At 45.5% G+C, this 123,457-nt stretch overlaps 2 protein-coding genes across 2 annotated transcripts; both read left to right on the top strand.

Annotated features, from left to right (window-relative positions):
* Positions 1–6,324: 6,324 nt before the first annotated feature.
* Positions 6,325–76,461, top strand: znf423 (zinc finger protein 423; the record flags this gene model as incomplete). Its single annotated transcript, XM_053427678.1, is given in 18 exon segments — positions 6,325–6,449; positions 6,789–6,870; positions 6,981–7,056; positions 7,143–7,420; positions 7,510–7,793; positions 7,876–8,256; positions 8,331–8,512; positions 8,914–9,453; positions 9,568–9,718; positions 9,852–10,118; positions 10,173–10,415; positions 10,515–10,699; positions 11,338–11,768; positions 11,884–12,091; positions 14,188–14,272; positions 62,880–63,011; positions 64,896–65,011; positions 76,129–76,461. Coding segments are annotated over 18 exon segments (3,796 nt in total), but the record flags the coding sequence as incomplete, so codon positions are not given.
* Positions 76,462–79,004: 2,543 nt separating this feature from the next.
* On the top strand, positions 79,005–106,024 carry si:ch211-212o1.2 (uncharacterized protein LOC492735 homolog). The gene is made up of 6 exons (XM_053427676.1): positions 79,005–79,164; positions 92,782–92,901; positions 93,167–93,258; positions 100,076–100,220; positions 102,973–103,185; positions 105,903–106,024. The coding sequence occupies exons 1-6, from the start codon at positions 79,005–79,007 to the stop codon at positions 106,022–106,024; spliced, it is 852 nt and encodes a 283-aa protein (XP_053283651.1).
* The last annotated feature ends 17,433 nt before the right edge of the window (positions 106,025–123,457 follow it).

Here is a 123,457-nt window from a genome sequence, read left to right as displayed (position 1 = left end):
TGTGTGTGTGTGTGTGTGTGTGTGTGTGTGTGTGTGTGTGTGTGTGTGTGTGTGTGTGTGTGTGTGTGTGTGTGTGTGTGTGTGTGTGTGTGTGTGTGTGTGTGTGTGTGTGTGTGTGTGTGTGTGTGTGTGTGTGTGTGTGTGTGTGGTGTGTGTGTGTGTGTGTGTGTGTCCCAACAGACTGGATCCCATGTGAGCTCGAGGGCAGCGTCAAAGGAGTGTGGGTCCTCGGAACGCAGGACATGTGCATACGTGTGAACTCCTGCACCCAGTCAACAGAAGCATGTTGTGGATGCATTTTAAAGACGTCTGTGTGTGTGTGTGTGTGTGGGCCATGTTTATTATCTGATGAGTTCTAAATGTCCCCCACAAATGGGTCACTTATGATATGCAATTTCAATCGCTGCCTCAAACCCTCAGTTGTAAGATTAGCTCCTTTTTAAACTTATAAAATCAAGTTAAACGAGTTGTTCTCCTGGTAAATGTCTCGAATAGACTCGAGCCTGAATGTAAATATTAACATTAATCTCCCAGATTACAGATTACGTGTTGAAGTGAGACCTTCATGCACATGGAGACATTTTCTCTGAATACAAATGCGTCAGTGTTTCTCTTTATTCTCTGCAGCAGATTTATTTCTCATCCATGTGCACAACAGGTAGTTTCAGCCGAACACTCTTGACTGGTCCAAATTAACTTTCCCACTGTGCAATTCCCATAATGCACGGCACCCAGTAAGCTTATCGGTTGCCATGCCATGTATTATTCTCCTGTCCTGTTATCTCGTTTCTCTCTGTTCGGTATTTGTGAAAATCTTCTGGTGCGATGGCAGCAGTTGTTCAGACAGTGAGGGGGGGGGGGGGGTTTCATCACTTACTTCATACCTCGTACAAGTACAACACAGTGAAGTAATAACTGGCTCGTACTCTTTAAAACACAAATCATGCAATTTATTAGTGGACTGAACTAGATTCAGGCGGCTCAGCTTGTTATTATCTTAACCCACAGGACGTGCTTTACAAGAATAAAAGTGGAGGTGGAGAGATGACAACTAAGTGTTTGTCAGGTCAGTTTTTCCATTACCCTTTGCATAGTATTGGATATTGAATTTTACTCTTAATTGTGTAAGTCTGTGTGTTTGCATGTGTGCCTCAGTGTGTGTGTGTGTGTGTGTCAGGGAGGGAGGGAGGGAGGGAGGGAGAGCAGAAGTGTGTGCTGGGCTGCCCAGAGTGAGCCAAGGGTGGAAGTTGTTTTTCTGCCCCCTATTGTGAGTCTGGTGCTGTGTGTGTGTGATTTTGTGTGTGTGTGTGAGTGTGTGTGTGTGTGTGTGTGTGTGCGTGCACGCCTGGGGCAGCCTGGGGCCATCGGAGGGGGCCTGGGGAGCAGTGGAAGAAGGGATGAAGCAAGAGAGGGATGGAGGTCAGCGGGGGTCTCGCTGGGAAAGGTGCAGGTCTGGGCTGATGGCCAAGCAGAAAAGGTGGAAAGGAGAGTTTCATAGTCAGATGGGGGCGAGGGGGGGTGGGGGGGGGGAAGTGAGGGAGCAGGAAGGGAAGGGGAGGAGGGGGGGAGAAAGAGAGGCTGAAAGGTGGATTAGAGCAGGTACACAGCAGAACACACTCGTTTAGCCTCGGATGTTCCCAGAAATACATGTTTTCCCGGAACTGAATCCCATTACAACATATTTTTTGTGTTGCCATGTTTGACACGTGTATGAAATCACACTTAATATTGAATTACCTTCACGTTGAAACCCGTCGTGTTGTGTGTTATTGTGTTACCGCGTGTTCCCTGTGTGTGTCTGAGCGTCGGTTTGCCTCTCGCTGCTCTGGGAGCCCGAACGCTCCTCGAGCTGCGATCAGCTGAGCCGCTTTAATTCAGACATCAAAGCCACAGACGAGCGAGAGACGGAGAGATTGTGTTTCTCCGTCTCGGGCGTTTAGCCGGCGCTGTTATCCGGAGCGAGCTAATTGAACTCGTGTTCCTGGGCGTCGAGGCCTCAGCTCCAGTTTGTCGCTTCACGCACACAACACAGAATTTGGGAAAGGCAACATTTTGAATATCGCTGAAGCTACAGATTTAAAATAAGTTTTATTTATTCGGAGCAGTTTCTTGTAAAGTCGTGTGCTTTGATACGTTTCCCCCTCAGTGTGAGCGTCATGACAAAGTGAGGGAGTCTGAGAGGCCGGGGGAGAGAAGACGGGGGAGAGAAGACGGGGGAGACAGAAACATAAAGAGAGATTGATCAGCGTGTGTGTCTCTTCATTAGAGTGTTTCACCAAGGCTGCGTCCTCCACACGATGCCACACTGTCGGGCCTATTAGAGAGAGACGCAGGGAGTGTGTGTGTGTTGTTTGTGTGTGAGTGTGTGTGTCTCTCTGTGTGTGTGTTGTTTCAGGTCTGTTTAAGTCCTCTCTGGTCGTTTCAATTTCTTTTCCCCAAAACCTTACGTTCCTCTCCTCTCCCGTCTTCTCTTTCATCCCACCGTCTCTTTCCTCTCCTCTGGAGTTCAGAGTCCGTCCATCTGGAGCGGCCTCCCCTTCCCACCCCCCCCCCCCCCCTCTCCCCCCCTACAGTCCCGTCCAGGCCCAGACACGGGGGTGAAGGCCAACATCAGTAGGGGAAAAACTGTCGGAGAGAGACAGTGGGACGGAGGGAGAGACGTCGGCGCTATAATGAGTAACAACATGAAAGCTGACGGAGGGAGGGAGCGAGGGAGGGAGGGAGGTGGAGGAAGCGAGATGAAGACAGAAGAGTGGAGGGACTGCTGGGGACAGAGGGAGGGATGAAGGGGTAGAGGGAATGGACGGGAAAGGAGAAGACTGTAGAGTGAGAGATAAAGAGGGAGTGGAGCGGTCGGGGCCCTGTGGTACTCCGCTCGTCTTCCGTCCGCGGGAGAAGAACAGAATGGAGGAGGAGACGGGGGGAGGAACAGCGTGTGCTGGCGTCCGCCTGCTCCTCCTGCCTGTTCCTCCTTTCTTTTCCCCCAACTTGTCTTTCCCCCTCTGTTTTTCCTCCAACCCCCCCCTCTTCATCCATCCTGCTCATCTCCTCTCCTCTCGAGGATTCTTCTCTAATTTAACTTTTCATTGAAATTCTCCTCGCCCCCCCCCTCCCCATCCTCCAGCTTCTCCCAGTTTGCCGTCCGGCCTTGTCTTGCCAGGTCCCCTCGCGCCCGGCTGACAAAGGCGCCGTTAAAAAGCCGTGTGATCCTCCATTTTAGCGCCAGCCACGCTAGTCAGAGGATTAGGGCTCTTTAATGACGCTAATCTCTCCTCCCCTTCTTTCTCAACACCCCTCCATCCCCTCCCTCAGAAAGGGAGTTCTCCCTCTCGCACTGACTCAATCTGTGTCTTCTTCACTGTCTCTTTTTCCACAACTGAACATTTTCGGTTTGAGTAGAACACAGAAGGTGAGAGGCTGTGATCTGTTTCTCAGGCTAAACAAACAGACTTGTGTCCTGTTGTGAGAACAGCAGTGGGTCGCTGGACAGAGGTCTTATATAGATGCTCTACTTACTATTGGATTCCTGTTTGGTGCCATTGCATTCAGGCGTGTGTAGATGACACTTCCACGGAGAGAAATGATTTCTTTCTTACGATGAAGAAATGTTATGAGGCAGAAAAATCTGTAGCACATAAAAGACGTGTTTCTGTTTCTCTGTAAAGCTGCTTCAGCTTGTTTCAGGGTAATTATGACAGAGGAGAGTTTAAACACATGAGTTCTGATGGAGGATGTGAGTGTTTACATGGGGAGTCCCCTTCTGAAACCAGATTGAAATTCACTAGATCTGGATTTTCACCTGCACACTGCACTCAGAGATATTTTCATCAATTATCTGAGAAATCAATATTTGAAAAGGTCAATGTGGATCCTCCAAGATGTAATGGCTTTCTTTCTTGGGTCATGTCCCTGCACAGAACAGTTTATTCACTGTGGACTGACTTAAAACAAATAACAATAAAAAAGTAAAGAAACTAATATGCTGCATCTCAGAAGGTCTTGAAGGTTTGACCTCACTTCCTCTGGTCCTGGTCTGAAGACATCTTCCCCCAGTGGACTGGACGACTGGGTGTGGTGGAGTGATGGTTCCTTCTTCATCCTATTGAGTCAAACCCCACATTAGATTTCACAGAGCGACCACAGACGAGGGTTCAACCACATCCTATTGGTTTCAATCTGCTTCTCCTCCATATCTCTCTCTCTCTCTCTCTCTCTCTCTCTCCATCTCTTACTGTTTGGGGCTCCATGTTGATATCTCTATTCCTTATATTTTTTCAAGCCTCTTTATTTCCCTACTTGCTTTCAGTCAAATTGATAATTCATGCTTTTACGTTGTGTGTGTGTGTGTGTGTGTGTTTTTTTTTTTTTAAACCAAACCCCCCTGCAGAGTTCTATTTGCTCGTCCCAGTGCCTACATCTTCCTGGTGATCGATTCATCACAAGAATCTGTTTCCACCCCCTCTCTGCGAGGCGGTATACTACCACACACACACACACACACACACGGGAAGGATTGTCGGAGTTGGCTGAGGTAAAACGTTGTGTGCTTTGGAAAAGGTTTCTAAAATTACCCGGAGAAGCTTCTCTTCTGGACACATGTCTGTTGCTCATGTGTTGGCTCAGGTCACCTCCAACTCTCCCTGCTCCTCGTGCCGTCTCGCTCCTCCTCCGGTTGATATAGATATCAGATAAAAGCAAAAGAAGAACCCCCCCCAGCCCCCCCCCCCCCTTTCCTCTTGACTCCTCTCGCCTTTACATTTCCCCGGCAAACGCTAAATGGCCTCACCGTGCCGCTTCACAGAGGAGCACAAAGACGGACAGAACAATATCAAGCATTATTCAGCCCCCTCCTTTGTCGCCTCCAATCCATTCTGAAGGGTCTATTAAAGGAGTCGTGGCCTTTCTGTCGCCTCTGTGCCAGACTACACAGTAGGAGGAAAGAAAAAAGAGAGGGAGAGAAAGGGGGGGGGGGGGAGGAGGAAGGAAAAGAGCAATGCATAATCTCCTATGTTTGACAGATAAAGGGAGTGAATATCGCCATCTTTCCGCTCCGCTCTCCACATCTCCTAATCGCTTTTCCAACATTTCAATCTGCCTGGGCCCTAATGAAAATATGATGAGGCGGATCTATGGTCCTCGGGGAGGGATGGAGGGAGGGGAGGGATGGAGCGAGGGATGGCTGCAGAGGGAGGATGAACGGAGAGAAAATACACTCTGTCCTTATTTCTGGGCTCCGCCGGGGATACATAGTTCTTGGAGCTTTCTATTTAGATGTTGCTGCTACCGGAGTCTCTCTCTCTCTCTCTCTCTCTCTCTCTCTCTCTCTCTCTCTCTCTCTCTCTCTCTCTCTCTCTCTCTTCTGTTCTACTCTCTCTTTATCTCTGCCTTCCTCCGTCTTCTTGGGTGGAACCAGGATAAATGTGTTTGTTTTTCTGTATATATCCTCTTCCTTCTCCCATTTGAACTCCCACAGGCCGCCTCTCTCTCCTCTTACCTTCCAGGAGCCGTGTAACTTCTTAATCATTGTAATGCTGCAGGTTTTACCCTCAGTTTGTCTTCCTGCACTCACCTGTCTCCTTTTAAAAAAACCTGCAGCTGCTCACAAACAAACCACATCTGTGTGTTCCTCATCCATTTGCCTGCAGACGATTCGAATACATCCCTTTTTTATATTTACCATGTCTGCCTCCCTCTCTCCTCAGACGGGGATGACGACCCAGCAGGACTTTCCTGGGTGCCGTCCTCACCCTCCAGCAAAGACGTGGCCTCGCCCTCTCAGATGCCCGACGGCTGCTGCGACCTCGGCATGGCCACCGGGGGCGAGGAGGAAGGAGGCGCCGGACTGCCGTACCCCTGCCAGTTCTGTGACAAGTCCTTCAGGTATAACAAACTCACACTCAGTGCACTGACACGCACTTTGTGTCGTACTCACTAACACCGGTGTCATGGTTGACTGTTAAGTTTCATTCCTCTCATGAATATCAATAAGTACATAAATAAACGGTATTCTGAATACTGCCGTGGTAGAATGGGCCACCGAGGCAAACCCTGAATGGAACGAGGTGAATACATTTCTCATGAGCGTCTCCAGGGAGGGAACTGGAGACCCACTTTAAGAACAGCTGTCACACACACACACACACACACACACACACACACACCATGAAGTCATTTTCCACACGACTTTGTTCCTACGTGTTCCTGTAAAGTGACCAGATTAGAATGTTTTTCTTTCGGTTATATCACCCTTTAAAACTGAAATAAAATAAAAAAATAGTAATAATTGCATCATAACAAGTGTTCCCCCCCCCCCCCTCCCCGCAGTCGCCTGAGCTACCTGAAGCGCCACGAGCAGATCCACAGCGACAAGCTGCCGTTCAAGTGCACCTTCTGCAGCCGCCTGTTCAAACACAAGAGGAGCAGAGACCGACACGTCAAACTCCACACAGGTAACAACACTTCATGCACACAACCATGGTTCAGTTTATCAGTATATATATATTGACGTAGAAACTATTCCAGATAAGTTTGAAAACAGCTGCTTGCCCTGTTTTAGTTTGAAAACACATCTGTGGCTGCATCATAGTCAGGCTAAAACTAAAATGTTTGAAAATGATGATGCATTCACATCCAGATTGTTCTTATTCAGTAGAGACTCCATGTTGTTGTATCACCAAACCTCAGAATGAGTCGTGTGAGTTTTGATCTGTGGGTTCTAGCCGTGTCGGATATGTGTTCTATCCCTGATTAAGCTCTTCTCTGCCGCTGCCGCCTCTGTGTGTCTGCAGGAGACAAGAAGTACAGTTGTCAGGAGTGTGAAGCTGCGTTCTCTCGCTCCGACCACCTGAAGATCCACCTCAAGACCCACAGGTCCCTGCCTCTCATCTCATCGCCATCAAATCTGATCTTAAAACTGTCTTGCTTGATTTTTCTGGGTCTGATTTCTTACTAATTTTCATTTTTCTTACTCAAACCTTCAGCTCCAGCAAACCTTTCAAGTGCAGTGTGTGCAAGCGCGGCTTCTCCTCCACCTCCTCGCTGCAGAGCCACATGCAGGTGAGTGGATTCAGAGGAAACACAGCTCACTGCCATCATATGAAAACCTTTCGTGTTCTACAACAGCTTCCTGACTGTTTCCTCAGGCTCACCGCAAGAACAGAGAGCACCTGGCACTGAGGAGCGAGAGGGACGGAGGCAAGAAGGGAGGCGTGGACATCGACCTGGACCAGGACCTGTACATGTGTGATTACTGCGAGGAGACGTTCAGCCAGACGGACGAGCTGGAGAAACACGTCCTGACCCGACACCCCCAGCTGTCGGACCGAGCCGACCTGCAATGCATCCACTGTCCGGAGATCTTCCTGGACGAGGCTTCTCTCCTCACACATATCGAGACGCAGCACGCCAACCGCAAACACAAGTACTGCCGAGCTTCTCCTCTTTATCAAACCACTGATTTTTAATTCATATAAAACGTTGTATGTGAACCTAAACGCTCCGTTTCCCCAGATGTCCGGTGTGTTCCGAGCAGTTCCCGTCTGTGGAGGACGTCTACTGCCACCTGGACAGCCATCGCCAGCCGGACTCCTCCAATCACAGCGCTGCCAGTCCCGACCCGGCGCTGGGCAGCGTGGCCTCGATGAGCTCGGCCACTCCAGACTCCAGCGCCAGCCTGGAGAGAGGCTCCACCCCCGACTCGACGCTGAAACCCATCCAGGGCAGCGAGCGGGGGCGGAGAAGAGGCGCCGACACGGTGGAGGAGATTGGGATAAGCCTGCTTCATCGAGCTGGAGGTGGGACAGTCACTCATCTACAGAGTTAAACCAGTTCATACACGTCTCTGTGTTTCTTCTAAACAGTTCTTCATCTCTACAGGCGGAGGAGGGAGTTGGAGCAAGTTGACGTACTCCTGCCCTTACTGCTCGAAAAGAGACTTCCACAGTCTGGCGGTGCTGGAGATCCATCTGAAGACCATCCATGCAGATAAGCCTCAGCAGAGCCACACGTGTCAGCTCTGCCTGGACACGCTGCCGACGCTCTACAATCTCAACGAGCATGTGCGCAAGGCTCACCGGGCCAGCAGCGGAAACGTCAACTCGGCGCCGGCAGCTTTTCCTCTGCTGCAGTTCACCAACGTCACAGCGTTCCACTGCAACTACTGTCCCGACATGTTCGGAGACATCAACTCCCTGCAGGAGCACATCCGAGTGTCCCACTGCCTGCCCGGGGGCATCGTGGCAGGATCCACCACTTTAGGTAAGTTCCTTCTCCTCCTCGACAGAATGTGAGCGTCCATCAGGGAACCATCTAACTCCCCTCTTCCATCCCAGAGGGGAACCACGCCTTCTTCTGCAACCAGTGCTCCATGGGCTTCCTGACCGAGTCGTCCCTGACGGAGCACATCCAGCAGACGCACTGCTCCTCGGCCATGGGGGGCGGAGGAGGGTCTGGAGGATCCGTGGCCAAACTGGAGTCCCCCGTCCTGCAGGCGGCGTCTCAGTCCTTCATGGAGGTGAGAGCTGGTTTGGTTAATACACATCGACCTGTGGATCAGAGTTGAGGAGAGGAGAATGAAATGGAGCTGCTGCACCAGTCTGAAGTTCATTTCCTGGTTTTTCGCCACCGGTGCTGGGAAACAATTATATTGACAAAAAAAAGAATTTATTTTTTATTTTATTTGCATATTTTACATAGGATTTCTCTGTTCTCATAAACTTTGTCTCCAAATATCAATAAGACACATTTTACGTGATCTTTCAAAGTTGATGATTGTAATTTATGGCCTTTGCCTCTTTTCTTCCTCTGTCATCCTTTCTTAATATCTCCTCTTTTCTCCTTCCCTCTCAGAAGTAACAAATAAATGTCAACGTACAATAATCTTAAAGAAAGTAATTATCTGTTGTCCATGTTCAGGTGTACTCCTGCCCCTACTGCACCAATTCTCCCATCTTCGGCTCGCTGCTCAAGCTCACCAAGCACATAAAGGAGAACCACAAGAACATCCCGCTGGCTAACAACAAGCGGCAGGCGAAGGTCGCAGACTTGAGCCCCGCCTCCTCGGATGTGGAGATCTCCTCCCCGAAGCGCCACAGACTGGGGGGGGACTCCACCCCCTCCATGGGGAGCAACGGGGACTACCCGTGCAACCAGTGTGACCTGCGCTTCTCCAGCTTCGATGGTTTCCAGGCCCACCTGAAGTCACACCTGGAAATGCTGCTGCGGCGCCAGTCCTGCCCCCAGTGCAACAAGGAGGACTTTGAATCCCAGGATGCATTGCTTCAGCACCTGACGGTGCACTACACCACCACATCCACCCAGTACGTGTGCGAGAGCTGTGATAAACAGTTTTCCTCGGTCGATGACCTGCAGAAGCACCTGCTGGACATGCACACGTTTGTGCTCTATCACTGCACGCTCTGCCAGGAGGTCTTTGACTCCAAGGTCTCCATACAGGTGAATCACATTTAAATGTTTTTACCAAGAATACAGGATACAAGAAACTGGTTTGGTAGATGGTTTGGAAACGTGAGTTAATTATCTTGAATTGCTTCTTTCCCTGTCTTCCAGGTGCATCTGGCCGTGAAGCACAGCAATGAGAAGAAGCTGTTCCGCTGCACGGCCTGTGCCTGGGACTTCAGGAAAGAGTCCGATCTTCAGATCCACGTCAAGCATAACCACCTGGGTCAGAGGTCAGGCCTCCCGGGGGGGCTTGGAGCAGGTACAGTACACCTCTCTCTGGATCGTGGCAAAGTTTGATGAATAGAAGTAGAATTGAGACTTACCATAGAAAACAAAAGAAACAGATTGTGCAGCGTTCATTTGAATCTTGATCCTAGATGTTTGTCTCTCAGGACTCAAACCCCGAAAGTGCATCTTCTGCGGGGAGACCTTTGGGACCGAGGTGGAGCTCCAGTGTCACATCACCACGCACAGCAAGAAGTTCACCTGTCGCTTCTGCGGCAAAGCGTTCCACGCCATCTCCCTGCTGGAGAGACACCTGAGGGAGAAGCACTGCATCTTCGAGGGTGGCACCATCACCGGCAACGGAGGCGGCACGGGGAGCAGCAGCAGCCAGAACGGGACGCCCAACGGCCTGGCACAGTCCTCCAAGCGAGGAGGTGGAGGAGGAGGAGGAGGAGGAGTCAGTGGAGGCAACGGAGGCGCAGGAGGAGTTGAGAGGGGAACGGTGGCTGCGGAACAAGCCGACCTGCAGAACATGGTGCTGAAGAGCGGAGGAGCCACCCAGGGAGGAGACGCGGTGAACAGCCACGAGGCGAGCGGGGGGGAGGAGGAGCTGGACAACTCGGAGCCCATGTACGCCTGTGACATCTGCGGAGCGGCGTACACGATGGAGTCGCTCCTGCAGAACCACCGGCTGCGTGACCACAACATCCGGCCGGGAGACGACGACGCCAGTAAACACCTTCCTCCAGTTTGCAGTTTGTCCCATGATTATTATTGTTATTACATCTCTATTGACGGTTAAAAAACCAAACTTCAATACTTTGTCCCAGGTTCTCGAAAGAAGAAGGCGGACTTCATCAAAGGGAACCACAAGTGCAACGTGTGTTCCAGAACCTTCTTCTCTGAGAGCGGCCTGCGTGAGCACGCCCAGACGCACCGCGGCCCGGCCAAACACTACATGTGCCCGATCTGCGGCGAGCGCTTCCCCTCGCTGCTGACCCTCACCGAGCACAAGGTGAGAGAGGGAGAGAGGGAGAGAGGGAGGGGGAGAGAGGGAGAGGGAGAGAGAGAGGTAGAGAGATGGAGAGGTAGAGAGAGAGAGAGAGATAGAGAGATAGAGAGAGAGGTAGAGGTAGAGAGAGAGGTAGAGAGAGAAAGGTGTAGAGAGAGAGAGAGAGATAGAGAGAGAGGTAGAGAGAGAGAGAGAGGTAGAGAGAGAAAGGTGTAGAGAGGGAGAGAGAGAGAAATGTGCAGATGCTTCACACGGTGGAAAAACAAAAGCTTTTGTTTTTTCTCTTGTGTTGTTTTGTTGTTTTCTGTCTTTTGATCCTGAAACTTCTTTGGCTGCTTTGAAATTTGGATCTGAACATTTTTAAATTGTCCTCAGAGACGCAATTTAGGTTGCACAACACACTTCGGGAAAAATGTTTGAAAATTTAAATAGAGAGTATTGTGTAATGCAGCCTAAGATTCGGTGACAGACTAATATATTTACAGCACCAACATTTAATTGATGAATCAATGATTAATGACAACGATAATAAAATAAGGGCTTCCTGTTTATTCTTCTTTCTATGCTTTGATAAGAGACCTTTTTATTATTACCTGTCGTTTCATATTGATGATTCCTGTGTGTGCCCCCCCCCCCTCCAGGTGACCCACAGTAAGAGCCTGGACACAGGAACCTGTCGAATCTGTAAGATGCCCCTGCAGAGTGAGGAGGAGTTCATAGAGCATTGCCAGATGCATCCTGACCTTCGGAACTCCCTCACCGGCTTCCGCTGTGTCGTCTGCATGCAGACTGTCACCTCCACCCTGGAGCTGAAGATCCACGGCACCTTCCACATGCAGAAGCTTTCCAGTGGCTCCACGCTTGGAGGAGGTGGTGGAAACGGGACAGGAGGAGGTATAGCGGGAGTAGGAGGAGGGAACGGCTCGGCCTCTTCATCCCCTAACGGGCAGCTGCAGCAGCACAAGCTGTATAAATGCGCCTTTTGCCTAAAGGAGTTCAAGAACAAAGGGGAGCTGGTGAAGCTGGATGTCAACGGGCTGCCTTATGGCCTCTGTGCAGGCTGCATGAACAGGTAGGAAGCCTCCGTATAAACCCTGAGGATGATGGGAGGTGTTAATCTGGACATATTATCATCTAGGCACACATTACAAAAAGTCAAAACTAAAACAAATGCTCAATCAAATCAGGGGCACGAACGGCCAGAGTCCGAACCAGGGAGGAGCTGCCGGGGACATGCAGGGGGAGAAGGCCATGGTCGGGCTGAGGTGTCCAGAGTGTGGAGTGAAGTTTGAAACCTTGGACGACCTGGAGAGCCACGTCCAGACGGATCACCCCGAGGTCAGCCCCGAGACCAGCGCCACAGGGAAGAAGTCCGAGGCTTCACCCGTACCGAAGGTGAGACGGAGCGGAGAGAGAGAGAGGGATTACTTTATCTGATTCTACTGAAAACATCTCAAACTAAGTCTTTGCTGTCGCTCGATTCATCGCTGAGAAACCAACTGATCTAATGAAACTGAAAAAGAGTGTTTGGATTAAAAGTATTAATATCTCCAATCAGATATTATATGTGGTGGTAGACGAGGCCTTACACAACAGAACTGGAAGGTTTCATACTGTGGTTAACACCCAACCTGTTAAAGAAAGTGAGAAAACAACAAACTGGTTCCATTCATCTGGATCCACTGAAAGATTTAAGACGAAATTCTCAATTCATGAGAATCGATGCAGACATCAGACAGACAGACAAACAGACAGACAGACAGACAGACAGGCCAACAGATAGACGGGCCAACAGACAGGCCAACAGACAGACAGACAGACAGGCCAACAGACAGGCAGTGTTGGCAGTGTTGCATTTAAAAGTCACAACATTTAACAGATGGAGACATTTTCAGGAATGCAAGATTCTCAAAAATCCTGCTGACTGTTCGATTGCTGGATGTGTGTGTTTGTGTTTACTCGTGTGTGTGTGTGTGTGTCTCATGTTGTGGGGACCTGAATCTGTTTAAACCGACAAAAAGCTCCATCCGTCAATCACATATACCACACATCCTCTTAAGGGGGATGGGGAGTGGGGTGGGGGGGGGTGGGGGGGGGTGGATACATGCAGGGACTCACAGTGTTGACAGGTGATGATCTCATAATGTAAATCATTACATTTTTAGATGAAGTCATGTTTAAGTTCCAGTGAAGGTGAGAGTTAGACTTCAGGAAAAGACTATCAGACAATGTAATCTCCTCTGAAGTCATGGAGACAAGCCTGTGCGTGTGTGTCTGTGTGTGTGTGTGTGTGTGTGTGTGTGTCTGTGTGTGTGTCTGTGTGTGTGAAGACTTGATGCATGCTGCTGCTTTTGTGTCTGCAGCTTGCTTACGTGTGCTTGTGTGTATGACGGTGTGTGTCAGCTGAGCCCCACTGGGTCCTGCGGCTGGGGCGTGCTGAGGCATTGTGGGAGCTGTTCGCTCTACTTGATATTGACAGTCAGACTCCCCGGGACCTGCCGCGTGTGTGTGTGTCTGTCTGTGTGTGTGTGTGTGTGTGAGTGAGGGTGTGTACTTTCATGCAAGCATACGTGTGTGTGTGTTGGAGGTGTTTCCAGGGACCCTCTGTCTTACCTGCACCTTTGTTTCTGCTTAGTCTAACAGCACAAAGAAGACAAAGTAGGATTTGTGTGTCTCTGTGTGTGTGTGTGTGTGTGTGTGTGTGTGTGTGTGTGTGTGTGTGCGTGTGCGTACAGTCTAGCAGGCTGAAGAAGCACAGAGATGGTAGAATTGGGGCCTTTGTGTATTTTGTATGTGTTAGTGCATGAGTGATCGCTGTGTGCTATGAATGGATAAGCAGAGCCTCCTCTCTCTCTCTCTCTCTCTCCCTCTCTCACCTTGTTTCTCTGACTCTTCCTTTATCTCTTTCTTTTTTTCTCGTCTTCTTTTCATCATTCCTTGTTTCGGTTTCATAGCTTCTTATCTTTATCTTTTATATGCTCTGACTTATTCATTTCTGTCTCTCTCTCTCTCTCTGCAGAGGTCCTACCTGTGTGAGCGTGCACACTTACCTGTGGGTGTGTGTGTGTGTTTTTGTGTGTGTGTGTGTGTATGTCACGAGTTTTATGTGTTGCTTGATTAGTGTGAGACCTGTTGGAGAAGTATCATATGTTGTTGGTATAAATAAAGGAAATAACCACTTTTGCTCAAATTCACTTCTTTATATTTAATAATCTTTAAATAGTTTTACATTTGTCTGTCCAATAAAAACAACCCACTGATAGCTCATCACTTCTTTATTTATAATATATTGATCCAAAATGCCCGGGTGACATGTATAACTTTATGCTAAATAATTAATAAATATCATTATCGATGATTGATGTGCTCGTAATGTGATTTTGTTTCAGGTTCCACAAAGTTGTGTTTGTGTTCTTTTAAATTCAATTCAGCAGAATATTTTTCACACACGATGAAACTAATGTTTTTCTACGTTTGTGTGTGTTTGACAGAAAAAGACGTATCAGTGTATTAAATGCCAAATGACGTTCGAGACGGAGCGAGAGATCCAGATTCACGTCGCCAATCACATGATCGGTGAGTGAGGCGCACATCTTTCTCTTGGTGTGTGTCTGTGTGTGTCTGTCTGTGTGTGTTGTGACTCCGAAGGTCACATCTATTCCTGTTGCCTCTTGGTAGAATGGTACATCTGTGCTGCTGTGGTTCCAACTCATTGGATTTAGCCTGTGAGAGCGGCAGGTGACAGGCGGAGCTCTGTCTGACCTGCAGCCGCCTGGAAACAGCTGCTGGGGGATTTAACACTTTACTGAGAGAACATCACGTTTAACACTGAGTTTTAAAAAGTTAATACTTGGTACCTGAAGGAGGATAAATACAGAATTGCTTAAATAATTCTGTCCTTTAACGAACACAACCAATTTGCTGTGTCAGCATCTCTGTCCTCATGGAGATAAACGAGGTGGATCCATGAGTTGAACTGGGAAAACAAACGCTTTGCTTACCTCGAACCCCCCCCCCCCCACCCTTAGCCCTTCGCCAGACCTGACAGGCGATTCCCAGAGTCACTGATGGACCCTGAGGTGTGTGTGGTAGTGTGTGTGTTTGTGTGTGGCAGTGTGTTTGTTTGTGTGAGTGCTGACATTGCTCTGAGTCATCTAGTGATGTCTGGAGACATTAGAAGAGAGAATTGAAACTAAAGTACAGCTGGTGTAACTTTTCCTTCTTTCCCCGGTGGTCCACACGCACTTTCACACGTGCACATCCACCATAAATGTAAAAAAACTCTCTACTGTCCTTTAGCTGCAGTTTCTTTCTTCTTTACTAAAGCACCCGAGCATCCTGCCAGTCATCCTGTCCTCCCTCCGCCTCGTCTGAAAGATAACTCATCATTCTCTCTGCTCCTCTCTCACTCTTTCTATATGCTCTATATCCCTGGATCCCCCAGCACACACACACACACACACACACATACACACACACACACACACACACACACACACTGGTGGCGGTTTTGGGTTAATTAACGTGCTAATTGTGTGAAAACCCAGCTCAGATTAATTATGAAATTGAGGCAGATTATTTTTAAGAGCTAGCCCAGTTCCTATTCTTATTACATTTCCAACAACCCCCCCCAACCCCCCCCACCCTTTAACGAAGAATGAAGAAAATACCAGATACACAGAGAAAATTACAAACCAAAAAAGATTTATCGTCTCATTTGTTTCTCTTCACAGCAGATGTTTCATTTTTTCTTGAGCTCTGTCTCAATATGGGACTTGTGATTATGAATAAAATGTTTGATTCCACCCAGAGCACAAAGATCCCTGACTTCTCTGAGGTCTCATGTATAAAGCTTTGTGTTTGAATGAACTCAAACTCCCCTCATTTACACATTACTGTAACTCTCTATGTATTTCACAGTAAAACCCAAAATATTAATTGAAGTTAGTCTCAACCAGTGGATACGATTTGATTATAGTTTGAATATAATATATCTAGTTGTAAATAAGGGACCTACCAGATAATTTCTTTGTTTGCTTTGTTTTTCACGTCAAATGAAATCTCCCTAATTCCCTTTATTTTTTACTTTAATTCTGAAAACAACATTTCCATCATGCTGATCTTCATGTTCTCAGATGTTTGTACTCGATGGTTCAACGTTTCCTTCGCCGTCACATTATTCACTCTCAGGGAGCCGAGCGGGGGGGGAGTTGTACTTGTTGCCTAATGGACTCCAGTAATGTGATTGTCACATCGCTCCTCGGGTAATACACGGTGCACCCCACAGTCCTGTTAATTACGCTGTCAGAGGGAGGAAGAGAAGGAGAGACGACAGTCGGGGAGACGGAGGGAGAGAGGGTCAGAGTGAGACGTCCAGAGAGGAAACTCCGGAGAGTCGAGGAAGAAAAAAAAAACGTTTGCAAGTGAGCGTCACCTGAACGCAGCCTCGGGGGGGCGACTGTCACCAGAACACGTTTTCCTCTCATTGCTCATCAGCCCCTCTTTCAATAAACCACGTTTTTATTTAACGTGTTCCTCCTTTGAAGCAGGTGAACAAGTCCCTCTTTCTATTCTCTCTCCTTTTTTAAGACTCAGAGACGAGGACCTTAAATGTCCCACCGCCCCCGGGTGGTGCTTCACTGTGACGGTGGAGTCGCACCCGGTGAGCGCTCCCTGCTCCTTCTGGCTCCGACACGGCACACGAGTTAATTAAAACACCATGTGGTCAGTGGGGAGAGCGACGGGACGGGAGAGAGAGAGGGAGCGACACGAGGGGGGGGAGGGGGAGAGAAATCATGCAGGAAGGTTGAAGGGACAAATGGAAAATTACAGTTACATCTTTCTAACTGCTCGTTTGCAGATTGTATGAAATCATTTAAATGTGATGGAGACACCCACAACACAACATATGACATTATTAGTGTAAGTGTCCTCGGCTCTATAGAGTGTTTAATGGAGAAAGGATGATAGATTATCTTGATTCATTTGGGAATCGAACCAGGGACCTGCTGCTCAAAGCGTACATACAGTGCCTTGCATAAGTATTCACCCCCTTTGGACTTTTCTACATTTTGTCATGGTAAAACCACAGATTAAAATGTATTTCATCGTGAGTTTATGTAATGGACCAACACAAAATAGTGCATCATTTGGAAGTGGGGGGAAATATTACATGGATTTCACAATTATTTACAAATAAAAATCTGAAAAGTGTTGAGTGCATATGTATTCACCCCCTTTACTGTGGAACCCCTAACAAAGATCTGGTGCGACCAATTGCATTCACAAGTCACATTTGCAAGTCACATAATTAGTAAATAGGGTCCACCTGTCTGCAATTTAATCTCAGTATAAATACACCTGTTCTGTGACGGACTCAGTTTGTTGGAGATCATTACTGAACAAACAGCATCATGAAGACCAAGGAGCTCACCAAACAGGTCAGGGATAAAGTTGTGGAGAAATATGAAGCAGGGTTAGGTTATAAAAAAATATCCAGAGCTTTGAACATCTCTCTGAGCACCATAAAATCCATCATAAGAAAATGGAAAGAATATGGCAGAACCGCAAACCTACCAAGAGGAGGCCGTCCACCCAAACTGAAGAGTCGGACAAGGAGAAAATGAATCAGAGAAGCAACCAGGAGGCCCATGGTTACTCTGGAGGAGTTGCAGAGATCCACAGCTGAGGTGGGAGAATCTGTCCACAGGACAACTATTAGTCGTCTACTCCACAAATCTGGCCTTTATGGAAGAGTGGCAAGAAGAAAGCCATTGTTGAAAGGGATCCATAAAAAATCCCGTTTGGAGTTTGCCAGAAGCCATGTGGGAGACACAGCAAACATGTGGAAGAAGGTGCTCTGGTCAGATGAGACCAAAATTGAACTTGTTGGCCTCAATGCAAAACGCTATGTGTGGCGAAAACCCAACACTGCCCATCACCCTGAGCACACCATCCCAACAGTGAAACATGGTGGTGGTAGCATCATGCTGTGGGGATGCTTCTCTTCAGCAGGTACAGGGAAACTGGTCAGAATAGAGGGAAAGATGGATGGAGCCAAATACAGGGAAATCCTTGAAGAAAATCTGATGCAGTCTGCAAAAGACTTGAGACTGGGGCGGAGGTTCATCTTCCAGCAGGACAATGACCCTAAACATACAGCCAGAGCTACAAAGGAATGGTTTGGATTAAAGAATGTTAATGTCTTAAAATGGCCCAGTCAAAGCCCAGACCTCAATCCAATAGAGAATCTATGGCAAGACTTGAAGATTGCGGTTCACAGACGGTCTCCATCCAATCTGACTGAGCTTCATCTTTTTTGCCAAGAAGAATGGACAAACCTTTCCATCTCTAGATGTGCAAAGCTGGTAGAGACATACCCCAAAAGACTTGCAGCTGTAATTGCAGCGAAAGAGGGTTCTACCAAGTATTGAGACAGGGGGGTGAATACTTATGCACCCAACAGATGTCAACTTTTTTGTTCTCATTATTGTTTGTGTCACAATAAAATTTATTTTGCACCTCCAAAGTACTATGCATGTTTTGTTGATCAAACGGGAAAAAGTTTATTTAAGTCTATTTGAATTCCAGTTAGTAACAGTACATAATGGGAAAAAGTCCAAGGGGGGTGAATACTTATGCAAGGCACTGTATGCTCCATAATCTATAACTCGGTTCTGAATAATGCAGAGTCATGGTTTTAAACTGGTTGTGCTCACTCTTCACTTTGTTTAATACACACATGCGTTCACTCAAAGTCGTCCTCCCCCCCCCGAGGAGAGAGAGAACACGGAGGAATGGAGTCGTCTGTTTTTTGCCTCAGGTGCATGTTTGTCATTTGAGAGTTTTGTGTTGTGAGACACAAAAGCCTTCAGGCAGGTTCAGTATACATGTGCGTCAGGTGTGTACATTTTAATGGAGTTAAATACAAATACATGACATATATGAACCAGATTTTGTTAGCATTTGTAAAGCAGAGTAATTCATGCTTTTGTGTATTTTCTTTTTTCTATTATCAGACATGAACACAATCCAGCACAATATTCCCCATCAGCCTTTGAGTTTGTCTATAAATTAATTTGTTTCTATCAGACAACAACTCTTTGTCTGTGCAGGTGTGTGTCACTGATCGTGTGTGTGTATGTGCTCTTTGTGAGTCGGTGCACAAAACCTCATTGGAGGAGAAGAAGCTCATTGTTAATATCGACCCTAAATCAGGTCAATGAAAGTAAAGTCTACGTCGCCTGTTCAAACACTTCTTCTCTTCTCTCAGTTCACGTTCCTCAATCGCTCTTTTTCATCATTTCATCATCACCGAGCTGCAGCAGCAACATCATCAGGGAACACAACCTGTGTTTCTGTGCCGCGTGGTTCAGTTGTTTATCATGACGCGATTTGTTTTGTCTCCGTTTCCCCTCATTCTATCTACCTGTGTGCGTGTGTGTGTGTGTGTGTTATCGTTTGTGTGTGTGTCTCTTCGGAGTGCACCGCAGTGAGTTTTGGCAGCCTGTATTGTTTTCAGCTGTGCAGCTGCACATCATGAAGAAGTTCCCCTCCCTGTGTAATGGTGTGAGGTGAAGACACAATCCTGCGTGTCACTAAATGTGTGTGTGTGTGAGTGTGTGTGTTAATCTGTCTTCCAGTTTGGCCTCAACACAATTCCTATTGAAATGACTAACACAGATTTTGTTAAACCGTCATAGAGATGGAAAGGAAATTAAATCAAATTTAAAAGCCTTCAGTTTGTGAAAAAAAATCACACAAAACCGTTCTGAAGTTAGAATAATACATGCATACACACACACACACACACACACACACACACACACACACCTAAATAAGGTCCTTGACAGCATGTTCTAAGTGTTGCATGCAGCCGCTAATGCTTTACTAATCACCTCAGTCTAGATTTCACAGCGTGAGACTTCACTTCTCAAAAGCATCGACACACACACGCACACACACAGACACACAGACACACACACACACAAACACACACACTTTTCCTCCTCACATGCATGAGCGCCTGCACCAAACAGGTTGTGTGCACACACAGAGCCACTCAACATGTTACTGTAGCTTCCCTTCACATTGGTCCTAATCAGGCTCCAGTGAACTGACTCTCACATCTGCTCTTATCTCCATCCTCCTCCTCCTCCACCATCCCTCTCTCTTTCTAGCTCTTCAGTTGCTTCCCTCTCTTTCTCTTTCTTTCTCTCTTCAGTTGCTTCCCTCTCTTCTCTCACCCTCTCCTCTCCCTTTGTTCTCCTCCCATCGCTGCAGCAGCATTGAGACGTCAGCGTTGAGCTTCAGTTGTGTGTCCGTTGTGCGTCTGCAGTAAAGCTCAGAGAGAGGATAGGAATCCATTTATAGTTTTTAGAAGCCCCCCCCCCCCACCTCCCCCTCCCCAAATACACAGCAGTGTCTTGTAATCCATGCAGGAGGTTTTAATTTACATTCACTTGGCGCGTTGCTAATACTTTTTCTTTATTTTTTACTTTCAGCAAACTAATTTGTCTGCCCTCCTGCTTTCTCCCCCCCTCCCCCCACACCCCCCCCCCCCCCACCTACCACGTTCACACTGCGTTTTTACTAACCCTGCGCATTCTCTCCTCCGCTCTCCCCCCCCCCCCCCCATTCCCACCTGCCTATTGGACGGCCCGTAGAAGAGCCCACCTGTCGGCAAGGTTTGTCCCCTTTCTGTCTCCTTAGCTCGCATTGTGAGCCAGACGTCTCACTGCCTGCCCCATCAGCATCTCATGTACCAACATCCCTCTGCTGTATGCACAGATTAGCATTTAGCACGTGTTAGCTTTGACTCTCTATTCTTCACCGTGGCGAATCAGAAAAATTGATGGCAACCAGAGCCACATTGCATGGTGTGGGGAAAACTAAACATTTAGATCTCAGCAGTGGCTTTGTTCTCACTCGTAGAAAATCAGTGTGTGTTTGAGAAAAACCAGAAAATCAAAAAAAAAGGATGAGTTTTGATTTGACACATTTCTGCCCAATCTTTGCCCAATTACCCCCGACTTCACCTCGAAACCTCATTCACCCCAAACCCTGCTGCTAGCTGCATGTTTCATTCTCCTCCCCACCTCATACACACACACACACACACACACACACACACACACACACACACACACACACACACACACACACACACACACACACACACACATGCCTTGCAGGTATCGAGTGGCCACTCACCTGGATCTAAGTGCTCCCTGTGGAATGTGGTGGCTAATGATGTGTCCTCAGCATGAGCTTTAGTTACCTATTTACATCAATGCACTCTAATAACATTAGCCGGCGCTGCTCGTTCACATTCTTTTACATTTTGGATAATCAATAGTTGAGTTTGTTAATCTGCTGGAGAGGTGTTTCCTGTCGTGAATAACGTCTCAGCTCTTTTCCTCCTGAATGAGGAGAAGCAAACCAGAATCACTTTCATCTTTAAATCTATTTTTTACGCCGGTTGACGTGGGGAATAAACCCAAAAACAATTTCTGAAACCCTCCTGTGTGGAACACGGCGTTAAATAAACTCTTGTTGTGTTGGTGCCCAGAGGTTGTGGTCGTGTGCCACTTCACAGAGTCGACCTGTGTTCAGCTCGTCTATTAGCCTGCAGTCAGATCTGGGATGTGCCTGACTGGTGAAGTCGGTGTGCTGTCTAAGCAGCCGTCCCACGGGCCGCGGCTGAGCCGGTGTGTGTCTGTGCACACGTCTTCCTCTGCTTCCTGGTGTCCTCCTTCCTCCCCCCCCCCACACACACACACTTATCAGTATGTATGTAGTGAGCAGGTCTAATGTGGTTACTTTGTGTCACTGAAGACTTAATGAGGCGAATAAGAAGCTTTTGGAGTCACTGGAGGTGGATAATGTATTTGCAGGGTCACTCATGTATGTGTGTGTGTCTGTTTGTGTCCCAGTCCTTTGCCACCGGCTCTTCTCTCTTTCCACTCGGCTGCACCTGAACTGAAAGTCCTCTCCACGACTTGCTGCAGTGATCAGCAGCTTGTCAAACAGCCTGACAGCCTGAACGGGAGATCTGCAGGAGAACCGTTAATCCCGTCCCGTGCACGAGTCGGAGGCGTGCGCTTGAATCTCAGATCACTGATCAGTCTGTGGAGCTTCCTGTCTGAAGTAGAGAAAGCTGTTTTCACTCTCCTCCCCTCGAACACTCGCTCTTACTTCCATTCTGTCAGACTTTTTAATAATCCGTAAAGTCACCGTGACTAACACCGGGTGTAACATACAGATCTGTCACCGCGGCTGAACAGGAGCGAGCAGGATGTTTGCCCCTGCGCTGTGAAGGTATGAAAACAGATGAAGGCCCTCCCCCAGTTTCCCATCCCTCCCCCTCATCCATCCTTCCCTACATCCCTTTCTCCCTCCCTCCCTCACCACCTGGAGCCAGCGAGCCGTGACACCAGAGGGAGGGAGGGAGGGAGTGATGATGAAGGGACAAGGGACCGAGAGAGAGAGAGAGAGGGAGGGAGAGGACCTCGGAGGGCTAGATGAAGAAGAAGAGGAGAAGAAAGGGGAGGATGGAAGATGAAGGGGGGACATATGTAGACATAGAGATAATAGATTTACCGCGAAATAAGATAACGTTTATTATTCTGCACTTTATATAGACGCTGTTCTCGGTTATTTCAAGTGTTGTGCAGATGTTTCTCAGATTGTGAATCTAGAAAATGATAATGAACATTTATAAAACATGTCTCTACATTTGCAGCAGGAGACTGAACACACTCAGAATCCAGTTATCTACAGATTTACTCACATTCACATGTTTAGTCCCTGTCTGTCACGTTGTATTTCTTTAACCTCCTTTAACACTTAAGAGGAAATGGTTTCCCCCCCCCCGTCAGTGTCGGCTTTTATTGTGTGAATACATAGACGGGATTGTTAGTGTATTTGTGTTTTTGGCGCGTGCCTGTGTGCGTTTGAGGCTGGGAGCACGGTTCCCCCCCCGGAGAGCTCATTTTGTCATCTTCTCGCTTGATTTACCATCTTCCTCTTCTGCTGTTTATTACCAGTCATTACAAGCTGTTTGGAAACCTAATAGGACACACTGACAAATAGACGGGGAGAGACCCAACCCGGATAGGCATCAGAACACAACACAGCAACTTGTGTGTTTGTGTGTGTGTGTGTGTGTGTGTGTGTGTGTGTGTCTCATGTTTGACTGTGAGAATATCTCTACATGCAACATCAGCTATCTTAACTCATGTATAGAAGTTGTCTGCTTATGTGGAGTGATGTCTTTGTTAGCGCTCTCTGTGTATATCGATGTGTGTGTGTGTGTGTTAATTGTTTGTTGTTTATTGAGTGGGTGGCCACAGAACAAGGGGCCGTATACCACACTGTATCTGCATCCCCCTCTCCTCTCCTTCTCTGGCTCAGCCCGTCCAGGTGTGGCTGCACCAGCTGCTAAAGAGAACAGGACGATTACACACACACACACACACACACACACACACTAACAGACACACACACACACACACTAACAGACACACACACACACTCGTTCCTCCTCTCTCTCTATCTCTGCTGGCTAATTGTCACAAGACAAACAAGGCGCCTCGCCTTTATGCGCTTCATAAACAGGGGCCAAGCAACAATTAACTCCCTGCTTAATTCACTAACTATTCTGAATTCATTTTCTCCTGTGACAGGCACATCTGTCACAGCTGGTAGCGAGTGAGAGTGTATGGTTTAGTGTGTGTGTGTGTGTGTGTGTGTGTGTAGAGGCAGAGTTTGGGCCTGTGTAGTTATACTATCAGGTTTATACTGGTTTCCTGGCTGATTATTAATGAAGTTCCACAGGTGAGCACAGGATGACCAGTTTATCTGTGTGTGTGTGTAGAAGAGAGAGGACGCTTGTGTGTTTCAGGGTGTGTGGACAAAGAGGATGTTGGGTGTATGTGTTAGATTTATTGTGTTGTTGCTGTTGGAGGGGGAGGCAGTGCTTTTCTATTATTTTAAAGAATCATGACGTTACACAGCAGGATGGATTAACATGCAATTTAAAGATTGGAATGGCAGAATCAAGAACAAACGTATTATATTTTATACTCTGGTATCGTACCCGAAAGAACATGGTTTACTAAATTTTAGTTTTTTCTGAGAAACTACAGATTATAAGCAACAATATAGTTAAATATCTTGCCAGCAATTACCTACGTGAATATTTTTATTTGCATCTGTACAAGCGTGCTCTATTGATTATCCAAACTTTTCATTTGAAGTACTTTCTATTGGTGAGATCTGAAACATCAGGATTATTGGGAGGTAGAAGTAAATAAACCAAAACTCTGAACAGTTAAATGGCACCGGAGCTATTTGGAAATGGGAATATTTAGAGAAACAAACTGTTTAATGACCTTGAATATTTAATTATTAATTTTCCTTTTAGTAAATGTTTTCGTTCTGTTTCGATAGGAATTATAGTAATTTTCTCTCTCCGCGCCTTGATGGCAATGATCTGATTTTGTCCTTTTTCTGTGAATAATCATAACAAGATGAATAATAGAAAGTGATGAAACAGTTTGAGAACATGAGATCAGGTGGATAAAGGGAAACGTGACGGAGCACAGACACACAAACAGGAGAGAGAAGGGATTCGGTGCTTTGCCTGAATGACACTTTAAGTGAGAAATTGAGACGCGGAGCAAACAAGATGTTGACAGAAATGGTGTCGATTATAGGTCAACTGGGTGAGACTCGTACTGATGGGAGGCGCTGGGAGAGCAGAGTGAAGCAGGGATGGGAACTTCAGAGGGCGAGGGAGGGAACAGGCGAGGGAGGAGGAAACCAGTGAATGCAGATCAATAGGGTGAAAGGAAGAGGGGGAGGTGGAGGGGGGGTGCTTGGGTGGATCAGGGTGAATAAAGCGAAAGACGGAAAGAGAGTGTGTCGGAGGAGAGAGAGAGGGAAAGGGAGACTGAGAGAGGGCGAGAGAGAGGGCGAGAGAGAGTTCTGGCAGATTTTGGCTCCAGCCTCAGTCCTCTTGCCGAGCAGCTGGACTTCATTAGTGGCTGGTGTTAATTACTGGGACTGTACACACACACATGCGGATAAGTGCGTGCACGCAGGCGTAGGAACACACACTAATGGGGCGCACACACACACACACACACACACACACACGCACACACACTCTCACGAAGCCTGTGATTCAGGGTCACCTTGCTAGCCTTGTTTGAACCAGCAGAGAGAGGTGGAGACGGTGCCAGACAGAAAAACAGAAACACACACACACACACACACACATGCACACAAAACGGAGAGAGGACACACACACACACACACTAACACACACATCAGCCCACGGTGGGTGCTTTGTGTGTTATTAACGGTATTTTGAGCAGCTGCACACGGAGCAGCTGGGCAGTGGACAGGTGATACTGTCGCCTACTGAACATAATCACATGTGTATGTGGCTGATGTATCATCTACAGATTGGAATTACAGATTAAGAGGCAGGTGATGGATAAAATACAGATGATGGGACATAATGGGAGAGGATCGGGAAATTATTTTTTTTTAAAGATGGTTAATTAAAATTAAAATGTTGGTAGAACCATGACTTTAAGGTGCAGGATTGTAACTTCAGGGTAAAGTACTTTTCCCAGTAACACCAGTTGCCTAATAAGACTGCTGAAGTTATAGTTGTACTGATAGACTTTATTTATTTTATTTGCTTTATTTACAGAACAGAATATAAATGATATAAATATAAATAAAATCAACCGACCCTGTTCGTTGATCAGATTTGAAAACCCAGTCTGAGGATAATGAATACAAGCAGTGTTATTTCATTTCTTCTCCTGTGTTCAGCTTCTTTGAGCTTGATGTGTTTCGTTGCTCTACCAGCTGATCCTCTGCTGTTCATTCAGACCAAACTAATTCCATCAAAGCAGAACATCTGAATCACAGCTGAGACGAGAGAGGAGCATGTAATTCCAACAAAGGCCTCAAACAACACATCACTATCAATAATTCAGTGGTTGCTGTGTGTCAGTAGAGCTTCTCCTGACCCAGAGTGGAGGTGTGGATCTCCCATCAACAGCCTACTGGTCTGTATGATATAAGACTGGGTCAGGGCCATGCAAAATTATTATTGTCCAAAATGAGAGAGTGCAAAGCAGAAGCTCAATATTTATTTTACAAAACAAACAAGTGCCCGGAGCACACACATATAATATAATAAAATAAAAGCTTGATATTGATTATTGACTTTTAGATCATCTATGATAGTTAATTGCTGTTTGTGTGAACACGGCTGGATTCACCAGTGAGCAGCAGGTTAATCCACAGCACGATCTTTAACCATCAAATCACCAGTGTGATTCATGAGGAAGTTAAGAAAGTGACATTTAAATCTAATCTTAGCAGCTTATTCATGAAGCGAGTGAGAGGTGGAGGTCCTGCTGGGCGGCCCCCCCCGATTAATTGTTCTGCTTAAAGGTTGAAATCAAGAAGAAATTAGTCAAGTGGTTCAAGACTTTTCTCCAAACCATGAAGTGACCAGTTGGCAGCTGGCTCCTTACTGGTTCCTGACTACGTGACGTGTTGTTATCCCGTCTCTTTCCTGCCGCTATGAACACAGGCTGAAAAAACAGTCATTAAAAACACGTGTCCTGGTTCCTGCCTCACTGTTGTCTGGCTTTCAATACACATATCATGTGTTTGGCATTGGCACTGTATACATGGGCCTGATTCCAGAGGTGCGACTCTTGTCAGACTCGGGTTTTTACCAATGTGAGTTAATTAATGGAGCTGCGAGGGCATAAGAGAGCAGAATAGAATAATTAAATTATGAATTTCTTTGGCCCTGAAAGAAAAAGAACAGGAAAAAAAAAACATGTGCTTCATAAGTCCACGTGAAAATGATTTATCGTGGACTTTGATTCAGCGGCAGACTCGCCGGTGTTTCAGTCCGACTACACAGCTCCTGGAGAGAAATGGAAAAATGGTGTAAAGACAGGCAGCGGCACAGCGTGAGGCGGGATGCAAAGCCACGCTGGGCGAGGTTGAAGGGTTTTTCTCTGGCTCTTAATTACACAGCAGAAGACGGGAGGAGACAGGAGAGAGAGAGCGAGGGAGACAGAAAGGTGGAGACAACGGTGGAGTCTGCCGGCGCTTATCTCTCGTCTCTAAACAAATGTCGGCCGGGCTGTTCTCTTTATTGCAGTACAAAGGCCTCCTGACAAACACACACAGGCTCACACACACAGACACACACACACACACACTCACATCTTTCTGGGTAAATCAATGCATTCTGGTTTCAGTAATTTCCCAAGGTGCTTTGCTCTGCCCCCCTTGGGTGAGCAAGGTGACAAAGCCGGAGCACGAAGGAGAAAATCTCTTACTTTCTGGCCCTTGTTTGCTTTCTCTTTTCATTCTTCCCTTTATTGCTTTCAGTACTCGCCTCTCACTTCATGTACTTTTACACAACATGCAATATTCTGCCCCTCCCTGGTAGGTAGACTCGTTCTTTTAGTAGTTTTCGGTTTTAAAATGATTCTTTTCTGCCTGTTTATTTGTTTGGGAGGTTTAAACCAGTAGCATGAGATGAATCTTTCACACTCTGTTACTATCAGAAGCTGCATGAGCGTCATAACCTTCTGATTTAAGAGCAGTTATCTGTAATAACCTGTAAAGGAACATTTCTGCTGCTTTATATTTTTGGCTCTTGCAGTATTAAATTAATGTTTCTTAATGTTTTTCACAACCAGAGAAACAACAATAAGAACAATAACACACATATTTGAATCCGTAAATAAACGAAATGTGTGAATTCAGAGGCAGATTTGAATCCCTGTGGTTAACATTTTTTGCCTAAACAGCACATAAGGCATTGAACGTGATATAATAATTAGTATCTATAAGGACATCCTGTGAACTGGGGCTTCTCTCACTGACAGTTGACTGGAATAATTCAGCTGCTGCAGCTTCGTTGTGTTGCTAAATGTCAAATTTAAAGTCGTTATTATCTTTGTCCTGAAACATAATGATGATTACCATCCCCTGGTGGCTGGCTGCAGTATAAACCCTGCTTCCTCCTCCGTGGTGGTGGACGGGACATCAAGCAACTGTTTCTTCTCACCGCTTCACCTCGGGTGGATCACACTCCTACACACTTAAAAAAACACACAACAGCTCAAATAACATTTCCGTCTGACCGACACCTGTGTGGTTGCAAAAGGTCGGCTCAGTTATTTGAAGCTGTGAAGACTCTGGCTCCTGATGACGTCATCGGCTTCAGACAGCAGTGCTCCTATCTGAGGATTTATTATGATACAGTGGAGGAAACTCATATAATGTTGTCATGTGGTCTTTTAGGTGTGTAGTCATTTTCAGAACTTCATTTTATTGTTCGTTCTATTCTTTCCTCGTCCTCGTTCGCCTCAGCTCCTCTTCTCTCTCTCTCTCTTCATCCTTGTAACTCCCCTGGATGAGAGACACTCATTTGTGACAGAGCCAACCTGCTAATGGTGGATGGCAAGAAACAGAATTGTCTATGCCAAACACACACACAGACACACACACACACACTCGCATCAAATATTTGTATGTACGAACATGGACGTCCGACTGGATAAACACACACTGAGACATTTTTTATATGTACCACACATTTCCAGGTACATGTGCACGTACGGACACACATCAGTGGATAGACGCACAACACGCTCACACTAATGTATTCACATAAAACTCAGTGTGCTCCCCACTGCATTGCTCCTGGTGCTGGGCTCCCTCTCCCCTCTGTGCCGTGCCTCCTCCTCCTCCTCCTCTTCGTCGTCCTCCCCCCCCCCCCCCCCCACCACCTCCTTCTCCTTCTCCCACTACATCTGGCACGCTCAGCTGCCGAGGAGCGCCGTAATTATCCCGCCGGAGACGCACACGCTCTCACACGCATACACACACACATTCTGTGACGAAAGCTCACACACACTTGTCTTCGGCGATCCGCGCCGCTCCCTGCTGCTCTTCGTCACTACCGGGGCTTCATTAGAGTGTGTGTAGAGTGTGTGCATGTGCCTGTTGTGCGGATGTGTGTGTTGATGCATGGTGGGTTTGGAAGCTATCCAGATGTTTTTTTTTCTCTGTTATAGTTGAGGAGCCGGGCGTGTCCTAGATGCAACGGCCCTGAGTGCGAATTCTGTGTCTCTGACATCTAATCTAGTTTCTCTCTTCTCACATCAGTGTCCAGTTGAAGTCAGTCTAATTCAGCCGTCACACACAGACAGCAGAGAACGTGTGTGTGTGTGTGTGTGTCTGATTCACGGATTCACGATTGTGTTGAGGTGACAGACATTCCCGCTTGCGCTCGATTACTCTTACACGTCTCTCTCGTCTTTTTAGATCCAACTTCTTTCATCTTTCAATCAAGCTCCAGTGAATCCATGAAATCCTTGTTTACCAGTATGTGCCAGTAGAAATGTAGACGTTAAAAATGAAAAGGATAGAAGCCTGCAAATATATTGGAAAGGAGAAGAAAAGGAAACTCAGACTCTGCAGTAGAACGGTGAGGATGTGTTTTAGTCTGCACGGTGTCACGTTGTAATTACAGCCCTGAACAGGTGAAGGAGATGCTGAGGTCGGAGTGCTGCTGCCTGGGGTGTGTGTGTGTGTCTTTGTGTGTGTGTGAGAGTGAGCGAGTGCGTGAGGGAGTGACTCTTTGACAGAAAAGAGAGGGAAATAGAGTGAGAGAGAGACTGAATGAGTGAGTACACTGTGATTGGCAGTCATTTTGAGTGCTGTAAGTGTGTGCATGTGTGTGTGTTTTAAAGCATGATTGGCAGTCAGTGTGTAAGCGTGCGTGTGTGTTTGTGAGCGTAGTCTCACATTGCCCGCTGTGGCTGCTCAGAGTGGTTGTGTAGGTTTGATTCCTGGTGCCACTTTGTGTCAGACTTGCCGCAGAGCAAAGAGCAGTGGAGCTTTGTGGAAAACGCCTCCCACCTTTCTATTTTCAATCCGTGCTTTCAGAGCCGCAGGGCGCGCGGCATTAAAGCGCCTGCACCAGTGACTGCACCAGTGGCTGTGATGGGTGCTGGTCAGGTGACTGGGCTCGGGCTCAGTGTGTGTCACAGAGGCAATGAGCCACTTCAGCCTGTTGATTGCACTCTTTCTAAAACAGCTTCCTTCAGGTTTTACCTCATCCTGTTTTTCCGCTTTTACTTAAAAAACGACTGCACATTATTTCATGAAGCTGCGGAGACATTCCTTTTAAAATGACAATAACATAATTGTTATAATATTGTCATTTTCCTCAGGACCACACGTTTTAGAGCGAGAGGAGTTGAGATGTCTCGAGTCGGTCAAGGGGAAACTGAATGTCCTACATGTCTCAGGTAGAGGCTCACTTCTCTGCTCCAGTTCGTCCGACACACAAACACACACACACACACACACACGCACACACACACACATGTGGACATAAAATCCACTTTTACTCCGTCTGTTGTATTGATTGTATCACATGCAGGTTAAACCGGTGATACATCTGGGCTGAGAATACCTGGGACACGCTGATGTGAATTCCCCACTGGTAATGAGAAGCAGTGGGACCACATGAATGACCTGGTCCAGTTCCCTTCAGCTCCCCTGTCCGCTTCTCCTTTAATCCCTGCTGCTGCCTCCTGCACTTCATCATCCTACCCCCCCCCCCCCTCTCCATTGTCTGTCCACTTCCCCTACGGTAACGCTTTTACCCCCGAGATTCACTGGACACACTCTCCGCTACACACAGACACACACTGTATCGCTAGGGGCTAGGGGCCTAGGTAGAGGTGTAATTTCCCTTGTGTTCTCCCTAACCTGGAATATCTGACAGTGTGACACCAGAAAAGAGAGTGTGTATTTGTGTGTGTGTGTGTGTATTTGTCGGTCTATGTGTGTGTGTGTGTGTGTGTGTGTGTGTGCATGGGGAGATGAGAAGCTCTGCTGTAGGGGAGAGGTCTAGAGGAACAGAAAAGGGTTTGTGATTTGTTTTCTCTGTGAACTTGTCTAAGAACTCTCTTGTTTCCACAATGGGGCCAAACTGAGCTAACTTTATCCCGGGCTAAGGGCTAAATGACAAACAATAGAGTCTGTTACAAGGTCACACAGGAGCAGGTTTAGCCTATTTACCTGTGTGAAGTGATGCCTGTGTGTTATGTGTCTCTATCCATCACTTATCTGCTAATATATTAATGTAACGTATCTGCTGTTCATCCTTCAGGGGGTTGTGGGGAAGCTGTAGCTGGATTTTAATGAGAGTTCGATGCCTTTGTATCTCACCTGTTTGGGCAGGAGATCCCTGAGAGGAGGCCTGAGACAATTTAGAGTCTCTAGTTAAGATGCATGTGATTGGACTGTGGGAGGAACCTTCACAGACATGGAGACAACATCCAGACTCCTGAGTGAAAGGCTCCATTGGGGATTGATCCCAGAACCTTCTTGCTCTGAGTGGACGGTGCATCTTTCTTTATGTATGAAATAATTCTCATAACAAGAGAAATTAATGCTTTGGTTTGACGGGTGCTGTTCAGAGTGTTTCTGCAGCCTTTGGACAGGAGGGTTTGATTTGAAACCTTTTATTGTAAGGAGAAGATTTGTCCTTTTTGTCTCTAGAGTCTGAAGACGAGAGTTTTTCAAGAGGGAAGGTTGAATCCAGTTTGTCTCATTGAGACATCATCACCATAACTTCAGATTGTACTGGCTGACTTACAAACTGTGTGTGTTTCACTTTCCCTTCAGGATTAAGTGGAACTGTAGGAATCCTTTAAGAACATGTGAAAGGTCTGAGCCCGTGTCCTCATGGGGCGACACGGTGGCCAAACGGTGAGGGCACATAGGAGCAATCACCTTGAGCAGCATCGACTCCCCGGCAGTCGGATCATTTACTACGTTTGTCACCCCCCCCCCACCCCCCCCCCCCTCTCTACTCTGCTATCAGATAAAGAGGTTGTATCACCACAGTCTTAAACCATCACTACCACTGTCAGCCGAACGCCTCTTTGTGGTCGCCCGCTTGTCCACCGGTCCCCGTGCTAATGCCTGCAGACAGCGCTGGCTTCCTGACTGAAGTTTGGACAAATGGCTGTCGGATCGATAGCTTCCCAGCAGCAGTATTTGGTATCAATGCATGTCCTCCTCATTAACGCAGCAGGCTGCCCTCTCCGTGGACCTGAATTATTCATACACACAAACAGGCACAAATATGCAGACACACACACACACACAGAAACACAGACACAGAATACTGCATTGGAGAAGGAGCTGGTCTTTTGTTTTCTCCGTCTGCCTCCGATCCTTCCTTCCCCTCGTTCTGTTGCATTTCTATCTCTGAGTCTCGGGGAGACGAGGAGGAGACGAGGAGGAGACGAGGAGGAGGCGAGGAGGAGGAGACGAGGAGGAGACGAGGAGACGAGGAGGAGACGAGCACCTCCTTCTCCTTCTGTAACCTCTCGTTCACCCGTTCATCAAGGATCCGGCTCAGCACTTTCTCCTGCCTGTGTCCTTTTATATTTAATACTTTTATTACTTACTTTTATTTAATCCTTTTATTCTAGATCAGCACACAGTTATCAAAAAGAGAAAAATATTAGAATGGCTTTATCTCGGGTAGGACAAAGTAATATAATATTAACAATATAACAACGCTGATCTTTCTGAAGAGAGAAATTCATTTTTTTTATTGTCATATTTTCCTCTTTCGTGATTTTGATTCACTCAAACAGAAACAACCGGACGTAGCCCTCGTCTGTCGTTTTAAAGCCATAATCATTTTCATCTTTAACAATGATAATAAAGTTTAACACCCGGGTGCTGCTCTAGCTGTTAGTCACTTAATGTGGTTTTTAATGGTCTGTAATGTGTGTGTGTGTGTGTGTGTGTGTGTGTGTGTGTGTGTGTGTGTGTGTGTGTGTGTGTGTGTGTGTGTGTGTGTGTGTGTGTGTGTGTGTGTGTGTGTGTGTGTGTGTGTGTGTGTGTGTGTGTGTGTGTGTGTGTGTGTGTGTGTGTGTGTGTGCCATCCCTATGGTCCAATCATATCTGCTCTGCAATAAGAAATATATATGAGATCAGTGTGTCACAGACGACTGGAACTTGTGTTTTCACTGCACCTGTTGACACAAACACACACTCTCACACAATGATGCGTTGCTCTGCAAAAGGTTACATTTCAGTTGTGTATCAGCTGTGTGTGTTTATGATATTTGTATCACAAACACACCCGTCCATCAGCTGTTACCATGATACACCATTAAACAGTTGCAACGGTACAGTTGTGTCAATCTGTTGCAAAAGTGTGTTGTTTGTGATACACAATGTTGCTATTGTACAGTTTTTTTTTTTTTACACAACCAGTTGTTGCCATGAGACGCTTTTCATCATCCTCTGTTGTTGCTACGCCACACAGTCGTTGCTCCTCCTCATCAGTGGTTGCTATGATACCCTGCTCATCATCAGGTGCTGCTATGGTCCAGCGGTTCATGGTCCAGCGGTGAAGTGCGATTCCTTTTTATTTTGTGAGGCGGTGCGGAAGCCCGACTCTGAATTCAGATGAGATAACTGCATGTTTGCATGTGTGTGTTTGTGTGGCCGGGTGAGTGTGTAGGCGGGCGGGGGGGCGGGGGGGGGGTGCAGCGTGCCCTCAGGCGCTCGGTCCTTAGCGGTCGGCTAACGGGGCGCGGAGCAACCCTCGTCCTCACCCTGATCGATGTGGTCTGTACGTAGGTGTGTGGGTGTGTTGGACGAGAGAGAGAGAGTGTGTGTGTGTGTCTGTGTGTGTGTGTGTGTGTGTGTGTGTCTGTGGGTGTGTGTGTGTCTCGTTAGCAGGAAGCAGAGGAGAGTCCAGGGACCCCTGCAGTCCCTGCCCAGGGACACACACAGGTCCCAGCACCTGGACCATAGACATGTACATATACACAACTCACACAAAGATGCAGATGCACACTCCAGACACACACAGCTCACCACCTCTTTCTCTCTCTCTCTCTCTTTTACTCTCAGTTTCTCTGTCTGTCACTCACATACACACCTTCTGCCTGACATGCACACACACTCACACAGACACACACACACACAGACCATGCATACAGATTGAGTACAAACAGCACTCCCAGTGCGCTGCAGTAGCACTAAGCTTGAAGTGCAGACACGGCCTGTAACACAAACAGACTCACACCGCAGAACACGATGCTTCCAGGGGCGTTCAAAGTGTAGAGAACACATATTTCTATTATCCAGAGAGAGACGGAGGCGATGAGGAACTTTAAATCTAAAACATGTTAATTCCTTTTTATTCTTGTAGTCTTTATATTCATTATTTATCTGAATCTCGTGTGAATCACTGTGTGTGTGTGTGTGTGTGCATGCGTGTGTGTGTGTGTGTGCATGCGTGTGTGTGAGTGGGTGTGCCTGTGTGTGTGTGCGTGTGCATGTGTGTGTTCCTAATCATTATCTATTTCGGTCAGATATTAGCACCCTCTGGCAAACAGAGAACAAGAACGTGGTGAGTGGATGGACGTCAGGGGTGGCAAATGCCCAGCTGTGTTTGTGTGTGTGTGTGTGTGTGTGTCTCTCTGTGTGTGTGTGTGTGTGTGTGTGTGTTTGAGTGTGTTAGCGGACCCACCAGATGGACCATGAAACTGTCGATGTGGAAAAGGTACGGTGGGTGTAAGGAAAGTGTGTGTTTGTGTGTTTAAATGGGACGAGTGATGTTCAAAGGTCCAGGAGTGTGAAAGCGGTCTATCTCATTGTCAAGGACACCATTAATTACAACAGCAGGGGGTCCTCTGTGGGTGGGTGAGGGGGGGGGGGGGGGGTGCCGGTGAGATGGTAGTTGCTGATTAATGGAATAAATTTGTTGGTAAGATGATTCAATTTTTAGTTTTTTCTCCAGGGTTCTATGATTTCATAATTTTGAAGAAGACATGTATGAATTTTGATTATTTTTTTAAATGTTGACTGCTCATTCCAGTTTGGCCCAATGACAGAAATACATGTCAATCATCCGGATTCGAGGTTAATGCTTCACATAGAAGGTGTTGGGTAAAATATTGAAGATGGAGAAAGTATCAGATATCATAGACAGCAGGTGGAATGTTTTCTCATCTGAGCAGATTGATTGAATAGAGTTGAAACATTCAAACTCTTCCTGGTGAACGATCCAGATCTCCAGACCATCTACCTGCAAATTAATCTTTAACAGACCACATGTCTCACACCAGCATCTTTTCATATATATAAAGAACATCTGTCTCTGTAAATATCTTCAGTTCCTCATCTGTACATCTCTCTCTTTAAAGCTCTTCCCCCTTCCCCTCCTCCTCTGAGCTCCTCCTCTCCTCGCTTACCCTCCCCTCCCCTCCTCTCTGCAGGGGTGGGGGGGTTATGTGTTGGCAGTCCAACGGCTGAAAGGGTGGACACCTATGGGGACCCTCACAGCAGCGCGCACACACACACACATACAGACACACAGACACACACACACACTACATACCCAAAGCCAGGGCCCGGGGAGAGTGTGTGCAGAGAGCAGCTGTAAGGCCAGTGGACTGTTACTGTAGTTCTTTGTTCAGCCCTGGCTCAGCTCCACTGCATCTCTCTCTCTCTCTCTCCAGCTCTCTCTCTCTCCCTCTCTTTTTCTTTCCATCTCTATCTCTCACTCTATCCATCTCTCTCTCCCATCGCTGTAATCTGTGCTAACCTGTATCTCCACCTTCATTTTCTCTTGTCTTGTTTGCATGTGCAGCTTCTCTGGGCCTTTTTTCCTCTAAGTGTAAAACAATATTACACTGCAGATGTGTGATGTCACATGATGAAGAGTCATCTTTCATAACTGGTCAGTGAAGGTTTCTGCTGGAGAACATTCCCCATGTTGCAAGAAGTCAGAAGAGACAGAAGAAAGGTGTGAGCGCCACCTATAGACACCACTGACTTACTGGCTATCCTTAATAATCTTTAACAAAGTTTTATAATATCTTTTAATATTTGTTAAAAAGCTGCAATTTCGGCCTTAATCATTTTTCAACTTTTACCACAAGTCCAAAAACAACGAGTGAGTAAACTCCAGGTGAATTACAAAGCGACTCGGAGAAAAAGTGCATTTCTGTTTCATACAATCAATGTTTGGTACAAAACCAACATCAAGCTGCTTTTTGTCTGCTTGTCACCATTGTGACTTCCCCACATGCTGTTCTCATGTGTGTGTCTGTGTGTGTGTTTGTGTGTGTTAGCCTGTCTCTTTGTATGTTGGTGTCTTACGCATCCATCCCTGTGGGTCTGCGCTTGTCCATAGCCAACATACCAGTCCTGTGTGTGTGTGTGTCTGTGTGTGTAGTCTCCTGGTGTCAGTGTGTGTCTGTGTGTCATGCCGCTCGCTGAAGTGACGGGATGAAAGGAAAGCATCTTCTGTCACCACGGCGATCAGGCTAATTACAGCAGTTTAAGTGTGTTACCCACGGTCATCACACACTGTCAGAACACACCACTGAGCACTTGAGCCTGTGTGTGTGTCTGTGTGTGCGTTTTTAATTTTTAAAAAACCATGAAAGCCTGCTTTTAACCAGCTCAGTCCTACTTCAGTGTGATGTGTGTGTGCGACTGCACGCTGCTGCACGCACACACTTATACACACTCCACTCGTCCGGGGGGGGGGGGGGGGGGTCGAAGCCACTTGATGCTCATTCTTTTTGTGTTTTCCTCTTCTCCTTCATTTAAAAGTCTATTCCCTGCGTGTCTGTCACTCTGAGTTTTATTTTAAAAGAGCAAACGGGACAATGACCAAGTATTGTGTGTGTCTGTTTGTGGGTTTCCGCACTGTACACACTCCTTTTGTGAGAGGGTACATTAATTACTCTGGGAGTGTACTTGTGTACCTGTCTACCAGGGGTTTTGGGGTTGTGTGGTGCTTTCGGAGCCCTAATGGAGTGTGGAGTGTGTGTTTATTCACTCCCAGGCCGCTGTTTATCGCTTAGCGAGCTGGAACTAATTTACTAATTGAGTTTTGAGTTGGGAAAGAAAACGACAGCGAGAGAGAGAGAGAGAGAGGGAGAAACTGGAGTGAGAGAGGGATGGAGAGATACACCAGAGGCTCCTGGAGAAAGTCTTAATGTTGCTGGAGAGAAAAGGCAAAAGGGGAAATATTTAGTTGTGCGCGTTGTTTTTTTTTGTGTTGGTGCGGCAGAGATGTACACATGGAATCCTTTCAGAGCCACTTGGCATCCTCTGTGTGTGTGTGTGTGTGTGTGTGTGTGTGTGTGTGTGCACACATGTCTGTTGGGTAGCTGACAGGCAGCTGTGAGAGCCTGCTGGTAGATTATAAAGAAGCCTGGCATCTCCCAGAATGCACTTCAACACAGTTCCCTATAAAAAGAGGTGGTGGGGGGGGGGGGCAGTTGGAGCAGAGACCGAAGAGAGAGAAAGAACTAAATAAAGAAAAACAGGAATTTTCAATGTGCAGTTTGAAGATGGTTAAACTTGGTGGTACACATTTGAATTCCCTGGTTTTAAACGTGTACCATTGATAATTGTTTGAGATATAATAATCTCCTTTTATCTTTTATTATCCGGATCTAACTAACGATATCAGAGAGATATTTGTTTACAGTATTAATAATGCATGTGTGTTCATGTTTATATATTTCTTAATTCAAGTTCTTTGTATTTCCTTGTCACAAGTTTTTTTGTTTTGAAATGTGAGAAATCACTGACAAATTATTTTGATAAACATTCAGAATCGGCTCAAGTATCTGAAAAATCCTTATCACAATAAAGCTGTAAGGACAAAGGCAGCAAACCTTTCAAAGTACAAAACCGTTTCAAACTGAAAATCTACATCCTGATGTGCGACGACACTTTTCATTCATCGCACTTCACTTTCTACATCTTCTCCTGTTGTGTGGCACCGTGTAACTGAAGGAATGAAAGAGACGGATGTGTTGATGGAGGAGAAGGAAACAGAAAAGGTAGCAGACGGCTCACTGGGAAAATAAACCCCAGAGGACGCCATGCAGAGAGGAGTGTAGGTAAAGACTCTATGGGAACCAGAAGGAGGGGGGGGGGGGGGGGGGGGAGCAGCAGGAGGAGGAGGAGGAGGAGGAGGAGGAGGAGGAGGGAGTAGTTCAGGGATGTGACGGGGAGGTCTTGGGTGGAGCCATTAGGGGAGTCATGTCAGTACCAGCTGCCTCTCTCTTCATATTTTCCCATTATCCCCCCGGGGCTCAGTCCACAGATTTCTACAAAGGTTGCTTTAAATCGAGTTGAGCAAAAAAAAAAAAAGGTCTGATTTATTCTCACTGGAACAAGCTTTTATTTTCCTTAACACCACAAAACAATCATTTCTCCAAGAAGAGAAGAAGAAGACTTAATATTCACGATGCTACATTTAGACGGAGTAAATGAAATGTGTCTCATATGTGTGTCTAGTTGAGTGTTTGAATATTTTCACCATCTAACATCAATTCTACAGAATAGATAAAAGTGTGGGTGTGTGTTGTGTCATGTGTACATGTGTGTTGCTGTAGGGCACAGCTTTCTAATGTTTGTTTCTGAGATCTTTGGATTCTGTACAGAACAAACACACACAAAGACACACACGCACACACGGCACTGAAGCCGTCACACAACAGAGATGAGAACGATGTGACGCATCATAAACAGCTTTTTGTTTTATGTTGAATTGTTCTGTGTCAAATTCACTTCACAATAGATAAAACACAAAATGAAGACGCACATCAATCGATTTACTTTACAAAAGATCATTAGGTGACTTTGAATTATGATGGTTTTTATTCTGAAAAGCATTAATCCCAGGAGTCTTGATTATTCTCGGCCTTTCAAATGGATTTCAAAGTAAAATTACCTGCATTTATGATTAGAATATTGTTAATCTGACGACCACAGGAGTCAAACTCATTCATTTCATCGTGTTCAGAGGGACATCAGGAGGTGATTGTTATTCTTACTCTACCTGAATGTTTCTGTGTGTGAGTGCAGACCTTTTGAAAGTGACTCTCCACAGTCTCCACATTAAAACGTCTCCTGAGCTTCAGTAACTGGGTGAGCAGGGTGGTGGTGGTGGTGGTGGTGGGGGGGGGTTCTTTTCCACACCGAAATGATTTTTATGATAAATCTTCCTCTTTCTCCCTCTTGATCTGTTTTGCCTTCATCCCCAGTCCTCCCTGCGTAACCCCCCCCCCCTCCCTCTCAGTGGTCCTCCTGTTCTCCTCGTCTCTCCTCCCCCCGCCTCCCTCCATCGCTCCATCCCTCCCAGGGAGAGCAAATCCCTCTTTTCCTAGGTAGGAGTGTAGGGAGGAGTGGTACAGCTTAGATCTCGGCCCCCCCCGCATCGTCCCTTCATCAGGGCCCCCTTCAGTGCTCCCCCCCTCCCTCCCTCCCTCCCTCGCTCCATCCCTCCATCCCTCCTCCGTCTATTCTCTTGTTGAATTATGGTTTTATTCTCCTCTCCTTCCCTCCGTCTTTCCACTCACCTCCTCTCGTCTTTCCCATTACATTCACATTTGCACCTAAATATTTTTTTGCATTGAGCAAATGTTCTTGTGCAGCATGACTCACAGTTTCCTGAGGAGTATCTCTACCTCACCTGCAACAAAAGCACCTGATACACACTGTGAGATATAATATATGTATATATATTCTCAGTATATTTAAATCTGTGACATTAAAACCCTCAATATCAGTAAGTGCAATCGAGACCTGTCCTCTTGCCCTTTCTTCTTCCTTTCCTCCCCTTTAATTCCTCATCCCCTCCTCCTTTCTTCCATTTCTTGTCAGATTTCTTTTAAATCCCGTCTTTCATGTCTCATCCTTCTTCATTTCCTCCCCCCCACCCCCCCACCTACCTCCCTCCCCTCGGCGTGTCATCCCCTCTCCTCCTCTCTGTACTTTCTCCACCCTAGTTATTGTTAAACACAGATTAACTATCAGGTCTCTGCGCCTCCTGCCCCTCCACCTTCTCACCCGTCCTCCTTTGCTCTCTGCTCTCCCTCCGCCGACTCAGCGCCGCACCTCTGCCCACATCCTTCCATTTGTGCACTTTTTTTTGTTTTGAGGGAGAAGGTGGAGAAAGGGGGGGGGGGGGGGTCAGGCAGGCAGTCATTAGGATTTCTCTCCTCTGTTCTTTCACTCATTCTCTTCATCCCTCGCTCCGTACGCGGTCTTTTTACCTGTTACCACGTTAAAGGGGGGTGTCGCCTCCCGGTTGAAGGCCTCGTTTGAGGAACGGGTGTTCAGATGAAAGACAGAGAGCGAAGCTGGAGAAGGGAGGGAGGGAGAGGGAGAGAGAGAGAGAGATCAGGAGAGGAGGCGTGCGGAGGGGGGGTCCTCGGGGAGTCGCGGTGCACACTGTGTACTCGCACCATTATAAGTTAGAATCCGTCTTCCTGCCTTTCTCCTGCGTATCATCTCTTTGTGCAGCGTTTTGTTTCACTCTGCATTGTGCTGTCGAGTCAGCCGCGTGTTAAAATGCTCTTTTCAAACAAGCCTTCACTCAACATTTGAAAATGTGTCCTCCGGGGCAAAGCAACAATCAAATAACCATATGTTAGAGGAGAATACATTTGTTTGTGCGATAATGGAAAATCTGAATTAGGTTTTTTACATTTTTAAAGCTCTTCCTCTTCCTCCTTTGTATTAAGTCTAATATCCATTACCTTTGATGTTTATAAATTAAATATAATCATTTATATCTATTTCAATTTATTGTATTTGTCATTTATAAGACAAATAAATGACGTGGTGAGGCTGGAAAGATGTCACTGTTCACACTCATACATAAACACACACACACCATTTTTAATTCACACTTGGCTTTATGTGTCGGAGACAGTTCACTCCAGAACACACAGGTGGCCGACTTGTGTGTCAATGATACACCACTGACTTTATGGAGTGTGGACTGGAACCAGTGGAAGCCGACAGACTGGGATTCACGTGCGTGAGCCAGCAGCTCGCTCTCTGCACCACAGCTCCATGTGAGGGAGTAAAAAGTTTATTACAATGAACCGTGAACCAGAACACATCTCATCTGCTGGTGTGGAACATTTGATCCCCATCATTTATTTGGTTGAGTCCAAACTCTGGTATCTGAGGACGTTTTCACACGTGAGAGACTTGAACCAGGCTTCATGTCTTTGTTTAGATTTGGTTAGTTTTGGTTTCATGATGTAATTTTGGGAGCGCAATATGTCTTCTTCGTCTTCTTCTTCCTCTTCTTCTGCTTCTTCTTCTGCTTCTTCTTCTTCTTCTGCTTCTTCGTCTTCTTCTTCTTCTACACTGGAAACAAATCAAACCTAGGTTCAGTTTGATCCAGGCCGAGCTCGAGGACCAAATGCGAAGTAAACAAAGCAGGTGAAAGCAAAAAGAATAGAATCAGTTATCAAGCAGATTTCTACACCTCATTGCTCCGTGGTAATTTTCAGACTATAGTAAATTTATGTGATGAAGTAAGTTTTAACAGTTGACACCTTTTTTGTTATTGAAACGTGTGTAAGAGACAAAAAGAGTAAGACAAATCAATCCACACACGTCTTTCTTCTTGTCTCCACCATCCATTCACACATGCATCCCCCCCCCCCCCGAACATATATCCATCTTTCCCACCGCCTCTCTGTGGCCTGATCCCATTCTCTGAGAGGTGGTGAATGGATTACACATATATGGTAACAAGGCAGCTCCCTAAGCTACTCATGCACACACACACACACACACACACACCACTGCTGTTTCTATGTGTGTGTTGTGGTTGTGTTAGCATGCCGTGCCGGTGTGTCCGTGGCTGCTGTGGATTAAACTGACTTTTTCTGTCTCCTGCCTCAGAAACACACCCACACAGTCGTACTGTACATACAAAAGGGCACAAGCCCGGTGGAGAGTAGATATAAGAAATAACCACGCTCACTTGGGGCTAAACACACACACACACACACACACACCGTCTGCAGCAGAGCTCACCTGCAGCTAAACAAAAATGGACACAAACGTGCACAGCCATTTATACACTTCTATGTGGGATGTACACAAACAACATAAATGTGTAGCCCTGCTCATATACAGCTCACACACACACACACACACACACAAACACACAAACACACATATTCCCCAGTTTATTGCTCTTGAGCTCCTGGTCCACAAGGTGTTTAACTGAAGAGTTGGAGGACAGACAGACAGACAGACAGAGAGAGGTGAAAGAATGCCCCCCCCACCATGTTATGAATGGAGCAACCCACACCACTGGCCCCTAGCGGCCCCTTACTAGACCATCATTTCTCTCTCTCTCTCTCTCTCTCTCTCATTCAATCCCTTCTCTCTCGTTCACGTTCTGTTCTCACCCACTCGCTCTGTTTCTACACGTGTCCGTCATGTGTCACCTTTTCCTGTTTTGACTGTTTTATTTTTTTGTATTTTATCATGTTGGGACAGCTGTGGACAAAGATCAGGTTACAGGTGGTGAGGACACTTCCTCTGAAATGGCACACATGTGTTCTGTGTGTGTCTGTGTGTGTCTCTCTGTGTGTGTGTGTGTGTGTGCATGTTGGCCGTCTGGCTGCCTCCACAGGACACTGAGCTCCTGGGTTCCTTCCCTGTGTCTATGCAGTGTGTGTGTGTGTATGATTGTGAGTGTGTTAGTGTTGCAGCAGCTCTGTGGGGCTGGGCCACTGGGACCAGGCCCCTGCTCTGTTGGCTTGGAAACCCTGTCTAGTCAGACAGGACAATAGAGTGAAGCCTAAACGGCCAAAAGCTGCAGAGGGTTGTTAAACCAGAGCTCAAATTCAATCAGAGAATGTTTTCATCGGGCTTTCAGTGTTGAGTTAATGTTAAATTGGAACAATATTGATTCCTCTCAGTAATGGTGTCATTATCAGTTTGTTATGATAAGAGATACAGATATTAAAGTGGTTTAACAATCGCCAGTGGAGCAATAAAGAGGTTTTTTCACATCACGTTTTCAATGATAACGTCTTATTTAAAAAATCACTTTGGATTCACTTTTGGCATGAAGAGAGTTTTGTGAAGTGATTGTTTGAACCGTGGGTTTGCAGCTCAGTTGCAGAAAGCACAACAGATGGGAGAGTTCCAGTGAAAACGGGCTCTGAGCGATTTCATTACAGGAACAAGTGTTTTCCAGCCAAGTTCGACAGCCTGGGTCAAATTGTCCCGACGCAACGGACACAATCATTGTTGTATCGTGTGTTTGTTTGTTTCCAAAACCCAGTTTGACGGCTGAGTCTTCCTGCTGTTGACTTTCCAAAAATCACACAAATTATAAATCAGCGTTGGTCGGTGGAGTTGTTTGTTTTTCTTCCGGTTCTGTCAAGACGCTGATGGAAGCTTTGTCAGATTTATCGCTGCCTGTCCGTCGGCCCGTGGGTTCATCGGCTAATGACTAATCATTTAGATGAGTGTGTGTGAGTGTGTGTGTGAGTGTGTGTGAGTGTGTGTGTGTGTGTGAGTGTGTGTGTGTGTGTGTGTGTGTCTGGAAAAAAAGCAGCGGAAGCGGAGGTGATTAAACCCGCGTTGCCTCCACCTCTCATCCACTTTGGACAAGCCATTCATCTCTCTGTCTCGTCCTTTGTCTCTTTCCCTCTGTCTCTCATTATATCTCACCACCCTCTTCCTCCTCTCGTCCAAACGCTCCGCACCTCCCTCATCCCTCTATCTCCCTCTGACCAGCTGCACAACATTAGGAGATGAATGAATTAATAAACCACACACACAGCAGTGCTGACAGATAGACGGAGTGGGTGAGTGTTTTGCTGTCATTAAACGGGAAACACCACCTCTCCATCATCGTGAAGTGTGCGTGAGTTATGGGGGGTGGGGGGGGCTGGTGGATGAGTGGATGAGTGTGTGCGTGTGCCGGTGCCACCCACGTTTATTAAACCGTGGCGTCCAAATGTCTCCTCAACGTTACTCTGTAGACAAACAGACTGACAAAGATACACACATGCACTTGTCTTTTATGTGTGTGTCTGTGTGTGGCCATTGGTACATGCATGCAGATGTGTGTGTGTGTGTGTGTGTGTGTGTGTGTGTGTGTGTGTGTGTGTGTGTGTGTGTGTGTGTGTGTGTGTGTGTGTGTGTGTGTGTGTGTGTGTGTGTGTGTGTGTGTGTGTGTGTGTGTGTGTGTGTGTGTGTGTGTGTGTGTGTGTGTGTGTTCCTCTTTGCACAGAAGGCATGTGGGCCCATGGGGTGGAGTAAGTGTTTGATATTTGACAGCTGATTAAGGCGAGGAGTGAGGAGCAGGGAACTCTGACAGGAAGTCTCCACGGGCATCATGGGAGGTATGACCAAGGGAGGGGGTGGGGCTTGCAGGGGGGGGGGGCGATGGATGGAAGGGAGATAGGGTGACGCAGTCGAGGGACTCGCGAGGAGAAGATGCAGCGGTGGTGGGCGGACGTCGGCGGGGGGTAGATTGAGATGGAGATGGAGGAGGAGGAGGAGGAGGAAGAGGAGGAGGAGGAGGAAGTGGAGTCTAAATGATTAGAGGAGCCTTTTCCTGCAGTCGCTTGGTGGGAAGGAGAGAGAGCGAGAGCAAGACGCAGCCGTGAGAACATAGCTGGGAGGAGGTGTGATGGCATGGGAGAGAAAGAGGAGAGGCAAGCTGAAGAAGAAGAGGAGGAAGAGGAGCAGGAGAGGACAAGGTGGAAGAGGAGAGAGGAAGGTGGCCCGGCGCCCTGCTGCTTATCCTTGAACACTCCAAGGAGGTCTCTCTTTCCATCTCCTCCCTCTTTCTCCTCCACACACACACACACACACACATATACAAACACACACACACACACTGGCACATGAGGGTGCTGTTGCAATTAAACCGGCGCAGCATGGAACCCAGTTTGAGAGAGAGACCGAGAGAGAGAGAGGACTCCACGCTGCATGAACACTACCCCTGGAAGACTGAGAGAGAGGGAGAGAGGGAAGTGAGGGAGAGAGAGGGAGAGAGAGGGAAGTGAGGGAGCAGAATAGTTACAGAGAGGACAGAGGTAAATGGTGTGATAATGGGGTTAATGATGGAGAAATAGAAGAATAGGAGCAGTAATTACACTTGTGGCAAAACACATTTCTAGTTTATGCATCGGCTGATGTTCTGAGATCAGTGTTTGTTGAAGCTCCAGTCCCGTGTTCTGTCGAACCATCCAATGGGAATCGTTTATTTTTTACCACCGCTGCTACTGGTCGTTCCTCGACTGTGTCACTCGGCGTTTAGTTATTTTTAAGAAGAGAAAAAAAAAAAGAAACAAACTCAGGGACGACTCGATATTATTTCATCTCCTCGTGTTTTACTCTACAACTGGAATCTGGCGTGTTTTGAAGAAATCTCTATTATAGACTTTAGTAATGTGTAACACGTCGCCTGCAGGCCACACACACCAGTAAAGAGGATCGCTGCTCTGATGGATGTGAAACTGAAACACATGATCATCTCACATTGAATTCATGAAAACACTCAGAGTGTTTCCTTACATGCAAAGTACATGTTGAACTCGTGGCAACAAACAATGTCAGAATTAATCCTGATAAAAAAACAAACACACACTTTGATTCACTTATGTCAGTTAGAGCAGGGTTTGTGTGTATTTGTGTGTGTGTGCACGTATGCATGCTCCTGTTGGCTTGTGTGCGTGTTGGAATGCGTGTGTTTGTGGTATGTGCCACACACACACACACGTGCTGCACTGTGTGAGTCAGAAACTGAGCTGCTGGGAGGAAATGTGCATTTAATGAATCAGAAATCCATTTTCCTATAGAATCTGCAGCACGGAGAGCAGAGCTGATAATATCAGAGCTTGATATTATACAATCTTTAATGATTTAAGCTCAGTTTTTGTTTTGTCTTATTATCTTTTCCTATACAACTGGCTGTGTCGCTCTAATATCCTCGTTAGCTCCTGTCGTCATTACATCTAATCACCAGTCGTTTTTTAAACATGCACTTAATTGCAGTGAATTACATCGATAAAAGGTCACTTACACCCACACTGTAAAATTACCAGTAATGTAGGGCTGTAGTGTAACAGTTCTCCCTTGTTGTATTGTTTTTCCTCCATTACCTTTTATGATTATCAGGCTCTTCATGTGTCTGCAGTACTTTAGCAGCCGCCTCACGAGCTCCACTTCAATCAGGAGCGAGGCCCAGAGCGCTGGCGTCCTGTGTAATCTTTTGCCCTGTTACTGTGACGCAGCGCCATCGTCTCCCCCGCTGTGATTGGTTCTTTAATTAGCTCCTAACAAGAGCCTTCAGGAAGCCAGCATGCTGATTGGACGTCTTATTATTGCTAATTAGCTCAATTAAGTCATTAGGAGGGTCCTCAGCCTCGTTTCCTGGGGCCACACAGGTAGCGCTCCCTCCAATCGCATGCCCGTGTGCGATTGGAGGGGGAGGGGGGGGGGGGAGAGAAAGTTATTCAGATCATCATTTCCACCGCAGTGTGTGTGATGACAGACGCTGATGTTTTCATCCATCTTACTTTCTAATATCCAGGCAAACAGCCCACAGACACGAGCAAACATCAAACATCAGCTCCTATCAAAGCTCTTTATCACCTCGACTCACTAACACTGTCTGAGTGTGGTTTATTGGTCACATACATCATTTGTTTATGCTTTTGTGTGTCTGTGGTGTCCAGGTGTGAAATGGCCTGTGGTGGTTAAAAATACACATCTGGAGCAGAGAGAGCAGTCCATACCCAGATGTTCTCCTGAGACACACACACATGCGCAGCAGTAAAATCATTGGCTTTCATTTTGTTTTTAATTTGAGGGGTGCAGTGTTTTTTTGTTGTGTGTGTGTGTGTGTCTGTCTGTGTGTCCAGACATCAGCTGTGTCCGTCAGGTGTGTATTTGTACAGAGGTTGACAGATGTTATTTTGATGAGTGTCGAGAGCGACAAAGGACAAAGAGAACAGACAACAATTAAACTATCGCACAGACACACACACACACAGACACACACACACAGACACACACACACTGTTTGCCATGAAGTCAGCCATGACACGATGTCTGGTCAAGCATGGTTGGGTGGAGAGGCAATTAGGAAAAAGCTACGTTTGTGCGGCAGGGTTGTTTCGACGCTGTGTCTCCAACTCCAGCTGTTGTGTGCGTACAAATTGGTCAATTACTCTCACATGCCCAAGTGTGTCTGTGCGCGTGTGATCCGGTTAATGCAAACAAGTGTTAATTACTGTATGATTCACATTAACCCTTAACACCGACGCGTGGTTGAAACAAAGAGTGGAGCTATCACCCCCCCCCCCCACACAGATGTTTGGCCTCTGCAGCCACAGCAGCAGGAATCAAACGTGACCTGATTGTTTGCTGCTGCTCCGATAACGTTTGTGCAGTGATGACTTTAACCCCGACGCTGCCGCCCCCCCCCCCCCGGTGGAAGCGTGCTGCAGAGAAGGTCTTTTTGATTTCGGGGGGGGGGGGGCTGGTGTTCAAACTGTGGAAGAGAGCAGTTGGTCTGAGTCACAGCGGCTGCATCCTTCAAAGTGCCGGAGGGGTCACGGTGAGTTTATCTCCGAGTGAGAAACTTGGAGGAGCGAAGGAGATTCTGGAGCTTGAAGAGCTGCCGGCGGGGGGGAGGGGGGGGGGGGGGGTGTTCCTGTGTGGGTTTAGCATCGGCTTCAATTAGAGAGTGTGGATTATTTTATTCATCACGATCGAATCGGAGGAATGTGGTGAAGCAGCTGAGAGAACACGCTCAGACTCTCCTTTAGCATAATGTGTCTTAGACTTCAGGAGTCAAGGATATATGTGAGTGAGGTACTTGGCATGTTGGGAAAAGTCCAGACCAGTAACAAGGTCAGTCAATTCCATTGCTCAGTCATTTACATTAGAGTTTGGCTTCAGGTTTGCATCTGAACCAGACCCCAGATTTAGCAGATTTAGCAAAATGCTGCGTTGTAGCATTTGTGTTGTGTATTATTGATTATGACTGGGATTATAAAGAGGGTCTCTGGATTGAGCTGGTGATGCCAAGAGGAGGTGAAGATGTCAGTTGGGGGAGGGGGGGGGGGGGACTAGAAAAGTGAGGAGAAACGCTGCGTGCGCCACAGACACAATGAAACGATCCAACCTCCATCCACCCAACTGACATCTCCTAGCTGGAAGTGTGTGTGTGTCTCTGTGTAAGCTTGTGTGCGTTTGTGAGCATGTATTAATATTGATTTAGCGTTCTGGCAGGGGGTCTTTGAACCTCACTTTCCCTGCTCCAGCCCCTGGAGACGTATCTCAGATCCACGCACACACACACACACACACACACACACACACACACACACACACACGCACACGCAGAGACAAAGTGGTGTCAGATGTAATTAATGACATAACCTGAAGCCTTGACAGAGAGACAGAAAGGCGCGTCTGTAGAAGTGTGTGTCTGTAGAAGTGTGTGTGTCTGTGGATACACACACACACGGCGGCGTGTTCTTGCGTGTCTGGCTGTTTGTGAGACGGAGTCGATGAGCGAGAGAAGAGGGCTAAACTGTGATTCCCAGTAGTGGCTCTGCTCTGCATGTGAACTCTCTTAAGTCGACTGGAGCACGGCTCTAGCTCGGCACTTGTCTACGTGCGTGCGCCTCGGCGTGCACGTCAAACTGAATGTTTAATCCAAACGCTGCTGTCATGTTGCCTCTCTCAGCTTTTCTTTATGCTTATTAGCTGCAGAAGAGAGATTTTACCAGTTTCCAGACAACAGCAGCTCAGTCACTGATTAACGCTGACATCTAATGCTATAACGTAATTTGGAGTCTGTGCAGTTGCTGCGTTAGTGTGTGATAAGAACAACATAAACTAAAACAATCTTTTACGTATATAACATGTATTTTGACTTATTCATTTTGGTTCCAAGTCCCATCTGTTAACATGGAGGAGGCGGGGTTTATGACCTGTAAAAGTCAGCCCCTTGCCAGCCAGCAGGGGGCGATCCAGAGGATTTGGCTATCTCGTCCATCTTTATTGTACAGTTTTTGGTTTAAGAGACAAAAAGTATCTATTATATTTCAGTCTTTAGTCTTAAATTGTGTCAGTTAAACTTCTTTTCTTCTCGAGTAACAACTAGATAAAGATTAAAAATAAAACTTTGTACCGAACAGAAGTTAAAAACCTTTTCTAGTCTGAGACACAAAAACAACGTGTGAAAGGTGTTTGTCTTTCTCACGTCATCTCTCCATCTTCCTTCATTCACCTTGACTCTAAACTTTATGCTAAATTTGTTAAGTTCCCGATTTTACGTAACTGATTGTGACAGTTTATGGAGCCTCAGATATTTTTTTTTCCATTGTTCTCCTTTGTCAGTCTTATTTTCCAGTTGCTTTGTTGGTCTGCTTCTCTTTCCATCTTTGGGGAGTGTCTTTTATAAGTTTGCACACACAAACACACACACACACAGAAGCACATATAAATCTCTAGATGCATGTATATTTGATTCCTACCTAAGAATAATTAATAACTTGTGTTATTTATTTATCTGTTTGTATTTGAGGCTGACAGAAGTGTGTGTTTTTATGTGTGAGAGCGTGAAGAAGCTATTATTTTATTATTGATATGCAGTGCAGAGAAGATTTAGATTATTTTGAGAGGGAACTCTTCTCTGTGTGGCACAAAGTTCATTCATGTGCTTTTAAATTATATTTGTCAGCCATAATCTACACTTGCAATTTGAGATTGTACATGTTGTATAGACAGGAAGTGTTCAGACCCCTTTACCTTTTTATATTCCACCAAAAAAAAAATACTCCGAACTACATTTGTTCTAATTAATCTATTTTTAATTGAATTTCAATAGTTTTTTTTTATCCTACATGTTGTCAATGACCTTTTTGCTGCCCCAGCTTCTTAACTTGACTCGTCCTCTTTCATGTGAGTTCAAAATTCCCTTTTGTCGACTCACAGTTCAGCTGGATTTCACTCCCGGGTCAAGAAATCAATGATTACAGAGATAGAACGAACAGGCCCTGAATGTCTGAGCTGTGTCTGCTCTCCCACTCTCTCCTAATGGTCTTCCTCTCCCAGTGAGGCTGTTACTGGAAGACGTGCCTTGCTCTTGGATGTTTACAGGCGAGAACCAAACGCTGACTTGAGACAGGTGTTGTTTTTTATCCAGGTGAACTTAACACCAGCACTTGTGGTACTCGTCTCAAAACAGTTAACTTCAAAACTTCAGTTCTGTTTCCCTGTTTTCTTGTGTTAGTGCCTGTAATGTTTCAAACTTCCTACTTATGGTCAATCCCCTCAAGTGAAAGTCCCTGATAGGACAATAAGCCCTTTGTTACCCGGTAATCAACAGCTCTTTTCTGTGTAAGAGTGACCATGCTGCTGCTGGGGAGTCGGGGGGGTGATTGTCCTCCTTGTAGTCTTGATCATTACCTGGTCCCCCCCCCAGCAGGAGACGTCTTTTCACCCAAACGTTACCTTGATTAGCCGTTCTGAGGAAAGCACCAGGTGCTCACGTGCACACACCTGGACTAACTCATGCACATGTAGACACTGGCAGTAACAACAGGGGTTTAAGATAAGTTGTATAAGTGAGATGAAGGATTCTGGAGTTAGAGCTTTAACAGAATCAAGTTTCCTGACGTACAATAAAGTGAGGAGTTCGTAAAGCAGCTGATTTCAGACCTGCACTGAGCGCCAGGTGTTTTTTCCAGAGGGGCTGAATGTGAGAATTCAAATGTCCGAGTCAGTTGCTTCTTCAGATTTTTCCACAAAAGTGAAGGAAACTCAAATATCTCAGGATGAAAAAGAGGAGCCGTGATGATGAAGACGTTGACGAAGATGTCAACATGGAAATAGAACAAGATTTGAGGTTCTCTGAATCTTTACGTCATGTCCTGCCACCTGCTGCTCTACCTGGACGCCACCGCTTGCCTAAATATTCCAGATATTATATAACGTTGGTGTGAACGCGTCTGATCTGGACAATGTCCTGTTGTGTTCTTCAAATGTGAAAGGCCGGAAAAAATGTCTTCAACCAATAACTGGACATTTTCCACGGTTAACATCTAAAAACAGCCAAAGTAAGAAAGAGAGGAAAAGAGAAACGCACACAAACATGTTCAAACTGAGCCAGTTGTCCTCTGTCCTGCTGATGTTGTTGACGTCCTCCTCTGCTGGTCGTCCTCTTGTCCAGTTGCATTTTCTCTCTTGGTGAAATTAAGACTGAATTTTCTCCTATGATAGATGCTGAATGTTTGCTTGCTCAGTTTTCTCGTAGCAGTCGTGTTTGCAGCCAACAGGCATCCTCCATCTCTGCTGCTCACCCACCCACACACACTCACGCACACTCACACACACACACACACACACACACACACACACACACACACACACACACACACACTCACACATACACAGTGTGTGGCTGAGGGAGGTCTCTAGCCATGGTTGCAGGTATCTGGCAGGCTTTTCCACACATGACCTAGTAGTGATTTACTGTCTTCATTAGCATGCTACAACACTGTGTGTGTGAGTCTGTGTGTGTGTGTGTGTGGGCGATGCGTTTGTGCTTTAGGGAGGTTCGGGGTTGGCTAGCCGTGTGTCTTTTGTGTTGAAGTTAAAGTGTGTTTTTGGAATCAATAACAAAAGATTCTGCTTCAGCGTCTCCTCATATTCCTCTTTCTGCTCCGTGCCCTGCTACTCTGGACTGGTTCACTGTGTTTGTTGTATTGTTTCTGTGACCACAGCGTGGTTCAGTTTGGCACGGCCTGGCATGGCACTGCGGTGTGTGTCTGTGTGTATGTGTGTGAGGGAGAGAGAGAGAGAGAGACAGGCAGGGTGGCTCTGTGGGGGATGTAGCTGGCCAGGGCAGGGGGCGAGGACGGACAGGCTGGACCAAGGTCACTCCTACTGTGTGTGTGTGTGTGACTGTGTGTGTCTGTGTGTGTGTTCAACTATCCATGTCCACTTGGCCACCCGAGCAAAGCTGAGGATGTGACTGTGTCTTCTCTTCCTCTTTATCTGTTTTAGTCTCCGTCACTTGAACATCTTCTCTGATGCAACATGAGGACAAATCGAAATCGTGACATAAAACTAAAAAAAAACGTAAAAATATAGATATACACTATATTCTGGGCTGAAAACAAGTATTTGATCCAAAGAGAATTCAACAACAACTCTGTCATTTACCAAGAAAAAGACCAAACATTTACTGTCACCTTCTTAAAGCTTTTTCTCTATTTGATATCATTTTAACAACGATATAACAACCTTGGGTTTTGGGGAAATCTGCATTTGTTCCCCCTATTCTGATATCTACTGAAATAAATGTTAGGACCTGTCTCTACTCTGTGTTATCAATCTAACTCTCTGTCTCACCATATATGCCCCTGTCTCCCTCTCTGTCTCCCTCTCTGTCTCCCTCTCTGTCTCCAGCTCTGTCTCCCTCTCTGTCTCCCTCTCTGTCTCCCTCTCTGTCTCCCTCTCTGTCTCCAGCTCTGTCTCCCTCTCTGTCTCTATATAGCTCTGTCTCCCTCTCTGTCTCCCTCTCTGTCTCCAGCTCTGTCTCCCTCTCTGTCTCCCTCTCTGTCTCCCTCCCTGTCTCCCTCTCTGTCTCCCGCTCTGTCTCCCGCTCTGTCTCCCTCTCTGTCTCCCTCTCTGTCTCCAGCTCTGTCTCCAGCTCTGTCTCCAGCTCTGTCTCCCTCTCTGTCTCCCTCTCTGTCTCCAGCTCTGTCTCCAGCTCTGTCTCCCTCTCTGTCTCCCTCTCTGTCTCCCTCTCTGTCTCCCTCCCTGTCTCCCTCCCTGTCTCCCTCTCTGTCTCCCTCCCTGTCTCCCTCTCTGTCTCCCGCTCTGTCTCCCTCTCTGTCTCCCCCCCTGTCACCCTCCCTCTCTCCCTCTCTGTCTCTATATAGCTCTGTGTCTGTCTCTCTGGGTCCAGATGGGCAGTTTGCAGGTTAACTGGAACAGCTGGAGCTGCATTATTAGCATCCTGCTGTGAGCTCTTATTGGCTCCTGCTCCTTTCCTCTCTTCTTCCTCTGTCACTTTCAAAGGGTTGTGCTTCACAGTAACAGCCACTGAAACGTGGACGGTTAAGAGAGCGGCTGTGTATCACAGAGTGCTCCCTCATCATGTAGGTTAACATCTTCCAATCCATGGAAGCATTGATGATGTTTTAGGGCTTTTTATAACATTTTCATAGATTTCTTAAGGATGAAATCATTTAAATCTGGTTTCATAAGGAGCCTGTTGGGCCGTGGTGTCCTTCTACCTCCTCCACGTGTTGACCCCTAAACCTGGGAGGTGCAGTCTTTGGTCATCTAATAATTTCACATGACTTAAGTGTGTGTGTGTCTGCAGGGGGAGGGGGGGGGGTGCTTCTTTGGGTAGAGTTTGGTGAACAGACAATTAAGCTCGTCTCTCAGGCCTTTCTCCCCAGTTTTTGTGTTCATGTTAGTCGGTGTGTGTGTGTGTGTGTGTATGGTGTGTGTCTATGTTAATGTTGTTGTTGTGGAATGGAGATTTGCTTTTTAGTGGTATTTGGATGCAGAGATGCAGCAGGGATAAGCCTGCTAGCTCCCTCTGACTCCCCCCGGGAGCACAGATTAAAGAAACACACATTGGCAGAGATAGACATACTTTACACACACACACACACACACACACACACACACACCAGTAAACAGCAGGATAGGATTAGATAGAGACAGGTAAACACACACACACGTATATCTGGTAGATTTAGCACAAAAAAAGGAAACATTATTGAATCGTTAATAAACACAACAAACCTTTGCTCTCTCTCTACACCTTTCTCTGTCCGTGTCTTTTGTGTCTCCAGATGTCACACACACACACACACACAGACACACACACAGACACACACTTCAGGGGTGACCCTCTCTCCATCACCTTGACAACCAGTTCAGAGCCTTGATTACAGTTGCCGTGGTGATTAGCCCTGGATATAGATGTGCTTGCTAACCTGGATGTGGGGGGGGGGGCTCTCAGGTTTGATCCACATTACACCATAAATCTGACTTTCAAAAATGTCCGTCCTCACTCTCCTTTATAGTATCTCAGAATCAGCTGCAGAGAATCCCTTCACATTCTGTGAGTGTAATTTAACCAACTACACCAGTGACTAAATAAAAAGCATGTGCAGTGGAATTCAGCATACCTGTAATTAATTATAACACGCCCTCAACCACCATAAACTGTCTTTATAAGTCCTGGTGGATGACTTCTATAGCTCTAACAAGCAATCGACACGTAAACATATCGACACACACACACACACACACACACTCTGGATGTGCATCCAGGGGGCTGTAGTGGGGTTTAACATATGTAAACAGATGGAAGGATGGAGAGAGGATGGGAGAGAACGGGGGGGGGGGGGAGGAAGAGGAGAAGGGAAAATGAGACGGTGAAGAATAAAGGGAGAGGGATCTGAAGAACGGGGGGGACCAGAGAAAGAGCAGTACTTAAGTTGTAAAGGTTGTGTTTGGGAGTGACAAACTTGTGCGTCTATATATATATATATATATATATGTGTGTGTGAGTTTGTGTGGATGTTTTTTTTTCACACAGAGTGATTAGGCTTATTCCCTCCTGGCCACTTTCAAGCTTTCAATTAAGATTCTAAACACAAATATACTCTGCATTCATTACTCTCATCACTGCTAACGAGCTAAAAAGAGGTGTTTATATATATATATATATGTGTGTGTGAGTGTGTGTGTTATTAGGTTTCCGTGTGTTGATTGGTTTGAGGCGATTATTCTCCCATTTTGCTGTAGAGGTCCAGGCTGGTGATTCCGGGGCCGGAGCGATGATGTGTGCTCATCTTCTGTTTAAATATTAAAAGCTCATTACGTATGATAACACACAACTTACATGTCAGCTGCTGGTTGTCGCAGTGAAGTGCTCTCCTGATGACACTAAACGCCCCGTGTCGGAGTGTGTACGCCTATTTTTAGTTTCTGTCATCGACTGTGTGTGTGTGTGTCTGTGTGTAGTTAATGTGATATATCAGTGTACACCTGCTTCCTGCTGTTGGAGGGCTCTTTTATGACTTAATTAACTAATCGGCCTGACCCACTGAACTGGGAGATATGTTTGACTTGGTTCCAGTAGTTTCTCTTCAAACGCTTATTTGGACTGATTAGAATTTGTTGGTCAAAGGTCAGAGGTCAAGGTCACTGCAACTGCTCCAAACACACACTTTTGCTCATGTCAAATAATATCTCAAGAAAGCTGCGAGAGTTGTTTTCTGTGAATTCTTGCAGAAACAAATTAATTATTGAACTTGTTTGGATTTAAAGGTCCAGTGTGTAAGAGTTGGGTGAAAGGGATCTGTCAAATAATCCTAGTGATGTTTACACAAGTACTTTTATATTGAGATACTTTATATTTACAACAGGAGCTGGTCCTCTCTATGGAGGGCACCAGGGTTTTCTACAGTAGCCCAGACTGGACAAACTAAACACCTTTTTGAGTTGTAATGACAACTAAAGCTGTGTCAGGTTCGTTTTCATGTTTCGAAGGAGTGCGTCTGCGTGCGTGTTTGTGTGTGCGTGTGCGTGTATATGAACCATCTTGGATTTTCCCTCTCAGATTACATAACAGTAGGAAGCTGGAGAGCTCTGTCTTGTCGAAGCCAAGAACCTTCTCACTGACACACACACACACACACACACACACTCACATGCTCAAATATGCTTGATTCGTGCTTCCTTTCACGATACACACAAACACACAAACTGGTCATCGCCATATGCTGTGCTCGTCTGCCAACCCAGTGTTTGTCTGTCTGTGAGTGTGTGTGTGTGTGTGTTTGTCTGTGAGTGTGTGTGTGTGAGCGTTTCCATGAGCTGTGGTTATTAACCAGGGAGAAACTTTCTTTATCGTTACTGGTAAAGTGATGATATGTCAGAGTCCACCAGTAGAGTGAGGTTTCTGAAGTAAAGTCCTTGTTTACATCAACCCAACTGTCAGTAAACATCATGAACAACACAATAGATGATTCCACTTTGAGCAGTAATGACACAACAGTCAGTGTGAATGGGTGAGTGTGTTGAATCTGACTCACTAGTCACAACAAATGGGAAGAACATTGTTCAACTTTGATAAGGAGGCGTCTCTCTAGGGATGAGACTGTTTGTGTTAATCACATATGCAAGTGTTGTGCACACGTATGAACACAACACAAAGAAAAGACAAGCAAGAGAAAGATCAATAACACTACTTTCAACACATGACAACCAGGTTCCACTCAAAGCAGATGTGCATATGGACCTGAAGGTACACACATGTTGTTGACCACAGATTAACACCTGAACGAATGAGAGGGTCACTCAGTGAAAACAATCACCAGGGTGTAACTCTGCCTCCGATCTCCATTCAGCTAAATGTAAAAAAAAAAAAACACACACATGGATCCACGAGGAGCAAACAAATGATGAAAATATTAACAATAACCTCACAGAGAGAGAGGGATAGAAACAGACATGGAAAATGGAAGACGAGAGAGAGAGAGAGAGAGAGAGAGAAAGAGAGAGAGAGAGGGCAGGGAGAATGTGTGTGGGTGTTGCGTACTCACGGGACTTCAGCACTGCAGCATTCTTTCTGTGTGTGTGTGTGTGTCTGTGTGTGTGAGTGAGTGAGGGAGAGAGAGAGAAAGAGAGGGGGAGAGGGTGAGTAAAGGTGGGGGGTACTCTTGGGACCCCTCCAGCACTGCAGCAGGTTGTGTGTGTGTGTGTGTGTGTGTGTGTGTGTGTGTGTGTGTGTGTGTGTGTGTGTGTGTGTTATTCTCCAGCCCCCACACAACCAGTGGGTCAAGCTCACCCCCCCACACACACACACATCAGCCCCCCTGCCCCCGGTTGCCATGGAAACACACCTTGAGCGAGCCCCCCCGGGAGGTGCACACTCCTCCTCCTCCTCCTCCTCCTCCTCCTCCTCCTTCCGTCCACAGCGCTCCTCTCGGCTGCACTCCTTCTTTTCTTTCTGTCTCCCAGTGCCTCTGCTGCTCTCCCTCCATCAATCCCACCAGCCCTCGCTCGCTCCATCCATCCATCCATCCCTCCCTCTCCAGTCCTCCCTTCTCTCCATCCCTCTCTCCTTCCAACCTTTTCTCCCGCCGCCTCTCCCCTCGCCGTCCTCGCCATCAATCGCCTGGCTTGGTTTACGGCCTCCGATGCCGCAAGGGACCACACACACACACACACACACACACACACACACACACTTTTCACTGCTCTTTCACACACGCACAGTCTCAGATAGTGTGAGAAGGGGGGGGGGGGGGGGGTGAGGAAGAGCAAGGAAGGGTCGTAATGGGGAGGAAAGGGGGGGATGCAATACCAGAGGGACCCCCCCCCCCCCCCCCCAAGCAACAGCTCGCTCAGAGACAGAGAGAGGAAGGGAGTTTGGGCGGGCAAGAGCACCCAAAGGAGTTTCCCAGCCCAGACTAGGAAAGGGTTAAAAGGTGTGTCTGTGTGTGTCGTACACACTGTATGTGTGTGTGGTGTGTCGTGCACACTGTATATGTGTGTGTGTGTGTGGTGTGTAATAGAGGAAGGAAGCACCTCAGGGATCCATCCCCAACACAAATCAACGAGCTCATTTATGTTCTGCTGCATGTTACAGGGGTCCGTGATGAGGCCAGCTCGAGTATGTGTGTGTCTGTATGTGTGTGCGTGTTTCTGTGTGTGTGTGTGTGTCTGTGTGTGTGTGTATTGGTGTGATGGGGATGATGCCACCTGGTCCCTCTCCTCTGGTCAATTAGCAGAGAGAAAAGGAGAGGACGGTAATGGGAGAATGAGACTGAGAGAGACCATGACCTGTGTGTGTGTGTGTGTGTGTGTGTGTGTGTGTGTGTGTGTGTGTGTGTGTGTGTGTGTGTGTGTGTGTGTGTGTGTGTGTGTGTGTGTGTGTGTGTGTGTGTGTGTGTGTGTGTGTGTGTGTGTGTGTGTGTGAGAGAGAGAAAGATATTGTAATGTCTGACTACCTCTCTTTTGTGTGTCTCTTTCTTTTCTGTCCATCCCCAAATTTCCCAAATTCTGCCCTCACGTATTTTCAGTTCACACTTTTCCTCCAATATTTTCTTTACTACTACATCAGTTCTTCTAACTATATAATCACTGCAATGTACGTTTAGTCATTAGCAGTATATCAAAAGTTTAAAACCACAACTTTCTTTCAATTTAAAATAAATAAGAATGTGAAATTTATTGTGATATTCATCAATTTGAGCTGAATTGTTGGTATTGCTCTGCCGTAGACTTCAGTCTCAAGGAAAGATTTGTATTATTTTATAATGCTTTTATTCTTAAGCTATCACCAGAGGAAAAGAAAGACAGGAAATGACTCTTGGACAAATTATTGACCAGAACACAAAAACCCTCTGACTCGTACTAACGTCCATTTAGAGCAGAAAAAAGTTCATATTCCGATGTGCGATAACAAACTCTGAGTCCTAACCTTCACCCTGCCTCTCTCTCTCCTGCTCTCTGTGTCCTCTCATCCCTCTCTCCCCTGTGTTCTCTGTCCCAGCACAGGCCTCCCAGGGTTGTGTGTGTGTATGTGTGTGTGGATATGTGTGTGTGACCCATAGTGAGATGACAGAGTCGTACAGAATCCTGCCGTTACGCTTTGCCTCACAGAGTGCATTTGATCCACCAGTGCAACACACACAGACACACACACACACACACACACACACACAGACTGGGTCTCAGAGGGGGGACAGCACACAGACACTGCGGTCCCCACACACACTGATCAAAACAATGTATTTGTCAGAAAAGAGAACTCTTTCATGGGACACACACACACACATACAGACAGACACACACACACACACACACACACAGACACACACACACACACACACACACAGGCCTCTCTCCATGCCCTTGTTCCGGACAGCCCAATTATCTCCCTGCACCTCACTGTTTTCCCTTCAGTTCGCTCTCTCTCTCTCTCTCTCTCTCTCTCTCTCTCTCTCTCTCTCTCTCTCTCTCTCTCTCTCTCTCTCTCTCTCTCTCTCTGTCTCTCTCTCTCTCTCTCTGGTTTTTATTGTTTTTCATCAGTTCATCCTCTTTTTTTCCCAATTTGGCTACAAGTGATTGACATTTAATTAGTGGCTGAAGCTTCATTAGTGTGGCTGATGGCTTTATGATGTCACCTGTGGAGACACACACTCACACACATTCTCCCAACAACTGTTACATGCAGGGGACACAAAAAAAGGCAAATTCTGAATTTTGATCCATGATTGATTGTGTCCATCTTTGTTTTTCGGATTATAAATTAAAATCTTTACTTGTTTAAGTTTCAGAACTTCAGTTGGTGATCTGAAGATGTCACCCTGGGCTTCAGGATTAATTAAGAATTGTATAATATAAAACAGATGTCAGGATAATCAGGAAATGAAATTATCTTTTTGGCTTGTGACCAAATACAAAAATTGCATAAGTGTATAAATATATAGATGCTATTAGATGGCATCATTTCACCGTTTAAATACCTGCAGAAACTTTGTTGCGCGGTGTGTGAGGACATCTTGGCCGCGTGGGAGAGGGTGAGGCGACTTCTGAGGAAAGCTTCGCCCCTACGGAGGGCGAGAGCTTTAAGGTGTCTTCTACAGAGACCCCCCCCCCCCAACACAAACACAACCACACACAAACACACACACTGACATCACTGAAGCTGGTATTATTTGGTTATTCCCTCTTTTTATCCGTGTGTCCATTTGTATGTCTGTCGTTTGCTTCTTCAGTCGAAAACAATAACACAATCAAATGCGTGACATTCATTCAAAGTGCTCCTTTACTATTACTTTAAATAATATTTGAATAATGACCAAAATATGGAATATGACTTTTTCTAAACTGGTGGTGCTGGTGGTGCTCCTCCCTCTCTCCCTCCCTCTCTCCCTCCCTCCCTCCCTCTCTCTCTCTGTGTGTCTCACTCCATGTGACTCTCTCCTGCTGTTTCAATCTCCGAGTAAATGATAATGAAGCTCTATCTGTCTCAGTGTGTCTCGGACACACTGGCGCCCCACACAACCTAGCAGCCTTTGAGGCTTGTGTGTGTCTGTCCGTGTGCGTGCATGTGGGGTGGGGGGGGGGCAAAGGGATGTTTGGGGACCCGGACCACGGAGCGCACACTATCCCAGCCATACAATCACATGTGGCACCCACACACACCCACACACTCACACACACGCGCTCACACACTATTGAGATGGGATTAGGGCACCCTTGTGTCGGCCTTTGAGGCGAGGAGAGATAGGAATCTTTGTGTGTGTGTGGGTATTAGTCAGTATGGGTGTCATGGATGTATGATTGAAGATGTTATTAACCTCGAGATCCCCCGCAGCTCTGCAGCTGAAGTTCTGCAGGCTGTGTGTGTCTGTGTGTGTGCATGCAAGTGTGTGTGTGTGTATACGAGGATGGCTATACATGGTAAGGACCAGCTTGAGTTTTTAACCATTGGCCTGAGGACATTTTTGGTGAAGTGAGGAATTTTTGGTGAAGTGAGGACATGTTTACAGGCAAAGATTTGAAACGGGGATCTGGGTGAGACGTTTAGTTTTGACAGCTAATGGGTCCGAAGTGTGGGTGAGGTGCTGGGGAATTGGTTTCATCAATGAGCGTTAGGGTAAGTGATAAAAAAGGCAAAACATTGGATTGTCTGAGTGTATCTCTCGGTGGGCACGGTGGTGTGTGTCTGTGTTTGTGTAGATGCGTGTAACACTCTACGGGGGATCACAGATTGGCCCAAGAAAGACACCATCTGATGTCTCCAGGCAGCACTGTCCTACGGTGTGTGTGTCTGTGTGTGTCTGTGTGTGGGCGCGACTGGGGTATTGGCCCAGCAAGGTAGAATGGCGATAAAGACAACAGGCGGGAGACCTGATCGTCGAGGGGTCCATGTGTGTGTTGGCGTGTGTGTGTTCATGACGCCCAACTTTCATCTGGCCTTTCACCGAGGGTGCAGTGATATCACTCACACCTTCTTAAAATAGACACAGATACACACAAACACACAACCACACACAGATACACACAAACACTGGTGTAATCCTCCAGTGAGAATGATGAAAATGGGTGGAGGGGTGTTGCAGACAGTCTCTTGTGTGTTGGCTAATACGACTTATTTACATCAGAGCAGTGTATGTACAACAGTGTGACTCGTTATACAATAATTGGAAGGGGGGGGGGGCATAAGTTAGGTGATAGTTTTAAGGTCCAGAAGTGTAAAGTGACTTATTTCCAGGTATAAGATATATAAGAGATAATTATTATAGATAATTCTATTCTTAGACACGAGGATGCATCACTCTGTTCTCTTTCATTTTCTCATACAGGGTAAATCCGAGGTTTCCCAGTGAGATCTAGTCCTTGATTAAACTGGTCCATTTGGAGTCAACTTCTAAATTATGGATTAAAAATAGTTCTTGATATAAGATGATAAGAATCGAATGGATCCTCTTATGAACTTGTGTTTATTTTAATTTCTGTATAACAGTAGAACTACACCAGTTTAATTATCCAAGTCCTATCGTTTTGTGTTATGTTTGACCTTGTTTGACCTTGATGGCCTCTTAGCCTGAAACCTATTAGGCTCTATGTTGTTTTTATTTATTTATATCATTTTAAATACAAAACTATTCAACAAATTAAACAACTACTCCTCTAATATTCATGTCTTGCCCCGATCCACCCAGATAGATACTGCTGTTGGTGCATTCTTTGTTTTCATCGCACCCCCACTCTACCTAATCTAAACTAATGGCGGTTTCTTGCCATAGTCAGGGTAAGGGGATGTACAAATACAGGGTTGAATTACTATCTTCTTCTGGCCCAGGACGCCCAGACCCCACTCCCTATTTGTATCTTTACAAGTTCCCCCCCCCCCCCCCATTTTAAAAGATAACCAGACACCCATGGTGAGGGGTTTGAATCGGAGCCCACACAAATTAATCAGCGACTGATGGACCAAGGGGGACTATAGGGAGACATGATAGGGAATGGGCATAGTGAGGGATGGTTGAGTGACTGCAGTGGGGGAGGGCAGATAACGAGGACAGAGGGAGGGAAGGAAGGATGGCTATAGGAAGGGCAGATCATCCACAGCCCCAGTGGGGAGGACAGACAATTACCAGTTGGGGCAGATACGGCACTGGGGCTGGTGTGTGTGAGAGTTGGGGGAGTGCGAGGAAAAAAGAAATGAGATTGTGCAGCAGGGGGAAAAGGGAGTTTGAGGTTCCGCCCGGGGCTTCTCCTCCTCCTGACCTGCTGATGGGGGCTTTTCCGTCTGTGTGGGTCAGTTTATGTCAGACTGAGCACTTTTGTCATGTGGCGTCCCACAGGGCTCTGTTGTGGAGCCTATGTTGTTCTTTATATATGCTACTTCTTGGGAAGATCTCGAGCTGTTATTTTGGCACATCTGAACATTTTTATGTTGATCATATTCAGTTGTATTTGAACATATAAAATTGTTTGGATAACGGATAACTGCCTTCAGTTAAATGCAAATAATACAGAAGCTTGTAAAATAAGTCCTGATTTTACACCAAACATCAGGCAGTATACTTATATTGTTATTTAATTTCAATAATGTCGGCCATCTACATTTTTTAATGTGGAATACTGAGCAGTTTTGCTTAATTAAAATTATAATAAAAATATAATAAAATATTTACTATTCTTATTTCACTTTATTTGCTTTTGGTTTTCCTCTCTGTAACGCAGGTCTAATTTACACATTTCCTTTAACTTGATTTTCCTTATAATATTGTTATTGAACATATTACTATGTTTTTTAAAATAATTGCATTTAATATATATCTATATGAATAATATTAAACATTGCAATGGATCCGACCAGGGACAAAAAGTTCTCTCACCTCATGTTGTGTCATCAGTCATGATTTGTCAAAGTGTAACTAATATCGTCCCAAAATATTGCAGCAGAGCATTGATTAATGTCACTGATGTACTTCCTGTGTTGTCATACACAAGCGTCTTTATATAAGTGGCATTTCAGTATTTATCTTATTTGTATGTCAATTTCTGTTTGTGCACGAGACATCTGTTGTTTGTGTCGTGTCAGTATTTTAATATAATGTCATATGTTGCTGTTTTTCATGTGCTTAATCCAACCTACACATGTGTGTCTGTCTCCTATTTGCAGAGGAGGGCATCAATCACGAGTGCAAGCTGTGTAACCAGATGTTTGACTCACCTGCCAAGCTGCTCTGCCACCTGATAGAGCACAGCTTCGAAGGCATGGGAGGTACCTTCAAGTGTCCCGTCTGCTTCACAGGTGAGAGAGACACACACACAGACAGACACACACAAACACACAATCAGGTTCAAGGACAGCAGCACAGATAACCGCTCCTCACTCGCGTCCTGTTTGCTTTGTGTTAGAAACGGACACAGAAACATGGAGATGTTTAGTGTGTCTGTAAATAAAGATGGACGACGTGACAGCGCCCTGAAAGAGAAGCCAAAGTTTCTCAGTCGCCCTCTAGTGGCCGGCTGCAGTAGGTCATAAACCCCTCCACTTCCATGTTAGTGAATGGGAAATGGATCAAAATAAAAAGTCAGAGTACACATCAGATATTTTACTATCAAATATTGTAATTTTTTTATAGCGCTGATGTTTGTTTAATTGCGAGTTTTTCAAATGTCCTGATTGACAGCTGAGACTATTTTATAAACCTTGACCATTGTTGGGTTTGTCTTGATCCGTCTCCAGAGAGTCTGAGTGTCCTCTTACAGAGACATTAAGTAACTTCCTTCAGGTGTTATCTGGCTTCCTAACTCAAACTTGGATCCAGAAAAAAACTGTATGTTGTGTATTTAGATCCTCTGACTTTAATTATCTTAATATCTACTGTCATCCCGGGTCAGAGGGACCCAAACAATAAGAGAATTCATACTCAGTGAAAAAGAATAGAACCAAATGAATAAAATAAAAACCAGAACATTTCCTTGACGCTGGGCCGGAGCCACGTCTTTCCTCACATCAGCTGTGGAACCTGTTGTGGCTCTGAAATGTCTCCCTCTGGTTCTCCTCACATCAGCATGCTTTCAGATAATGTGCTTTAATGGCTGCAAAGGTTTTTGGGGTTTTGGCGGAAAACAGCAAGAAACACATTAGGAATATTCATTGTTTTAACATTTCTAACTTTGGGAGGGATATGGCAGCGGGGGGGGGGGTGCCCGTGCTTAAGAGGAGCCGGCCGCATGTGTGTGCAGGAGTTCATGCAACGACAACACAAAGCAAACAGGCAAAATATGAAGCAACTTTTTACATTTGCAATCCACTCGGGGGCCGAAAAACAAAATGCTGGACGACCAAATTAGACCTTTGGTGTTCTGAGATCTGTCGGACACGGAACAGTTTCTCACCAGCGACACAGTCGGCACCTCTGCTTGCTCCCCCCCTCCCTTGTTCCATCTCTGACTGAATCCCCACATGCTCTCTCTCCTCTCTCTCTCTGTGACTCCATCTTTTCCTTTCCCTTTTCCCCCTCCCTCAGTTGTTGAGTTAGTCTTGTGTTGTGTGCCTGCCCCCCCCAGGTACACAGCAATGCTTTAAACTTTAACTCTATTCCTTAGTGGCTTATGAATTAGTAAGATGGGCACCACTCCTACGGGGAGGCTTAATAATTCAACACACACACACACACACACACACTCGCAGTGAAAACCAAAAGTTTACTGAAACAAAGGGGAGAGAAAGAAAGAAAGAAAAAAGTGAGTGAGACAACACTGGAGCGGAAATTAAAAAAAAAGAGATGAGAGATAATTTATTGATAAATATCACAAGGTCTGCTGAGGATAGCTCTCTCCTTCTTTCTCCTGCTCCCTCTGCTCTCTTTTCTTTCCATCCCCTGTTCTCCCTCCTTTTCCTGTATAAGCTCTTCATCTGCTTTGTGGGTTTTTGTGCTTATTGGAACCAGACACCCAGTTGTCCTTTGGTTCGTCCCCTGTAATAGATAGTTGAGTTATTGTTTTATCAGTTTTCAGTCACACATACACATACATGTCTCAGTGGCGACTTCCAATCTGCAAACATATTCAGGAAGCGTTTTTGATACCAGGTCTGAAGAGGGCCACACCAGCTCATTTTGGTGATGGAGACTCTGATGCCTGTACCGACCGTGTGTAACCTGTGCCGTGTTTCTTCCTCTCCCAGTGTTCGTGCAGGCCAACAAGCTCCAGCAGCACATTTTCGCCGTCCACGGACAGGAAGACAAGATCTACGACTGCTCCCAGTGTCCGCAGAAGTTCTTCTTCCAGACAGAACTACAGGTAGGTCAACCTTTTAATTCTGTGTGTGCGCTGAGCCGCCCTCGTTTGTCTGTGTCCCGCTCCCTTCAGGCGTGGATGAGGAAAACGGTGTCTGCAGGGACGGACGGTTTGTCTCACGCTGTCGTGTCCAACGAGAGTCAATGTCAGGAAGTGCAATAATTATTCCAAAGGCTAAACCTAGTTTTGCGGTTGCCCGTCTAACGATGGCTCGCTCCTTCCCTCCACAGAGAGCACATTCATTACCTGTCTCTGTCCCTCACTCTCAGAATCCTCTATTTCTCTCCACCCTTTTTCTTTTCATTCCTCCGTCCCCCTCTTTCCATCTCTCCTCATGAGGTCCGAGCAGGGTTCTGGCAGGCTTCATGTCATTAGGGTCCAGACACATTTCAGTGTGTGTGTGTGTGTGCATATGAAAGAGAAGAGAGGCTATAAGTCACCCTAGAGTAGGTCCTGGAGCAGCCGTGGCCTGGTCCGTGATGATGTAAACCCTCCCGTCCTCTTCCATCTTTTGTCCTCCTGTTGGCAGCAGACCAGTGACCTGCAAAATCCTCAGGTTAAACATCAGTCCTGTTAAAGGTGAAATCTGCAGCTTGTGCCGCCGCTCGCTGCGTTGGCCGAGTTCAAGACGGAACCGATTATTATGGAAAGTCTTGTGAGCGCCTGCAGCTCCGTCTGTTTTGAAGATAACAGCTTCCACCATGTTACCACCGATCACTGTCACTTTTTGAGTTATAAATATAAATGATCACAGTTGACAACAGGGCTGAAATTTTACTTGGGGCAAAGAATCTTCCATTTTCCATGTACCTGTTATTCTCTTAAACCTTAAATCATTAAACGTTAAGGTGTTTTAAGATAAGGGGTTAAGTTGAGGTAAAGTTTGAGGTTTGGAGGAAGATGTTCTCGTCCGGCCAGCACGCACACATGCACACACACACAGACACACACACACACACACACACAAAGTGGCAGTGACATAGGGCCTAAAGGGGGGGGTTGGCATATGGCCGGCCAGTCCATTTAACAGCAGGGTGACTACTGGACCCTGTCGGTTAATGTCCACACGCAGGCTCCACTCACACCTCACACCTGATCACCTCCACACACCTTTACATACATGCATAAACACACACACACACACACACACACTCTGTATGACCTCACAAACACCAACACTCCTCAGGTCAATTATCTTCTGCAGACCTTTTTTCTAACTTTAATAAATTGTCAACTATAGGTGTATTTTGTAAGATTCTGAGTTGTGTCAGACTACACACACTACACACAACACACAGCTACAATACTTTTTTTACAGTTTTTAACCCTAAAAAATATTATTTGATCCATGTTGATAATAATATTTCCGGCTGTGCCTGATATCAAGCTAACTATTAATTTAAATGTTTAAATGTCTAAAAGCTCCTTTTCCGATGAACTTGGATCAGAATATTGTGTGTTTTTGTGATAGTCTTATTTGACAGGTGATTATATAGCAATAAGAAAATGTATGAGGATGGAAAGCTCACACATCGACTCATCTGAGGTTGTGTTGTTTTTATTCCAGCTTAGTTGAGCTCAGTTCAGCTTCTTCTACTTTTTCCTCTCAGCTCCTCGTTCGTCTTTCTCTTTGGCTGCTGCACTGTGGCTATATCCATCTTGTTACTCTTTGGTCCTGACCCAAGTGTGTGTGTGCGAGTGTGTGTCTGTGTGTGACTGTGTGTGTTTGTGTGAGAGCAAGAGAGAAAACTTGCAGCCTGAGCCCGACCTGCTACAGCTCCATTGCCCCATGGGAGGGTTCTCTAAGTGGGCTAGACAGAAAGGCTGACTGAGGGAGATGGAGAGCTACAACCATGGAGGTTAATGCCACTGCTCGCTGTTAGCGTGCGTGTGTGTGTGTGTGTGTGGTTCCGGGCATTACTAATATTGTAGGGACCTAAATCTGTTGACACATTATGAGGACGTGTCTTCCTTCCATAACGTAAATCATTAAATATTCAGCTGTTTTAAGATAAGGGACGGGGGGGTGAGGTTTAGGTTGAGGCAAAGTTTGAGGTTTCGCAAGTTGGTATAGTTCATGTTAAGGTTAGAGTGGGTCTGCAGGAAGTTAAAGCTATAGAGACAAGACTATACATCTGTATGTGTGTGTGTGTGCGTCTGTGTGTGTGTCTGTATGTGTGTGATGGACTGAGAAGCCCGGTTTGCCAGATAGAAGAGACTTCTGGCCTCTTCCAGCCCCTCAGAGGAGCCGTATGATGTTGAGCTCTCTCCCTCACACAGACGCACACCCCAGAGTCACTGCCGCACAAACACGTCACTGCATCATCTCCTCTCCCTCCCGACTGCACCCCCCCCCCCCCCCCCCCCGCTCTCTCCGTCTCCCCCTCCGCACACAAAGGCTCCTCACTTTCTCTCCTCCTCCGCTCACTCGCTTTCTCACGTCGGCCCGTCCATCCATCCCCTAGGCCAAAAGTCTGAGACCACTATCCCAATCTCGATTTAGCAGGGGGGGCCACAGTTTGTCAAGTTTTCTCTCTCTCCTCTTTCTCCCTCTCTCTCTCTCTCTTTCTTTCTCCCTCCCTTGCTCCCTTTCTCTCTCTTTGACTCCCCCATCTGTCCCAGAAGAACCAGCCCCTATGCATATTTTAGCCCCTCTCCTCTCTTCCTCTCTTCAGTGCCTCTCCCCAGTGCCCCATAAATAGTGCAGACGTAAGCTGGTAAATAAGAAATGTTTTGGTGTGTGTGTGTTTGTGTGTGTGTGTCTGTGTGTGTGTGAGTAAATAAGAAATGCTGTGGCCCTGATCAGTGAGGCCCTTCTGGATCTCACTCTGTCTTTACTCCCTGACTTCACAGACGACTTTTCCCATTCTCAGTTTCAGCCTTTTACGGTTTTTTCTTCCTTGCTTTCTTTGTTAGTAAGTTCATTTGTTTTTGTTTATTTGTGCATTCTTTCTTTCCTTTGTTTGTTTTTTTGTTGATTTGTTTGTGCTTTCTTTCTTTATTTGTCCAATTCCTCTCTTTTGTTTGTTGTTATGTTTGTTAATTCAATCAGTCTCTTTCTCTCTTTCCTTCACTTGTTTGCTTGTTTGTACTTTCCATCTTTCTTTCTTTCTTACCTTCTATTCAGTATTTCGTGCTTTCTCTTTTCTCTCTTTCTCTCTTTCTCTCTTCCTTTTCCTTTTTTGTACTTTTGTTTATTCATTCCTGCTTTCCTTCTTTGTTTCAATGTTTTTAAAATGTCCGTTTTTCAAACACCAACAAACAATTACTTTTACATTTAAAAGACAGGATCAAATCACTAAAGAGTGTTTAATCCATCCATTCATCCATAATGGGAGGATGGATGAGTGCATAATGTGATCAGACCTCAAACATCTGGAGTATCTGCAGCCGTGTGATGGTTTTCAGAGTCTCTCTCCAGCTCTATATCAGCTCCGACTCTCTCCCCTGTTACTTCACCTGACAGACTTCTGGAGCTCCACATTTTTCTTGCGCCTCCAGGGGGAGCTATCCTGCAGCTCCTGCCCTCAATGTTTCCCTCCATCTCTCCCTCCATCCATCACTTCTACACTCCTCCCCGATCATCCCTCTTTTTTTTTTTTCTGCCTCTGCATCCGTTGTGCTACTATTTCCTTTAGCCGTGGTAAATATTTAAACACTGTTAGATGGGTGGATGGCTGGTCAGAGGAATAAATGGAGGGATGAGTTGATGGATGCGGATGTGGGGGGGGGGGGGGATTCCTCTTTCTTCATGTGTCTCTGCTGAATCTTCCCTCGCTCTCTTTCTCTTCCTCTCCCTCCCGTCTGATGGAGAATTCTGCATGTGCACAGACACGTATACAGATAAGCTGTTCCCTTGTGGAGACAATTAATAGAAGATATAGTGCACAGATGAATGGATGGAGGGATGGATTGAGGGATATAGAGAAATAAGCATCCTGACAGAATAACAGACGTATAGAGGTCTATTCACATCTGAAGTCACAGTTTGACTTCTTCCACAGATACTCCAGCATATCAGCCTTGTTGTGTTATTATTAATTTGCATGCAGCCAGTATGAGGTACTGCAGCCTGAAGATATCGACCAGCCTCCTCTTACTGAAACATATCTATACCTGCGGAAAAATCCATATTTAAATCTACGCCATCAAAGCACAAGTGAGGAATTTGGGTTTGTTAATGCAGGCGGAGGGTATCTAGGTAGAAAGTTCATTACGGTTGGTTCAGAGTTGTGTGTGTGGGTGTGTGTCTGTGTGTGTGTGTGTCTCTGTTTAGTAGTCTGTCTGTGAATAATGTTGTCTTTGTCTTTGTCTGAATCTAAGAGCCTCACTGTCTCCCTCTAACTGAATTATGGAAAGGTGTGGATGTGGCTGAACTGGCAATAGGATTTGTATGTGTGTGTGTGTGTGTGTGTGTCTGTGTGTGTGTGTGTGCTTATATTTGCCAGTGTCTGGGTGTTGCTGTCAGTTGTGAGTGTTGTGTCAAGTACGTACTCTCTGATCCATGTATCCCTTGGCTGTGTGTGTCTGTGTGTGTGTGTGTGTGTGTGTGTGAATTTGATCCGTAGATCCCCGTGGCGTTACAGGGGAGCGTACTCAGCTGCCCCACTGCTCACTGGGAGAGACTGTGTTATTAGAATGGGGACCTGGGAGACACATGCACACGCACAGACACACACACACACACACACACACACAGTCTTACCTCCCTGAATCCCTGGACCTGAAGCTGTTTGCAGCAGGGGAAAGACGGACGGAAACAAAAAGAGATTCAAAACAAAAGAGAGGGGAACAGCCTTACCCGCAGTACCGCCATAGAACCACCGTTTCTAGTATTACTGCAAGTAAAAGAAGTAAATGAGCAGAATGTAGAGAATCAAAAGCTGCTGCTGTCGCTGTCTCTAATTGTCCTTCTGTCTCGGAAGACATTTCCTCTTCTCCGACCACCTGAGGAAATAATACAGACAAATTGTGTCTGTTAACACTGTTGGGATTTTTCCGCACATTCACACTGTGAATACAAAACACCTTCCGGCTCGGCCTGGATGCAAATGGAAGAAAGAAAATCTCGATATGGGATCAGCTAATCATCTGGAAATGTTAGATTTATGTTTGTGTGTGTGTTTGTGTGTGTGTTTGTGTGTGTACACCTGTGTGCGTCTGCATGGATGCTTTTAGAGGAACTCGCCATCAGAAAACAGTGGGTCACACGCGGTGAAGAAAAGACGAGTCAAATGAAGTTGCTTTGATGCTTTGATGTAAAGCAGGGGAACAAATAGAAAGATGCTGAGAGACGGGAAGAGGCAGAAGGAGATAACGTGAGAAAAAGAGATAAACGGAGGTAGAGACGGATACAAAGGAATGACGCTACGTGAGGCCGCACCTGGAGGGGTTTCTAACAGCTTGGACCGTGTTCTTGTCATCGTGTGTGTGTGTGTGTGTGTGTGTCTGTGTGTGTTTGTCTTTGTGTGTGTTTGTGTGTGTGACAGCTGAACAGAGGCAATGTGTCACAGAGCAGGACAGACTCTGCGTGGCTCAGTGTTCTATCAGCTCTGCCAAAACACACTCGTACAGTCATGAGCACAGGTGGATCCTGTCTGTGTATTTATTTCTACGTGTGTTACTCAATCTGCGTTTTATCCTTTAAAGTGGAACTTTCATTTTTATTTAATTTTGAAAGTATGAATCACATGGATCATGTGGCGTTCAGGGAGGATTTTTTTTTTGTGCTGCATTTGAGGTCATTTCCTATTTTGTGTTTTTCCAGCGGGGACCCTCACCATCTGATCCATGTGTGTTTACCTTTGACGTGTGTGTGTGTGTGTCCTACATGCTGGGAGTGTATTTTGGGTTGTGTTTACTGGTCCGAACGTGGCTGTTGGGGCCGGTAGCAACAGGAGTGGGGAACTCCCTGTGGCAGAAAGGGGGGGGGGGGCACCGAACAGGACGTGTGCTCAGAGGTCAGCTGGGTGGGGGTGATGGAGGAGGAGGAGGAGGGAGGTAGTGGACGTCGTGACTTGGCTGGAAAAAGATAATTCAAAGAAGGTGTTTAGAGAGTCGTTTACAAAGGGAGATGACAGAGAGGGATGGGGGGGGGGGGACAAACGCAGACAGAGAGAATTAGAAGAGAGTGGGGGGGTAGCAGGGAATACGTGTCGGCGGGATATTAAGGTCGGGGGTGCGTTTATTTTCGCTCTGCTCCTGAGGCAGCATCCTGTCCTGGACGGGTGGAGCTAAATGCGAGCCAGGGAGCAGAGGAAGCAGGCTAAGACAGCCCATCTGCTAGTCCCAGACACACACACACACACACACACACACGCACACACATGCACATACACACAGATACGCACTTTGTTGGAACAGTGTCAACTCTGAGCTAAAAATACACTGAAGCTAAAGATGACCACACAGCGACTAAGGTGATTTTTCATTGAGTGTTAAAAACAGCCGTGGACATGGGGCACATGTACTGTCTGACACACACACACACACACACACACACACACACACACTGCCTCCAGTTAACCACACATATTCACATTTGACAGAAAAGTATGTGCTGACTGACGCACACACACAAACAGCATTGTTCCACTACACACTATGTAGCTGGTACATCATTACAGAGTAGCACAGTGTCTGTGTTTTTATGTGTGTGTGTCTGTGTGTTTGTGTTTGTGCAACAAGTCCTACAATGTAAACAAGCATTTATGCTGCTTGACTCCTGTATGTGACTCATAGCAACACCACCAGTGAGTGGACTGGATTTGATTCATTGATTGATTGATAAAAGAATAGAGTATTGGTTTCTTACAGGAAGTGCAGAGCAGTTGTAGCCTTGTGTTGTGTTGACTCCTCCATCCGCCCCACACTAACCTCACTTTCCCTCTGTCACCTGATATGTCTGCTGTACAGACACACAAATGCACATTAAAGGTGGCACAATCATCAGCGTCACAACACAAAGACACGTGCACATTTTCTATGTGTAATACAGCAGAGAATAGATGGATTAGACTTTCTGTTATCGCCAGCTCTTTCCTCAGTCGTCCCCCAGGAGACTCTCTGTGTGTGTGTGTGTGTGTGTGTGTGTGTGTGTGTGTGTGTGTGTGTGTGTGTGTGTGTGTGTGTGTGTGTGTGTGTGTGTGTGTGTGTGTGTGTGTGTGTGTGTGTGTGTGTGTGTGTGTGTGTGTGTGTGTGTGTGTGTGTGTGTGTGTGTGTGTGTCTGTGTGTGTGCGTGTGTGTGTGTGCGCATGCCTGTGTGTGTGTGGGCCAGGTTGTCGTCCTATTGTGGGGACATACATCACTTTACATCATGTCGCTGTCACATTAATGGGACATGTCTTCTTTATCGCGATAAAAAATTCTTCAAAATGTAAATTATAGAATTTACCTAAACAGGTGGAAGTTGTGGTCGTTATTAAGGTTTGACAAGTCGTTATCATGGTAAAGTAAATTGGTGCATTCTGTGTTCTAGTATTTGCATTTTTCTGGCATAATGTTTCCGTGTGTGTGTGTGTGTGTGTGTGTGTGAGTGTGCGTGTGTGTGTCCGTGTCTGTGTCTGGCAGCGCGTGGGTAATACGACAGGGCCATATTTCCCCTGGGTCCGTGGCTCTGCAGGCTTTAGCCTCGCTCTCTCTAAGCAGTTTAGGAAAAACAATGACAGGCCTCTGTATCGACTGGTCGGGCCTGGCCCTGGAAGACGGGCTGTTGTCACCACTGCGCTCACACCCTCTGCTGCGAAGGGAGAAGAAAGAAATCAAGTCCAAACCCGGGTCACATTCAAATGATCACGTGATGAAAAGCGATCACTAAGTGGGTTTCATGAAACTATGATGACCAGACTGAGCTGGAAAAGGCTGAAAACACACACTTCATGTTTTGATAAATACACATGAAGATGCAGCCAAATTAATAATCAAGCTGCGTTCAACCATAAATATATATATATATAATAATATCCTGTTTTCTTCATAGATTTCCTGTAATCATATTTTAGTAAGAATCCCTCCTGCTGTTGTTTATCCGTGACACAAAGTCTCATCTGTTTCACATTAAAACTCTTCCAGCAGTTCAGGCTTTTATTGTGAAGTCCGTGCTGGTGTGAGTTTGTTTGAGGGCAGCTGAGAATTTACCGTCTTTTAATCAAAGGCCTCGCCGCCCAGTAAACACTCCATATAAAACCAGTGTGCCGCCTCCTTCCTCTTCATCCTCCTCCTCGTCTTCTTCCTCCTCACTCCTCCTCCTGTCACGCTTTTTCTGTGGAATATATCAATTACTCTGCTGTAGAGCAGATGTCACACAGACACACACACACACACACACACACACACACACACACACACACACCCCTGATTGATTGCAAAGCTGCATAATCAATATCAGGCTCCCAACAACAACGTAAATGAAGAGAAGTGTCTGTGTGTGTAAGTGTGTGTGTGTGTGTCAGGCTGTCATCCACTTGTCCATTGCATTCCTCCCTCATCCCTCTCTCATCCTCACCCCTCTTCCTCCCTCTCTCTCCTCAGGGCTATTTCCAGCAGTCCACTGCAGCGCTGCAGGCTCCTCTAGGGAGCAACCGCAGCCTCCCTGCCCCCCCCATGATCCCTCCATTCTTCCTCTTCCTCTGTCCGTCTTCTATCCCTCACTCTGTCTACAAATCAATACACCAGCACTAGGACCAAAAGAACCTGAGGAAACACACACACGAACACACACACACACAAGTCTTCATGACTTTAGGGGACATGACGTAGACTTAATTTCTAGAGATTTACTCAGATGTTGTTTGAAAACCTTGAAATGAAATGATTTCATTATGGAGACTTCTCTTTTGTCCCCATAAGGACATCCCCAAAACAAGAGTAACAGAGACACACACACACACACACACACACACACACACACAGTCCATTACAGGGTCATATTCTCTCTTTTTTCTCAATCTCTCTCCATTCACTCTTATAACGTCTCATAATTGACATGTAACACTGGGGTCCTTCTCTCCTTCTCTCCTCCTCTCCTCTCCTTCGTCTTCCTCTTCCTTTTCATAAAGAGGAATGAGCCTGACCTCTTCTGGCGGCCAGAGGAACTGGAGCCGGTTTTGTTTTGGGGAATGGAGCAAAGAGGTGGAGGATGGGAGAGGGACGGAGAGAGAGAAAGAGAGATAGAGAGAGGGAAAGAAAGAGAGGAGGGTTTTCTATCATAATGGGGTCAGTGGCTCCCAATGAGATCTAATTCCTCACGAGAGAGGGAGCCGCACAAACACACACACACACACACACACACACACACCCCGTCTCATTCGTTATTTTGCCCATTTACTCACCAATTTCTCTGAAACCATTCGACTGTGTGTTTTACTTTGTGTATGTGTGTGTGTGTTTGTGTTTTAATGTGTGTGTATGTTTGTGTGTCTGTGTGTGTTTGGCATTAATACCCTCTGCTTTCCTCTGGACAGTGTAGCTTGGCCTCTAAAGCCGACTGACACTCTGTCAAACACACAGTTGTACAACATACACTCCCGACACCCTTCACCCCCCGTTGCTCTTGCTCGCTCTTTCCCCCCCTCTCCACACACACTAACACACACACACCCCAACACACACATAAACAAACACGCACCGGAGGGCTCAACAAAACATGCACAGCAAGATAAGGGCCATAGAATGACAAATAAGTATTTATCAACCCCAAACCACGTTTAATCCCTCACATTTCTCTCCCCATCCTCCTCTCCTCGCCTCTCTGTTCCCTTCATCCCCCTGTCCCCTCCTTTTTCTCATTCTCTCATCCGCTGCTCTTTTTTTGTCTTTTTCACTCCTATCAGAGAGAGAGAGAGAAAGAGAGAGAGAGATTAATCTGAGAAAGCTGCTTTTTTAGTGATGGTGTGGGGGGGGGGAGTTGATTGGGAAGATCTCACTGGGAATTTGGGGGGTGTGTGTGTGTGTGTGGGAGGGTGAGCGAGAGAACGTTTCACATGAAAAAAGAATCTTCTTGGAAATTTCTCTGACATACACACAAATCTTTTCAATCAATCATCTTTCCATCTTTCTCTCACACACACACACACATACACACACACACACTCTCTCTCTCTTACTCTCTCTCTTACTCTATCTGCCTGGCTTTAGATTTGATGCGAGCTAAATTCCAAACCAGCAAATCCGGATTATCATGAGTTCAGTTCCCCGTTGTAGCTGATATGGATCATCCACAGAGGACTGAGTGTGTGTTTGTGTGTGTGTGGAGATTTGTGTGTGTTTGTATGTGTGTGTGTGTGTGTGTGTGTTCATGAGAACTGAAGCGAACATCCCAACTCCCAACAGCCGAGATGAAGCGTGCACGTGCCAGTTTACCTGTAATTACGTCTGTGTGTTGTTGTGGTGAGAAGGTTAAGCATATTATTAAGTATTCACGTGCACTGTACTGTTCACGTGCACTGTACTGTTCACGTGTGTTTCAGTGCACGCTCTGCCTCTCCTTCTCGTGTGCATTGAAATCCACCCTCGGAGTTCATTTGTTTCCGCTCTCGCTCGTGAATTTTAATTTAGTAAAAAAGGTGGTGTGTGTTTTTTTACATTGTGATTATGTATTGATGTGTAGTGCGTCGACGCCTTGGGAGAGATGTGAGTGCAGCCGTCTCGGAGGTATGGAGACGCTCTCTGTAAAATATTAATCACAATATCAAAAGACACCAGGGTTTCACAGATCTGAATAAACAAATGGAGGCGCTGGGTTCCCACAGACGAGGAATAAAACAGAACAAATACTATAGGATCTGAGATCATTTAGATTCTGACCAGAACCGGGTTGAGAACAAGGTGGATGCTCCAGGTTTTAAAGTTGTCGTTTTGTTCGTGCGTGCCTGTTTGTGTTGTCGAGTGTGTGTCTCTCCTCCTTTTCTTCTTCCTCTTTCCTTTCACTCGTCAGACGATGTGTGAGGCGAGGCGGCCTTGCTGTCGGTTCTGTGGGAGGCAGTTGTGTTTCTGTTCTCCTCTGTTCTATTATTGGTTGGGGGGGGCAAGTGGAAAGCACTATGCTCACGTAGCCCATTATTTCTCTCATCATGGGTTCTCACTTTTTCCCTCTATCTCTCCCTCTCCCTCTCTCCCACCAGAACCACACACTGAGTCAGCACGCGCAGTGAGACCGAGGCCCGGCAGGATCTCTCGGCTCAGCCGGGGCCCCCGACCCGGAGCCGGCGGGGGACCCCCATCTCCACATCACAGCCAATCAAAGTGTCATTTGCTACTCACATGTAAAACTCTAACGATCGCGCCACTGGGCGCGGCTATTAGAAGCAGCGGGGGAAAGGAATATTAATGGGAAATGCTATTAAATAAAGAAAGGAAAATGTGGGTAAGAGAAACGGTAAGAGCTAGATGAAGGAAAGAGAGGAGTGAAAAAAGGTATTGTACGTGCAGTATTTTTTATTGTCCCTACCACCCCCACCCCCCCCACCACCAGCTTCTCCCTCCTCCCCCTCCCCTCTCCTCCTCCCCCCCTCCCCCCCTTCGTTCATGCATTTTATTTTTTGTAACAAATAGAAAAGAAGAAAAAGCAAGAAAACACTCCTTGTTTTGAAATGTTCATTTTTTTTTTTTTTAAATAGATGGTAGGAAGAAGCTTCACCTTCTCGTCCCCTCAGTTCATTCTTGTATTCAACTTCATAGGTGCCAATCTCTTTGCTTTTGTTTCTCTTTCTGCCATATGCGCTTGTTATTTTCATTTTTTGTACCTTTTTTATTTCTCGCCGTAAGTAGGTACTCGTGCCGTGTTGTGATCGTTTGTTTGCCAGTCGTAATATTCCTCAGTTTTTCTCCCAAAAAAACTCCTTTTTATGATTATTGTTATATATTTTTTTTCCTTTTTGTAATTACTATGAAAAAAAAGACATCAAACAAAATAAAGTGCAGAAAACCATACAGATGTTTCTTTTTTTCTGTTTTTTGGGGGACTGGGTTTTCCAGTCTCTATGGGGCCTATAATGGTTATTGTAAAAAATGAGTATCATCGATTTCAGTGCGTCTGGTCAATGACTGCTTTTTAAATGTGAATTAACCAGATTGCAATAATCTAGTACAGACAAAAAGATAAAACAAATAAATAAATGACAAATAAACAACTGCTGTGTGGTGTGAAGTTATTCCAAATCAATCTGTGAGCTCATCGTATTTACTGATCTGTTATCAATCCATAATATTGATCAGGTAATCCGATGCAATAATCTCCAGATATGATGGAGTCTACACAGAGGGATGCAGTGATACATGTGCTTTATTGATACGTTCTGATTGCTGCTCAGGACGCCTCTGAAGAGTCGTGTGTATATATATAAGACCTATCTGAACCCTAACCCATAATATGTGTATTCACTGTAAGTCTAAAGGATTCAGTAACAAGAGCAAAGTATCTGCTAATACACACAAAACAGAAGAAAGTGTGTGTCATGAGTTCTGGGTTTGTTGTGTAACCGTGGGACTGATCACAGATTGACAGCTGACACCAGCTCCTCATTGGTCCACTGTGGCTCCACCCCAGCAAGATGGCGGCGACCACATCAGGGAGGTTGAGAGATCGGCCTGGAATCAATGTCATTTTTCTCCAGCTCCATACAACCATCATACCACAGAGCGGAGACCAGCCACTTTCTAAAATGCACAATGTCAACAATAGTTTTGGTCAATTTGTTTTGTCCAGTTTTGTGTTTACCTGTTGACTGAAGACGTCTCTGACTTCTAAACAACTTGGTACAGAGACCATACAACCGGCCTTTTCTGGTGATGTGGTTTTAATTTTACACAATAAAGTTGTAAGTGAAATAAAGTTCTGTTGGATTGGCCAACAACTGTATGTTGTAACATTAAAATATTGTCAGTCAGTTAGTTAGTTATTTAGGTTTGTTGTTAATTAGTTGTGTTGATGTGCTACTGTTTGCTATTTGCCAAGTGTTCTTGAGGACATTATTTGTGAAGGTGAATGTTTTGCTGTTAATTAAACAGCAAAAATATAACAAACAAGGAAAAATCATTAACACTGAGATGACTGTTAAAAGCCTTGTGTACTAATCAGAAAGTTTAAAACAAGTTTAATTTGATTTACTAGTCTTTATTTGAGGCAACTCGGCCAAGAACAGCAGCAAAATAGCAAAATTAAACATGATCATATAAAACACTTGTTTGACTCTTTGGACTTACGAGATTTTCCAGATCTTTAAACTCCCTCAACATTACTAGTTTTTAGTTTTTACTGTTTTCCTTCGGAAGGTGCGTCTGCCACATCACAACACAACCTTCAGGGTCAACAACACTAAAATGTCTATTTATTTATACATGATTCATACGTGATCTCAAGGCTCTTTTGATAATAAGGTGGAGAATTTAAAATATCACAGAGAAAACGAACAAGCAACAACAACTGAGGAGAGAAAAACTTTTTAATCTTTACACAGAAGTTTGTTTAGTTTGTTTTCAGCTCAAAGTTAAAAGCAGCAGTAGAACTGTAGAGGAATGAATAATGAATGAGTCTCTCCTCATGCTGTTCTGTGGGTCTGTTGATGCACGAGCCACTTCCTCTTCCTCTTCCACTTCCTCTTCCTCTTCCTCTCCCTCCACAAGCAGATGCAGCAGGTGACGTGATCACGTGACCTGGAAGCAGAAATAAAGTGGGTTCATGAGAATCACAACAATATAAGTCAATAACAGAATAAAAACATGAGGTCGTGAACTCTGCCGGTTCCTCGCGGGAGCTGCCGCCGGTGAAAGCCCGGGAATCAGGTCCGTGTGTCGGCTCAGCTCCGTGCGTGTGTTTCCGGTGCTTCCTCCCAGCGTCACTCCGCTCAGCCGCCTCTCCCCCTCCTCTGCTCGGCTCCGCTCAGCCTCAGCAGCCGGACACCGGGACACCGACCAGCTACTGACCGCGACACGTCCGTCGTTGATGCCGTGTGGCTGAGAGCAGAGCCGGGGGCAGCGGGGCGGGCAGCGGGCACGAGTCATGGCAGCGTCCGCTCTCTCCGAGACCGACATCAGGTACCGGTCCATGGCGGAGGAGGATCCGAACGGGAATGAGCACGGGGCGGCCGCACGCAGCGCGGCGCCCCGCTGGGGACCGCAGCACGCCGGAGCTCGACAGCTGGCGAGGCTCTACTCTCCCGGTGAGGATGGTGGTGGGGTGGGGGGGAGAGCTGGAGATAGAGGCCGAACATCAGCCACGGTGCGACATGATGAGGAGGAGGAGGAGGATGGAGTTTATTATGAAGATGATGAGGAGGATGAAGATGAGGAGGATGATGATATGATGATGAATAAGGAGATGCTAAAGATGAGGAGGAGGAGGATGATATGATGATGAATAAGGAGATGATAAAGATGATGATATGATGATGAATTAGAAGATGATAAAGATGATGAGGATGATGAGGATGATTAGAAGGAGAATAATCATTATGATGAGAATGATGATGTTAAAGGAGATGATAAAGATGATGAGGAGGAGGAGGAGGAGGATGAGGGTGCTGATTAGGTTGAGGATGATTATGAGTATGGTGATGATGAAGAAGTTGATGAGGAAGATGATAATGAGAATGATGAAGATGGTGATGAAGATAAGGAGAGAGACGATTAGAAGAAGGATTATGATGATGAGAATGGTGATAGATTATATAGATATGTCTACTTGTCATCGAGCACTAGAGGGAACTTTAAAACATCTTAGAAAACCCCCAGATGATGTGAATATCTCTCCAACAAGTTCCCCATTATGATATAAAAGTCACTTTCCAATCAGCTGGAATACCCCCTAAACATTAGGGCCTTTAAAAGTCCAGTCAAGTAGACGACGTGTGTTTAAAATGCCCCCAGCATGAAAACCCTTGAAGCCAAACACCTGAGGTGAAGGCCTCGGCTCCTGCAGGATTGATGGCTACATTTTCCAGATGCTAGTGAAGCCGTTCAGCACGGGTCGGCTTTTAGTCCGAGGACAAAATCAATATCCGTGACACAGTCGACAGCAGTAATCCTCAGATCCGGTCCTCGGGGTCCTGGCGACTGCTGGTTTTCCTTTTTCGCTGCTAGTTTAAATTCACCTGGCGTCCCCGGGTCTAAACACATCTCTGATTAACAACGAGAATGAGAACTGCCCGGTAGAATAAAAACACAAGCAGCAGTGTGGACCCTGGAGACTGAATTCCAGGACCGGCTACAGATACACTGAGAAAACGACAGTGGTTGTTGTTGTGGAGCGGAATCGTCTTCCTCCATCACAACAACGCTTCTGTGTCCCGACCCGGAGGACACATGTAGTTGTGTGCGTTGTGGTTTCCACTCAGCTGCAGCTCTCCTGCTGCTCTCGTTGGTTTTAGTCAGGATTTTCTTAACTACCGTGAAAAACACATTGACACAGCTTGTTGCACATCTCCCTGTACTTGTTGTCTTTCATTTGGGAAAAGTTTAAAGAGAGTAAATATTGCGAGAAGAATGAAGTCGTTTCATGTGTGTAGCTGCGTGGACTCTGTGCACATTGTGCCTCAGACCTTAGCAGAGGAAACCTGTCCAACCAGTTGTGCATCAAGCTGGACTGGGCCACGTTCCTGCCCGACCATCTGCCCTGCTTCTCACTTCACTGCGCATTTTAATTGCCTCTAGTGGAGCCATGTTGGCCACTTGTTAACACCTCCTGAAATAGGAGGGATGCTCCGAGAGGGGAGAGAGGTCTTCACAGCACGTTACTGTGAGGTTCACGTGGGGGAACCACGCGTTTCACCAGGTTGGAGCTTCAACCCGAGAGCGTTCCTATTCACAGACCTCCGAGGCTGGCAGTGAACGCACCTCCACCCACTGGGAACCTGAACTTTAGTTTCACTGAATGTCAGTGAACACCTCACTGGTGACACTGGGAGTAAAGACGTCACCTTTGTCATTAATGGGATCAGATTTAGTGTTATTATTCAGGCCCCATTTCATTATAGAGACAACCATCTCCACTCTGACATGTGTAAACAGATGAGCTTGCATACGTGCACACACACACAGACACACAAACACACACATGCAAGCTCACAATAGATTATTCATATCAATATACGAGCTGATGATGAGAAGCAAGAGAAACAACAAACGTGTGTTGTCCCTTATTCATCGATCAGTATTTGTATTAACAGCACAAGATGTGTCATCATGTTAAAAGTTGTGTTTTACTCGTTGACTCATTCAGTTTGCAGCAACGTACCATTAGTCCTGGTTAGAGTTGAAATAAACTTCAGGGACGTCAAATATTACCGTTTAATAGAAAAGTTGTCAACTAGTGTTTATTTTATATTGTCGTACAGTTTATAAACTAATATCAATCATCACCTTTCATCGTCTTTAGAAAATCACTGTGGAGTTCGGTCCTGTGTCTGTGTTGGTTTTCTTTGGTTGTTCCTCCTCCTTCCCAAAGTCCAACACATGCAGGTTTGAGGTTAGATTATTCAAATGGTTGTTTGTCTCTATTTGTTTGTCCTGTGATGCGCTGGTGACCTGTCGTCTTGTTCCAAGTCAGCTGGGTTTGGCTCCAGCTCCCTACCCCCCCCACACACACACACACACACACACCCCAACGTGACCCCCACAAGGATAAACCGTAAAGATGATGGATGGATGGACGAGAGCTTTCCCACAGATTTAATCGCGCTGATTCATCATCATTAGGAAAATTTCACATTAAACCATCGTTTGACGTCTCAATAACAACAAATAATACGAATATAATTAAAGAAATATTTGATCATTAAAATGTACATAAGGAGGAAGAGAAGAGTTTATTAGACGGACCTGCTGATGTGAAGCTGGGTTGTGTTGGCCGGTGTGTTGTCGTTGTTGAGTCTGGTGCTGCTGATGGTTAAGAGGATCACAGACAGTGGAGGTCCTGACTCCTCGTCTCCCATCCCGTCCCGGTCACAGAGCTCAGCTATCGCTCGGACCCTGTGTACAAATAGCCCCAGACGAGGCCGTGACATCAGCCACATTCTGACGCAACACAAACTGCTGTGTTACACAAAAAACTACTCAGCGGTGAAGTTCACACTCGGTTTTTCCTCTCTGTAAAGTTCTCAGTGCTGCTGTCTCACCTCCACAGAGACGTCAAGGAAAAGACGACTCGAGGACAAATCTCACTTCATGTACTGATCCATGTTTTTATATACTGTGTTTTCACAAGGTGAATCATAATCCTCATATCTATGAACTGGGAAAAGTGATGGAGAGTAAACCTGGGAAACTCGGCTAAGTGACGTCTGTTGACCGATGACAAACAAACAGTGAAACGCTCAAGAATACAAATAAGGAAATATCACGATAAAACATTACCTGCAGGACTGTGGCTCAGTATATAATAATAAAAATAAATAATAATAATAATAAACTTTAGCATTTGCATTCCATAAAATTGGTTGCAAAAGTTCTTTTATGTTGAAATTCTCCCAGGCTTTATTTTGAAGCATCAGACTTATTGTCCAGAAAAATATATTTAAAGAACAGCATAAAGCTTTTTTTATTCAGACTGATGTGATTCCACATGAAAACTAGGTTTTTTCAAAGTTCCATCTCAGCCCAAACTTTTAAAGGATTAAGAAATAACACTCACTTAAAGTTTCCAAAATAAAAACCATTAATTATTCTCAGGGAAAACTGTGAAACTGTAAAATAAAGTGTGTGTGGGGGGGGGGGGGGGGGGATCCTGTATCCACAGTGTTGTCCGGAGTCGTGTGAAAGTTAAATGAGTAAAGTCATGTTCCTTCCTCCCACCAAGTTTTGTGGAAGTGTGTGCTGTAGTTTGTGTGTAAAACAAATAAATGAAGGTTGTGAAATAACATCAATTAAATAAATAAAACCTAACTCATTGAGTATTTAATCTTCAACAAGGAAAAATGTGACCATATAATAACAGAGATCTAGAGACGACAGTGGGTTGTTGAGGCCGCTGCTTTTTATTTTCAATATTTTGCTTTTGTCCAAGCATCACAAATCTGCAGTGAGGGACAATGGCAGCTGTCAACTAGGATCCAGTCACATGTCACATCGGATAAACTCGCTCGCCATGAAAACACGTAACAAGAACACGTCTGTGTGTGAGTTTGTGTTTTCTCCAGGTAAATCTCCAAATGACTTCCAAGCTTTCCCTCATTTCAGCCAAAGGGCACAGCGGGCTGCGAGTGGAGGCAACGCTCAGCCACGCTAACAATGCTGCCGAGCAATTTCACCCAAAACTTAAAAGCCCGAATGTTTCCCACATGCTGACAAGTGTCTGTTAAAGAAAAATAAACAGCAAAAATTCAAAATGTCAAAGTGTCCATTTAAAGGGACGGCACGCTGTTATGAGCTCAGTTGTTTGGGTCCGGCTCGGCGGCGGCGGGAGGTAAATCTAAATCTGAAAAGCAGTTTGGCTTGTTAGAGTTTGAAGAAGTTAGATGAGGCGTCGGCTGAGCTCCGCCGAGCCGAACACGGGCTCATTACAGCAGAGCAGCCACGGACTAACAGCTGGAGGCAGCTCTCCTCCTCCGTTCCTGCTTCTCTCCATCTCTCTCTGTTCAGCCCGTCCTCCCTCCTCGGTCCTCCCATATGTCTGAAGTGTCACGGTCCACTGCCTCTTCCTCTTCCTCATCCTCTTCCTCATCCTCTCCTCTCCTTTCCTTTCCTCTCCTCTCCTCTTCCTCTCTCTTCCTCATCCTCTCTCTTCTTCCTCCGCGTCTCCTCTTCTTCTCCTTTCCTCCCCTCTTTCTCTCCCATTTTCTCTCTTCTCCTCTTCATCCTCTCTTAACCCTACCTGTTACTCTCCTCGTCCTTGTCCTGTCCTCTTCATCTCCCTTTTTCTCTTCTCCTCCTCTTCCTCTTCCTCTCCTCTCCTTCCCCTCTTCCTCGCCTCTTCCTCTCCCATTTTCTCTCCTTTCCTGTTCATCCTCTCTTCCCCTCCCTGTTACTCTCCTTGTCCTGTCCTCTTCATCTTCCTTTTTTCTCTTCTCCTCTTCCTTTTTCTCTCCTCCTCATCCCCTCTCCTACTCCTTTTCCATTTTCTCTCCGCTCCTCTTCGACCCCCTTTTCCTTGTTCTCTCTTCCTTTTTCTCTTTTTTTCCACTCCTCTTCCTCTTCTCCTCCTCTTTCATTCTCTCTCTGCTCCTCTGTATTTTTTACAGGCTATTTTACAGTTTAACCACAAACTTTACAAAAGATATAAGTTATATGAATATATTAAATTGTCTTTATTTTAAATTAAAGTAAACGTTTATTAAAAATAAGTTTTCATACCGGTGTGTATTAATACGGATCCAGTGAGTCTCTGTTGAATCTCACTCCACTGATTCATTGAGTTTAATTTTCCATCCACCTGATATTTGTTCCATCTTTTCAGCCGGAGGCAGCAGCTTGATGCGATGGAGCAGGAACAGGACAAGGTCACGACAGAGGTCGAGTCTGAACGAGTGAAGAAAGTTAACAAAGCACGAGGCCGCCTCAGAAATATTAAACCTGGTTCATGGATTGATTTATCATATCAATCTCAAAACTGTTATGTCCTTAAACTACTGAACATGCAAATGAACAATAATATAATTTTTAACAAACCAAAGTTTCGTAATACTTGTTGTTTGTGAGAATTTATTATTTTTTATTTCCTCCACTATAAGGTTTATTTTCACTGTCAGGAAAAGTGTCTCTCTCTCTCTCTCTGTCTCTCTCTCTCTCTCTCTCTCTCTCTCTCTCTCTCTCTCTCTCTCTCTCTCTCTCACACACAGACTCCCTGAACTGCTGACTCCAGGGTCATAAAGGTCAGGGGTCACAAACCATCTGAGCTTGTGTGTTCAGCCCTGAGATTCATGTGAGCTGTACTTGACTTTGACCTGTGTGTGTCTGTGTGTGACCTCAGTGTGTGTCTGTGTATATTATAGTAGAGTCAGCAGAATCAGATCATTAAACTGCTGCTTTATATGTCTGTTTGTGTTTTTAATAAAGAATAATAACTGATGACATTTATTTCTTTATCACACTTTCCATGAGCAGTTTTCTCAAGATGTTTAATCACTGTTAGAATTAACAATAAACAACGAAAGTAACATATGTATATTTTTGTGTACATATAAAAAGCTAATATCTATAATATGATGTAGATACACAAAGTAATATATTGTTCTATTGTATATTGCTGTAGAAATATTAAAACCTCTTGATAGAACCAATCAGGTGTTCAGAATTCGCCACAAGCTCAAATCTTTACATATTTGAAATGTTGCGTATTGATGCAGTCACATTAAAAACATCAGTTGTCTTTTATCAGATATTAAAAGATATAGATCCTCACCCAAACACAGTCTTGACACGATTTTGTGTCATCATTGCTGACGTCACCCTCAGTTTAACACTGACACATGGATTTAGAGCCATTTACAAATTAAAGTACTTTTTATAAATTATGACAAATATGAGAATTCAACCTCATTGTGACGATGAATCATCAGTAAACTTATTCCTGGAATTCAAGTTGTTGAACAAACTGTAACTGAAACATTTGCTTTTAACGAATCAGGAGGTGCTGGTTGTTTTAATATTTAATTATAATTAATATAATGCATATAATTTATCTTAACACACAGACAAAGATAACGCACAAAACACAACAACGATATGCACACACACACACTCTCACACACACTCACACACACACACACACACACACACATACACTCTCACACACTCACACAGTCCATCTATGGCTGTAGGCTGCCTTCAGGCAGGATTTTACTAGTGACCTTGACCAACGTCAACTGAGGAACAGTGAAAGCTTAGCATTTTCAGAGATGAGCTTTGTGTGTGTGTAATTATCCTTATGAGGGCCACAGATGAATATGGTTGTAGCAGAAAGCCCAGGAGATGACGGGATGGCGTACAACACACACACACTCACACACACAGACACAAAGGAACACACACATGATGGGATCTGTCCATCCTCTTTTTTTGTGTGTCTCCGCGGGGGAGAGAGGCTGGAGCAGGGCCGACTTACACTGGCTCTCATGTGGGAGAAAATGTGTGTGTGTGTGTTATTGTGCCTGGATATATGCATCTGTTTGTCTACATGCATGTGTGTGTCTCTGTGTTAGTGTGTTTGTGTGTGCGCCATTGTGTTGGTATGCCGTTATTGAATCTCATTTGCCACATTCCTCTCTTTGTTGCTGTTGAATCTAGAGGGTAATGGATTTATTACATTTGTCTGGGAGGATTGTGTGTGTGTGTGTGTGTCTGTGAGTGTGTGTGTGTGTGTGTGCATCCACATAAGGACATGCAAGTTGTGCTTTTGTCTGTGTATCATTTCCTCATCAGTGGTAGGTGTACTATAGTTTGTGTTTGTTTTGTGTGTGTGTGGGTGAGTATGTTTGCATGCGTCCTTGTGTTGTGTGTCTGTATGTGTGTATGTGTGTGTGTGTGTGTGTGTGTGTGTGTGTGTGTGTGTGTATCAGGTTCTGCGGTCCACTGAGATCACATGAAAGGAAAGCGGCCTGTGACTGATCCACTTCTGAACGAGGGAATTCGACCTCCCCTGTCTCTCCCCCCTTCTCTCCCTCTCCCTCACCCTCTTTGTGTCTCTACCTCTCGCTCTCTCTCCCCCTTTCTTTCCTTTTTACTGTCATTCCCTCTCAGTGTCTCTCTCTCCCTCGTCTCTCTGTCTCCCCCCTTTTCCACTCTCTTCCTCTCTGAGCATGTGACCCACTTTTACCACCCACATCACTCTCTCCCTCCCTCCCTCCTTCCCTCTCTCCCTCCCCAGGTCCCATCTGAAGACAGTCTGCTGAGAGCAAACCGGGGGGACACAGAACGACAGAGCGAGAGAATCAAAGAGCAGCAGAGCTGTGTGCACACGGCTCCTACATACATTACCACCCTCTGTGATTTGTTGTCTAACGTGTTGGTGGTGAATTAGTGTTTGTAAATGGAGTTCACGCCTCAGACGAGCGAGGCGTGGTCGTGGCGCGGTGGCAGCTCGGACTCGGCCTTCGAGCCACGATCAGTGTGTGAGCTTCGTTTTGTCAAAGGCTCTGTAGGAGGGTTGACAACGTGCGCCTCCCTTTGTCGTTCGCCTGTTGTTTTGTGTTCTCGCCTTTTGGTTTTGTCCCTCGCTGTGTGTGTGTGTTCACTTGATTGGTCCAAAGATCTAGTCTTGTTCTTTACCACTTAACCACGGGAATGTGTCCTTAGTGGTTGAGACATATCAAGAGCTGCTAGTTGTGTACATGGGCTCAGCAGAAGTGCAACAGGTCCTGCACAATATATATATATATATAAAATATCACACTCCAACAATATGTGATTAGAATGGGAAGTGATCAATTTGACGTTGAGGGAAGGGGTTGAGGTGAAGATGATTGGCTGATGGATTCACTAGTGAGAGGAAGAAGGGAGGCTTCTGTGTGGTGATCCTCCCAGTGATGGACTGGTGATCCTCCCAGTGATGGACTGGTGATCCTCCCAGTGTTGGACTGGTGATCAGCCCTGTGCTGGACTGGTGATCCTCCCTGTGATGGACTGGTGATCAGCCCTGTGTTGGACTGGTGATCCTCCCTGTGATGGACTGGTGATCCTCCCAGTGATGGACTGGTGATCCTCCCTGTGATGGACTGGTGGTCCTCCCAGTGATGGACTGGTGATCCTCCCTTTGATGGACTGGTGATCAGCCCTGTGTTGGACTGGTGATCCTCCCTGTGATGGACTGGTGATCCTCCCAGTGATGGACTGGTGATCCTCCCTGTGATGGACTGGTGATCAGCCCTGTGTTGGACTGGTGATCCTCCCTGTGATGGACTGGTGATCCTCCCTGTGATGGACTGGTGATCAGCCCTGTGTTGGACTGGTGATCCTCCCTGTGATGGACTGGTGATCCTCCCAGTGATGGACTGGTGATCCTCCCTTTGATGGACTGGTGATGAGCCCTGTGTTGGACTGGTGATCCTCCCTGTGATGGACTGGTGATCCTCCCTGTGTTGGACTGGTGATCCTCCCTGTGTTGGACTGGTGATCAGACCTGTGTTGGACTGGTGATCAGCCCTCTGTTGGACTGGTGATCCTCCCTGTGATGGACTGGTGATCCTCCCTGTGATGGACTGGTGATCAGCCCGTGTTGGACTGGTGATCCTCCCTGTGATGGACTGGTGATCCTCCTTGTGATGGACTGGTGATCAGACCTGTGATGGACTGGTGATCCTCCCTGTGATGGACTGGTGATCCTCCTTGTGATGGACTGGTGATCCTCCCTCTGATGGACTGGTGATCCTCCCTGTGTTGGACTGGTGATCCTCCTTGTGATGGACTGGTGATCCTCCCTCTGATGGACTGGTGATCCTCCCTGTGATGGACTGGTGATCCTCCCTGTGATGGACTGGTGATCCTCCCAGTGATGGACTGGTGATCCTCCCTCTGATGGACTGGTGATCCTCCTTGTGATGGACTGGTGATCCTCCCTGTGATGGACTGGTGATCAGCCCTGTGTTGGACTGGTGATCCTCCCTGTGTTGGACTGGTGATCAGCCCTGTGTTGGACTGGTGATCAGCCCGTGTTGGACTGGTGATCCTCCCTGTGATGGACTGGTGATCCTCCTTGTGATGGACTGGTGATCCTCCCTGTGATGGACTGGTGATCCTCCCTGTGATGGACTGGTGATCCTCCTTGTGATGGACTGGTGATCCTCCCTGTGATGGACTGGTGATCCTCCCTGTGATGGACTGGTGATCCTCCCTGTGATGGACTGGTGATCCTCCCTGTGATGGACTGGTGATCCTCCCTGTGATGGACTGGTGATCCTCCCTGTGTTGGACTGGTGATCCTCCCTGTGATGGACTGGTGATGAGCCCTGTGTTGGACTGGTGATCCTCCCTCTGATGGACTGGTGATCCTCCCGGTGATGGATCAGCCCTGTGATGGACTGGTGATCAGTCCAGCGAGTCCCTCAAAGGATACGTTGGAACAGTTAATGGATCAGTTAACAGTAAACACTTTATTTTAAGTGTCTCTTGTGGATCAGTTTATTCTCCATCAAAAAGAGGTTGAACAAAAGTCGATGGTTCTCTCTCTCCGTTCTCTCCTTGATGACGACTTCCTGGTGCATGGTCATTGGTCAACGCCAGCTATTCAAATGAACCGATCGATCTTTGAACTGGTTGAACTGGTGCCCTGTGACCGCTGCGCCCGCTCCGACCATGAGCCAATCAAATAAAAGCAAATCAATGGCTCTTTCTCAGAAATCGTCCTGACTGGCTGCCGGTCACACAAAGCATCAGAGCTTAATAACATCTAGCATCATGTCTGTGGCTGAGGGGGTCCAGTAGAGTAGTTCTCTAACCAGAAGGTCGGCGGTTCGAATCCAGCCTTCCCTATTCTGTAAGATACTAAACCCCCAAATTGCCTCTTCTCATAGAGGTAGTGCTGCACAAAGATGCACTTAATAAATGTGTGTGACTTTCAAAAATTGTATTTCAGAGAGCTTTACCATTTTCCATAAAGGCCAAACTGAAATACCAGATTTTAAAGAAATTGTTAAATCTCTTTTGGCTCCATTTGTTTTGTAGATAAAAGACCGAAATGGAAAAGGAGGAGCAGATGGGATTTGATCTCTAGTTGGATTAGAGCGGAGAGGTTTTTGAGGATTCACAGATTTGACTCTGTCTCACTGTCACTAAGAGTTAGATATGTTTTCTGAATGGAGAGCAGCAGATATGAAGTGAATGTAACCGCTCCACAAAGTTGATGTTTTTGTCGTATGAAACAAAACTGCTTTGCTCCTCAGACTCGATCACACAGTGTTGACACGGGGATATTTGTTTTGTGTGTATTTGTAGTTAATGTAGGTTAAACTTGGTCTCTTTCATATTTCACTTCCTCGCCTTGCTGCCGTGCTACCTGACAAACAGCAGAGATAGTTAATGGGCTCTACTCTCTGTCTCCCCTCTCCATTAGGCCATTAGTATTCAGGATGTGTTGCCTGCCTGCCTGCTGCCCGCCACTCATTCCCCAGATAGCGAATCAGCCGGCGTTGATTAATTTCAGCCTATTAGCACCCCTCGTTCCCCTCCCCCGGCTCCGCCCAGGTTAAATCCCCATGCACACCCTCGTGCACGCTCGCAGGGGGGGGAGGGGGGGAGGGGGTGCTGCTGGGTGAGCGATGGCAGAGAGGTTGCCAGGGAGCCAGTTGTTGTCAGAACGATATTAATGAGTGCGCTGCTCTGGTCCTGAGTGTGTGTGTGTGTGTGTGTGTGTGTGTGTGTGTGTGTGTGTGTGTGTTAATTTAGGTGTATAGTTTTAATTTTGGTGTTTGTATGCCAAGTGAAGGCAGCTTGGGTGTGTGTGCACTGTAGAATGAGTGTGTGTGTGTGTGTGTGTGTGTGTGTGTGTTCAAACATGATGGCCTATGTCCGTTCGTACATACATACTTGTAGAGGCTGTTTTTGTGTGTCTGTAGCTGTATGTGATATCCAGCAATGCCATGGCCTGTGGGACAACGGCTTATGTGAGTGTGACTGTGTGTGTTTGTGTGTGTTTGTGTGAGTGTGTGTGTGAGTGTGTGTGTGTGTGTGTATGTGTGTGTTTGCGCTCTGTGGAGGCCTGTCCTAGTTTCCTTCCCCTCACCAGGGAGCCGGAGGATCCAAGGACTGACGCACATCACCTGACAGCCGCCCCACTGCTCCACGGCCCTGCAACGTGTGTGTGTTTGTGTGTGTGCGTGTGTGTGTGTACGTGACAGAGATGGAGTGTCTGAATTTGTGTATGTGTCAGAGGATGTGTGCGCGTAATAGAGAGAGATGCGAGAATGTGTTAGGAAATCCATCAGTGGAGGCATCATGGTGTGTGTGTGTGTGTGTGTGTGTGTGTGTGTGTGTGTGTGTGTGTTTGTGTGTGTGTGTGTGCAGACAGAGAGAGTTGGGAGAAAGTGAGTTGTGGTGCACTGATCCTTTAAGTTGTGTGTCTGTGTGTTATGCACCTTGGGGTATAGTAGAGAAAATGGTGTCACATGAAGCTTGTAGACAACAGTTAACCTCAATATGGACGGAGAGCGTGTGGACTGAAGCACTTTACCTGAGCTGTAAACACATGAAGTCTTTTTAATGTAAACATGTTGTGACGCAACAGAACTGAACTTAATGAAACTAATGACTTTTACCTTTAGGCCCTCGTAGAATTTGAAAATGCTCGTGCAGAGATGTCCTCGAGAAAATCCAGAAGAGTAGAACCTGTAGCTTCTCCTCAGGGAAGAGGATGCTTGTGATTTATGTATTTTTATGTTGTGATGTAATGAGGAGTAAATTGAAACCAAGCTCAAGTGTGTATGATAGGAAACAAGGGAAACCGCCAATCAAGAGAGTTGAAGCACAAAAACCGAGGCTTTGATCTGACGCAGTGTCACACAGAAGCAACTTTACATAAATAAAATAACAGCATCAAACCACCTAAAATGATCTTAAACAAAAATGTATTTATATCATATTTTGTCTTGTCCAACTTCTTTCATGAGCAGAATCAAAACGTCTTTTCCTTGTAGCTGAACTTCAGTCTCCTCCTGAATCCTCCGTCTCTTCCCAACTTTGATTCTGTCTATTTATAGAAGGTGAAGGGTCAAACCCGATGATTCGTGAAATATCCATAATCCCATATTTAAAAATCTCCCGTTTGTCACCGGGGTCCATACCTTAGGAGAGGCTGATAGCATATTCATAGTGGCGCCGAGTCTATAGGCGCACACACTCGCAGGCCTGTGTGCGTTATTAAAAAAAAAAAAAGCTACCATGAATATCTTATAGGCTGCTAATGCTATGTGATACATGAGGATCTGAACACATGAATGTTTTAAGAGCACATTAGACTGGCAAAGACGGAGGGATTAGGAGAAGGGGAGGAAGGAGGTGAGGGAATAAGAGAGGGAGAACAAAAGAAAGTGATGGAAACATAAAGACGGTCGTTCGTTCATATTTGTTTGTGAGTCAGACAAGAGAGGGACATTTAGAAGAAGTGAGAGCTCGTGAAGACATCAGGATAGTTATAGTTATCCTGATCTAGCTATAGATCAGGAGCGTGTGTGTGTAGGTGTGTGTGTCTGTGTGTGTGTGTGTGTGTGTGTGTATTCAATAATTCAGTATCTTTAATCTCCATCGCTGTGCAGCTGAAACGTTGAGTTGACCCTCGCAGCTCCGTCTCTTAATATCGCTGATGTGTGAATTTATAGTGAGAGTAGTTAGAGTCACTTCATACTGCTGACCTGTGAGTTCAGGCTCGTCCCTGCAGGGGCCTGTACCTGTGTGTGTCTGTGTGTATCCATCTGTGTGTGTGTGTGTGTGTCTGTGTGTGTGTGTCCAGGGTGTTAATATGTGATCAGTCAGATGAAGACAAGTGTACTTCAGGCTGCAGGGTCACGACCTCTCATATGTGAAACACCAATGCTGATGCAGCACCATGACACACACACACACACACACACACACACACACACACACACACACACACACACACACACACACACACACACACACACACACACGTTGGGTCTAAAAGGGCCATTGACCCCTGATAAGTGACTTGTTCTCCCAGTGGGTGCAGGGACCTCACCCAGTTCATTAATGCAACACGTCAGAGCCCAACACCCTCAACTTCTCATCGTCCCATTTCCTCCTCTTCCTCCTTCTCCTCCTCTTCCTCCTCTTTTTCTTCTTCTTCTTCTTCTTCGTCCTCTCCTAAATGTCCTGTTTCCTGTTCTTGTCCTGTCCAGGCAAGCGGCTCCAGGAGGTGCTGTGTGTGGTTCTGTGCCTCCTCCTCTTCCTCATCAACCTCTCGTTCCTCCTCCTCCACTTCTCCACCGTCCACATCCAGTGGGTCGTCCTGGGCGTCGGTGAGATGAGTCGGACTGGGACGGTAGAAACGTTAGCATGCTAACCCGCTAAAGATAAAGACTTTAAAACTACGCATCACATTTAATTAAGTAAACGTATCTTTTCAAATGAATATTGAAAAAAAATATTGTTTCTATACACTTGAGGTTTTCCAACACTTTTTTTGTAAAATGTAGTTTTGCTTGCACATCTCATAACAGCGTGTGTTGTCGCTGTTTTTTGTTTCCCTGTGTGTGTTTGTGTGTTTGTGTGTTTGTGTGCCAGTCCTCGGGATGGTGACGGCAGACTTTGCGTCGGTGGTGGTCCACTGGGGGGCCGACACCTGGGGATCCGTGGACATCCCTGTTATTGGCAAGGTGAGCAAACAGAAGCACTGCGATAGACAGCCTGTTGTCATTTCACTTCACTACAAAGTAAATCCTCCTCTTTCCTCACTTTCCTCCCTGAGATCAACGTTTGGCCCAAAACCGTATTTGCTTATTGAGACGAGCACCAGTGGACGTTTTGCGGGGAATGTAAAAAAATCAATTGTGCTGGTTTCAAATGTTATTTCACTGTTCAGCTATTTGAGTTCCATCGGACTTTGAATAACAGAACGTTTATATGGCTGATTGTGTGCTCTGTACCAAATAAACCTTTTCTTATTACCGATTGAGATGAAACCTTTTTTTAGACACTGTGTAATTATGACTTTTCTTTAAACTTCAATCTTTTAAACCATTTTCGAAGTAGAATGGTCGCCAACATGCAAACTCAACAAATGAGCAAAACTTCACGTTCTTAGAGGAATCATTAAATTTGTGTAGCTGATTGCATAAACAGAAAATGTATTGATATATTGGAAAAATCATCATTGTACCGAAAAGTATAAAAAATAAATATATAAAAGTATAAAAGAAGAAGGATAACTATAGTTTCCAAAGCAATTTTGTCAATAAAACCTTTGACTATTGCTACTTAAAACTGCAGAACTAGAATTAAGTGTTTAACGTGTTTAAAGAATATGAGAAGTTAAACAAAAACACGAGGAAAAACAGACTTAGCCATAACATTAAGTTTATTCTGGTTGATTTTAAACTGGTGTATTAAAGAAAATGTCTTTCTGTAAAAAAACATATTTTACTTTGAGTGTGGCTGTAAATAATTGGAAAATAATAGATCTTTTATACGTTCTTTCACTTTCTTTAACAATCTGTGTTTTAATGTTTATACCATGTGGTTTATATTCTTGATACGTGTGAATTTAACTTTAACCCAAATAAAGAAGCCGTTAACTTTTGGAGTTGATTAGTTTGAGGGGGCGGGGAAAGAAAAAAAGAAGCTAAAAGTCAGTCTACCTTAAATAAACATTTCAGTGACCCAGTGAAAGAATGGACAAGCGAGATGATACTGTTCTGTCCCTGTGTCCTCGTGTCCCCATGTGCCTGTGTCCCCCCGTCCCCCCGTCCCCCTGTCCCCTCTCTCCTGAAGCTGTATCACCAGTTCAGCGTGGTGGTTGCATCTTATTCCCTGACGCCTCTGAAGTTGCCGAAGTGACCTGGAAAGTAAATGTCAGTGTCTCACAGAGGAACGTCCCTGTGGACCATAATGTCCACGGCCCCCCCACCTACACACAGACACACACACACACACACACACTGAGTGGCCTCACCTTGAACCTGTCACCGCACAGCGTCAGTGGAAGTGTATGCACGTACATGTGTGTGTGTGTGGGCGTGTTGAGATGGATGCACTTGCACTCACCGTTTGCATTAAAACACATCACCTGCATTAATGAACACACACATTCCTCCACAGCCAATTAGGGAAAAGGTCGTCCTCGTTCCAGCCAATTAAAATCAGTGTGATCAGGTGCAGCATGCAGATTGGTTCATGTGAACTTTGTTTTGATTAATGAGATCAGGATTGTGTGTGTGTGTGTGTGTGTGTGTGTGTGTGTTTATGAAATATTCATTGATAATTAGTTGAAATGTTGAAGCTGTTGTTTTGACCCCAATTATACCAAAAAAGAAACCTTTGTAGCGTCGTGCGTTAATGTTTGATTAATAATATTATTATACAGGTTAGAAGTCAATTCATTCTTATTTATTTATTTTACTAATGCTCTTTATTGAAATTGAAATACAGCAGAACCAAATGTTTGAATTATTTAAACTCACGTGTAATATAATCATGAGGAACAATGATTCCTAGAATGTTAATATCAAACTCTAATGTCATGTAATTAAGGCTTCATATATTTAGAATATGACTATAAACTTTATTATAAATAACTATAAATAACACTAATACAACCAAATATTAAACAATTGATTTAAGATGACAAACGTAATTGTTTGTGTAAAATGTAAACAATAGAATAAGTATTTTGTATTGTTTATTCTATAATATCAAAGTTTTTCTATCGCCACATGTCAGCACAGACTTGATACCACTATAATTAACTGATAGGTTCTCTAAACTGTATTTTAAAGACACAACAACACACATATACATGATCATACATTTCTTAAAGTAGAAATATAAAAGAAAAAACAGGTTGGTCTGATCTAAATAAAGTATTTGTCATAAAACACAGTTCTTTATAGGGATTCTTTACACATTATATGAAAATAATACAGTTTATGGGAATGTTAAAGGAGAATAAAGGTCCTCAGTTCATCACATCATCACCATCGGCTCCATCATTACCTCACGTGAGGTGAACATGTGTTGTGTAGTTTTTACCTCCTCCTAAATACAAATACACAAACAAACCAAACCTCCCTGGCTGAGGTAACAATACACATTTGAAATCTTCCTGTATGTTTAAACACAAAACTTCACTGGTTCTCTTTTCTTTTAGATAGATAGATACTGTAGATTCAACTTTATTGTCATTGCACAGTACAAGTACATATACAACGTAATGCAGTTTAGCATCTAACCAGTAGTGCAAAAAAAGGCAGTAAAAGTGCAGAGTATTGTGCATAGTTGAATATGTAAATAAATAGGAAGTACAGTTAGAAATATAAATGAAATATAAACAGTATTAACAGGTAAGGTATGATATAAGAATGATGAATACACTATGAGCAAGATAAATATATAAATATGAATACACTATAGGTGGGATAGGTGGGATAATACAGTAGTAGAAAAAATAACTCTGGTGCAAATGTACAAATGTACAAATCTCTTTTCTTTTCTCCACTGTAACAAAGTTAAAAGCTGCACCAATCACAGGGGGATACTGGTTTTGTGGGTTTTGTGGTTTTGTCATCACACAGTCGAGGTAACTCCCATCAGTGCGACTCACTTTGAAGCTAATTGGCTCCGGTGCCACTTTATCGACAGCCTGCTCATTGTGATGGATTCTAACAGTCGAGCTCGCGGTACGTTCTCTCCGGCTGGCGTCCTTGTGACATCATGTGACCCCGTGTCTGTTGCTACTTCCTGTTATTTAGATGACAACTCCTTCCTGCACACGCTCGGCACCATCAGCTGCCTGGAAACAAAGATCCCTGGAAACCCCGTGTTACCTCTCTGTGTTCGCTGAAGGCTTCTCGGGGGTTTGATGTTTATTTATGATGTGGTATTTTATTGGGGTCCGGGGTTGTTACCGGCACCAAAAGCACAGCGGCAGCCACAGATTTGCATTGTGGGTCGGACGCCGTAGGAGACTTCTAATAAAGACTTTAACTGGAAGAGAAGAATGGACCTTTGCGGAGAACAGAGGGATGACAATGGGCTAGTGGAAAATAAAGTGCGTGTGTGTGTGTGTGTCTGTGTGCATGGAGACAAAAAAAGCAAGGCTTGCACGTCCGTTGTTTTTGTGTCTGTGTGGGTTCTGAGAATAAAGCCGGCCTGTGCTCCCAGTTAAGGTTTGGTTTGAATATCAAAGCCGTGCACGGTGGAGAACACCTGAGGCTAACAGTGGCTGCTGATAGGAAGCCAGATGAAACATTTTCAGCCATTTGTGCTTTTTTGTGTCACTCGTTTGTTCTGTGTTTATCGCTTCTCGTGCATGTTTGTGTACTTTGCTCTCCCAGTTGCCTTTATTTGTAACGACCTCTTTAAAGACACCGTGGTTCTATAGACGACGTGTACTGTGGATGCGTTGATGCAGCACGTGTTCTCTGCACATGTGGACCCTCAGTCAATTCATCATAATGGGAAACCTAGCAGTCGGGAGAGGGATCATACAGAATGTTTCCAGGAGTGAAGTAGAAGCAGCTGCTACTGGAAACGGCACTTCCAGTCTGTCCCAGTCTGTCCCAGTCTGCAGGATCTGAGGGACTGGGGGATTGTTTCAGTTCTATCTGCATTTTGATTTTCTGTATCATGAAACTACATCGACATCATCTGAGGTCGGATTCTAGTTTGATTTCTTCTTCTTCTTTTATCTGATAATACAATAAAACAGGAAGAGAGTACCGGGCAGTAGTCCGGCCAACAGGGAGTCGAACCAGCAACCTGCTGCTCAAGGTGTGTGGTCCTAGTGGGGGTGTGGTAAATGGTTTTTATTTATATAGAGCTTTTCTTTTCCTTACCCATTCACACAGTTCACCCCAGACACAAGGGGCAATATAGGGGTTCAGTGATTTACATAGGGAATAGAGGGGCCAGGAATTGAACCACCAACCTGTCTGGTGATGTGAACAACCCGTTCTACCTCCTAAGCCACAGTCAGACTCATATTTTACTTGTCACATGATGCTGTTCTCTCCATCACCACAGCCACAGATAAACACACATTTGAAGAAGCCCATTAATTCAATATTTAGTGAAACGCTGCATTGAAATGCCAGGATGTGAGAATCAGTGTTAAGATCTTTGCATAAAGCTTTTGACACATGAACCGATTAATATTCAGAAAATCTGCCTAATTCTAACAACAGTTTAATGGATATTTAACTTTTGCTCTCCAGCTAATCAGTAAAGACAAATATAATTATGGCACATTAACATTAGTTGTCATTAGTCGTCCTCTGATGTGACAAACCCCCGTAAACACATAAAGATGATTTTGTTCCCATGCAACATCATCTCAGAATATGATCCTGCAGCAAACAGCTAATGCTCCTCATCAGAAACAAAGATTAATTTTCATATAAACCCATAAACGTCCTTTTCTCTCCAGCAGAACAGAAACCACAGCTTTAGAAAGTGCTTTGTCCCAGTTGTGTTTTTTCATTCCTCTGCTCCGAGGCTTCGGGCTGTGCTGGTCTTTTTTTCCTTCTTCCTCTTTTTTTGTCGTCATCACGTCGTTGAACTTTAATTGACCTAACGAGGATTTCACAGTCCTCTAATGACACCACTTTGAGGACAGGGTCACGCTCATTAGTTCCCAATGACGCTGGATTCACATTGAAATCTGCCAATGTGAATCTGATAGTTTAGGGGGTAAATGTTTTGAAGATCCTTTTTCTCCCTTATTCTGTTTTCCACTCGTCTTTTAAAGACATCAGCTCTTCTCTCCTCGTGTCAGTTCCCCTCTTTCTGGACGTGTCTCCTCGGAGGCGTCTCTCTAATGAGGCTGATTGCAGAGTTGATGGAGAGTTAATTGAACGACTTAGGCCCGTTTTCTTCTGAAAGGCCAGACGGGGAATTAAGAGCTGGAGGAAAAGTCCGGATGGAGAGATTCGACCAAACTGATCAAACGAAGAGAGAAACCAACAGAAAGTGAAAATACAGTAAAAAGAACAACAACAAAAAAGGTCGGGAGGACATAACGACAAGAAGGGGGTGGAAGGGCGTGTCTGTCCAGCCAGTGGGACGGCGCTGGTGTCCGCGGTGATGGGTGATGTGAGCTGGTGATTAGTGAGCGTCGTGCAGTCGGGCCGTTAAACGTTGTGGGATTAGAGGACGTGTGGTGACCGGTGGCACTGGGAGCTCCGCCGCCGCCGCCGCCCTGCTCGGCACGACCTCCACGGCTTAGCCGGCCTTTCATCTGGCTGAGGGCTGTGGCGAGGGGAGGGGGGGGGGGGGGGGGCAGTGGGAGAGGGGAGGGGGGGAGGGGAGATTAGAAAGGAGAAGGGCACATAATTGTGAAGTTGTCAACAGATAGTTTGTGTGTCTGCAGTGGCACCTACCAGCCGTGTTTGCAGATAGGCGTGTGTAATTGGTTCGAACAGCTAACACGACAATAATGAGTTTTCATGCTGATGTGGCCATGGCTATGCACACACACACACACACACACACACACACACACACACACACATACACACACGTACATGTGCACTGGAGCAACAAAGATGCAAGACAAATTCCTTTTTCTTGCTTTTTCCACTGAGATAAATAAATTACCTTTATCCTACTTGTGTGTGTGGTTGTGTGTGTGGTTGTGTGTGTGTGTGTGTGTGTTTCTATTTGTCTTCTTTTGTTCTGGAGATATTCAGATTCAGTCTTTCATTTGAGACCCCCACGCTCTCACAGACAGGTGTCTGCCTCTGCACAGTGCAAGTGCGGTTTGCAACTGTGTGTGTGTGTGTGTCTGTGTCTGTGTGTGTGTGCGTGTGCATGTGTGTGTCTGTGTGTGTGCATGTGTGTGTGTGCACGCGTGTGTGCTTTTGATACTCACATTTTTGAGTTTGTGTGAGTCGACCGCTGTTCTGTGGTTTATTAGGATGCTGGATATGAGCTTTGGGGTAGCACATACTGAGCACCCCTGAGTCTGTGTGTGTGCTTGTGTGTGCTTGTGTGTGTGTGTGTGTGTGTGTGTGTGTGTGTGTGTGTGTGTGTGTGTGTGTGTTGAGCTGCATTACGGTTTGTAAACTATTATTTTTGTGTGTCTGTTTTGTGACTTTTTGCTGCTTATTAAATTTCAAAATAAAACTATCATCGCTATTGCATGGCTCATAAAATTAAATGTGATTTATATTTAATGATTGAACTAAAGTGCAGCCTTTTCTATTTAATTGTCTCGTGATTGGTTAATGAGTTTCCCCTTTTTTCAATTTAAAGCAAATGAGCGGTTCAATAATGTCCCTCTCATGTTTGGTTTAATTGTCCTTACAGAAGTGATTGTGATGGCTACTCGACCCTGATGTCTCTCTCTCTCTCTGTGTCTCTCTCTCTCTCTCTCTCTCTCTCTCTCTCTCTCTCTCTCTCTCTCTCTCTCTGTCTCTCTCTCTCTCTCTCTCTCTCTCTCGCTCTCTCTCTCTCTCTCTCTCTCTCTCCTCCCTTCAGGCCTTCATTCGACCGTTCCGGGAGCACCACATCGATCCCACCGCCATCACTCGCCACGACTTCATCGAAACCAACGGGGACAACTGCATGATCCCCATCCTGCCACTGACCCACATGGCCGTCAAGTTCCTCACATACACACCAGGTAGTGCACTCACACACACACACACACACACACACATGGCAAGAAGGAAAACAAACGCACAGACACGACACATGCAAGCATCTCAGAGGAAGGAGAGAAACCTGCTTGTGTGACTTTGAACCTGACGCTCCGGTGTTGCTGCTTCCTGTGTGAACGAATTCTCTCATTCACATTATTATCACCTGTGAGTGAGACACTCGGGATGTGACACCTGCAGAACTTTCAGCTCTCTCTCACCCGTTTCTCCATCGCAGGAGAGGGAACTGTTCCCTCACTGGCTCCTCAACCAATCGTCACTGCAGGTTTGCTCAAAGTCACCCTGCTTGAAGCTGGATGGGGATGTGAGGACTTTAGTAGGTCAAACAACGGCTCTAACAATCTTGATGTTTCCAGTGTCTGAGGTTGAAGTGAAGTGATCACAGGAAACCATGGGGCAGTTTGTCTGGTAATCATGTGCTGACCTTCCGAGCTGGGGGCAGGAGGGGAGGGCTTCCGGAGGAGGAGGATCAGCAGGAGCAACCTGTTATTGAGAAGGTGACATCTCCACCTTCCATGTCCGCACTGCAGCCGGGGTCAGAAGGTCACCGATGGGCGGAGGGAGGAGGCGTTGAGTTTGTTAGGTTAACGTCTCGGAACAGATGCAGCGATGTGAGGTTAAGCTGCTCGCAAGCCTTCTCAGAGTGAGCATCTCTGAAGTGATTATAACTTTAGTTAGCTTTTAACCAGAGACAATAATCAGCCAACAAGATAAAACATTTTCAGCAGCAGCCCATATTTGAGCTTGAGTCTTTTACAGCACGCATTTATTTATTTATTTAGTTTTTGAGGTCAAAACAACAGAATATATCGAATTAAACCTTGTGTTTCTTTTGCTATTGGTTTCTCCTTCCCGTCTGGTAAATCATAATTTTTTTTATAAATGAATATCTCTAACTTTCTATAACTTAATATCTATATCTTAAATCTATGTTCATGTACAGTTGTTCCTGTAATGGATTTTTAAGAAATGGCCTCACTTCCTTTGGTCCCCAGCAAAACATCCCAAAAGTTGAAAGTTGATCAGATCAGTGGTTGAGAAAATAGAAATAAGAGAGCGCTGTGATACAAATGGAAAGAATCTCACAAACCTGTGAGAGTCAGGAAACAAGGGGATGAAGAGTGGAAGGGGAACACGCAAAGGTCAGGTGCTTCTCCACAGGAGGGATCAGTGAACGAGGGAGGGAACGATTACAAGGGGCAAGGGGGGGGGGGGGGGTGCAGTAGCAAGGTCCACTTGTAGGTGACATCCACACCTGCCATGTCCTGCACCGCGGGGAGTCAGGGGGTCACGAGACAGAGACGGGCAGAGCTGCGGTGACATCTACACCTGTCATGTCTGCACCTCAAGAGGTCACTGCTAAGAGCTTGAGACAGAAGGTGAGAGTGCAGAGAGAGAGAGAGGGCGAGGGAGAGGGAGAGAGAGAGAGAGAGAGAGAGAGCGGGGGAGTGGGGGCGGCGGATGACATCTCAACCTGTCATGTCAAGCTTCTCTCCGTGTCAAGCGGTCATCAGACAAAGACGGGGGGGGGGGGGGGGGTGCACGGGGAAAGCTGAAAGCAGGGAGGTTACATCTCCAACTGTCATGTCCGCTCTTGAACCGGGGTCAGGAGATCGCTGCCTCCACCACAGAGAGGGAGCGAGGGATGGGAGGTGGACAGAGAGTGGAGAGCTGTAAGACACAAAGACTCAAAGACTCAAATGGATAACAAGCAGTGAGGAGTGATGAAGACGAGCGGCAGACTTCAAACTTACATCTCCATCTTCGTGCGGATGAAGCGATATCAACAAACAGAAGGTTGTTGTGTGTTTGTTCCCGGCGACGCTGCACACACCTGCTCGTGTGTGAGTCCGAACCTGTGTGACACCTGTCGACTCAAATCAGCTCTGACACGGTCTCCAGATCCCAGAGACATCTTCAACAACCGTTTTCACAGGTTCAGGACGAGCACGAGTCCACATCAGGGAAAATACATTTCATCATACATCAGAGCAGAAGATCTTTCTTTGTGTTAAAGGTTAATCACATACGACGGCCTGTAGGAGGCACTAGAGCAGACATATAGCCGTCCCTTGGCACCGAACATGTAACTGACTTTACATTTGATTAACACGTCAAAGATTAAAGTGAGCGCTGCAAAGATGTTCAGTGTATAAACATCTTTTTCTTCTTGAATGTCTTCTTATCGTCCTCGTGGGGACATTTCCACACTGATCTGTCCCTGAACGCCTCTTCAGTGATGATGTGCACTTCTGTTTGAGAACGAGAACGAGATCTCAGAAGTTGTTTTTAATATTTAAAGGTGAGTGGTGATGACTCATCGTTAAAATTTAAGAACTCTCTTGTTAAAGTTCCACGTTTCTGATTGTGATGTTCTCATTTTTCAGGAGACAACTTCATTTCCTGTCTGGTTTTAAGTTCTAATCCCTGTTTATTGTATCTTTCTTCATCACTTCCTCCTCCGTCCCCCTGCTGCCCCTCTTCCTCCATCTTCATCCATCTCCCCCTCTTGTCTCCCCCCTGTTCCTCATCCTCCCCCTCGGCCTCCACATCTCACCATGGCTCCTGCCAGCGTCCTCTCTGTGGGAGTGCTTTGCCTGAGCGCTGCCCCCCCCCCCCCCCCTTTTAAGATACTCATCACTTTCAGAACTTATTCCACTGACGTGGTTCTCTCTCTTTCTCTCTTTCTTCTGCCTGGTTCCTGTCTCCTCCCAGAGGCCCTGGCGGCGTCCTATCCCTGGGACTGCTACGTGTTCGCCCTGGCTGTGTTCGTCACGCTGACCAATCAGATTCACAAATGGAGTCACTCGTACTTCGGCCTCCCGCGCTGGGTCACGCTGATCCAGGACCTGCATCTGGTGCTGCCACGGAAACACCACCGCATCCACCACGTCTCACCACACGAAACGTTTTACTGCATCACCACAGGTGAGAGCTGATCCTGAGTCAGTTCTGTACTTCATCACGACAGGTGAGAGCTGATCCTGAGTCAGTTTTACTGCATCACCACAGGTGAGAGCTGATCCTGAGTCAGTTCTGTACTGCATCACCACAGGTGAGAGCTGATCCTGAGTCAGTTTTACTGCATCACGACAGGTCAGAGCTGATCCTGAGTCAGTTCTGTACTGCATCACCACAGGTGAGAGCTGATCCTGAGTCAGTTCTGTACTGCATCACCACAGGTGAGAGCTGATCCTGAGTCAGTTTTACTGCATCACGACAGGTGAGAGCTGATCCTGAGTCAGTTTTACTGCATCACGATAGGTGAGAGCTGATCCTGAGTCAGTTTTACTGCATCACGATAGGTGAGAGCTGATCCTGAGTCAGTTCTGTACTGCATCACAACAGTGGAGAGCTGATCCTGAGTCAGTTCAGTACTGCATCACCACAGGTGAGAGCTGATCCTGAGTCAGTTCTGTACTGCATGACGACAGGTGAGAGCTGATCCTGAGTCAGTTTTACTGCATCACGACAGGTGAGAGCTGATCCTGAGTCAGTTCTGTACTGCAGAGCGGCACACGTTATTCCTTTAGTGCGTATTCAAATCAACAACTGTGATTATGTAGTACCGGAAGTATTAACTACCAAGAAGAGGTATAAATAAATGATGATAATATATGAGTACAGTATGAGTACTCTGTTTTTAATGATATCAGATAAAAAACCTCAATCTTCTTACTGTGATAAGTGAAATAATTTAATTTGACAAACCTGGATTTTTCAATCTTGACAATTTCAAATCTGCACAATTAGAGGTCACTTCACAGTCAGAGGACGAAGGTTATCATACATGAACCATTTCCCATATTGTTATGATATTATGAGAACATCATTGGGGATCGAGTGTGTGTGTGTGGGGGGGGGGGGGGGGGGTAATGAGAAAACAGACAATATCACACTGTGAAGAAGTGGTGACACGTAGAAGACACCATTGAAGACGTCAGGAGAGTTTTATCGTGATAAGAGCCGATGACGGTGTTGAGGTGATGTAAACATGATCATGTGATCTCTGCAGTGGAGTTAATATGTCACTTCCTGTCTCTCTCGCCTTAATAACGCGGAGGATTTGATAATTCTCCGGACTTCACCCGGAGGTCATGTCTCAAATCGGCTTCGGTATAATCGTCCTTTTTCGTGTTTATGTCGTGGGCGGCCATTTTAGGTCGCCGTTATTAAGGCTGATGACTCCGGGATGATTTCACTTCTCAGTAGATTTGAGTGAAATGGCGGCCGCGTGTCTGTCTGTCTGTCGGGGCGTCTTATAAATATCTAAAAGGAGCTGTTCTGTTTTGAGTGCGTGTTTGTCTTCAGAGACTCGAGGCCCCTGTAATACATCCACATTCAGTATTCTGTGTGCATCTGGGTGAGAGAGGGAGGGAGGGAGAGGAGGGAGGGAGAGGAGAGAGGGAGGATACACAGGAGACTCAGCTTGTACGTCACCCTGCGCCCCTGCGGACGACAGATGTGTGGGTGAGCGAGTTGAGGGGGTTGGCACCGGGGAAAGTGTGTGTTTGTACATGCACACACACACACTCGTACTCGTGCATCTGCATACTCGAGCATCTGTGTGTGTACGAGTCTTTTTGACCTCCTCTCCAGTGTCTAACCTGTGTGTGTGTGTGTTTGGTGGGAGGTGGGTTGGTGGCGGTCGGGGGCCCACAGGGGACTTGGCGGCCCCATGCTCCCCCAGCCTGGCTGCCTGGGCCGGGCTTGGATTCCACTGGGGCTCGCCGAGCTGCCTTTGTGTTCGCCACCGGCTGACAATCCCCATGTATATTTAATGCTAACCTGCTGTCTGTTCTAACAAATAGGACTTCACAGGCGGGGGGGGGGGGTGGAGGACAAGGGAGGGAGGGAGGGAGGGGAGAGAGTGGGAGGGGAGGAAGCAGGGATTTGGAGGAATACAAAAAAAAAGATGGAGAATGTGGCAAAAGAAGGAGAAGTGGAGCGAGTGAGGGAGTGAGAGGAGGAGGAAGGAGTGATGGAAGGAAAGAGAGGAAACCAAACCTCTGGCTCCTTCTTTCAGCGGAGAGAGGGTCACTGAAGGGACACACACATACACACACACACACACACACACACACACTTATCCCTGCAGCTATAGCATGCACCCTATGCAAACACATCATGGGTGGTGGTGTTTGAGCATCAGACAAGGGTTGGCTAAGTACACACTACCCATGTGGATGTCTCTATTTGCTCCGTGTGTGTGTGTTTGTGTGCGTGTGTGTGTGTGTGAAACTGGTGCAACTGATCTCTTTTTTATGTCTGCGTTGTGTGTTTGACTGAAATTGCTTTATTCTACATATAAATGATATGAATAAGTGTGTGTGTGTGTTTGGTAATAATAGTAAAAGGGCTTTTCATCTCAAATGTCTGGGGAATCCTCGACTGCTTCTGAAGCTGTAGCATCAGAACATGTGTGTGTGTGTGTGTGTGTGTGTGTGTCTGTGCAGTCACGTGTACTCACAGAAGACTGTGCAGTCATGCATGCATTCATGTGTACATGTAAATGTTTATGTTCATGTGTACTCCGGCCTGCAGCCATACATACATTAATGTATTTACCTCACACACAAAGTGAGGTCATCACCATTAAAGATCTGTGAAGTCAGAGATCCTCCTGTGTCCCCCCCCCCTAACAGGCTGGTGTAACTATCCACTGGACCAGCTGGGCTTCTGGAGACGGATGGAGCAGGTGATTGAGAACGTGACGGGGACGAGGCCGCGGTCAGACGACCTGGCCTGGGCCAAGAAGACCGACTGACAAACACACAAACACACAACACACAGGATGTACATGCAAAAATACAGAGATGGCAACGGATGGGGAGAATAACACACACACACACACCACACACACAATTTACTCCTGTAACTGTGCTTCTTGCTTTTTTGTAAAAGAAATGTTTGCAAAAAAATTCATTTTCAAAGAAGGTCCAGGTGATGCTCTGGAGTCTGTAGTTTAACGAGCTTTGAAAGCAGGAGGGGAGAACGCTGCTGGAACAGCCAATTAGCTCGTAGGCCTGTTCGACCAATGAGGTGTGGCGGTGTGTGGGTGTCGGAAGGTTTCTGGAGGTTGGGCTCTCCAGGAGTGACACCGCACACACCTGCACACAATCACACACGTATACACACACACACACACAAGTTTGTAAGTTAAATGTTCAGTCACGTCTCTGTTTTTTTCTTGTTTATTATTTTTGTGTTGAAGTTGTTTTGTCCTTTGTAGAAACTTCATCGTCTTCTTCAAACTCTCGCTGCTGCAGTTACACACATGAAGGTGACAATCTGATGATTGTGTGCTTTAGACAAACTTTAGACAAACTAATCTGCCTGTGCAAACCTAAAATCTTCTCAATGAAGGTTTGGAGAAATAAGCTGAATATTTTCTAGAAGCTGTATTTCACTTTAATCCAGATCAGGGTGTCTTCCCCTCCATTTGAACACAAAGTGCCAGAGACAGAAGTGATTTCATGTAACGACCCAAACCTGCAGAGAGAAAATGTAGCTAAGATTAATTTCTGTTTGCTGGAGGATATATAAATGTATGTATGTCTTTATTTAAACCCAAAAATGTGTCGTTAGCATTAGCTTGTCACAACAGACAGAATCCTGCTTCTTGTTCAAATCACAGAGAATTACAACCAGACCCCTAAAGAAAGTCCTTTAGTTTATTCCAGCGATTTTAGGAAAGTCTGAAAATATATTTATTACCATTTATTTGTAAATATTTTTGCATCGTTTTTAAAAGCCAACCTCCAAACTTACATCAGAGTCGTAGAAGAAATGTGTTTTGACAGTTTAACATCACCTGGAAGGAAAAGGAGGAAAATATCACATTAATCTTTATTTCACTGGAAAGCAAAAATTCATTATTTTTCACCAAGTTGCTTATAGAATGCAAATATTGTCTTTAGCGTCTCAGAACTGTGTTTACGTCTCATACTGTGAAACCTAGTGACTGACTCTGGACTCGAGTCTTTAGCTGCTTGACTTCCCTTCAGTCACAGAAGGTCAATAATAAACTGCACTTCCTTGTTTTACTGAGTAAACGTCTGTAAATGTGTCCGAGAGGCACCGGCTCACACTATACTGATATAATCATGCATGCACACACACAAACACACACACAATACATCTCTTGAATGCAGTCATACACAAACAAACAGACACACACACGCTCTCTGTGTTCTCTGTGTGTTCTCTTGTTTTCTCTGGCTTCATAATATTTCTATTTTTTTATCGACAGATCAAGCCTTGTATATTCTGATATTCCATTTTGCTCATCTGCCTTAATGTTTTGAATCTGCTCTTTGATTTAAATAAAGGTTCATGAGCTCGTTCACTTGCTGTGGTTAAATTATCCAAAGAAAAAACATGATATCCCTAAACTCCTCACTACAACACAACCTCCAATACCAGAGAAAACTCAGAGATCCAATTCCCTTTTGTTTCTCCGAGGCCTGGAGGAGCAGTTTTAATGTTGAGTCCCATTTGTGTCTTTAGCAGGAGAAAGTTAAGACGCCTGTTTCTGCGCAGACAAAATGAGAACACAACAACGGGGGCATCTGTTTACAGGATGAGACCTTTTCATTAATCTTGAAGCGTGATTTATTTTGGTCAGGGTTAAAGCTGTAGCCCTATAAAGTTTTTATTTGAGAGAACTGTGAAACACCTGAGCTGAGCCACCACCGCCCCCTAGTGTCAGGTTTAAGTCTCTGCTCTCGGCTGCTCAGGTCAGAGATTCACCTGGTTCTGCTCTGTGTGTCTGAAACAATGACCTCCCACATCGGTTCAGTGAGCTTCACCATCCAGTGCCCCCCCCCCCCAGGAAGCAGAGCCCCCTGTTCGGGCAAAGCTGCTGCAGCGGCCCCCTTGACTCCTGCAGAGAGCGGTAAGCAGGGCCGGTGCCAGGGGGGGGGGGAGGTAATTAGAAAGGAGAAGAGACAAGGACGAGCAGAGACCATAGATTATAACACTGCAGAGACCGGTGCTGCAGGAACCTGAAGCAGGAGCTTGTTGTGCATCTATTTAACTGATAGATCCTGGTTCTATGGTCAATGGACGAATGAGGCTTCATTTAGTGGAACCACAGATACGTCTGCTGCCTGCTAGTGGACAAAGTGATAATAAACCAGGATACACTCACTGCTTCAAACTGAAACACCTCTAAATCAAGTCATGTTAAACTAAATAAAATAAAAACATGTGGACCTTTACATTTATCACGATCCACTCGGAAATGCAATGGTTTCTTCCTTGCGTTTTACTCCTCCCTTTAGAAAATGTCAACTAGAGGTGAAGTCAGAAGGTCAGAAGGTCAGAAGATCACCTCAGTCATTAAGATAAAAACCTCCTGAACCATTAATATCTGCAGAAAATTTCACGGTGATGAGCAGAACTGTTGTTTCAGCATTTCAGTTTGAACCCAGACTAAAATATAAGTTGATAAAAAAAACAAAACAGGAGGAACAAGTGAAGGTTTTTCATATTGAATGAAAAAAGATGAGACTGTGTATTCCAGTTTACAGAACTCCATCAAGTCAGCTGTTCTGAGTTCTGCAGTTATAACAGTAGTGTTTGGTGGAATGTGGATGTTTGTGGTTTCATCACAATCAATGTTATTCACATCGTGGGGATTTAAAAAACATTTCATATAAGAATTCTCTTCATTTTCTTCTCATTAGGAAATTAAAGATAGAATGTTTGGTGGAATCTCACACACACTTCCTTTGAACCTGAGTCTGAACATGTGTACACACACACACACACACACACACACACACTCACACACACACACACAACCCAGGGGATGTGAGATGTTGCAGAACACTCGCTGATCTCACACATCTTCATATAGCTCACAGTCAGAGCTCCTTTGTCATTCCCACATTACTGCCATCACTTCCACTGCTACACCCAGCGCTAACAAGACACACATGCAGGAAGGCCTTCCTCCTCTCCACAGACACACACACACACACACACACACACTCTGCATGGTGGTGACATATTGAATCTCACTATGCTGATGTGCTTGGCTGATCAGGGCCTCATGCTGTCAGCTATTAAAGTTTCTATCATCCACACTGAGACACGAGGGCTGATGGCAACACTTGCAGGAGTCGGATGCAGAGACTCGAACGAGGCTCTTAAGTTAAAACTTCATTATGATCTCAAAGTTCTTATTATTTTATTTAACCAGGCGGTGGCGTCACGCAGCTGTGTCTCAGAGGTCATTACGCATCGCGGGGAGATTATGTCACATAGTTAGAAATGTTGTGTTCTCGAAAACGGCCTCAGATTTCTGTGTGTCATGGATTCCACAAGAGATTTGAGATTAATTTCTGGACGGGGGGGAGAGAAGTGGCGTCTTCCATCTTTATTTAGAGTCCCACCAGTCTGACCATTCTCCTCTGAACCTCTCCCATCAACACGGTGGTTCCTGCTGCTCACAGGATGTTGTCGTCAGATAGATTTCCAGAGACTGCTGTGTGTTAAAATCCACAGAGATCAGAAGTTTCAGAAATACTTAAAAACCAGTTTGACACCAGCAATCATGAAACCATAGATTCTGATGATTGATGTGAACTTTAACTGCAGCTCCTGACTTCCATGTGCAGGAATTGAAACATTACACTGCTGCCACACGGTTGACTACTTGGATATTTCATCAATATAAAGGTGTTTCTAAGAAAATGCTCTGTGATTTTATCAGAAATGAACAGATTGATATAGTCCCGTCTCCCCCCCCCCCCCCAGAACAAAAGGGAACAGTGAGGATAGAGCTGAACTCGTCTCCAGTGATGTGTGTGAGTGTGGCAGCAGGTGACTTCTGTCAGAGACGGTGTGAGAATCTCACAATGAGTCTCAGATCGAGGTGTGTTCACACGCCTGTCGGTAGCTGCTGCGAGTGTGCGTGTGTGTGTGTGTGCACGCAGAATCAAGAAGTTGTGTTTGTCTTTTCTTACGTTGTGTAGATGCTTTAAAGTGAAGGCATCTTAAGACTTTCACACCTGCAGATAAGTGTGTAGATAAGAAAGTCACTTATGAGACGTGGCAGAAAAAACAACGAGGCATCGGAGACTTTTCACTTTTAACAAACACAAACATAAACATCATTACATGTTGTTTGCTGCTCTCTTGAACTTAAAGGTGCTTCGATGTGATGGACTTTGAAAACACTGCGTAGCCGTTAGTTAGCATCTCTGCTAGTGTGGTCTTAAAAAAGTTTATCACACATATAAGAAGACAATGAAATGCTTACGTATTATTATAATTTACAACAATAAGTATTTTTCATTAATTAAATAAACAAATAAACAAAATGAATGCACATATTATTTGTGTATATCTTGTTTTTTCCTACGTGCTGAACCTCCTGCATCTACGTAGACAAAAATAACAAAAGAACAAAAACGTGTTGCTCACACATCTGGATTTGTCTCAGGTCTGTTGTTTCACATGTGGTGTTTTCCAGAAGCAGATTTGCAAAAGGAAGTTGTTGTGATGCCACCTGCTGGTTGCAAAGCAATATCACTACAGTACAAGCTGAGAATGTATGTTTTCATCATTAATCAATCTGCATGTGAACATGTTCTATTCTATATTGTATTACAGTAGGTGAATATTAAACAGTGTATATACGTTTGAATTGATTTTAGAAAATTGACTTTCAAAATTTCATAGTGAAAATAAAGACACTGACTAATCTGTGTACAATACTGTAGTTTAGGTTATAGAGCATTTACTTCAAACGTCAAACTATCCCATCAACATAATAAATAAAATATGTGCATTTCATAAATTAAAATCGCTGCAGGAAATAAAGGTTTTGCATTTTGTGTTGTTTATCCATCAAACCACTCGTGTGTAAAGTCCTTAATTTTAATCATTTTGACTCAGTGGCTGTTGATTGAACCTATTTTCTGAAATTCTGCGTCACTGAGTATTTTTCTCTTATTGTTGACTTCACTCTTATTGTTTTACAGTGTTTCTGTGTGGAGAAGGAAGTGAACAGAAAACTTCACCGATCACTTGGGTTTGGTTTATTTTCAGATTTTTAACACAACTCCCTCTGGAGCCACAGAAATCCTGATACAAAGTTTTCACTTTTGCAATCGTACTACTACACACTAACACAACGCTTCAACACACTTTCAAGGTGATTTTCACTCATGTGTGATCACAGTCTATTACTATTTTGCAAAGAAACCATAAAATCACATTTAATGAGAGAGTTGTTCAATGGATAATATGGAATTTGTTATATTCTCATTGTGTAAATATTCTGTTTAAACTCTATTTTACACCTTTTATATTACAATTCTATTTCTTATATTTCCCAAACTAATAAAGTCTTAACTTGTTTTATCTTAGGGCAACATATTACTAACTGTGAAGCTGTAACAGTGGAAACCACACAGCTCATCTAAATGCAGGATCCTGCTAATTACTCATAAATGCTGATGATCCTGACAACAGAGACGAACAAATAATTAAATTCAAACTAAACAACTTGATCCTTCGTACTCCACAGTCCTTCGTTAGGATGTAAACGATTAGACTGGTGTCACATCCCGCTCCCATTCAGCTGCACACTGTGGGTGTGATGGTGTAGGGGTGACGGGTGGGGGTGAGGATGGGGGTGAGAGGTGGAGAGTCAGTGTGGGGCTCAGGGTGGGAAAGAGGCGGTGCCACTGAAACCATGGGACCTGGTGATGAACTGACACAGGAGCAAGGGGACCCGGGTTCTGTCAAACTGTCACATCCCTCACACGCTCCGGTGATGCCAATTAGACATGTGCATTGTGTGTGTGTGTGTGTGTGTGTGTGTGTGTATTCATAAATTAGATCTGTTCTTGTGTTGTTGCAATTGTGACTGAGGAGGGTCATCATCAGTGACGCGAAACTAAATAAAGAAGAAAGGAAGATGTAGTAATACACCAAGTATTTGAAAAAAAAAATACTTTTCAGTTAAAAACATAAACTTTATCACAGTTCTTCTTCCCTCGCAGCTCCAGCAGGGGGCAGCATCGCACCTCAAACTCCAGGGTGTGGAGGTTTAACAGTGGCCCGTGAACGTGTATTTGGTTTTTCAGACGCACACTCATCACAAATAGACACTAGTGTGTAGTTCACTGTCGTTTGTGTTATTTTTGCAGTTTGAAATCTGGCAGCTCCCTCCGTCTGTCCATCATCCATCTATCCCGTCTTTACCCGTCTGCTCTCTCTCTCTCTCTCTCTCTCTCTCTCTCTCTCTCTCTCTCTCTCTCTCTCTCTCTCTCTCTCTTCACCCATTCATCATTCATTTGGCCAAATCCTCAGCTTCCCCTCCCTCCATCATTTATCAGTCGCTCCTCATCCTCTGATCCTTCTCTCTTCTCTCTTCTCCCAACTGGATTTCAACAGCAAAAACACACAACATCTTAGAAAACCTGCAAAAAGTTTGAGGGTCTTTTGAAGATATACAAGATCGAATATTTAAACTCCTACATGATCCGATGTTACATATTCTGACGTGTCAATGATGTGGTTTTTAATCACAACTCAAACATGTTTATTTTCCTAATTGTGGACTTTCATCTAAATTGCCTTCATTTGTGTAAAAAAGATCAATTCAATGAAGAGAAGCAGAAAAAGGTAAAGAAGAAGAGATGAACTAAAAATACAAAGATGTGCAGTGAAGAGTAAAAGAAGCAGAGACAGAAGAGGATGGGAAACAAATGCAGGAGAGAGAGAGAGAGAGAGAGAGAGAGAGAGAGAGAGAGAGAGAGAGAGAGAGAGAGAGAGAGAGAGAGAGAGAGAGAGAGAGAGAGAGAGAGAGCTGTCTCTGGGTTGAAAAGACGTGGGCTGTTATTTTATTTCCTCTGTGGCTACACAACAACAGTGCTGTCTGTCTGTGGTGCTGACACAGCAGAACTACCAGGAAACATTTTACACACACAAACACACACTATCACACACACATAGACACACACACATGCACAGAACTCTTACAGTATAAACATGTGAATGTCCAACAGACAGGAACATGCTTTTATGTTGCTTGAATGCATCCATCAAGCACACATAGAGCTACTTAAAGTGTGTGTGTGTGTGTGAGTGTGTGTGTGTGTGTGTGTCTGTGTGTGTGTGTGTAAGAGAGATACCATGTTCCTCAGAATACACACTGTCAAAGTCATGTTTTCAGTACAGTTGTGTTACTAAAATCTCTTTTCAAAATCTTGACTGACTGACTATATGTCTCTCTGTCTATCTCCTTTCCCTCTCTCTTTCTGTGTGTAGGTGTGTGTGTGTGTGTGTGTGTCTGTGTGTGTATGTGTGTGTGTGTGTGTGTGTGTGTGCGTGTCCCTTGGGCCTTGAGGTGATCTGGGTTTAATTTGACCAGTCAGGCGGTCGAAGCCAGGGTCTCAGTAAATGTGTGTGGTTGTGTGTGTGTCTGTGTGCGTGTTTTGGTCTGTGTGTGTGTGTATGTGTGTGTGTGTGTGTGTGTGTGTGTGTGTGTGTGTGTGCGTGTGTGTGTGTGGGCTGACCTCAGTGTTGAGGTGCGCCAGAGATCAATGCTGAGGCAAACAGAAAGGTTGAGATAAAACTCACTCACCACCATCTCTACCTTTCACTCCTCTGTCTCTCCTCAGCTCTCCCCCATTTCTTCATCCTCTCCCCAATCCCTTCTTCAGGGTTGATGTGTGTGTGTGTGTGTGTGTGTGTGTGTGTGTGTGTGTGTGTGTGTGTGTGTCTGTGTGTGTGTGCGAAGAGGATCAGTGGAGAGGAAAGCTTGATTGATCGCAAGCCAAATTGTCGAGTCTCAGCCACACACTGAACAACCAACTGAACAACAGGCTCCTAAAAAAACAGAAGTAAGCCAGGCAACAACCCCCCCCCCTCCCCAACACACACACACGCAAATAACATTAAAACCACATATATATAAATATGCCAGCAACTAAACTAATAAGACGCAGTTTCTGTCCATTATTCATCTCCATCTCGAGGCTTTTTAATCAGCTGACCGCTCATTACTAATATCATCAGTATGGATCTTACTGTTCTCTGCAGCTGTGTGTGTCTCTCTTTGTGTGTGTGTGTGTGTGTGTGTGTGTGTGTGTGTGTGTGGCCATCCTGAAACATAGGGAAGGAAGATGAAGAAGATGTTGATCCTCTTTCTGTGCGTTTGTCCTTTTGTTGTCCTTCAGTGTTCACAACCATCAAGTGTTTTCTGTCTCTATAGACATATTTTCAATGTCCATAAAACACTTAAACCCATGTGTGTGTGTGTGTGTGTGTGTGTGTGTGTGTGTGTGTGCAGTACAAGGTCACACCTCTGGGTTTCTTTGTGAACACACACACGCATGTGGTGCACTCTTTGATCATGTGACTCACTGTCATGGTAACTGTCACCAAGCACAGTGATTGATCATAGAGTTACATGACAGGGGGGGAATAACACACACACACACACATACACACACACACACACACACAGGGAGACACAACAAAAGCCTTATTTCTAATCAAGATCCATGCATTATGTTAGTCTAAAAACAAATCTTATGTTAAATAATGTTAAACGAATCAACCAACAACAAACACATAACCTGGACATGGAGGTGAAACGATAAAACTTAAAAAATGCCCTAAACTCTTTATTATTATATAATCTGTAAAGTGCCTTGAGATAATGTGGTATAGTTTGGCTGCTGTTTAAATTAAATTAAACTGAAACATGTGTAAACATCTGTTTTCATCCAGTGTTTGTTTCGAGCACCAGAAAGATGTCGACTGTTCTTCATCTTATAAAACTGATGTTTTAAAATAACAGAAAGTGGGAAGTTTGGAAATTTAAGACAAAATAAACACATCTCAATAGTGCAAAATAAAATAAATAAATGCACCATTAAAAACAATGAGATCACATCTTATAAGCATCACATCATAGTGAGTTCTACAAGAAGAACATACAGTATATTGTGTTTTATACCTGGATATTCACATTATATTATCTGTTATTGTTAATGCTGTTTTGCTTGTAGGTGTCTGATGTTCATTACTGCTCATAATAGAAAAGGCTGAAAGGACACAGAGCGGATAAACCGGAGGAAATAACAAATAGAAAGAGCAGAGGAGACCCACACAGACACAGAGAGAACACACAACCTCTACACAAAGAGGTTGGTTCGCCGATTCACACGCAACAGAGCGTTTGTGTTGTGGACGCAAAGTTTTCAATGACTCCGAGCGAGAGATAACAAATAATTCATCCAATTCAATCGGCCTGAATATGATTCATGAAAACTCAGCACAAACACACAACCAACAACAACAACAACAACAAAAAAAACTCTGAGTCCGAGCCCTTCACTAGAAATTGGATTAGTGTATTCAGATAGATGACAGGTATTGATCAAATGTGTGTGTGTGTATCATTGTTTGTGTAACCCTGTGTGGCAGCGGATAAGCTTCTATGCTAGAGGCACTGCACCATTCTCTACTAGACACACACACACACACACACAGACACACACACACACACACACAAACACACAATAGCCCCCTTGACCTAATTTTAAACCCATAACACTCTAATTCTAACCCTAAAACCAAGTCTTAACCCGGTTGTGGGCTCAAATGGTCCTAGGAAAGATATCTGTACAACTACACGCACACACACAGACACACACTCTGCCTAAGTGTGAGTTTGTAATTTCAAAAAGGAAACGGACGTCCACTCCTTCTCTGAGTGTTTCTGAGGATTTCACCAACACCTCACGTTGCTCTAGGAGATGATATCTGAGGCCACTTCAGCCTTCGGTACGTTTCTGAAGAGCAATTCTGAGATTACAAAAAAAAACAACACAGGCCCTGATCTAATCTGAGCGTCATCGTGGTGTTAACAGGGCGGAGGAAGCAGTGGAGCTCCGGGTGGAGGGATAAAAGAATGAAGTGGAGGAGAAGCCTCTTTTAACTTGGCCACATTAACATGATTAGATCTCGGGCCACGCAACAGGATACGTGTTCACGAGCGTTAAGTGGTCGTCCCGGTCTTATCTGCCGACTGCAGAGCGGTCCGAACATGAGCTGAATTATCAGTTCTGTGTTGGATCTCCGTCCCCGGAGCCTCCGCCCTGGGACCTGCAGCAGAGAGAGAGGAACCCTCTCAGGTGCTGTGCTGCCGAACGGCTCCTTGCTGGACTCCTTTCTGTCCACCGTGGGATTTTTGTCGACTCTCGGAGACGATGAGGTTTTAACGTGGACTCAGTGTGGGCCCACGTTTTAACTGACTGACAAAACTACACCCGACTACATCTGTGGCCCCCGCTCTTCTCTCCGGGGTGACTCCACAGGTACCATGAGACCAGGAGAGCTGAACGTCTGCTCCCCTTTGGAATGAAAACCTGGTTTGATGCGTCTCTGCCAGATGATGCTCACTTCAGTTGTTTCATTATTCCCTGTGGACGCACATGTCTCTCTCCTCCCGTTCTCTTCTTCCTCTCACTGCTCCCTTTGCTTTCTCTTTCTCTCTCTCCACACAAGGTTTGTCATTAATGTGAGTGTGTGTGTGTGTGTGTGTGTGTGTGTGTGTGTGTGTGTGTGTGTGTGTGTGTGTGTGTGTGTGTGTGTGTGGGGCCTCCTGAGTCTTACGGATGATGAGAGGAGGGATGCAGTGTCACTTCAGTCAGGGCCTCTCATCTGTCTCCCCCCTCTTGCAAGTGCATTCATCCTTAATACACACACACACATACACACACACACACACACACACACACACACACACACTTGCGTCGACGCCGACACACACCAGGGCAAGCAAGACCTCCGAGACGTCTTTTGTTAAATCCTCCATCTTCCCCTCCTTTATTTCTATCTCTCTTCCTTTCTTCTCTTGTAACCTTCCCTCCTTCCTGCAACACTCTGCTCATCTCTCCTCGTTGCTCCTCCTCGGCCGTTCATATGTCCTGATTTGTTCGGCTTGTCCATATTTCCTGGTTTTATGCATGTCGCCCTTGTTCTCCGCTCGCCTGCTCCCCTCGATTTCCCCAAGGAGCTATTTGTGGGATGCGGCTCGCCCGTGTCCCTGCTACAACATCACCGATAGCAAAGTGAATGAACTTAAATGGAGGGGAGTGGGAGAGAGGAGTGTGGGGGGGGGGGGGGGTCTGCGTGGAGCCTCCTGCAAACCTGCAGCTCTGGAACCTCTGGTAAGTCGCAGCCGGTCGCTGGTTTGTGAACTGGGAATTTAACACCATCACACTGCTGGTTATATTTCAGTGTCTCTGCCTAGTTTGACTTATATTTACTTCCCTTGTGTTCCTGTTGGTTGTTCTACTTCCTGTCTTTGTCTCGTTTTCCTGCTTTTCTGATTGTCCCCCAACCCCCCCCCCCGCCCTGATGTCTTTCACCTTTGTCCAATTACCCTGTGAAACCTCCCTCGTGTATTTTTCACTCTGTGCCGCTCTGTCGTCTTTGTCACTTCCTGTGTTCAGCCTCACCTCAGGCTGCGGTTCTGTTCCCTCGAGCTGGTTCGTGCTTCTGTTCCCTCAGGTCCTTCCTTTGTGTTGGGTTTTCTGTTTGCATCTGTCTGCCTACCTGCAGGACCGACTGTAAGTCTGTTCATTTCATATGAAATCATCTTCACTGCACCGGCCTGTCTCCAGTGAATGGGTCTGGATTGTCGGCCCTGAAATGCTAGGATCCCCTAGGACCCCCTAGGACCCCCTATCGAGACTGAATGGGTTTTTCTCTCAGTCAGAAATAGGTAAATATGGTGAATTAATGTTTGAATAATTAATTAAAATGTAATCTTGTTTAGGATGGCAGATGCATCTGTTTTAAATAGTGAGAATGCACATCCTGTTACCTCTGGATGTAAAGACCTAGTAATAAGTTCTGTTCTCTTCGTGTCTTGTGTTGATGCTGCAGAGCTTCAGCAGAATTATTCATTGTAATTTGTGAGTCCTCCTCAAACAGCTTTACAATATACTGTACTCTTTTAATTGTTTGTGTGCAGAGCTTTTTATAAAGAGTCTATGGTGCAGAGGGAAGTTTGCACCTAGGCCACAGGGGACGGTGTGGCCTAGGGGGTAAAGTGGGCGTTCTCCAACAAGAAGGTTGGACATTGGGCTCTGAACAACACGCCGGGTGTGAAGCCGACCACACAAAAACGGTTCTATAGATATGTGACACACATACAGACATATTTCTGGAACTAGTAGATAGATAGATGTGCACTACACTTAGATGAAGTTCTGAAACAGTCCCACTTCTTTCTTTAACCACCTTACTTCTCCACTGGGCGAGTTGGGTAATACTTTCCATCTCTATGAGACCACCACGGATAGGTTAAGATTAAAATGTCAGTCCGTCCATCCTTTCATCCCTCTGCCTGTCTGCCCTTTACTCTTGTCTTCCATCCATTCATCATCCATCTGGCCGGTTATTTAGCCAACACTCTCTTCCTTCCGGCGCTCATCCATCCATCTCTCTCACTCTTTATGTCTGTTTCTTCACATTTCTCCGTGCATCTGCCTGTCTATGTGTTTTTCCTCTGCCCGCTGTTGGCAGCATTGTTAAAGGACTGTCAGCTTTGACCTTTACCTGCACCCCCCCCGAACCCTCCACCAGAAACCCAAGCGGTTTGGAGAGAGAGAGGAAGAGAAGCTCTCACCTCCTCACTGACGTACACAAGACGGACAAAGAAGAGGGAAGGCTACAGGACAGGATTGCACCAGACAGGCAAGGTGTTGCTTTTTATTTATTTAACCCTTGAAAACTAATAAATTACCCTTTGTCTGAGGTTTCATCTTCTTCTTTATTTGGTTTATTTGGCCGAGGTCAAGGTGCATTACCGTCATCTACTGGGGCTTTGATCTAAAAAACAAAAACCATCTCTAAAATCGATGATACAACTGTTTTTGTTTGAAACCTCTGCTTCATATACACCTGCCGTCCACACCACTCCGGAGCTGCTACACTGAATTTGGAAACGCTTTTAATTTGAAAGTTCCAGGGCTAGGTCTTAATCTGGAGGGATAGAAGCAGAGATGTTTGGAAACAATAACGATAAAGACAAGACAAGAGCTGTTATTTGAGAAATTTCTGTGTAGACCTGCTTCAAACTGATACGGAGCCTAAATGCTCACGTGACCTGAGATATTTACAAAAACACCATTTTCAAATGTGAACCTAGTAGTTGAACTCACTGATGAGCTGTTACTCCCACACATGAAGTTTAAAATGCTTCAAAGTGAAGCTGGCGAAGTGAATTCAAGTTAAATCTACACGGAGAGAATATAACCACATTATGTGAATGGATCTGTTTCCATTGCTCCGAGCGTTTCGTGTGCTGAACGGAGCCGAGCAGCGGTCGATCCCCCGCTGATCCTGGTGCTGCACTCTGTTAAAAATAGACAGGTGTCTGTGAGGACTGTTGCTTTATTACAGACACAGGGTGGATGCAGACTGCCGGACTCTTACTTTGAGCTCTGCAGGTCGATTCCGTGGGAGCGAGCGGAGCCGTGATGTGACCGGACAGGTGTAAGTGTGCCCGGCCTCACACAGCTGTCAGCCGTCCTGCCGCATCACGCCGGTGATCTTTCACCGAGCCGAGCGAAGGGAGGCTGTGACCGAGAGGCTGCAGTGACGCCCCCCCCCCCACCACCGGACAGTCTCCCCCCCTCTAGTGTAGCAGAAACACAACAGCTCCGATGGAAATACAGCTGCAACAGTTTGATTGAATCTAATGGCGTCAGTGTGTCTCTGCGTCTCCACTAATTGTGTGTTATTAGTGTGTGAGGGCAAACTAAAGCACAAGTCACTTTATTTGTCACCTTTTATCAGCAGCTTTTTATTCTAGCTTTGTGTGCAGCTCTGTCAGCCCCTGAGACGCTGCAGCTTTCACACTGAACCCGGAGAAAGGTGGTAAACGTCTTTGTGTTTATCGATTGTGATAATTGATAATAAATACTTCATATTATCGGAGGTTTAGTCGGTGAAATCGCAGCATTACAGTGAGGCTTATTTTTCATTTAACTCTTCTTCAAAAGGCGTTGATGGTGAGAAACGTTCTGCTCCACAGAGTCGAGCTCATTCCTCCGTCAAGGCCAAACAGTCCATTCAAACTCTAACAAGCTGCACACGCTCAGAAATATCAATCCACTAAACGGTCTGATTTCTCTCATCAAGATCCACAAACTATAACCTGTGAGACTGGAGACAATTATTAATACGACTGGACCCATGTTCCGTCCTTCCAACAGGTTTCATGGAAATCTGTTCCCTAGTTATTGCGTAATCCTGCTGACAAAAAAATAAATATCATATTCTTATTATTGTTGAAAGTAACTGCAGTATTTGTGTGCCCTTCTTTTAAATCGTGATCGCCCCCTGGTGGCTGGCTGCAGAATAAGTCGTAAACCCAGTCTACTCCATGTTAGTGGATGGGACAAGGACATTTTTTCTCCAAGATGGTTTCTGTTCTCATCACTGATTTATGTTCAACTTCCACACACTGGTTCCGAATAATGTCTTTAGGATATCTTGGCTTCACTGTTGTACGTTGAGAGGAGGTGGGGATGCGTCGGCCATCTTTGTATACGTTGCATGGCATCAAATCATTTCTTGTTGTTGTTGTGATCCGTCCTCCACCAGGAATTTCCTTCTCCTTCCTCAGCTCAGACTTTCTTGTCGGGGAGTCGTCTCTGCATCGTCTCGCCCCTTGACCCACTTCCGGCTCCACTCACAATCCTCTCTTCCCTCTGTCCTTCGCTCCATCTTTCCATTAGGAGCACATGTCTCGGACACAAAGTGCCAGTTGAATTGGTCCTCTCCCCTCGTCAGTGTTTTAAATAACTCTGCCTCTCACTGGCCTCTGTCTTCGGAGCTCTTAGCTGTCCTCCCCAGCTCTTCTGTGCTCATCCTGTCTGCTCCTTCCCCTTCATATCCGTCCCAGCAGCTCCATGATGACTACCAGTGGTACTGATTTCTATCTCCAGGTTTTTTCTGTTTTTTTGCATGTCCCCAGTGTGTGTGAGCTGCAAACATATGAATGAGTTGGACCAGAGAGTTGACCTCAGATGTCAATGTCTGTCTGTGTTTTCACTGTGAAATCTGTGTGACCCATCTGATTCATTTCCTCATTCCTCCCACTTTATACTGGGATACATCCGACCTCCATAGGACTGAGTCTCTCTCCATTTCTGTTTGTGATTCATTGGTGCGAGGAGGGGGGGGGGGGGGGATCCAAAATTACCTTTGTGCAAAAATGGATACCAAAGAAAGAACCTTTCCATCTTATGCTTCTTGTTATCTCTCTGATGTACGATCAAAAATGTTTCTCATGTTAAATATTCTAACAAAAGGGATCTGGTGCTGTTTTACATATAAGCAACAAACCTCATCTTTATAGAGGACAGACATTTATTGTGTTTTCCCCTTAATTCTGGGACATTTTACTTTAAACACAACTAGGATGGTATCTGCCGAAGTCCAACAGCCTCTGATGAAACCACATTTGAATCTGCTAGGTATGGATTTTTAATCAAGACTTCGGACTTGTTCTCTGGGGAATTGATGAAAATATCATAAAATTGTAAAAGGAATGGGTTATTTCAACAAATTGGATATATGACCTGCAGGTGGCGCTAGATGAAGAGTCAGAAGATCACCAGAGATTCCTTCTCTGCAGCTCATGAATGTTTCAAATTTAAACTTTCAATCTCAACGCCAGTGGTTCATGTTTGTCTTACCCCCCCCCCCCCCCCTTGTCTTACCTCCTGCTCCTGTCCTTCCCTCTCCTTACTTCCTCCTCATATCTTCAACTAAATCTGTCTCTCTCTCTCTCTCTCTCTCTCTCTCTCTCTCTCTCTCTCTTTCTCTCCCTCCCTCTCCCTCTCCCTCTCTCTCTCACCTCAAAGCTCTCCCTTAATGTGTGGATGAAATGAACGGACCAATCAGGCTCTCCTCTCTGCATACATTTCCTTTTAATTGGGGGCGTGAGAAGCAAACTCAAGTTTTCATCTTCACAATCCATCAGGTGCATTTAGCAGCAGACTGACACACACACACTCACACTCACACACACACACACAGACACACACTGAGTGTTAATTAATGTGCTGAGCGACTGCTCTGCCTTCTAGTTAAAGAAAGCTGCAGTGAAGGATTTTAAAGATGGAATATTTTTTACCTCATTTATAGTCGTAGACACTTTTTCACCGTCACGGATGTGTTTAAGTGGGCGAAATAAGTTTAATGCAAAAAGAGATGAGAAATACTCTTTTTTAATTAAAATATGTTTATATCACTTCTCTGATGGTGTTACTAAATTTGGGAATAACCACTTCCTGTCATATTACTGTGTTTTTTGAGTAGTCACGGATTTGCTTGCTTTAACTACCGTGGGTGGTGTTTTACTACTTTAGGGTTTTAAAACACCTAACAACACTTTTCACCCTCTAAGAAATCCCATATTTGTGAAGCCCACAGTTTTCTAGGCCTTATTGTTTCCACGCTGCCGCTTCCAGTCGTGTTGCTTCTCTGAGTTTCTCATTTCAGTCGCGTCTCATTCTGCTCTAAAGGAAAATATGTGATACCTTCAGTTGAGAAAATCTTTTGAACACCACTGATGATTATCCAACCACATCAGTGAGGAGGAGAAGAAGAAAAAAGATTGCATACCTTGCTTTCATTCGGTTTTGGAAAACGATTTATTTTGTCCTTCACAGCTTCGTGACGTAGACGAGACGAACACGGTGAAGGACACAACATCACGGCTTCCAGCAGAGAATGTGAGAATGTGAGAGAATCAAGAATTAGCTGGTCAGATAAACAGTGAGTCCTAAGTCTCCCTCAGAGGACGTGGTCTTCTGGAGACATGTAGACTGCAAAGGCTGAAGCCAAATCTGGTCTAGAGAGGATTTCACTTGATCAGTGTCAACAGCTTGTTTAGCAAGAGCCATTGCAGTTGGACTCGACAGGAAAGTTTCAATGCCACTTTGTTATTTAACATGTGTTCTGTTATCTGTATGGTTGAGTTGAAGTGTAGCTCTCAAGCACTGGACGCCTCCTTACCTCTAACTCCTAAACAACGGTCTGTCACAGAAACATTATGGATCCTGGGACAGGTCGGCCTAAGAGGGTTCCACCAGTTGGAGCCTTCGTGTCTCTGGGATGGAAAGACACATTTCATCTGCACCGG

This window comes from Pleuronectes platessa, chromosome 7 (genome assembly GCF_947347685.1).
Source record: "Pleuronectes platessa chromosome 7, fPlePla1.1, whole genome shotgun sequence".
NCBI lineage: Eukaryota > Metazoa > Chordata > Actinopteri > Pleuronectiformes > Pleuronectidae > Pleuronectes > Pleuronectes platessa.
This window is presented reverse-complemented; position numbering and strand designations above follow the sequence as displayed.

Bases quoted from the DNA above. Each gene is read 5' to 3' on its own strand.
- si:ch211-212o1.2 (XM_053427676.1), top strand. From the start codon at position 79,005: ATGGCAGCGTCCGCTCTCTCCGAGACCGACATCAGGTACCGGTCCATG. The intron at 92,902-93,166 runs GTGAGATGAGTC...TTTGTGTGCCAG, and splicing joins GTGGGTCGTCCTGGGCGTCG to TCCTCGGGATGGTGACGGCA. The intron at 100,221-102,972 runs GTAGTGCACTCA...GTCTCCTCCCAG, and splicing joins GTTCCTCACATACACACCAG to AGGCCCTGGCGGCGTCCTAT.